Source organism: Plectropomus leopardus, chromosome 22 (assembly GCF_026936395.1).
Source record: "Plectropomus leopardus strain MGB_pleo_1.0 chromosome 22, ASM2693639v1, whole genome shotgun sequence".
Classification (NCBI taxonomy): Eukaryota; Metazoa; Chordata; class Actinopteri; order Perciformes; family Serranidae; genus Plectropomus; species Plectropomus leopardus.
This window is the reverse complement of record NC_142197.1, coordinates 18,182,801-18,325,500: the sequence shown is the minus strand read 5'-3', so window position 1 is coordinate 18,325,500 and position 142,700 is coordinate 18,182,801. Positions and strand designations below refer to the sequence as shown.

At 39.4% G+C, this 142,700-nt stretch overlaps 3 protein-coding genes across 9 annotated transcripts in view; 2 read left to right on the top strand and 1 right to left on the bottom strand.

The window, feature by feature from the left end:
• Nucleotides 1-14,343, top strand: part of usp15 (ubiquitin specific peptidase 15) — a 30,660-nt gene extending 16,317 nt beyond the window's left edge. For all 5 annotated transcript variants that reach the window (XM_042511085.2, XM_088072569.1, XM_042511084.2 and 2 more), the window contains 12 exons: nt 472-696; nt 784-867; nt 1,139-1,233; nt 2,776-2,964; nt 3,206-3,324; nt 5,039-5,320; nt 5,501-5,571; nt 6,235-6,350; nt 6,465-6,614; nt 6,915-7,018; nt 8,245-8,333; nt 10,734-14,343. In XM_042511085.2, coding sequence (XP_042367019.1) covers nt 472-696; nt 784-867; nt 1,139-1,233; nt 2,776-2,964; nt 3,206-3,324; nt 5,039-5,320; nt 5,501-5,571; nt 6,235-6,350; nt 6,465-6,614; nt 6,915-7,018; nt 8,245-8,333; nt 10,734-11,102 — 1,893 coding nt within the window. In that variant the 3' untranslated portion in view covers nt 11,103-14,343. The remainder of the gene's footprint in view (nt 1-471; nt 697-783; nt 868-1,138; nt 1,234-2,775; nt 2,965-3,205; nt 3,325-5,038; nt 5,321-5,500; nt 5,572-6,234; nt 6,351-6,464; nt 6,615-6,914; nt 7,019-8,244; nt 8,334-10,733) is intronic.
• A 7,305-nt stretch (nt 14,344-21,648) lies between these two features.
• Nucleotides 21,649-56,441, bottom strand: LOC121961258 (protein phosphatase 1H-like). The gene is made up of 10 exons (XM_042511171.2): nt 56,192-56,441; nt 47,193-47,382; nt 43,221-43,592; nt 38,927-39,039; nt 38,117-38,201; nt 36,248-36,366; nt 31,801-31,864; nt 30,576-30,683; nt 26,024-26,175; nt 21,649-25,561 (listed from the first exon to the last, which is right to left on the bottom strand). The coding sequence occupies exons 1-10, from the start codon at nt 56,425-56,427 to the stop codon at nt 25,414-25,416; spliced, it is 1,587 nt and encodes a 528-aa protein (XP_042367105.2). The 5' UTR covers nt 56,428-56,441; the 3' UTR covers nt 21,649-25,413.
• Nucleotides 29,245-80,787, top strand: il17rel (interleukin 17 receptor E-like). 3 transcript variants are annotated; one of them, XM_088072429.1, is made up of 20 exons: nt 29,245-29,421; nt 32,345-32,445; nt 39,609-39,683; nt 67,193-67,220; nt 68,178-68,327; nt 70,281-70,387; nt 71,478-71,592; nt 71,831-71,875; nt 72,299-72,438; nt 73,936-74,007; nt 74,110-74,164; nt 74,266-74,429; nt 75,225-75,269; nt 76,672-76,729; nt 76,866-77,011; nt 77,722-77,781; nt 77,874-77,931; nt 78,832-78,963; nt 79,532-79,588; nt 79,668-80,787. In XM_088072429.1, exons 5-20 carry the CDS (start codon nt 68,261-68,263, stop codon nt 79,787-79,789), a joined length of 1,443 nt encoding a protein of 480 aa, XP_087928555.1. In that variant the 5' UTR covers nt 29,245-29,421; nt 32,345-32,445; nt 39,609-39,683; nt 67,193-67,220; nt 68,178-68,260; the 3' UTR covers nt 79,790-80,787. The 3 variants fall into 3 exon arrangements, with proteins under 3 accessions (XP_087928555.1, XP_087928556.1, XP_087928554.1); XM_088072430.1 differs by lacking the exons at nt 29,245-29,421; nt 32,345-32,445; nt 39,609-39,683 and adding an exon at nt 56,541-56,670; XM_088072428.1 differs by lacking the exons at nt 29,245-29,421; nt 32,345-32,445; nt 39,609-39,683 and adding an exon at nt 64,148-64,675.
• The last annotated feature ends 61,913 nt before the right edge of the window (nt 80,788-142,700 follow it).

Below are 142,700 nucleotides of genomic sequence, written 5' to 3'. Positions count from 1 at the left end.
GAAATGTGTTAAATAGTCTCCAGATCTTAATATGCATGTAGCTGACCAAACGTGTTAAAAACAATGTGTGTAGCAGTTATTCATGGGCGGAGAATAAGCAATCATGGTTATTGAGATTTATGTTGCACATTTTTAGATTTTACAGACAGTATTGTCCAAATATCAAATACAAATACAATTAAAGTGTTTTTTTTGTTTTTTCCCCCTTCCAACCCTCTTTGTGGTGTAGTAGAACAGAAAAACAAAACACCACCTTATATTAATGTCACACCCACACACCTCAAACCCCAAAAAGTAATTAAAGCAAAAAATAGCAAACAATAAATAAATAATAACAATTAAAAAAAATAAAGATTAAAAACATGGGAGGAGAACACCAAAGGAAAGATAGTTAAGATGCTTAATCCAAGAAATTAGATGCAAATTTCACAGACTTGTTACAGCTAGTTTATGTTGTGCTGTTTATCTCAGGTGGTGGCGGAGGAGGCGTGGGAGAACCACATTAAGAGAAACGACTCCATCATTGTCGACATCTTCCATGGACTTTTTAAGTCCACCCTGGTGTGTCCCGTGTGCTCCAAGGTCTCTGTGACCTTCGATCCTTTCTGCTACTTGACCCTGCCCCTGCCCATGAAGAAGGAGCGGACACTGGAGGTCTATCTGGTCAGACTGGACCCTCTGGCCAAACCCACGCAGGTAACTCGCCAAGGCCGGGAAAGCACCAGAACGCACCATGTGTAGTACCCTGACTTTATGATTTCATGCCGTGTGTTTCCATTTCAGTACAAGCTGACGGTGCCAAAGGTTGGCTACATCTCCGACCTGTGTACCTCCCTCTCCAACCTGTCTGGGGTGCCTGCTGAGAAGGTATAAACATCACAGTCAGCTCCGCTCTGGCCAGTAACGATGCTGACATCTCCTCAGACAGCACAGACCAAAATAGTCTGCTCCCTTTGAAATTGTCCCTGACCACCCAGCTGAGGCATCTAGTGGAGAAAAATGCTGTAACCTTTTCCTCTTCATCTGTCCAAACATCTGCGATACCGGCGCAATAAATACCATTAGGATTTGGTTCATGCGTAAGTTTAATCAGCTTACGTTTCCAAGAATCTTCTGACTGCTTTTTTGTTTCCCCCAGATGATTGTAACTGACATCTATAACCACCGTTTCCATCGGATCTTCGCCACTAACGAGAACCTCAGCAGCATCATGGAGAGAGATGATATCTATGTGTGAGTGTTGAACTTGGCTGACAGCCAAACTTTGTTACCTAAAGTTTGAAATGGAATCAACTAAATTCTCACTAAATTTAATGGTAAAATTTTCAATACGGCAGTATTTTTCAACCTGGACCCTGTTTACATGTTTTTTTTGTGTGTGTGTCTTAGTGACTCGTGGGAACAACAGTTTTTGAAAAAGGTCCGGTATTAAGAGAGAGCAAACAGCCCCCATCAAAATACATCTATTAAAAGTGCTTGTTTTTGACCCCTCAGATTATTATTTTAAGTGTCAACATCATGGAATGGATCCGACAGAGATCTTAGTTTTTGTGGAAGAGTAACATCCATTTTGTTTAATCAGTAACAGCCCCAAAATCGCCATTGCCAATTCCACCAGTCTTCATTTAAATAAACAGTCATTTTAGTGTTTATAGAATCAGTATATGTTCAGAGCTGGGTTAATTAAGGGTTTATTTCAACATTTCTCCTTACCTTTTGTCTGTTAAGGTGTACTTTGTGTCCAAGTCTCGCTAAAAACATATAAAAGGGAGAATAGAAAATGAAAAAACGAAATCTTGTTCTGAAAGCTTGCGTTAGATTCCAACCTGCAGCCCTTTGCTGTGTGTCATCCCTCCTTTCTCTCACACCTTTCCATTGTATCACAGCTCTCCTATCAATCAAGATAAAAATGGCCAAAAAAATTATCTTAAAAAAACCCCGAAACAAAACTCAATATTCCGCCATGACATTAAATATATTTGAGGTAAGAGTAATAATATGCTTTATGTACTCTAACACAACAAACTATTACTGAAACTCCTCTGCGACTCTTACTCGTCGCCTCCTTTGAGATTTCAGAAAGAGACTTCCAGTTTACAGGACTTGGACGTAAAACAGACCCACACAAGCAAAAGGTATCCAAAAATGATTGATTTTGTGTAATGTTGCAAGACAGTCATAATAGTAATCTGAGCCTGTTAGTGGCAAAATCAAGCACTTTTATTGGACGTCTATTGACGGGGCACACCTGCCCCGTGTTGATACATTGCAGGCTGTTTCACTGCTGCTGGCTGCATTGTAGCACCTCAATACTGGAGCAATTTCAAGCCACTTAGACAAAAAAATAAATGAATATATATATATATATATATATATTTTTTTTAAATGTTATCGGCAAATAGGGTCTAGGTTGAAAAATGAGTTTTCCTTCAAGTTTCTGGCCTGTGTTTACCACATAACAATATGGAGTTCAGCCCAACACATGATGCAGTTTCACAAATTTAGCTTTTAGTGTGTCTTATCAAACAGCTTCATTTCTGATTGGCAATGGAAAACCTTCAAGGTCAAATTTATTGCCTGTTTTGACTTGATTACTGGCAGTGTTTGTGACTTTAGAGATTTAAAGCATAGAATCGTTGGCTGTCCACCAATCTAAATCACATTATCTGCCAAAGGCATAAATACGCAGGGCGGAGGATTTCACTTTTATCTCTTTAGCTGCTAACAGTGGCACATTCAGTGTAACTTCAAAACTAACCTCACGTCCCTCTGCAGATTTGAGCTGGCGGTGAACAGGGTGGAGGACACAGACCATGTAGTGATCCCAGTGCACCTGAGGGAGAAGTACAAACAGTCAGGCTACAACCACACCAGCACGCCGCTGTTCGGACAGCCCTTCCTCCTCGCCGTCCCCAGAACCCTCAGTGAAGACAAACTCTACAACATGCTGCTCCTGCGCCTGTGGTACGCTCATTTGTCTCTGTGTTTGATCAAACAGCCATTGTTGATGATTGATTCTAGCCCGATGCTTGTCACCTTTGGCGGCAGCTGATAAATCTGCCTTATCTACAAGCCACTTTGGCCGACAACCAAGACGACCAATTAAAAGAACTGTAGAAGTCATTTGACTTGTTAAAAAAAAGCAAAAGAAAGTCTAGTCATTTTTAAAAATCAAAAGTCGCTGTAATTTTTATTGTGTTTGCAGCCGGTTTGTGCGATCATCAGTAGAGGAGGATGAAGAGGACTGTGAGGAGACACAGCCATCCAAACAACACACTGTCAATGGTAACGCCACTAATGGACTGCTGGAGGAGGGGTCGCCAAGTGAGTGCACACACGCCCACACACTCAAGACACGTGACAAGCAGAGACTTAATCTGTAGTAGTTTTGACCTTTTACACATAGCATTTAGGGCTGTAAATCACTTCTTTCATCACAATATTAGATATTGATTCTTCGGACAATGGTATGATATTTGTCGATATCACAATGTCTGTTTTAATTTGATTTAATTCAGGGGCTGCAGCTGATATAAGACAATTTCATACCCATTTAACACAGTAGATTACAGATAAAGCTGCCACCCCTTTCTGTTTTATATTTTGATAAATTGTTGATAGTTGCAAACCAGGGGACCCCTTAGCTGAAAGAGCGACAGCGCTGGGACCCCTTATTACATATATTATATAAAATTATATTGCATATTAAAACAGGCCGGTGGAGTTTGTCAGGCAGAGGGCCATATCAGCGTCAGGCTGCAGTCTTGACCTGTATTTGCTTTTCAGATAGGTGATTGAGGAAACTCAACTTTCACTAAGATAAGTTATTGCAAAAGACAAAATAAATTCAAATCATGGTCATGTGTATTTTCAGACTTTTTTGAATTTTGGAGAAAAAAAAAACTTTATCAAGCAGTAATTTGGCGGCCCTCCTGCCATTACTCTGAGGATCCCTTTTTAAGACTTCATTCATAAACACTTAAGTACAGTAAAGTTTATTTTAATAATAATAAAATATTTTTCATTGAGGTTTAAATATAGATAATGTACAGTAAAGTTGACTTTAAATTGACTCGACCACCAGCCATAAAACACAGCTGAACAGTGAAATTAACAAAAGTGTCAAATTCAGCTCGATAATACCGGTCAAGGTTCACAGACAAAACCGCTGTGTTTTCGCTCATTATCATGAATTGGTGGCTAGCCAACTTTTTCTCTTCTCATAGCTTAACAAATCACATGAATCATTTCGACTTTGCCTCACTCAACACGGGTTAAAGTCACTGCATCCCCCGACAGAACGTCACAGTTAAATTTCAGCATGCACGCAGGTTTTTTTCAGCCTAACATTGTTCAAACGTAGCAGTAAACGTTACCATAGGGAGAGCAACAAATTAGCAGAGTAAGCTGACCGACCTGGTTTGTTGTGTTTATTTAATATCCTGTTGCATATGGGATGTGCTTTGTCTGTTGACCAGCCTTTTCTCTGAAATGTGAAATATTTCCTCTAAATATACTGAACGTCTCTCTCTTGGCTGCTTGCTTTTGTTTGACTGGAAGTATTGCTGTTTGATGGTGGCTCAGGCATGCCGTGGGGATTTCCAAATAAAGGTGTATCTCAAAGACAGCGGCATGGACCAGTGGTCGCAATTTGTTTAGATGAAATTGGATCTTTGATTAAAGACCGCTGTGGCTCAGCAGGTAAAGCAGGTCGTCCATTAATCCAAAGATTGGCAGTTCGCTCCTTGGCTCCTCCAGTCTGCATGCTGAAGTGGATATTGGATGACAAAGTACATCTTCTCGGGTAGCTTCGGCCACCAGTGCATTTATTTGTATGTGAATGGAGTGTGGCATGTAGAATAAAAGCACTTTAAGTGGTTGGAAGACTAGAAAGGTGCTATACAAATGTGAGTCCATTGACCTTTACCATTTGATACATTGATCCAGATCATGACGTCCCTAATACCATTTGCTAGTTCAAGTCATTATTCTGTAGAAGCAGCCAAGGTGCTTTAAAACCATTTCCATTCTTCTGCAGGCGAGATGGAGACTGACGAGCAGGACGACGAGTCCAGTCAGGATCAGGAGTTGCCCTCTGAGAACGACAACAGCCAGTCGGAGGACTCTGTGGGCGGCGACAACGAGCTGGAGAACGGTGTTGTCGGTCCACAGAACTCCACTAAAGGCCAGCAGACGGCCGGGCACAACAGAAAGAGACTTTTTACATTCCAGTTCAATAACATGGGAAAAACGGACTTCTCGCTCATCAAGGAGGACACCAGGCAGATCCGCTTTGACGAGGGACACCTCCGACTCAGCGGTAGGAAGCCGGGTGAAGCCGGGAATGAATGGAGAATCCTGTTTGGGAGGAAAGATAAATGAACCTGTTGATGCATGGATGAAATAACAGACTGACTGATGGTGATAGTAAGTTTTAAGGTGACTCATTTGATTTTTGTACCTAAATTCTGTCCATTTTTTTTTGTTGTTGTTTTGACAGACCGCTCTTATCTTTCTTTGGACTGGGAACCAGAGGTGAAGAAGAAGTACTTTGACGAGACCGTCGTGGAGGTAAAAATGCTCTCTAATAAAGACATCCAACTTTAACAATTTTAATGCAGCCGGAGCAGCTGGTGCACCTTTTAGTATGCCTACCATGCGGTCGAGAACAAATGCGGTCTGCCATCCTGTTACAAAATATGGCAATGTGACCCAGACAGGAGCAGCAGGAAGTCCTGGTAACAAGCACGACTGTTTTGTAATCAAAAGGTTACAGATTTGACGGCTGCAGCAGCCACTGCATTCTGGAAAAAAATGTGTTAAACCTCCATGTTGCTCCTCACAAGATGCAATAAACAAGCTGTTTGTTGCTAAGATGATGATGTTTCTTAGATTTTGATCACATCTTTTTTGTAACTAAATATTTGCTCTCTATCCATGTAACAAACCTGTCCTGTAAAAGTGGTTTTAATTTGAATAAATTAAGAGACTGTATTACTGTGGCCTTTATTAGTTCATTTTTTTAACTTGTGGAAAGGTATTGCGAGCGCAAAAAAACTTACTTTAAGGCCACTTTGAAGTATTCTGTTTTTTTTGTTCTATTTTGGGACTGATGTAATCCATGTCCAGTGAGACACAACAGTGCAATGAGACGTGTTTTTCTAACAGCTGTATGTGTGTGTGTGTGTGTGTGTGTGTGTGTGTGTGTGTGTGTGTTTGTGTGACCGAGAACAGGACTTTGACAAGCATGAGAGCATGGAGTACAAGCCTCAGAAGAAAGCTTTCTTCAAGCTGAAGGATTGCATCGAACTTTTTACCACAAAGGAAAAACTGGGAGCAGAGGACCCATGGTGAGAAACGCCGCATATTCACAAGTTACGAACAGCAGGTGAAACCACCTTTCAGCCGAATGCTGAAATGTGCAAGGTCGACTTCATTCGCTAACATAAAGTCCTGTCTTGCAGGTACTGTCCAAACTGCAAGCAGCACCAACAGGCCACTAAGAAGCTGGACCTGTGGTCTCTGCCACCGGTGCTGGTGGTCCATCTGAAACGCTTCTCTTACAGCCGTTACATGAGGGATAAACTGGACTCGCTTGTTGATTTTCCACTCAGGTACACACACCACACACACACAACCAGAGAGGGAGAGAAAAGGCAATAAATCACTGCAGCAGAGCACTGCATTTTCAGCGATTTCTCTATTGTTTTTACTTCATCCTCATATATTATATACAGAACCACAGTATAAACATATGGGTGAATATACACTCCTGCACATTAAGGGTGTAATTACAAACACATCTCATGGTTTCTCTTTACTAAAATAAGCTCCATTTAAAGGATTTCTGCCTGTGTATATTTTGGAGTAACACATGACGGCTTACAGTCCACTATGTGATGTGTTTCCTGCAGAGACCTGGACATGTCGGAGTTCCTGATCAACCCCAACGCTGGGCCCTGTCGCTATGACCTCATTGCTGTGTCCAACCACTATGGCGGGATGGGTGGAGGCCACTGTAAGATTCATCGCACATGCCACTAAGAAGAGTTCACCGTCGTCCTTTTTATGATAGCAAATTGTTCTTTTATGCACCAGCACTTTACAAAATAACAAAGAAACATACTGTGCAAATATAGTATTTCATATGCCTGAAACCTAACGAGATTGATGTAATCGTCAGTCACGACTGCTTTATGTAAAAAGCCGTACGCAGAACAATTACAGTTACTATAATGATGTTCTGAATATTGTTCTTCAAAGTCAAGTGGATGGTAGAGTCCACGTCACAGCTATCACCACAACAACAGTGAGAAAAATGTCGTTGCGATCACTGTCAGAGCGATTTGATGATAGAAACAGCCAACCAGAATCCATCAGTATTTACAGGCACGTCACATTCAACATGGCAGGTGACATTTTGCCATAAATCAGCTTAATTTCAGGGATTTTTTTCTACAAAATAATGTTGAAAGAATATCTTTATTATCTAACTGTAGCCAACCTGAAAGCTAATCAGTAGCATTTATCAACACTTTTTAGATGGTCTGCTCTAATCACATGCCTATTTTGGTATATAATACAACTAATGAAGCGCTCTTATAACTTATTATTAGGCTGCATTATAAAATGCTATTTTATCAGTGACTTGCTGCTGCCACGGGATCTCTGAAGTTTTTGTTCTTAGTGATGTCCTTTTGGGCGATCACCAAGATACCATCAAGTTAATGTGGAATCATATAAAATTATAGATAAAATTTGTCTTCAAAAGACAACAACTCTTGTTACCGAGTGTTACATTCTCCTAACTCCTCTCGCCGAGGAAGAATTTCACTAATCCATATCCTTTTAGATTCGTTTCTCTTCATCACGGCAGTAACAGGTCACCGATATCCATTTTCCTGAGCTGCTGACACAGAGCGCAGTTTACAAAGCATTATCGTTCATCATTGCAGATGCTCTCATCATTACCTTCATAGTTATTATTAAAGTTATGGTGTTGGTGTGGAAGGCCCTTAAGTCTAAAGCTCACTGTAACAACATGCCAAGAAACGTATTAAGACATAGTGGCCAAACTTTACTAAAATGAATTTTGGAATCGAAAATGCAGGAACTCTTAAGGACATGACAGACACTGTACACTCATCGAAGTGTTACATAATACAACACATAGTGAGTACAGAGTGAAACACGTGTAAACCTGTATAATACTATATCCTTGTCCTTTTATCTCGTCTCGCTCAGATACGGCTTACGCCAAGAACAAAGACGACGGGAAGTGGTACAACTTTGATGACAGCAGTGTGTCTCCTGCCAACGAAGATCAAATAGTGGTGAGTGTCCCCGTTTGGAAACGCCAGGCCAACAGTCCTGCTGTACAGTCATCGCAGGCTGTTTTACTTACTAATTGGGATTAAATATTATATCACTGATTTCTCAAAGACAGCCAACTGTGCTGATGCTCCCAAAAGAGCACTAACAAGGACCTGAGGACTCTTTTTTTGTGTATTTTGTTGCTGTTACTGCTCTCGGTCAGTTCTTGATATACAGTAATTGGCGCATATAAACAACTCAGTGATTCAAACAAGAGAGGCCACACTCAAATAATATGAAGTCTCATTATAATTTGTTGACAGTGGGAAGACTGTTTGTAAAGGCTTTTATACATCACTACCTGCTGGCAGTATCAAGAGATGTATAGCTCAGTAGATTAGTTTGTCAGGTTCACATAGCCGATACTCTTAATGACTTTTACGTGGGGCTGCACAAGATGACAAAAATATCCAATGGCATCTTGCAGCACAATGACAGGATCACTTGCAACAAACAGATATTAAAGTGCACTCAGTTTGGCCTTTCAGCTGCTTTCAGTGTAATGCCAAAATAACACATTGTTTGTTGAATTAAAGAAAAAAAATATTTACAACATCATTTTACTGAACAAATTTAACATTGAACTGAACACAAAATGCACCAAAACAGTTTGTTTCATTTGAAAGAGCAGTTTTCTACTGATATTCTCTCTTAACTTACTTGGAAAATTCTTTGGTGCAATCTTCTTTTCCAATGTGTTAATTGCCAAGTTGACATTGACATACAATACGATATGGTATGGTACGATACAGTACGATATAGTACGATACGATACTACACGATACACTTTATTTTCCCTGCAGGGGAAATTTGTCTTGGACTCAATGCTGCACAGATAATGTCTCCACACTTACAACAAAAACATTTTTTGCACCATGACATTAAAAACACAACAGCCTAAACAAAAACAACACCAGATATGATAACTAAAAAGAAACAAATTTGTCTGCAGGCCCACTTGTTAGTAACAGACACCTTCTGCTGTTTGGAAAATGTGTTAAGAGTCCATAAAACAATTGAGGAAAATGATTTTGAATAAAACCTGCAGAATGTGTGTATGAATAAAGTGATGCTCACATTTGTGTAATTTATGTTCAGTTGTTTATCATTTAGATAATTGTAAATAGTCTGATCATTAATTTCCACTGGCTGATTAAGGTGCTGGTGTAACACTACTGTACATGAATCATGGTAGTGTTGTTGGCATGAAAAAGTGTGTGTTAATAATTAGGTCATTTCCACAAGGAGGTGTCTGTTTTCTGGAAATGACTAATAGTAGTTTGTCAGTCATAGTGCCATTTTGCCAAATAAAAAGTTAAGGGGAATTTAAAGTGTAAGACAGATCATATATTTTTTGTCCTTATAAAAAAAAGTTATTTAGTTTTGTGTTTTTCTCGTGTTTTTATTTCATTTTTATTTTTTTTGTTTCAATTCAGTTTAGTGTCAGTTATTTCCTAGAGTGTTTTTTTTTGTTTCAGTTTAATTTTTATTATTTCAAAATGTTTAGTTTTAGTTCACCTTTAATTACAGTAGTAGGTATGGTGTTTTTCTGTCATACACAGTGTTTTAGCTAGCTAAAATGTTTTAGTGTAGTTTTATTTAACTATAATAACCTTGGAATGAAAATACCAAAGCAAGCAATGTGTATGTTTGTCTCTTAATACTTTCTGACCTCCCCAGCCTGTCTGTCGCTTAAAGATGGAAATCTTCTAAAACAATTGATGAATATATTCTTTCATTAATTTTTTCCCCCATAAACACATGGAAAATGTAGTTTTTAGTCCTTGATCAGGAGGCAATAATGCACATATTGATGACTTTTTCCAGTGATGCAATAATACACATTTGCTGCTGCACAGCAACATGACGGTGTATGTGTGATAGACTCGGAATAAACTACAGTGTGTGTTCGTGTTAATGAAGGAGGATGTTACACAGGGCAACAGTGTGGCGCACTGACAGTAATGGAGCTTTACGACACAGTAATACACTTCTGTATGATCTTTTATTGGAATATAGAGCATCACCACCAGACTAATCCTTTAACCTTCTCCTGGACAGACAGTTTTGTTACCTTTTGTTTAACAAATTTAACCCAGGAGTTGCTCCTACAGTAGGTTTGTCTTGAGAAAAAAAAAATGTCCACAAGCACAAAGTCCTTGGAGTAGGCTGTAATTAACGCAGCATCCTGTTGCCTCATTATCAAAGGATTTAAAAATTGCATGGTCATGTTATTAGAAGTTCTAATGTTAAAAAGTGTTGACGCAAGTTAAAAAGGAAATTCAACATGAAAACAAAGCCACAGCAGAGAGATGTTCCCTGCCGCTGAGTAACTTTGTTCACTGTCGTCTTTCTTTCAGTCTAAAGCCGGCTACGTGCTCTTCTACCAGCGCCAGGACACGGTGAAAGGCACCGGCTACTTCGCTCTCGACCGTGAGGAAGAGGAGGACGATGAAGAGGAGGAGGAGGAAGGAGAAGACGAGGAGAACGAAGGCGAGGAGAGGCAGGAGAGAAAGCCCGCTTCCTCGGCTCAGGGCGCCTCATCTGCCGCAGGTGCCTCTGCCTCCGCCGCCGCTCAGAGCGACGAGGAGGACCTGAACGAGAACCGGCGCAGGAAGAACGACAATGAGCAGGAAGAGGAGGAGGAGGAGGAAGAAGAGGATGAAGAGGAGGAGGAGGAGGAGGAGGAGCAGGCGCCCAATCGGGACGTCACCATGAAAACCAACTGAGGCAGACAGAAATAAATGGAGAGAGAGACTAGGATCTTTCCATCCAAAGCCATATGGACAAACAGCATGGCAGCGGGCGCCACCGGTATCACCCAGCGGCTCGGACTCGGCCCTGTGACAGGCTGAGCCACTGCGGGGGGTGACGACTGTTCAGCCAGGGAGCTGCCGGGGTACGCAACTCTAGGAAATCAGGGCCCTCCTCTGTGGTTGGATCACTGTGTGTGTGTGTGTGTGTGCGTGTGTGTGTGTAAAGTGTGTGTCGCCACGTCCATCCGTTTAGGATTTGCTCACTGAACGACACTGGGGACGGATTCAGACGCTTCACAGTACATCGGTGTCGCGCTCTTAACCGCCCTCTTGCTTTTCGTGTTCCTTTGTTGTTTTTTTTATATATTTTTGAGAGCAAGTTGGCATATCGTTTTATTATCATTTAAACCATGTAAATATTTTAAACACTGAATTATATCGGGTTTTCATGATGCGCTGAAACATTTTTGAACTTGCACAATCACCAACCATCCACTTTTTTTATGTGTTATTGCCAGACATACTGCAATTGTTGAATAATGACGTCTCAGAAGGTTTTCTCTCATAAAAAGCTTAGGAAGCTGCCTTTAGTACGCCAGTGGTCAGACGCGTGTACAGTCTAACGCAGAGAGCGACGCTCATAGTTATTATAAAGTGTCAAACAGCCTAACTGTCTTCGCTTTGCTGCTGCTGCTGCAATCTTGCATTTTTAGGCAAAGAATCAGTGTATTAGCATGAACCTTAAAGGTCCTGCTTTTGCTGTCTATCTCTGGTCTCGTTTATATTTCTTAAACCCTAAAATAAAGGCGGATTGAGACGTTATCAAGCTAACTTGTAAGTTTGCACATTTTCTCTGCAAAAATGAATCAGTAAAAGGTGTTTCACTTTGTCTTAACATAATGTGCAGCAAATATGTGTTTAAAAGTAAGCTGGACTCCAATCTCTTCTTCAGCTCTCCCTCTTTAAAGGGATAGTTCAGATTTTTTAAGTGGGTTTTTAGGGGTTAATTAGTATATTACAAACAGATGTCAGTCGAAACGCCCTCAGTTTGGAGAAGCAGGCTGGAGTTTGACCTGGAAGTTGAGTAATGTTCTGCTGTGGAGGGCTCAGCAATAAAATGTACTTTAGCCATTAGGTTTGTAGCGATATACTGATTTTAAGGTATACTGTGATATGAGAGTTGACACTAACCATTACTAACCGTTCTGTTTTCATTCTTTTAAGGGTCTTTCTGACTGAATAACAATTATGTAAAACTGCAATAATTCTAAGATAGATAACATACCAGGGAAATCTCTACTGGCCACCCAAAAACAGCCCCACAGAAAGAAATCAGTGTCAGTTTAAGTGTGCACTATACTGAGAGTATTTTCACTGCTTCACATTTTTGTCTGACAGTGATTTGAAATGGGAAATTGAAGCCGTAATATCGCTCAGTAATTTAACATTGCTGAACGCAGGAGCTGCTGGTCAGATCGTTTGTATGTGTTATTGCGTGACTTTCGAAAAGGTAAATTCGGGTTCACTAAAGTCACACAATGACACAAACTAACTGATCGAAACAGCTGTAGAACAGCAGCTCCCGTGTTCAGAAAACTAAAATGACTGGTTTTGTCAGTGGAGTCTGGTTGACTTTGACGAGAGTGTAGATGGGGGACTGAAGCTGTTAACTGCTTTCACATTGAAACAGGCCGTTTGACGTAAAGGTAAAGCAGTGAAAATACTCGAAATATCGCCTAAACTTATCTTGATTTTTCTCTTACTTGGCTAAAACACCTTTTTTTTTGCTGGCCTCCATTCACAGCAGTGCATTGCTTAGCTGTCATGTCGATTTCCGGCCTGCTTCTCCAAACTATGGGCGTTCCAGCTGACACCTACTGTTTGTAATACACTGACTATGGAAAAATACCTCATACAACTACACTTCAAAAACTCAAAACTATCCCTTTAAGTTATTCATAGACGGTGTTTAAAGCTTTACCACGGCTCTGCTCTCTCTCTCCTCTTCACATTCGAGGCGCTGCGAGATTAAGAACATCGGTGATTTTGGCTGACATCAGATGGATCATCTCTTGTTCGGATCACCTCGGCCTTAACTCTTAATCTCAAACTGGTTGCCTTTTCTTTGCACATCGCCACTCTCGCAACCCCCTCCCCCACACTTTCATACACCACAAATGTCTGTCTGCTCGTTACATCCCAAGCCACGTCATTTAAAATGTTTTTTTTAACCCCACAAGAGGGCCAGAATGTACGTTACATGGAACTGACCAGATGTATGTGGCTGATGCCTTTTTGATTCTTTCTCGGGCCAGATCCCTCTTTTCTTTTCTCCCTTTCTTGGTTTGGTTGAATGTGATCATAATGGGTTATGCGCCTTTGATATTAGCTGTATGAATTCATGGGTACTGCTGAATGCGTCCTTTCCAGAGAGGGGAAATAATGCTTCTTTGTGGTCCTGAGCTTTGAGGATGGGGCGGGAGGTGAAAACTGCGGGGTGAGTCTGCCTAAAAGGCCAATCAGCTTTTGGGATCATGATACAGTGAAAATATTTTGTGGCAGATTGTTGCAGGATATTCCTCCATCGACGTAACTCATGATAAAAACTATTCTCCATGGTGGAGTGTTTTCTTTTTCTACCTGTTCTTCCATTGTAAACAGCATTAGCGTACCTGTTGTTGCCTCAGAATATTAGATGTGTACCATGCCTTTATGAGCGTCTCTGTGCTTTGACTTCAGCGGGCTTCACCGCCCCGGCGCTGCCTTGCTTTTCGGGCGACTCACCCCCCCAAAATCCTGACTGAGTGAGATGTGATTGCTACTATAGGCTTATACAATACTGTACATAAGAGTTCACTCTGTGAGTGCACATTTGATAAAGTTTATTTATTTATATGTAAGCATTTAATAATAAACAGACAATATATTTAAAACCTCGGCAAGACGTGAAATGTCGGGGGGGAAATGTGGCTCCAGTCCACACGTACACACTAGTTTGCAAAAGTCTTGCCTGTGCTCTTGTCAGGGAGGGAATATTTTTAAGAAAGGATGGTTCTGTTGTTTTGGGACTTTTTTTGTAAAAATAATCCAGACATCCTTGCATGACAACATAACGGGGGTTTCCAGGTTTGGCTGCACTTGAGTTCACTTGGGTTTACATTTGAAATGTGCATGTGTATTTATACACAATCTTCAATAAAGTTGTGTAAAGCTTTTTGCGAGTCCTGCTCTGGTTTTCTTGCCGCGGTCTGTGATGTGGTGTGTGTGTCTCGTGTCGTTGCTGGACTTCCACCGCTGTGCCTGATGTGTTGTACTGTGTATATCATAAATAATCAACAGTGCACTTGTTTGTTTTCAGGAGAAAATCGGATTGGATGGACTTTGTTGCATTGTAAAATCTCAAAATAATTGGTAACATCTATTTTTTTATTTTTTTAAATTTATCGAATCCATCTTCTTTAACTCCTCACAATGGGTATTAAAGCAGTGAAATAATCCCACATACAGAATGAGACACACAAAATCAGTAATAAAATACCGATAAATGTTAGGTATTTCCCAAATCTAATCAGAGCCAACTTTTTTGCTGGACCAGAAATGTAATGTTTCATGTTACAGTTAATATTTTGGAAATTTGTTTTCAACTCCATGCAAAAAATGTTGTTTTTTTTGTTATTGTAAAATTGGACTTTATCCCGTGGCATTAAAAAAGTCTTAAAAGCTATTACATTTGATTTGGCATAAGCTGTAGGACCTGCAAATTGCTGTATTTTGTATTCAAACACCCTCTGAACCCAAAATCCCACGAAAAGCTGTTTTCTTTTAAAAAATTGTGAAAATTACACCATTTAAATAGAATTAATGAATTTTCAAATTTCCGACACACGTCATTTTAAGAAGGATTTGCCTTTTGCTTAAAAAAACTATTTTTGTATGCTATTTGCTTGCATTGCTCTAATAGCCTACCTACATTTGGTGTGATTATTTTTTTAAAAAAGTTTAATTATGGTAAAGGGAGGGCTATGCATTTTCCCCCAGTCAGTTTAGGGCTGTCAGGGTAAAATATTTGTAACTTTGAGGAGGGTCAAAAAAATAAATGTAAAAAACCCCAAACAGCAAAACAACAAAAACACCAAAAAAGAAAAAAAAAAAGGCACATCCCAGCTACATATCATCTCTGATAAATAAAGTACAGTCCCTGATCAGTATTTTAAAAAAAAAAAAATTTTCACAGTAACAATGCTGTAAACACTTTCTTTTTCAGTCAGTTTCTTCTTAATTCATCATCAAAAACACGCAGGCTACAGATCTTGATCACAGCAATAAGAATCATTGCTGTAAATTTCCCTATAAAAAATAATCTGAATCATAACTTAAGTTTTTGATCTAAAATATCACCCTTCCATTTTATTTTCCACTCTCTGCTCCTCCGGTGTGTGTGCTGCAGCTGCAGGCGGATCAGCGAGCAGAGGAACACGGTGTTCTCTCCGGGTTCCGACGGGTTCTCTGCACGCTCACAGCTGGGAGGTTCCCCGGAGAAGCGGCTCAGCCTGACAGCCAATCAGAGGGAGGAGGAGAGGGACCGCCTGTGTGCACAACAGCGGATCACTCTCGACCAGAAACACGAAACCAGCTCACTGTCCGTCAGAGAAAGTGATCAATTACTATACATGTTTATGTCGTCAGCCTATGATACTGTTATATTTAGCGTCATCATTTGTTAACATCGTTTGTGTTTCAAGAGCTGCAACACAATTTTCTCTGAGCACAAATTTAAATGCAACACTGTTTTTAACAAGTTTACGTTAAAACATTTTATGCACATAATAGTTTTGACAATTTTGTGCACAAACTTGTTAAAATTTATGTTAGTGAGCACTTCTTGTCTTCCAAGATGATCCATCCACCTGACAGGTGTGACGTATCAAGATGCTGATTGAACACCATCATTACGACACATGTGTGACATGGTCAGAATCAAAGGTCACTCCAAAATGTGCAGTCTGTTAAAACATAATCTTCATTTGCCACATCTGTCAGGTGGATGGATTATCTTGGAAAAGGGCTCACTAACATGGATTTCAACAACGTTGTGACTAAAAGGTGAGAGAAATGTTATATCTATTGAGTGCACGGAAAAGTCTCAGATCTTTAACTAAAACCTTTGGAAATTGCGAGAAAGAGAAAAAAGGGTTCTGCTGAAGTATTTGTTGTTGGAGGGAATTGTGTGGCAGCACTTGCAATACAAAAGACACATGTTAATGATAATGATATTAATGCTGTGTTTAAATACACACACACACACACACACACACACACACACACACACTTTCTTTATTTTCTGTTTTGAATGACACATACAGTAGCCTAAACGTTCACCAGCTATCGTCCCGTCCTCTGTTTCAGAAAAACATCAGTGCCATTGTGTTAAAATAAAGTTTTCTCTGGTTTGACATCAAAAGCTAATGATCACTATTGACTGACTGATGTCTTTATTTCACACGTTTAAAAAATACAACAGTAATTAAAAACATATGAATAACAAAAAAGAAAAAGAAAGACATAAGAAATTCCATTCAATTTACATGTGTGAAAAGGAGTCTAGATATAAGTCTAAACTTATAAAGTATAAATTACTGATGATATTTCAAGGAAACTACTTTAAAAAAGCATATATGTTATTCCAATGATAGAATACAGTCCAATAATATTAGAAACATAAACAACTCTCTACCAAATCCCTGGAGCAGCTCTATAGACAGTGAATGTTTGAAGATGTTTTAGATGACACTGAGAGCATCTTAGATAATGTTCTTAGGTTTATGGGTACATTTTATGTTTCAAAATGGACAGCACTACAATATTTTCCTATTTGTTGTCTATGGGCAGCTCCAGACTTTATACTTTATGACATCACAAGTTTGAAACTCACTTCTCTGGTTTCTGGCATTGAGAAAGAGTAGCTCATGTTCACAGTTATTAGCTGAATTTTCCATTAAAATAAAATATTGATTTTTTTTTAATTTAGGTAGTGTTTCCCTTTAAATGGATATGTGGGAGGGGTTTAATGCATCGCTTGCATTGATTTGCTGCTTCATCGATTTGTATCACATGGAGATCTCGTCTGATGCTGCAACTGCAAAACATCTAACAGCTGGCTCCTAAAAACCTTCCTGTGTAGAAACGAAGCTGCTTTTCTGGAATGCAACCAGCTGATGGCGCACTCTGACACTTTCTCACTTATCTGTCGGTGTTCAGAAAACTCATCAGAGTGAGACCTCTTCGCTTTCTCTGATCTCCGGTCGTGCCTACACCCGTCCTGACGTTCCCCGCGAATTTTATCCACGCCGCTCCGCCAAATCCACTCATTTTCCACACCTACCTGACATGCGGCATTTGCGGGGAGAAAAAAAATGGCAAAAAGGGAAATCGTGAGTCGGCGCCGGTGTGGATTTGTGCACGTTTTTGTGTTTTGTACGGAGCGGAGTTTGAGAGCGGGTCAACTTTGACGACGCAGAGGCAGAAACAGACAACAATAGATTATAAAACAGTCTGCTGCAGTTCAGCTGCAAGGTGAGGGACTGTGTGTGGAGACAGACGGTGTGGGAATCCTGCGTTTTCTCACATCCAGCGAAACCACGGTAACATTTATACCTACTGAAAAGAGAGTTAATTGTGACTTTTTGAGTGTCTACGTGCAATATTGTGTGCTTCGTTATGCAGACAAAAGACCTTTAATAATAATGTTTTAAAAGGGATTATTTTCCCAGTCCAAATTTATCATTTGTAGTGTGTAGGGTATATGGTGGTTTTTACGCGCGTAATGTTACGATTTGATGAATTATACCGATCATATTTTTTTCGTTTAGCTCACGCATGTTATGCCGACTAAACATTAATGTCATTATTTAAAAACATTTATTACACCACGATATGTTTTTGTGGTCTGACGATGCGATGCATGTCGTCTGTGCCGCTCAGGGAATCCACGGAGAGCCCCGCCGCCCTCACCTGCCGCGTGTTATTTTCACCGAGGTCATCTAAGGAGAGCAGCGGGTGCAGTAGATACGGGAAAAGGTGCAGGAGGTGTGTGTTTTTTCTCCCCTTCTTTCTTTGGGTGGGGTTTTTGTGTCGCTTCATTGCGGCCACGTTTTGCGCGCACGCCATTTTTTCCCCGTGCGCTTTTACGCACAGCGACACCGAGCGAGAGGAGACTCCCGATTCAGAGTGGAGCGAAGAGGACAAAAGAAAAGGCAAAGAGGCCACGCGCTGGTTGAGGTAGTAGTTTGTGCTGTTGGTCGGGTTGTCATATTACCCCTTGTGGAGATGACTGCGCAATCTACTGCCTTGCCGGCGCTGGTGACTTAACGACGGAGAGAACCGGATCAACGTGACTGACGGAGCTCACCGTGTTGTTTGTAAACAGAATCAACTGAGAGGATCGTGATCTGAACATATTCACATACCCTGTTAAGCTGTTGTAAATTGTCAGTAGATACGAACAGATGTGTTAAAATGAAGTTGGTGTAACGATAAACTCTGGTGTCACATACAATAAAGTGATTAAATTGTCACATTTTGAAATAAAGTGATTTTGATGGTATGTATCACGTGCGTGTGTGTTTATTTGCTTCAACTCTACCTAAACGTCGATTCATTAGATGTATCCAGAAGTCAAGAAACATTTTTAAAAAATCTAGACACTCTTTTTTTGAAATTTAGATAGTTATCGTCCTATTTAACAACAATAATATGCCTTTGAATTTATTTTTTGGGCCTACATAACATAGGTGATGGGACTTAGGACAACTTTAGGGACTGTACAAAACTTATTAGGGGGGGAAAGTGTATTTTGGTTAATTTTATTTATTCATTTTATAAAGGGAGGGTAATGTAATTTATTTGGGAGAGTAAAGTAGATATTTCAGACTGGAAGTTACGTGTCTTAACTGGAAGTTACATAATCAGTAAAAACAAAAAATAAATTGACAAAGGCAGTTACTGTTTGTAAAATAATGGTGTGGTTATTCAGTGAAAAAAATGCATTATTTTGTGTCTTAAATTTTGCTAATCCCACTGCTATTGTGTTAATTGAGGACTATGAGGACACATTTAGGGACTGTATGAAAATTATTAGTGGTAGGGAGTATAGATATAAAATTCTTTCTGAAGCAAGGGGATTGATTTGGGAGAGAAATGGAGGTCCTTAAGGGATTGAAAGTTACTTCACAAGAAAGCTAGAACCTTTACTTTGTTACACATCTTAACAGGAAGTAGCAACAAACAAATGCAAAAAAACAAAACAAAAACAAGTGACCAATAACTTGACAGTAGTAAGTTCTGGTAGAAAATAAAATAAATGATGTGACTATTCTGTAAAAGGATGCATTATTTTGTTATGTGTGTTGTGATTTTGGCTAATCCCACCACTATTGTACTATCTGGCTACTATAAGGAATATTTAAAAAAAAAAAAAAAAAATTCTTTTCTGAAGGGATAGTATTGGTTAGGAAAATAAAAGAGTCTCTTTAGTGATTGAAAGTGACCCCTCAAGAGAGCTTACACCTTCACTTGCATGTTAACAGGAAGTAGAAAAATGATAATAACAAATAACAAAAACAAACAAGTGTATCCAATAAAGTGAAACTGACAGCTCTTAGTCCAAAATGAAATCATGTGATAATTTTGTTAGAAAGGATGATTTGTTATGTGTGTCAGGATTTTTGTTAATCCAACTGCTATCTTAAATTACTTGTGCACTTTAACTTATTATGGCAAACTGACTTATGCTAATCCGTACTGTTATATCACTGTGATATAATGTGAGGAAGATGTAGCAATTTTTTCTAAAGAAAATAAATTGGGGAGGACCTATTGTTTTTTGTGGGCACTTTTGTGCGGTTCCTTTGGAGACACATGGTTTTGGGAAAAGGCTCTGAAAAAATGTGTTCAAACTTTAGTAGTAAATATACCAAATGATTTAGGTTTCACCAGTTAGTACCATACAAACTAGTGGGGACATTCATCTCTTTCTCTCTGCATTTCTCCTGTTATTAATGCAGATACAATACAGGAAATCAAATTGAGGGATAATGCCTTTTACCCGGGTTAACCTCATCATCATCATTAAGAATTGCGTCTGTAGTATTGTGCGCATTCAGTGAGTCCACATTATACTGTATGAATTGACCCTGTTCTGTCAGTGTGTGTCCTGTGAAATGTTTTGAGTTTCAGTGAGCACTCTGTAGTTCCACTAATGAATCCCTCTGCTGTCCGCTCACAAAGTCCAACTAGTCTTTTGGAGGCCCGTTGACCCTGTTTGTTAGTTTTCGCTTTCCCACAATGAGAACCCAGGGAACAGAAACAGCAACAACATTGATTAGCTCTTCTGCACTTCTGTTTTGTTTGTGGCTGCTTCAGATAGATTTGATCTGGTGAACTGATTTGGACCGCAAGCAGAAAGGGGGTGCTTTACATTACATTCAATTTTTCCTGTTTTAATGACACATTTTTCACATTTATTTTTAACATTTATTTTCCTTTTTTCATTTCTGGAAAAGGAACACTGAAGGTAAACATAGCCCCCCCGAATTCAGAGTTGCACAAGAAAACATTAAAAATATTTCTTTTTGACTTCATAAGTTATCTTTTAGTTATACAAAATGTACATTTCACATTCACAAATGGAGAGGTTGAGGGTAGCACAATAGTCACTTAAAAAGTATTCCCCCACTGGCCTTCAAACTTCCTTTTTGCTACAGGAAAAAAACCCTCCCAGCGCCTCTCATTTTTCCCATCATGAACCCCATAGTTTGAAGGCAGAAAAAAACAACAGCAGTGACTACTTTCACAATACAGCAACTTCAAAAACAGGAAACCTACAGTCGGGCAGAAGGGACTCCATAAACTTTCAAGTCTTTGAGCTTCCTCTCAAACGTATTTACAAATGTAGTGGAACTAATAAACTGCCCTGGGGGACTCCCCGCCTTTAGAAACCACTCTTAACAGCTTGTCCACCTTAACTACACATGGTAATTGAACCTGAGTTGATGTGCAGCAGTTGGGTGGCACAGTAGGATGAGAAAAATAAATCATATATTCATTTTTTTTGACATTCATCTATGACAAAAAGGCTTAATGACAGGTATAAGGATGAACATTCAACACAACGCCCCAATCAGACATTGTCTTAACATGTTTGCAATTCAAAACATTCACTCTCTCTGTCAGATGGTTCATTGAAACCTCAATGTTGAACTGAGGCACATGCTAAGACAATGCTTCAGTGGTGGCAGGAAAATTTGTCTTATGAGAGTAAAATAAAATAAAAACAGACATTCAGTAAATGAAACAGAGGTTTTAAAAGAACTTGGTAACTGGCAAAATACTTATTTGATTGAATCACAGATGCAACAACAAGTAATTATGACAGATTGCAATGCAGAATATGTAATTTAAATATTTAAATGTTTTTTTGCATGGAATGTACAAGAGGGAAAATGCACCATATGAACTTCAGGCAAATGTAAATTACTGCTGCTCGGAGGAATGTCAATAATTGTCAACTGCAAAAAAGTCAAAGCTACGATGATAAATAGACCATGCTACACAATGGCACATATCATGCAACATAAAACAAAGTTTGACATTTTTGGGGAAATACACTTCACCAGAGGAAGTGCTTGTCCCAAAATGTTGAACTATTCCTTCAATGATGGCTTCCTCATCCTGGCACTGCTCAGTTTCTTTTTAAACCTCTTTGGATTCAGTCAATCACCTGTACGCACCGTTTTTGTGAAATAAGGAGAAATATTCTCAGTTTGCAGTCAAGCCTAAAAAAACCAGCGCTACTTCAAAACTCTACATATCCACTATTGAGGAAATAAAATCATAAAACTTACTCTATCAGTGTTTATTTTGTCCATCAGGGACTTAACCGTTGAAACATGCAGTTTGTTTTAAGTTTTGCAGTCAGCTTTCCCAGATTGGAATGAAACTTTTCAAAAACTAGTTTCCTTTCCTTCACAATGAATTATAAACCCTTAGCCTTTATGCTAAATATATGGGATGCTAATAACTTTAAAGGAACAAACCCAGAAATATGGCCTATGCATAATCTATGCACATTTACAAACAAATAACATTATCACTAACGCGCTGATACGTTACAGAAATACAAATTCAGTCCATATAAAAACAAACAGCAGTATAAACCATTGCACCGTCGCTCATATTCCCAGGCCTACAATATGTCACTGCATGCACCTACACACAGTAAATCACTACATCCAAACTCAGTACATTGTCCCTCTGAAGACAAAAATGATCCGTATCAAGCATCTAAAGCTCATGAAACATGCAAAACATGTTAAAGAAAAACTTTCAGTTTCTTCAGATTGACTTTGATTGTATTTCATGGTTTCTTTTTAAATTACAAGCATGAATTTAATTCAATCCTCCCTGTTGCAGGGAATATTTACGTCCTCATCATTTCATGTATCATGGCTGCGTGGTAAATGATGCAGGTCAGCTTAAAGTGCGAGCGTTATGAGGTTATCACTTTTTTTAAAAGCTGAAGCATTTAGTTAAGTGTGAAAGAGGTTTCTTGAAAAACCTAATTTCCACAAATCCCAAGTTTCTCAGTGTGCAGTTCAGCTTGTATAAAATATTTACTTCAAAGGAATTGATTGACATTTCGGGAAAACAAGCTTACTGGCTTTCTTGCCGAGAGTTAGACAAGAATATTAAAGGGTTGCTGAAATTTTCCAGTAATTTTTAAACAGGACATGCTTTGTACTGCATTTTTGAAAATCAGTGCAAATCTGTGGGAGAATAATTTCTTAGGTAAGACTGTTTAAACAGGACAATTTGTGTGAGACAGAGCGAATAGGCCTACTGAAATATTCATTTCATTTCGGTGGTCATGCAAACAGCTTAGCACAGTCATTTATACCACTCTCACTTTTGTAACAATACCTTAAATTCAAAGCTACAGCTAGAAAACCATAAGTTTAGCGTAAACACAGGAAGCAGCAGGAAACAGCTAGCCTGGCTCTGTCCAAAATAGCACCTGTAAAGCTAACAAGCAAACATGTTTAATTCATATAAACATAAACAATGTTTGGTATATTTCCAGCCCTGAAAGTTGTTAATTTTGAGGTTTTTGAGAACTTACCTTGGAGAGAGCCATGCTAGCCATTTCCCCCTGCTTTTAGCTGTTAGCTAGGCTAAGCTAAGCTACGTTAAAGGCCCCCGGATGCTCAGTGTTGGGACGGTTACTTTTGAATTGTAATAGATTACAGATAACTAGTTACATGTTCAAAAATGAACAAGTAATGTATCTATTTTAATTACTTAGGTGCAACTGATTTAATTGACTTATTTTGTAAGTACTTTTCTAACAAAGCTTCTAAAGTGGACATAAAAAAACCCCGGTATGTTCAAAAGATGAAAAGCAATTTTACCGAATAGAATATATCCGGCTGTAACCCCTTCTTAATCACCAACATTTTGAGTATTAACTGTAATTTAAATATTTTAATATACTTCTTTTCTCAGTAACAGGTAACTGATTACAATTATATTGTTTTGTTAATTTTATTTCCTAATACTGATATGAGCGTGATATCGACCTTCTCATCTAAGTCCCAACCAAAATGCAAAAAAGCATTTCCCTAAATGTTGAAGCATGGATGTTTTATGAACTGAAATAGGTTGACCTATGTCATTTCATGCAACATCCAGGCAAGTCAATACACCATATTCATTACCTCTAATGGGGCTTTCTCAAAGCAGACATTAAGGCTTGTCATAGTAGGAAAAGCACGGGTGTTACTAACGCTGCAAAGTCCAATGGAACAGCCGAGTTTGCCGACATAAACACACCTGGTGTCACAGCAACATGGTGTCGCACACAAAGAAGCGAGCAGAATGACCTTTTCATCAGTCATTTTACTTTATGTAGTGTTTTATGTAGTGTTTGTTTTGTGAAACAATGTTGTAGCTGCCATTTCCATTTCTATTTAGTTGATATGCGTCTTTATGCTGATGGCTGTGGTGGTTCACACTATAACGCTCAGCAACAGTCAACTTATTTTTTAAGCCCTTTCTCTCCGTGAAATTCTGTAATTGTAGGTATTTCGTTGATGCCTGTGAAACTACGAGACTCGCCATTCAAACACCAGTTTGCTGCGGTTGTCTGTGTTTTCCCGAGCAGATGCGCTAAGACGCAATTATATTGGGAAGGTGGGAATACTGACTCTGAATTATCAACTTCAGACTTGCAGTGGATTACAGCATAAATACATTTAAGATGTTCTATTCAAGTGTTCCAGTGAGTGAATTCAGCCATTATTGAATTCATTATTCACACCTGTGCCTTTCCCACTGTGACACGTCAAAATGTCTTCTGCATTAAAAGTGATTGCTGATTTGCCTTGCTACTTTGAGGTGCTCAACGTCAGGTCCTTTGTCTCTTTTCCTCTGCGTCCACATTCTCAGAAACATGATAACCAACAATCACCCAACTTTCTACGTGACAAAACATTTCTGGCTTCATGGGCTCTTACGAAATGACAACAAGATGCTTAGAATGGGAACAGCAACACGGCTGCGAGCCCAAAATCTCATTGCTGCAATCAGTCTCAATCTGGAAGCGGTTCTTCAGCAAGTGACTCCTTTGAAGCCACACTGTGGCAAAACGGAAAAGCGCAGTTGACCCCTCAGCTCGGTCCATGGTCACGAAACAAAGGAGTTTTTTTTTCTTTATAAACAAGTTGACTGTACAGTTTTGGAGAAAAGGGAAGGACTAAAAGAGAAGGAAGAAGAGGGGCCATGTACAGCACTGCAAGAGAGGTAAGAACAGAAAGAAAAGAGGTCTTTTCTTCGCTTTGGAAGAGCATTCGTCTTTTTCAGTTTTCCCATCTCTGCAGAAGTTCAGGTGCAGCCACAATTTTTCCTCCATCACTTTTACTTGAAACAGATCAAATAAATTTTTGGCAATTTTGATTCGGGAGACACATGACTGTCTTTTTCTCCCCGAGCAGCCAAATGTGGCCAATTCTGAACTCCTGCAGAGATGTGAAACACCAACAAAACTATATATATATCCAAACGTTAGTATATCCTTGGTCTAGAAAAAAGAAAGAAAGAAAGAAAAAAAGAAAGAAAAAAATTGTGCAAACGGCACAGAGGAAAACTGAACGGGGATTCTTAGTTCAAATCAGTCCTGTTGGATTAAGAGCCTACGAGCCCTTCAGGTCCTTGAACTGCAGCTTCTCTGTCCTCAGGGCTGACGGTTGCCGTACATCAGCGGTATGATGAAGGCTGAGATGTCATCTCCGGAGCCAAGACGCTCGTTGGTGATCCTCCAGCCTCTGTCCCTTAGCACGCCACGCGCTCGCATCACCAGGTCTTGTGCTGCCATCGTGTACCTGGACAACAGTGGAAATCATGGTGTGTATGTCGCTTTCACTGAACTCTTATACAGTGATTTTTTGCTGGGTGCAACATGAAGCCACCTATTCATTTTTGGGTGTGAAAAACTGAATCATTCTCCATTTTGCCTCAAAATAACATCTATACACTTTACAAGATAAAAAGATATTAGACCTCCTCTGCACTGGTGAGAATTTCTATTTTTGACTTTATTCGCAGATTTATCATTACATTAAAAAGTGTGAAAATCATAAGAGGAACTGGTACTTGGCTGAGGGCGTAATTTATTTTTGAGAGGAAAACAATGCTTCTTAAAAAGTTTAATTATAGAGATGACAATATGTGACATTTGCAGGAGAACTGGAGAGAGCCATCTTCAGGTTTATAAAATTAAAGCAACAAACCTGGGGTTAAAGAAAAAGAAATTCATATTGAAAAAGAAAAAACAAGCAACAAACCTGTGTAGGTCATCAGGGTCACAGTTGGCTAGGAATGTGGTGACGGCTTCGGCTACTTCCTGGTTGGAGAGGACGTCCCAGAGGCCGTCGGTTCCCATAACAAGAACATCATCGGCCCCATGCTCATACTGTGCCAGGTTATATACTTTTACCTGCAGGCCAAAACACAAAACATAAGGGGTTTTATTTAAAACACTCAAAAACTGAAGCAGCCACAAAATTAGATGTAAAGACTTAACAAGCTTTTCACATGAAGGAAATAAGCCTGGATCTGGGCACACTTGACCACAAAGTCCAGCTGGTTTGATCAGTGTGAACTCTGCGTACCGTACCCCGGCACAGTACACAGATTTATGCCTGGGTCTCAAGTTTGGCTCACAATTCCAGTTCACTTCAGGTGTGAAAAACACAGAAGTGAACTGCTATTTAAGGCGTGTAGCAGTCATCAAGTAAAGTTGAAAAGGAATTTGCCAACGCTGCTGGTCTTTGACTAAATCTACACACATAGAGGGGTCCACAGGCAAGAGACATGCATATAAGTGTTTGCACGCAAAATAAGTGCACATGCAAAATTACTGTCAGATTCATGACACTTGCGCAACAGCCAATTTTGTTCCCACCACCATGTTCCCATAACCCTAACCCTAACCACCATATGTCAATAAATCAGAAGCACTCTAAACTGGCAGGCATGTGCCCGCTTTTGCAATCAGCATACTGCCAAGCCCCCATTTCTTTGAATAAGGAAACACTTTTGCCTAAAGATGCATCATGGAGGAAGCGGTGAAGTTGTTTCTACGCTGACATGCTGATAAGCTGTTCGTTATTCTCGTCAATGTGATTTTGGTCTCTCTACTGAAGGCCCAGGCTGCTATATCTTTCAACACCTGCTTAGAGATCAATCAGAATCTTCTATTCCCTGGATGCCAGTTAATAGGCTACCAAATAACACTGACTACATACTGATATGTGCAATTCACGGCACTTAAAATTGATGGGAGTGGCTGCCCGACGTAGAAAAACAGTTATACTTACATTCTCATATACTCCACTGTAAGCTTTGACTGGGACACTCAGTTTTTACAGTTGAATATTTTAATCATGGCCATAAATGATGAGAGTGAAAGAGCATCCATTTCATAGTTATTTATACATTTGGCCAATGTTTTAGTAAATTAACAATTAGATATATTCTCTATTAAAGCCTTTTTCAGTGAATTTGGTTTTAAAATGCTATGCAATGAGTTAAAAGGTATACATTTAGATATTTTCAAAACTAGGCAAGCTTTCATCATTTGTGCTCACTTACAGTCTCAGGCAGTTTTAAATTTGTTCAGAGTATGAACAAATTATAGTCTTTATGAATACTGGATTTGTGCGTTAAACCTTTGCACTATTGGCATGGTTTAAACACAAAATTTGGCCCATTGTCTTCAAAATAGAAGCAAAAGTAGACATAAAGCAAAGCTTGACTCTGATGTGTTGGCTTGGGATCTTGCAATTGGTGCATTTATTTTTAATTTACATGAAGAAATGTCACACAGATGAAGACATAAGTGCACTACAGCACAGAGCAACAATGGTACCTCGTATCTGCTATGAAAAGGCTCTTGATTTTCTCTCCTGACAACAACTGCACTGGTAGCATCAAATATAGTTGGTTGTCAGGTCAGAGACAATGAAATCAGAGCTTACACCAGACATTATACTCAAGATGAAAGATTCCTTTATGAGGCTGGCAAGATCAGGCGCACTTAGCAGCTTGAGTTCCTCAACCCTATTGAAATCCATACTGACCTTGCCCTCACAGCCTCACCTCTTAATGAATTCAATGCAGTTTTCATTCAATGAGAGCATCTTGAGAAAGTACTTGAGAGACGCTGGTGAGGGGCGAGAGTCGTGTTTGTGAGCAAAAAAAAAAAAGACTGAGACACAGACAGAGACACAGAGTGCTGAGAGTAGTTCAGCCTTCGATGTGAACCTGGTGTGAACTCGGTTATTAATGAATTAAAGATCAAGCAGAGAGCTCTGGGAGGGGAAATGCAAAACTCTGTAAGACAAACTACATCAGGAGATGAAAGAGCTTTGAAACCAGAGTCAGACAGTCAGACAGGTGAGCCCGAGTTCTCCTGCAGCAGAGGACCTCGATCAGACATGCAACTGTGACTGCAGCTCAGACATGATGGGGAAAGACGCAGGATATGTCATGTGACTTTCTTGAGACAAAAGAAGGTAAGGAACTAGAACGAATGCAGGAAAAGAGGAAGGAAAACATCTGATCTGATTGTTTGTTCGCTGAGATTGTAACTGTACCAGCCACAGGAAACAAACCCAGTCTGAGGGTTAATGGGTTCAGGAAGATAGATGCTGACATGTTGGCCCACAAATCCTCATGTTTGGAAAGTCTTGCCTGACCAAATGAAACACAAGCTAACCACAGACATAAGCTGGTATTTACTGCGTTTCTTTATGTGCTCTAGGCTGGCACGAGCACCAGAGAAAGGACAAGTTCATTATGTTCTGCCAAAGTTACAAGGACTGGAATCACATGTTTTTGCACTTTTAACCTGCTGCCACAATGGTCTTCTTTGCAGCTTTTGTTGGCACACTTCTATGTTTCTTGGTGTGTTACAACCACCCGAAGATCGCTGGTGTAGTGTGAAGCCATTGGCAGGGCTGAAACAAGTCACCTGTGCACCCATGTACTTGTGTGTGTGCACTAGACAGAAAAAAAACCCCAAACTGCATTTTGTAGTGAAAAATTCCATCATGAAGTGTACTGTTTACAGTGTTTATTATTCAATGTGTAAAATGTAGGGGAACGTAGTGGTGTTGAGCAGTGACGACTGCAGATTGTAAAATCCCCTGGTTAGAGGATTCTTAATGTTTGGGACCCATACTATACATTAATAACAGAAAACTTTGGGGTACTCAACATTTCCAAGCTCCCCCCCTCTCTTTGTCTTTCCTTTTTGTCATAATTGTAATCCAATTATTATTTATGACATCCACTGAACATCTAACAATCCTGGAAAAGGAATCCCTCATCTTCCTCTGCCGCTCTTAAAAGGCTTTACAGCATACAACATCTGAGGCAAACTGTGTTTTGTGATAATGGGCTTTATAAATAAAACTGACTTAACACAACACTGAACCTTTAACCGAAAAAAATATGTGTCATGCTCCTTTTCTCCTCAGCTGGCAGCGGAGGCGGGTCGGTGTCAGTTTGATTGACAGCAGCTGTCAGGCTCGCGGAGTGTTACGCCGCAAGTCCTAAAGACAAAAGTAAACAAAGTCGCGTTGTAGCTACATATATGTGCAGACAGCGTGACTGTTTTAGTGGTTTACACCAGTAAATACCATCCCAGCATCTCAGCGGACCAAAGTGACACCAGCAGGTATGTTTACATGCTGTTTTACGACATGAAGCTGAGCTAATTAGCCATTTAGCTCCAAACCGGCGTTAGCAGTGCGCTTTGTTTGTTGCTTTGTTTGTTGCTTTGTTTAGTAAGATAAGGCGGTGGACGAAACGTGTGTTCATATTTGTGTTCTAGTTAAGGAGACATTAACATCATTGCGGTTTGTTGTTTGCAGTGTGTGTCTTGTGTTGTGTAGCAGGCTGTTGTGTGACTCAGTCTGCTGCGTGCAACCGCTAAGGCTGCAAGTAACCTGTTTTTCATTATCCACCGAGCCCCCAGTTATTTTCTAGATTCATTGATTGATAGTTGTATCTATAAAATGTCAGAAAATCGTTAAAAAAAAACAGTCCAACCAGATTCTCAGAGACCATGGTGATAAATGGTTTCTTTTCAGTGCAACCCCAAATATATTTAGTTTAATAGAATATGCAAAACAGAGAAAAGCAGGAAATCCCCATGTTTGAGAGGCTGAAAACTGCATTTTTCTGACAGTTTTGCAGAAAAAATTAACCAATTAATTCTTATCAAAATAATTGCCCATTATTTTCCTGTAGATTGACTAATTGATTAGTTGACTAATAGTTGCAGCTCCTGTTACTGCTTTATGCAAAATTTCATTTGCTGTACGAAAATAAACTTTACTTTTTCTACATAGAAATGTAATGTAAAACCACTGGATGACTGTGAAATAATATATATATATATATATATATATATATATATGTATTCCCTTTCACTTTTCAATTTCAATTCAATTTGCCTTATTGGCATGAATGTTTGTAAAACAATATTTCTAAAGCCTAAGATACAATTAAATGACGATATAAATAAATAAATAAATACAAGAAAGAAAAAAAAATCAATAATGATATTCAAATCAACAGAAATCCATTGGATAAAAAAATAGATGCATAAATAAAAAGAGCAAGAACATTTTGTTTTGTGTGTGTGCGTGCGTGTGTGTGTGGTATGGATATATAGATGTAACACAAAAAAATTAAAACAAAAAAAGTTTCTAAACACAGAAGATATTTATGATGTAGCACAGAAAAAAAAGTACGGTTGGACTTCACTTTTAAGTCATCGGTGACTGAATTTGTGTCCAGCAGGCTGTATGCAGTTTTGGCTCTTACCTCTGGGCAACAGGAAAGGAATGGTTTGATGTAAATGTTGGAGTCGTGAACTTTGAGGTCATGGTCGCCAAGCCCTCGGGTCACTCCGATGGTGGCCAACACTCGTGCCTGTAAAACACACACTGGTTTAGCTTTTGTTTCTTACCTGTTTTTATGTATCTATTTATTTATTTTACAAATCATTCTGTCAGAATTCTGGTGTTTGTCAGTCAGCTGTTAACGAACATATGGATGTTCCCATATTGACTGACAGTTCCCACGACGGCAGTGTTTCACCCTGTCACCTCTTCCCAGTCTGAATTTACAACATATGTGGGCGGTGGAGCTGATAATTGCTCACTGTGCAGTCTGTTGCAATACAGTTTTGCATTTTGGTGTATAAATGTAAATATATTCAGAGCTGCATTAAACAAACAAATATCTCAACATGTGAAAGTGGTCAGAAGTCAGTAAAATGACATTAAGTGCGCTGAAAAAAGTTTTCTATTCCTTTCTGTTTCTATTCTTTTAATTATCTAAATCTTTTTCAATATTTTTCCTCTCTTTTATCTCTGTGTGAAAACCCATTTTGCCTGTTCTTTGAATTCAAAAGCGATTCATCAGACAACGCTGTGTAGTCACCAGATGCTGTTTTCCTTTCTGATGGAGACTCTCGTTACGTCCCTCTTTGCATCAAACCCAAAATATAAAACAAACTGACACGACTGAAAATTTGAAGCGTTTTGTGCAATTTATTTGGTGGAGTGTTTTCATTTTTGCTTTTCTTCTTCTCATCTCCTCCCCTGCCGTCCCAGTGGGGATTAACTTCACTTCTCAGAGAGACGACTGTCATCTCCAGACTGCTGTGTGTCTGTCTGAATGTCCGTGTGTGTGTGTGTGTGTGTGTGTGTCGGTGTGTGTGTTAGATGTAGCTGCTGGAGTGAAACAGATGGACCGTCTCCTCTCTCTTCTAGTGAGGGTGTACGCTGACACACACATACGCACAGTGTGGTACTCGCACATCAGAGACCAAGTGCTCACCCACTCTCTGGGTGGCAGGCAGGCAGTATATGTGTGTGTGTGTGTGTGTGTGTGTGTGTGTGTGTGTGTGTGTGTGTGTGTGTGTGTGTGTGTGTGTGTGTGTGTGTGTCAGATTGACAATGTTAGAGTGATTTTCTTTGCGATTCTGAATTCCTGAGCAGATGCACAGAATTTGGACTACACGTGCGCACACACACACTCTTACCTTTTTCCCTTCCCCATATATGAGTGGAAACTTGAGATCTTCATCCTCAATGGTCTTGTACGCCCTGTGTTTGAGGAAGAAAGAAAGCTTTTTAACAAATAACTTTTGTGCTGAGCGGATAACTTATGGAGACTGATTACCGTAATCAGCTACGTAATAACATTGCAAACACAACTTTTAACATCACTTTACATGCAGAACAGATTTGAGTTGACTATATGAAAAAATGTATTTTAGTTCGGGGTTTACCACTTTCTGAACCGACTGGCTATTGATCTGATGATGATAAAGCCTCTAGATGCGAGGGCTTACATTTTAGGGCTGATCCGGTGCAGCCATCCGACATTTGAGGAAAGGAAAAGGAAAAATAAAATAAGAATGAACACGAATAAAACTCGTCATCAAACGATAGCCAGTGGGTTTTGAGATTGCTTTTTGGCTAATGCGTTTTACTCTTCACATGGACTGTTTGCCTGCTGTTCAAACATTAGCGATAAATGCTACTAAAACCTCTGATACTGAAATCTCGTCCCCTTGCCTACAGATACTGAATACACATGTAGATGGGTGCTGCCATTGTAGTGTGATGTCAGACACCTGCTTCTTCGTGAAGTCGGGGGAGATGGATGTGCCCCGAGTTTACAGGTAAGGACTCTGACTTTAAGTGGCTTTCCTTTTTACTCTTACTAGTGGGAGGTTGGAAATTTTTGTGATCTGAGTTGTCTAGAAAGGAGCAATAGTCCCTAGCATGGGACAACTTTCAACAAATACAGCTACAGTAATGCAGCTTTATAGCATCTCTTTCTCTGGCTCTTTCTGTGAGGTCACTGCCCACATCTTTCAAAGGCTGAATTCAAATGTCCACCCTCTGGACCTGTGGCCTGAGCCCTCTTGGCCTTCACCGTACGTACTGTGATGCAAGACTGCAAGCTGCTGATAGACAGGCCAAGTGTGTGTTTCACTTTTTGCTGTTATAACGTTTGAGCGACAGTACACAGTTATCACAGCTGTCGTGTTCCTCATGCATAGCGAGGATGATGAATAGTGTCAACTTATCTGTCCCAACAGACAACATGATAGAAAATAAATTCTATGCATATGGATTTTTTCTTTTGTCACTGAGCAAAAGTATCTTCATACATTTCTATACAACATATAGGTTAAACTCATACAAATACAGAGATGTTTGTAAATAAGGACTGACTATGACTAAATAAATTGGAATTTTGTTGTTTTTTGGCCATTTTTCTTAGCTATATATTTGGCGTACACTGCCCAGCTTTTATAGTGTAGGCTGTAATAATAAAATGCATTTTGATTACCCCTATAGCCTATACTTCTGCATATTTCTGTATTATTATGTGATTCAATATTATTTTTGGCATAAATGATTGAAGTAATGTTTTAATACATAACTGTCTTACACTTTCATAACAGGTTTTTTTTTGTTTTTTAGTCACATGTCATTGAATTGTGGGTAATTAAATCAGTGAAATCTTTTGAAGTCTGCACCCCGAGCAGACTCCCAGGAAGTCTGCAGAAAGTCCGCATGAGGCCCTTTGTAGACTGAATGAATTGTGGATTTGAGCAGCCCTCAGCACTCCATCGTTCTTGCAGACTCGCAGGCTTTTCGGGAATGCGGACGTAAAGTCTGTGAGTCTGCTAGAACAATGGCGTCCAGACATTTGGATTCAGCCAAACTCCACACCTCAGTGGGTGATGCAGGTTTTCTGTTGTCCCCAAGCTAAAATATTCCTAATTACATCATTAGGGTTTACATTTATTTTAGACATTTTAAAACTATTTCCACAGGCTCAGTGGTACTATCCATTATGAACAAACTGATCTTGATGTGGAAACATGGTGTAATATTCCTTTAATGTTAGAAGCCTATGATCCTTTAAGGCCTTTTTTTTCTGTCAGTTTTGCATCAAAGAAATATTCCTTCACCCCACCATTTGTTCTTGCCCTCGCTCAGCCCTTGTTAATGAACACACTGTAGGTGGGAAACAGAGCCACCGCCATCCTTCTCGTAGGTTTTGACTCAGTGTCTCATTGCAGCGTCTCTCCAGAGTGCAATAACAAGTGTTTTTTCACTGCTGAAAAATTTAGCGGGAGCAAGCGAGGGGGAGGGGATCTGAGAACACACGAGCAAACAACACAGAAATGAGTTCAGAAGTGCACAAATGGAAGCAGGAGATCTGAAAACACACTTAGAATCGGAGCTTTGATGTCAGACTGAAAGACTCCGCAGCTGACGCGAATGTACTTAAACTAGCTAGATTAGACTTGGCGTCGCCAGTCAGTGGAGAATATCAACAACTTCAAACGGCTTCACGTCTGACCAGGGTTTGCTCCGTCTGTCAGTCCGTCTCCCTTTCTGCCCATTTGTCTATCTCGAAAGCGAGATTTCCCAGCCCAAATGCAACAACTCTGGCCTTTGTGCCTTTGTGTTGGATCGCTGCTCGTCAACAGTGAGTCACACACTGCACTAATTTCTCCTCCCACTGTTTTATCAAAGGCTGCCAAATGAGAATGCTCATTTTCAGTATTGCCTTTGCAATTTAGAGCCACACACATTTAGTGCTTCAGCATAAATGCCATCCATTCACTGTTTCCTGCTCCTCGAATCTGAGGTTTTCTGTTTTGTATCTAAAAAATCTTTTGTGTTTGCTAAACAAAACAAGCAATTTAAAGACATCACCTTGGGCTCTGAGGAATTTTGATGAGCAGTTTGGCCGTTTTGAGAGGCTGCTTGCTGTAACAAGCCACAGTAGCCAAAAGCAGAGTCATTATACATCTCCTGGATTTCTCAAATCCTTCAAATTTTTCCTCCAGCTGCCTTGGTTTGTGACCCAGGCTGATTAAAACATTTCCGACTAGAATTACTGCCTCACGATTGTATGCCTCCGCGCACCAGCCAAGTTGCACTTACAGTTTACATCCTTGTCTGTGAAAACATGGATGCTTCAGACACAACTTCCCCCTGGCAGCACAGAACATCTATACAACCAGCTTCAAGGTGGACACCCAAGTTTAGTGTCACCAATTCAGAGTTATGACGTTGAATAATGGTCAGAAAAGTTTTTGCCAACATAATGATATCACACTGAAGCTGAGCTTTGATCTTTTGGATATAACATATCATCAGTTAATAATTTTATCCTGTTAGACATTTCTGTGAAGTTTTGTCATAATTAGTGTATAAACTTTGACCAAAAATTCTAATCAGAATGAGACAGGTGCAAGGTCATTGTGACCTTGACCTTTGACAGCCACAATCAAGTTAGTTCATCATTATGTTGAAGTGGACATTCGTGCCAAATTTTAGGCAAATCCCTCTAGGTCTTCTTGAGATATTGAAGTCACCAGAATGAGACAGATGAGGTCACACTGGCCATTGACCACCAATATTTAATCAGTTTATTGTTGATTCCAAGTGGACGTTTGTGCCAAATTTTAAGAAACTCCTTCAAGGTGTTAGTGAGATATCATATTTACATGAATGAGAGGGCTGCGAGGTCACAATGACCATGACCTTTGACCAACAAAATCTAATCAATTCATCGTTGAGTGGAAGTGGACGTTCGTGCCGATTTTAAAGAAATTCCTTCAAGGTGTTCTGGAGATATCATGTTCATGACAATGGCACAGACGGACAGACGGATGGATGAACTGACAACCAGTAAACATAATGCCTCTGGCCCCGGCTATCTTAGGCGCAGAGGCATAACAATACCCAGTCCTTCCGAGATACAGTATGGACAAAAAAAAAAAGGGACTCCAAACTACTTCCTTGCTTGGATGTGAAGAAAAACATAACAGTAACCCACACACAGAAGCACATCCTGGCTGGCACATTTCTGCTCCTGAGGGTTGGTGTTATGGTGAAATATACATCATAACACACACAGTACTGTATGTGGCTCCATGCATCAGTGAGTGAGTGTGAGTGAGAGCGGGAGTAGCAGTAAAAGCACATCTCATTACCGGCTTCCACTGAAGCCAGAGTCAAACAGCATGGTGCCTCGCTAGCCCGCAGAACACTGCACATACAGGGCCATCTCTGCTATATCATTATATCATATCAAGTTAGCCTGCTCCCTCATTAGCTCTCTGCTGGTCTCTTCAGCTCTCGCTGCATAGAAGAGTGAAGCCAGTGGTAAAGGAAGGAGAGGGAGTAACAGACATAGACTGCAGCACAACAGCAACTGAGGAATTCTTTTTCAGATTATTGTTCCTTTTAAGGTGGATGCAGCTGGAGAGGGCCGGCCGCCATCCCGCAACATTTTCATTCCACATCATAATTTGACATTCACGATAAGACAGGTCATTTATCTGAAGCACACATTATGCGCATGCCAGGACCTGCCATCCCTCAGTGCTTTGTCTGCTCAGTGAAAATAGTGTGCAAAAGAGATAATAAAGAACAGAGAGAAAGACTCACCATCCATTCATGGTGAAATCTCTGTAGAGCATCCTTTTGCCCACCTCCTTCCTCTGAACTCTCCGGGGAAATTCCAGGTGCGTGAACTCATTTCCTAACAGGTGAGGCTGCATAAAACCCTGGAGGACACAATGATGGTCTTCAAGTCAGTCAAGCAGCTAAATATGTGGCAGATCAAATGAAAGTCATCTTCCATCACTAAGGGTTTTTTTGTCACTTCGCTCTGGCGCCTGGCGCACGCTGGAGTTTTGAGGCTGATAATATGATAATGGCATACTGGCCGAGGCTGTTGTGATTGACAGGTGCAGAAAAGTGTTGAAGGCTTGAATTGATGATTGAGAGGTAGAGCCCATCCCTTCCTTTGTTTTATGCCATATTAAAAATAATTGCAACTTGTAAGTTTGGTTATTAAAGAACCCTTTTGAGCAGGACATTCTACAGTTGAAAAAAAAGTTGTCAAACTGTAAAGAAAACACAATTTGTAAACAGACTCACATCCACCTGGTATTTCTGTGCTGCTGTCTCTTGTTATTACAGTATATGCTGATAAAACAGTAAATATAGGCTTGCTGTGACAACAGTCTGGTCAGGCTCTGCTCTTTTGTTCTTTGTGCCCTCTTCTTTGTTAATAGATGATAATGTACATAGATATCAGTTTGGAAACCCATTTCTGTCAATTTGATGACAAAAAAAAGAACTCGTCAGTCATTATAATGAGAAACATTTTTGAAATGATGACTTAGCTCCTCAGAGTGACTTCAAATCTCGAAATAATGATTTTGTAAGTCAAAATAATGACTTAAGTTCTTAAAATTATGAGTATCCAAAATAATGACTTAGTATTTTAAATTAGTTACTTAGTTTTCTTGAAATATTGACTCAGTTTCTCAAAATAATGACTAAGTATCTTGAGATTAGTTAGTCACTAGGACATAATGGCATGGTATCTCAAAATGACTTAATATCTCTAAGTTATGACTTAGTAACTTAAAAGAATGACTTAGTATTTCAAAATAATGACTTAGTCATTATTTTAAGGTATTACGTGAGTACTTTGAGTTATTGGCTCATTATTTCGAGAAACCAAATCAGTATTTTGAAATACTAAGTATCTCTAAATAATGACGTAGTTACTCAAAATAACGACTGAGTATCTCAAAACAATGATTTGGCATCTCTAAATACTGAGCGTCTTAAAAGAAAGAGGGAGTTTTTTATTATTTTGTGATACTAAGTCATTATTGTGAGTTAGAATATTATTTTGAGAATTTCCACAGGACCTTTTTTCACCACAAGGCCACATTGTCATCTTTTTTTGTCTTTTAATTGCAGAAATGGGTGTCCATATATCTGTTTATATATTTATATATACAAGAAGTATTTTGCAGTGAGCTTTCCTTTGCTTCCAACTAAAGAGGCACTAAAGGAGTTTATACGAACATTGAGATTTATTCATGAAATCAAAAGGAAACATGGAAGCGTCTCTGCTTGATTCGCCGCTGACTACAAAAAGGTCAGTCACAGCCAGCTATTCTCAGCTGACGAGCTTGTTGAGTGTCCTCGCATTGGTTGATTTTGCACAGCTTCATAGAAAAGTGATTGACTTGATGGATGCCTTGTTGATTGTGTTGCTTATTGTGTGAACACAGTGAGAAATTGTGGCTAGCAATAAGCGCTCTGTTTGACCACATATAAACTGACATGGCTTTGTGTGACTAACCCTATTACATATGTTTGTTAGGAGGAAAATTCAGATCAAACTTGAGAATAAAGACTACACCAAAAAGTGTCATACATCACAATCCTTTCAAGAAAAGATACATAAACACTGTTTCTATGTTAACAAAAAAAAGACCAGCGTTGTCTTACCAGGAACTGGAGTCGCTGTCGTTCAGATTCTGGTGTAAACTCTGTCGACATGGGAATGATCTCATTGTTTCTGATAATGATAGCCCTGTAGATGCACACAAATTTGGAATAGTTATATACATGCTCTGTCTCTGTCAGCGATGACCTCAGCTTGCTAAACTATTGCCTTTTTCATTTCAGCATGTAGCATTTCTAACACAAGCAGCGTAGGGAGGAGGGACCAAGTTCAAATGATGTGTTTACAAACCATAGCCAACAATTTATGCATAATATACCTTTAAGTGAAACATAATTTATTCATACTAACACAAATGGGGTGTACAGCAATGTTAGCCATGGCAGCAATATGTGGAGGTGCTGAAGAAAGTGAGCTGTAAGAAGTGAGAGACAGCGTGTACGGGGACCAGTTTCCATAGCATGGCAGGCCCAGGTGATCAGGTGACTACATACCTCTGTCAGCCAACTTCCTGCTGAGGTTGGCCAGGACGGCTTCCAAAACGGCAAGAATAGCCTTGCAATGCACTGACATCATATGTCTTTTGGGGGTACTGTGATGTAATTACCATTGCTTGCTTTACAGTCTTTAATTTAGCAGAACTTATGACTTTAAGTAACTTCTTGCTGGTTGCTCTATTTGTTTTAAGCTCATGTATTTTTCAAAATGACTTTTAAAAATGCTTTTATGCTGGTTGTTTTGATGTTTTTTTTATATGCTGCTGCCTTCACCTTGTAGCACTTTGAGATTTGTTCCAAATGTAAATTGCATGACAAATAAAATCTATTATTATTCTAGAAGATAAGCATACGCACCTGCTGTCACCTGCATTCCCCACGTAAAGTTTTCCTAGCAGGTAAACCACAGTGAGAGCCGTGCACCCTCCTGTGATGTTGTAGACTTGCTTCTCCCTCTCAATCTGGGCATCCTGGGAAAGCAGGAGACAGTTGTCAATCTTTAATGAAACAACACTTAAATAGCACAATAGAAAAAATAAAAACCTCCCACATCCACCCACATGAGACGGTAAGAGTCCACGCTGCAAACAGCCTACACATGCAGGAGGACAGTTTAATTACACAACCTCTGCCTTATTTTATTTAATAATATTCACAAATATGACTGTAAGAGAGAGTGAGATGGAGAGAAACAATCAGAAAGAGAGCAAGTGGCGAGAAAGTCTGATCAACCTTTTAGAGCAACAGATGATGTGTGGGCAACTTTGCAGACTATCGATCGGTTTAACCTGACTGCTGACCGTGCGTCAGCAAACAACTTGTCATGCATAACTAATGTAGACTGATCAGTGAGAGGGGTTGTGTTTTGCCTTAACATGTCAAGATCGAGTGTTATTTTCCCCTGCAATTTCATAATGCTTATTATGTTACCTTTTGACCCCCCTTTGACAGCAGGAATATAATCATTTTTCTGCATTCCCGTTTTGCAGAAACCCAGCAGACAGAGCACTCTAATGAGCCGTTTTTTTTTCTCCCACAGGTGGACTCCTTTCTACAAAGGCCACAGCTTTAACTGATGCAGCGATAATCTCCTGAAAAGAAAGTCAAATCAAGAGTAAGAGAGCTTCTTTTTTTTCCACTCAGGGAAAGGGCGGTGGGGGGTTGATCTGAGAGGAGTTTTCACTGATCTTTTTAATCTCACCACTGCAGGGTCCAGCTTAAGCAGTGTAGACTGTAATCCATTGCCATCTAGTGGTAATACTGTGTAGACCTTGGCTTCTACAGATATCTCCTCACAAAACAATTTCAAAGAAATTAAAGTTTCACAACATAAAATAATCTTTTCTCTGGCAGCAGAACTCCTTATGAACTAAAACGTCTAGGACACATTTGGTAAAATAAAAAAAAACAACAGATTGCCTTATACCTCTTTCTTCAATAATAAAAAGCTGAAGCTGAATAGCTTTAATTAAAAGCAAATTACTTGAGACATATTAGTCAGATGCTTTTGATCTAGAGCAACAGAAATTCACAGTCAAATATGTGCAGTTGAATGGCATTTAGCCAGGAGCCATCATTTCATAAGCAGCTCTCTGAGTCAGCCAGATGTCTAAATAAACAGTAAACAGAGACGCTAAAGGTTGTGGTCGCAATATAATCTTCGTCAGCATCTTTGTAAAGTGTATGTGCTGGTGAGTATGTGCCTTTTTGCCCTCAGGACAGTGTCAACAGCATACACCACATTATGACGGCAAAAACAAATTAAGCTGTTGATACCAGCTTTTGTTTATCTGTCCTTATTTGCATGAGTTGGCCCCTTCAGTGACTTCATTTCCATATCTGCTTAGTATTCATGCAAATATTTACTGCATACACACTGGCAGTGTGCTTGCTGCTAATGAAAAAATCTACAGTTTGACAGGTCATGCACTCCAGTGTTAATATTTTCTTTTAAATTAGGAAAAAAAAGGGAAACACGATGAGGTGATTCCACTTGTTTCCCATGTAAATAGCAAGGTAATTAATTAAAATTAAATACATTTGAGGAATTATGAGTGCAGTGAAAATATTGTGGGTTGGCTTCAGGATATCGAAGTGTTCTCCCCACAGTCATACTTAAGGATTACCTGTGTAAAATACCAACGAATAACTGAGGTTTTACTTGTTTTTCACATTGAGTACTTGTATATATGGATGTCTGCTATTGTGTGCACCTTATCTTTGTCTTTTAGTCCTTCCCATCTTTGTAATATTTTATTTATTAACTAATCAATGACGGTATATACTGGAGAGTGCCTTGATCAAGTTCACAAGGTTTTTTTTTTGCATCTTTCCGTCACATTTCTGTTGCTCATGTACAATTTAGTTGTTTTTTAAATACGTAAACATATTAACTAAACTAAATAGATGAAAAAAACAATGTCTAATACTCTAACATAGCAAATGATCGAGTATGACAAGATGTATCTCAATGTGTAAATATCCTGAACTAACCACTTAAAAAACTACAAAGGCCAACTCAACAGATAATCTCCAAATTAACCATCTATTGACTGTCAGCTACAGTGAAACACATTTATGCTCATGAATTTATTTCATGAGTCAACTGTCCATTTTGTTATGAATGACAAACCTAACAACAACTTCTTCCTTAATCCCAATCTTTACCAAGTGTGTATGTGCCTAACCCATTTTTGTTTTCAAACTTGAAAAGCAAAATTGAGTTGGATGTTTATGCCAAATTTTAGGAAAATTTCCTCAAGGCCTGCTTTACTTGCATGCACGAGAATGACAGATACTAGGTCAAAACGACCTTGACATTTGTCCACCAAAATCAGATTAGTTCCTTACTGAGTCCAAGTGGATGTTTTTGCCAAATTTGAAGAATTTGTGTTCATGAGAATGGGACGGATGGACGCACAGACTGGTAACTCAAAAACGCTAAATAAGCATGACATAGAGGAGTAATGGAGTTGACATAAATGACTTTGTCCTAATAATTTTAGAAATTGCAATTACTTCACCTCTAAATTAGTGTAAATGAATATTCCAACTACAGACTGGTAAATCACAAAGCATTTGCTAAATCATTACAGGCAGTCATTTGAAAAATGCACTTCGTTTTACCTCAGGCTGCTCCCACTGTACAGTTTTTTGTGTCTTCTTGTATCAGCTGTATTTCATTTAACCTTGCTTTTTTTTTTTTTGTTAAACCTGCCGACACAGTGTTCAGCATTTTAGTCCTCTGCTAACTGTGAAATGTGATACCCTGCAGAGATAGACCTTTTTAACCTTTTGAAACCTGAGCAAATTGGCTTGATTTCTTTCAAAAACAAGGTTAAAAGGCAATTTTAGAAGAGACGACCAAAAAATGTGCAAAAAGTACAAGAAATAACCTAAACAAAAAATAAAAATAAAGTATTAAAAGAAAAAGAACAAGGGAACTACCTAAAAAGTTATACTTTAATTTTAAATATATAATTATGATAATTATAAATGTATTTTTGGACATTTTTTTTCTAGCATTTGTAAAAATAATTTTCAGAATCTATCAATTTCTTGCCATCTTTCTTTTTTCCCAATAGTTTCGAAACAAATCAAGACAATTTGCTTAGGGTTCAAAGGGTTCACTCAGAGTGAGATCCTTTTGTTTAATCAGTAAAAGCCCCAAAATCACTATCGCCAAACCCACCAGACTGCATTTACATAAACAGTGATTTTAGCTTGTATAGAGCCAGCATATTTTCACATATAACAGGGTGAAATGAGGGTTTATTTCAATTAAGTCAGAACTGGTGATTGTTGAAACAATGGACAGATGAAGCAAATAGGTTTTGGGGACTTTTTCTCCTGTCAACTTTTAATGAAGTGTGTTTTCTGATGATAACATTCCTGTTTGTTTAAATGCAGTGTGCTGTGTTTGGCGATAGCGATTTTGGGGCTGTTTCTGGTTAAACAAAAAGAATCTTACTTTAATAAAAAGCCTATCTCTATAGGGATCCTTTACATTGTGTTGTCAGACAATTAAAAATCTGAGTCTTAAAGTGGTTAAAAACAAACGCTTTTACCCATTAACATTACACTGCAGGCTGTTTTGCTGCTAAGACAATGGCCTTTTTTCACTGCAGACATGCCGACTTTTCAGTGTAGGCAAAGCACTGGTATAACTGATAATGACATTAATGGTGCAGTTACATTAACTTTAAGCCGTTTCAGTGAGTCAAAATGTGCAATATGAGGACCCTGAAACTTGTTCATGTAATAAGAATGCAGCCTGAGTTAGTTATTGCATCTGTGCTTTCCCTGCTATAATGTAAAAATGTCAAAGGAGCCAGAATAACTTTGAACATTGTATTTTTAAAGTGTTGAACTTGGAACGGAGGTGAAAGTAGTGAAGGTGCTGAAGATGCTGATAATGGGATGATTGCCAGTAGGCAGGTCTGTAACAGAGAGGACAGATTACTGATGCTTGCAAGAAGATAATGGAACACTTTTTGTGCAACCTCATCATATATTTCTCTACATAAAACTCTCAGCCAAATTCCTAAAATGTCATCAGTCATGGCAGAGTTGCTTCTGATGTGCGTGAACACTTTCAGGACTGATCAGGATGAGTGAAGTGGTTTATCGTGACCTTGCACCCTCCTCTCACCATCTCTTTGAAGGCGTTCTCTATGGCTCCTATCACCAGGCTCTCATGCTGGATCTTCTTCTCAGTGAAGAAGCGTGGTGGAGGCGGGGTGTTGCATGGGGAACCTGGCGCACCCGCGGCCCCGCGCAGAGAAGCGGCTCGGGTCAGGGCTCGGTGAGGGCCTGGGGTGTTTCCCTGGAGGTAGGGGTTGTTGTCTGGCTCCTCACCCATGACAGTTGGGGGTAAGGAGGATAGGTTGCGTAGAATCTCAATGACGGCCTGAAGCTGGCAGGCAATGTGGTGCTGCAGTAGGCGGGAGGCGACGACTGCCGCACCTGAACCAGCGTGGCCATCAAACAAGGCCCAGTAGTGAAACACCAGCCCTTCACTGTCCTGCAGACACAAACATAAATGTCATTTATTATCTCCGCCTAGAGGGGATCAGCGGTCGCATGTAAGTGTGTCTGTCTGCGGCTCATTGCACAAACTACTGGACCAATCAGACTAATATTTAGTGTGCACATTTAGGACGACCTCTGGCGGTTTCGATGATTCACAGTGGTGGAAAAAACTGACTCTTGTATACCATCATTGACTGCTGACTCCTCACTCCTCTCAACCAAACAATAGGGGCTAAGAAAAACAAGCCTTATTGTCTGTTGCAGGCCACATTAAAGTAAAGTTTGGTCTCATTTTGAACCAAAGCATCTGCAGATTAATTCCATACCTGATAAGTTGTATTCCACTAAAGTTGTGCCGCTGCTTTTGCGTTTCGGCCAGTCGGTCCTCTACACGGTATCATACCACACTGGGTGTGTTTCAGAAGCAGGGTGTTTTGCCCGCTTGATTTTGTAGACTCAGAAATTTTGTTGACCTGTTCATTTTTCCTTGATATTAGTGCTTTTACCGGAAGTAAATAAGAAAGCAACATAGTTAAATTGTTTCCATCTTGGATGATTTTAGTTGTTTGCTGTTGTTATTTCCCACCATGTTGTCCTGTAGAGTACAGACAAAGCTAATACTGTTAAAAGTCCAGTTACGAACGACATGGATCAAACATCTGTGGCCGTGTCTTGTCCTGAGTGGCCGCAATCAGCTTGAGTAGCCGGCCGCCGGGCGGAGCTCTGCACTCTGAGTGCACTTTTCTAGTATCATATTGATTTCATATCAAGTGGCAACAGCATACAGTGACACAGCGAATTAACAGCTGAATTTAACCATTATATTCAACCACACAATCATGATAAAAATAAGAAAGGGATTGTAGTTGGTTTTTTTAGCTCAAAAATGCACATCTTCACACCCACTAATGAGTGTCCCACCCACTGTCTGTCTTTCTCTAATCTCAGTTCAGAGTTTCACCGGTGGGTTTTCAGTTAAACAGTGACTTTTAATATGCATCACTGCTTTACATATGAAGTCTATATGAGTATGCCATTTATATGGCAATTAACTCCAGACTTTTTAACATTCTACAGGAAAATGTGGCTATCCAGAAACATCTGTCTAAACTTAAACTGCACTCAGATGTGACTTATTTTTCAAAATAATTTCCAAAAAAAAATTCCATAATAACTAAAGAAATGTTGCTATAATGACGAATTTGGTTCCTGTGACCTGTTGGGGCCAAATTTCACTGTATTTACAAGGAGAAGGAGTCATTCTATTAGATGTCAGAATTGGTTTTCAGTAGAATAACTTTATCATTCAGGCAAGACCAGCAGTGTGATGCAAAAAATGACTCAATATTGTAACATTTCTCCCACAGTTACTGTAACTAAAAAAAAAAGAAGTCCTTGGCCATGATGCACTGTATTCCAATTAAAACAGGGCATTGATGGGAAACACAGCTAGCTATTAGTTTGATGTGATTAACTGATTAACTAACAATGAGGTGCGGCCAAAAACAGAATGTTATTGCTCTCCCTGGGGCCGATGTGTGCTCTGCACTCATATAGGAGTGGAAAAGGGGAAAAATGAGAAAAAAAGCCCAGAGCAAGGCTACACATTGGATTCAGAAATGAGATATTTTAATTTACTGAGCCAAAGGTACAAAGAAGTTAATGAACTGAATGTCTAAGGGGGCAATAAAGATACAACATTTACCCTTCAAAAATGAGGAATTTTGCTCCTACAGTCACCTTGGAAAAAACATAGGATTAAAGATCAAACTGATGGGAATCCATATCAAAAATGATCCGAGAGCCTTTTTCAATTTTAAGTATAATCTGTTTGTAAAGTAGCATAAGCAAGGATGAAAGTATTTGAATACTACAAATTATCTAAATAATCTAAGTATGTAAAAATCCTCCACCAGCTCATTATAACATACTTAAGCTAAAATCATGTATGTTTTTTTTAAAATCATTTGATAGTTGATAAAAAAAAAATCAAACATAAAGTGTCTAATGCTGCGGATGCAGCACTGTAATGTGTGTGAATTATCTGTGGGCAGAGAGACCCAGGAGAAAACATCATGACTCATCCTGTTTAATGGTGTTTGGGAGGTCAAACATCCCTTTCTCTTCATTCCTCTCTGTAGGCAGAAACACAACTCTGTCATGTCTGTGCCATCTCAAACTCTGCTGGGATTACATGACCCTGAGTATGCGGTTTTTTGTCAAATGGGTTTTTGTCAGTTGGATATTCTGCCCACTAAAAACTGTTCCAGGACTTGTTTTAATATATTCACAGTTATGATTCAGGACATTTTAAGTTAGCAAATTATTCTGCTTTGCAAGCTTTCCCACGGGTTGCACAGAGTGTAACCCTGGAAACAAATGACTCTGCAAAGCAAACTTTGGGGATTTTTGAACAAACTCCCGAGTGAAATGAATGATAATTCCCTTAATTCCCTCCTTTAAATATAACAGTTCTTAAAGTTTTTGTGACTACTGGCCAATTTGCGGAGGTGTCGATGAATAATGATTTACATGAAAAAAGTGTAGAAATCAAATATAAATTTAAGTAAAAACAATTAATTTCATCACTTTTATGACTGAAATGGCAATTAACTTCATTTTTATATCCTACACACCCAGCCCTGAGATTTAATCAAAACCCGCTCTCACCCAAGATGATTTTGTCTTGAAACATTTTTTTCTACTTCAAGAGAAGCTTTGGTGCTTTTTCAATCTGGACCCTATTTTCCCATATTTTTTGTGTCTAAGTGACTAATGGAGACAACATATTTTGAAGCTGGTCCAGTACTGAGAGAAACACTGCATATGGCAGCAGCAAAACAAGCTGCAGTGTAATCCCTACAGGCAATTGTGCAAAGTCAAGTTACATTTTTTCAGAGTGCCTGTTTTTGACACTGACAGGATCAGATTGTTATTGGAGGGCTTTGACAGCATTACAGAAAAGACACGGACAGGAAAAACAACGGTGGAAACAGTAGTGAGTGTTGGAGAGAGGAGTGCCAGGAAGAGTTTGCTGTGTTGGAGTATAGACAGTGTGATCTAAAAGATTTTCAGTGTCAAGGCTGACTATTAAGCTGATTTTGACAATGTGGCAAAAAAGTCTGTGAGATTTCAAAATGAGACCTTGAGCGAGCATTGGTCACAATAACAAAAAGATCAGCTAAAGATGAGGAAAAAACATTTCATATCTTTGTAGGATCCTTTCTGTAATGTTGTGATTGTCAGTGGAAAAAAATGACCACATTTAATGGATGTAAATTGATGTTGCACAATTGCGCATAGGATTTACAGTTCTGCCTGTTTTGCCATTGCAGCTGCAGCATAAGAGGATAGGGTCCAGGTTAAATAATATTGAAATTACCCTTTAAATTTGATGGTTTTTTTTAAATGATGGATGGTTGCACGGTGGATAAATGTTGCCTTTACAGTTACATTGTCAGCTATGGCTGAGTTAACTAACTTTACACTAGTTTACTTGGTTTAGTCATGAGCAAAACTGTTCATAAATGCATCATGTATGAACACAGTATAGCCTAACTATGAAATGGAGAGTGTATTTGTGTTTTCTTACCTCTCCCAGCTTACTGTGCTCCATACGGAGCCCCAGGCCCTCTCCGTTTGGCAGGGAGTTGCGTCTCTTGGCTGTGGGGGTCTTGCTGGGCGTGGACGGAGGGCAGTAGCTCATTGGCCTCCTTCTTGCTACGACCACTTCGCAGCAGGCCTGGTCCTCATTCAGTGCACTTTTACCAGCATTAATCACCCTGAAACAGAAAGATGAAACATACAGGCTGACTCATATTTCCGACTGTTAGCTTGCCCGCAGCCGTTCAGGTAGGTCCTATTACATAAAAATCCATTTGCCAACATATTTCTTCATTCATTTTTTTTTCCAGATAAATTTTGCTAAAAGCAACAGATGCACCACTTGCTGTGATTTTGCAGTCTGACAGCTGTGGTCTGGAACAAGCGGTTGAATGAAAGCAGACATCAGATGCTTTTTGTTGGATGAAACGGTCCTGTAGTCTTTCATGGTTATTATGGCTCACTGCAGGATCACAACAATTAGTCAGAGACACAGCCGGAGGTTTCTCTCCGCACACCGAATGAAGCAGCTGGCTTTGTGTGTGACATGTTCCTGATGAAGATCAAACAGGAGAGCTTGTTTGTGGTCCTGCTCTGCCAGGAGTGTCCTGATGCATCAGGACAGTCGCCTCTGGGAGAGTTAGAGGTCTTTGTTTGTGTGCGACTATACATTCATGCTCAGAGTAGCATGTGTTACCTAATTCATCTGTATTTGTCCCTTATGTAACCAGGCAGACCACAGAGAGAGACGGTACCAAAGACAGATGTAACCCAGTAATCATTAAGGACAGCCACACAATCACTGTGTGGTTTGCATAAAAGTAATATGTCTTACTTCCTACTTTTGCAACCTTCTGCATTTGACAACAATTTTTAAAATTACTTTTTTGTTTGCTTCTCTTTTGTGTAGTTGTCACAAACAGTACAAGAAGCTAGGTGAAATACATAGTGTATATAAGCAGGGCCGTGCCAAGATTTTAAATATACTGAAGTCATGATTCTTAGTCCCTCCAAAAACATAACCCACACCCTTGTCAAATACCCAACATTTTCATATGAATTATTTAGATTTATCATACGTTATCTATTTGGTTAACTGCCATTTTCTTTCATTCTTTCAAAAATGGATTAGTACACAGTCTTCTCTAAACTGCCATTAAAAGAGTTCTGACTGACAAATACTGAATCTGTTATATTTTCTGGTTGGTTCAAAGTAAAACCTGGACTTTGTGTTCAATGCTAATAATCAAATGTTAGCATGCTAGCACACAACAGAACAGATAAGATGCTGAGCTTGTTACCATTATGCCTGCTAAACATCAGAGCCGCTAGCATACAGCCCGCCAATGCTTCCCAGCCCGCAGAATATTAATTCATTCAGAAAATTTGTGGAGGACAACATGCATCCCAGTATATATGATATCCAAAAAAAAAGGGAAAGGAACCCCCCCCCAAAAAAAATTAATCAAAAAGAATCTAATTAGGAATGATTTACCAACCCCAATTATGTGCATAAATCCATCGTTCATCTTATTATCAGCCTATTATATACCCATAGCCTGTGGGGCAGGCTCCGGTATCATTATTAGAAAATGTCATGGGTTAATAATTACTAATGACTTACAGAAACATTGGGTGCAATTGTCAACCTTCCACCTTATCTCCCCCTCTCTCAGTCACTCTCTACCTATTTCCAACAAACACACTGTGGCTTTCAGTCCTTGTTTCTGCCCTTAGTCCAAACAATTGTGCAACTATAATGCATAAAGTTAGCAGTTTTGCGGTCGTTACGAGTTTGGGTTTTTGAGTAACCGATTTTTGTTGGTTGTGTGGTGTAGATAAGATAAGTGAAGCTGAAACCAATTCACGTATTTTTTACATGGAAAGCTGCTTGTGCCACAAACACATAGCTCCCATCTTTTTTTTTCTCAACATGCTGTTATTTAACATTTGGGTTTTTCACAGGCTCTTATTTCATGTTCCATTTTAGTGACTTTTATTTATCATTAAAATAATTTTATTATATTACGAAATTATTATTAATTAAATTAATAAACAATGAGAGGTTAATTTGGTCTTAACACTTGATTTATTTATTTACATTTTAAAGCATATGATCCAGTTTTAACTAGCAGCAACTCAGTATGAAAATTTTTGCATATAGCTTCTTCCGAGTTAACATAAACACTTGGATCACAGCACCAATTTCTTTATTGGCCACCTCAAAGGTCACTGAACCTGCTGATGAAATGTAAGTGGGCCACCAATAAATGGCGAAAAAATAAAGATTGTGGAGACAGCTCCAATGAGACTGGCAAGTCTGACAGACATCTGTGGAGGGTGTTGTGAATGTGTGTGAGAGTTGAGAAATTGGCATGCCTATTTATAGACACAGACTGGATGTTTTCTGCGAGGCGGCATCAATGTCTGGTTCTCTGCCTCAAATGCTTGTTAACCTTAGATAGAAGGAGAACGATAAAGACAGGCTCACAGAGAAACAGCAAAACACGCCCAGGGATATTTAGCACAAGTGACAGCTTGTGCATATATTGATATGAGTAGATATGTGAATATTTATGTACATAAGCATATGTACAATTAATGTTTGACTTTTGCTGTTCCATTTTTTTTTTCAATATTCGATATATTTGCCTTGCTAGTGCCCATTAAAGCAAATCAATTATTTTCAAATTTCAGAGAGAGACAAAGAGACCTACTGTCTTGAAAGCCTTGTGCAGCTGTCTATTTCCACTGTGGCGTATGCACTGGTTAAATGGGAGGATACCCAATGAATAGACTCCTCCTCATTTTGCTTTAGTGTAAACCCAATAACCAAGGAGCTTTCTTTAAAATGTATAGAGCATCATCGTCTTATCAGATGCAGATTCTGAGTCTTTTTAAACTACATTCAGTATTTAAATGTTTAAATGTTTTGCTTGAACAAGGCTCATTAGCTTCTGCTGGGGTTGTAGGAACAGTGGAAATACTATAGTACCCTACATTTAATATCTCCTTTGGATATGACAGAAACAGGCAAGAAACTGCACCCAACACTACCATGTTTGAGGCAGTATTTGTTATAACTGTGCTTACAACTTCCATAAAGCGTAATGTGTTATAAATGGAACTGGTTGCCATGTAAGCTTTGCGGTATCGAGGGTGTGCCTGAGCTAAAACTGGTGCTGCTTTGGTTATATTGTGTCATTCACCATGCATGCATGGCACAAAAGCCATCATGTCCAGAGGGGTTTTCTTCAGTGTGATTACACAGCTCTGCTTTCAAACCTGATATATTACTGCTGCACCCATAATTACAGTAGAAAATGCCCTCTGAGTTATTACAGTCATAAAACACTCAGACGCATTGACTACTATTGAGCACATGATACACAAAAGTCCGGAAAGTCTTTGTCTGCTTCATCGAATCTGCTGTCAACAAACGCAGTAATGTGATGACCTGTGTGTGTGATCATGTCCTGCTGGTTTTACATTATTTTCATGAAAAAAATACCTGTTTATATGAACTTTCTAACCTAAAAAACGAAGTCTTTGTCCTTTACTATTGATTGGATTCATTAAATGCATTGTAGCCCAATGCATTTAATGGGTCAAATCAATAATGGATTGTCTGTTACTCTGTCATGGTAGGTGCAGCTGGTGCCATTGTGTGTGTGATTGAAAGTGCCCTTGCATCTAATTTGTCCTCGTTTCACTATTTGCAGAATGAATGACAGTCATTTCAGTTCCCTGCCAATCAAATTTTTGTTCCATTCGGAACAATTAGCTTTCCTCCCATTAGAAACAAAACCTAATTTTCCCCTCCTTTGTCAGACATCTAATGCCCTCTTTGTTTCTCTACCCTCGGCAACAGATTCTGGGCCAGACATTGGCCCCAAGGATGGGATAATTATTTGCTGAAGCACAATGGTTCACAGCTTTGCCTCTGTTTAACTTGGAACATCAAAGGAACAAAAACAGCAAAAGAGCTACGAGTTAAAAACTTAAAACAGTCTTAAAAAGTCCAAATTTAGTACTTTTCCTGGAGGGTTTTGGTCAGGATGCACTAACACCTGAATATCAGAGATAAGAAAATACAACAGCACAATGGGTGTTTGAATGAATGGACGGGTTCGTCTTCACTATGTGGTTCTTAAGAGACAGTGGGTAACAGCACACATAGATAACCACTCAAAATACATCTTTTTAAATAATAATTAGTCCTTAATTTTAGACAAGAGATTGACAAAAACACCTACTCATTTCTAACCCCCGACCATTCATTTTGCTAACAGAACTAAATACTGCTGGCAGATAGGCTTGGGTGGTATTACGGTATACTGGGATATTTAGAAATCCTAACAGCATGATTTTCATTACTGTCAAAAAAAATACAGATGCTTATCTCTCAATTAAGCTCATACTGAAGAAGAGGCTGAATTGAGGATGTATAGTGTGTGGAGCTTCATGCGCCACCAGTGGTCAGTCTGGTGTAACATGCAGCCGAGCTGAGAAACATGGTGACTGTCAGTGGTGGGGATAACATTAAAGGACTGTAAACAGCAGTGCAAAACAACACATCAAATCTAACTGTGAATTATGGGTTTATTTCTGCGAAACCAGATTTTGTAATTATTGGAACAGTAGACTAACTAACTAAATGACTTAAAAGACTAACCAGTCACGGTTTTGGTGAGTTTTATTTTGTTTCTGTCGAGTTTGAAAGAAGTGTGATTCCCAATGAGTTAACAAGACAATTAAGCTAGTCTTTGTTCAGTAAAAGAGAGAAACTTCAATTTAGGTGTACTCTTATAAGGGATACCTTTCTTGACATCTTGAGTGTATTTTACCACCGTGTCTAAACCTTGTAAAATTACTGTTAAGTTTACTAGTAGATGTTATCAGCTGTGGCTGGGTAATTAAGCTAACGTTCGCTCTGTGACTTTGCTGGAAACGCAATTTTGTACTGAATTATAATGACCCCTCTTGACTAATTTTGGAACAAGAACCCTTTTTAAAGGAGACAATTAAGCACATGATGGCTACATACATGATATCGTGCTAAAAGGTTGTGAGCCAGTTAGCTAGCTGCTAGTCATGCAGTGTTTTTGGATGAGAGCTCTGTCTTGTGTGGAATTATCTGCGCCTGCTACTGTGGTCAAGCAACGGTATCAGTACTAACAAATCACAATAAACAACATTCATGTGACTTGGCAGCCCAAAGATTACAGACCCTGAGGCACTGCTTCCACTTATGTATTAGGACATTATGATCTTAATTGTTTTTGGACTGAGTGCATCTACTTTGGTTACTGAGATAACAGAGCGTGCACCTCACATGTCCCCTATGGCGTGATGTACCCTCACATTCTCAATACCAACTATTGCTCTTACCATGCACAACAATTCAACAAAGGGAGCTAAGTTATGACTGGACAGTTGCATTTCTAGATGGAGATTAGTGAATGGTCAATTATGAGCCCTAAAAGAAAAGATTTGACTAAATAAATTAAAGCTGTCTTGGAATTACCTTTATTCCAAAGAAGAAAAGAAACTTGGTAGAGTAATTTGATTTCTGTTCTGTTCTGTTTTTTGTTTTTGTTGTTGTTGGTGGTGGTGTTGTTGTTAGCAGAAAGGAGTAGAGTACGAGAGGTAGGAGAGGTGAGAGCCAAAATGGCTGCTGTAATGACAACACAGGAGGCTTTAATTACAGATAAATGCTGGTACGAGCTGAACTCATTAAACACACCGGTCCCAAAGAGACACTTCATGCCTGCTGAGTATCAGTGCGTGCTTGTGTGTGTGTGTGTGTGTGTGTGTGTGTGTGTGTGTGTGTGTGTGTGTGTGCGTGCTAAAAAGAGATTAAGAAAGGAAACGAAAGGAAGATTTGGCAAAGGAACAGATTGACAAACAGTTTGAGTATTATTTCACTATAACATAGTGGGAGCATAGAGATGGAGGGAATGGATATTTTAATATTTTAGTAATAGCTTCAAGTGTAATCTGTTCTTCTTCAGGAAAGCAGTAGATTCACTTATATCTAGAGAAAACTCTCAGACAATGCTTCACTTCTAGTATCTAGTGGCACCCTGCTGTTAACTTTATCTCCTTTGTGTCATTTGGGAGCTATGTGATAACTATTGATTAATTAGTGCTTAGTTCCTTGTTTATTCACTGATAATTACTCAAGAGTCTGTGTAATTTATTGTGAAAACCACGCACATTACTATTATCAGGGTGGAGAGACAGATTTTCATCTAGGACTTTATTGTGATATATTAACCAAAGGTGGGAACAGACACAGCAGGGAACAGTTAATCAAATAATATGTACTCTAGTGAAAGAGAAATCTTTCTCCTCAGTAATAAACAAATGCAACAACATTTACAATCTAAGCATGCTGTATATTGCAGTAGTTACATCGTATGTCTTGTGCACTGCCCTGACACTACATGAGTATTTTTTGTCACTGTGTCAGCTGCCTGTGATGCTGCGGATCTGAGCTTCCTCAAGTTACTATGATTAACAGGGCAGACCGGGTAAGGCTGTAATACTTTTTGTCTTAGCTCCTTTAACTCTTGAATTTAAGGCTTGAATTTTTTGCTAGAGCAAATTTTGACATATAGTAACCTTATTTGACTAATACAAAAAGCAGTTTTTCCACCAACTGTATCACTGAATTAATTTATTAACGTGGAATAGGAGGAATTCAATTGTTATAACCTGGCACACTACTGGGGTAAGTCATGACAATACGACTGAATTTGCACAATTCTGCACAATGTCACACAGAAGATAGAGCATATTTTGGGTACAGACCTTACTCTCTTTCCCTGCCTCACCTCATCTGCTGCAGAGTTTAGGACTGTTGTGGAAATTCCTGTGATGAAGGCTCACAGTCTCAGTGTCTTTATAAGTTGTACTAACTATAACTTGTACTTCCCCGAGTGGCACCTAAATACAGTTGTGGTGAGGTCACTTGTGACAACAGTGCGTCAAACAAAGCCGACAGTCTGCAGCTGCATCTTTGATGCACAGAGTACTGCCCTTGCTGATAAGCATCAAGATTACCTTGCACACATGCTTAATGAGAACACTGTGGCTATATGCTAGAAGATCTGGTCACTCAAGGTTAAGGCTGTATAAGGCTGTATCGCCCACTACAAGGACATGTACAAGTGCATCTTGACGTTTTTCTCAGCATCTCTCATGGCTGAAAAAAAAAAAGGAATCAGTTAAGGAATTTAATCATAATATTGCAGGAAAAGTCTGTAAAATTACAGTGTCTTTCCACAAAATCTATAATGAAAATGTCTGTAAATTTATTGTTTATGCATTTTATTTGAATTACAATATATCACTGTAATTTTACAGTTTTATTTTGCAGCCACTGTTGCCACCTTCACCTGACTGTTTTTCAATTGAAGATGTTAGATTGTAATAATTCAGGAAAAAAATCTTTAAAATGACAGTATTGTAGCAGGATTTAGGGTCAGCTTTAATTTCATTTCTCAAACCACATTTAAGAAAAATTACAAATAAATCTACCTACCTGTACCTTGTATTTCTCTTTAAAACTTTAAATGACATCACCCTTTTAGAAGGAATAGAAAATCTGTAAAATAACAGTGTTTAGCTGCAAAACTTATAATGTTAATGACTGTAAATGTATAGTTTTGCATTTTATTGGAATTAAAATATTTAAATTTAATTTTATGTTTTTTATTCAGCAGCCACTGCTTTTTCAGTTTATTAAATATGTTTGATTGTAATAATTCTGGACAAAAAAAGAAAAAAAATTGCTAAAATTACAGTTTTGCACCAAAACCTCTCATGAAAATTTCTGTAAATCTATAGGATTTTCACTTTTTTAAAATTGCAATATTTCACTTTAATTTTATGTTTTTTTGCTTGGCAACCATCCCCACCGCAGTCACCCATTATTTAGCTATCTGAAGCAGCACGGTAGTTTGAAATGAGCAAAAATTAAATGCTTTAAATGCTTTATTTTACCAAAGAAACAAACAACAGCATCAGCAAAAAAAAAACAAAAAAAACTTGCTGGCTATAAAATATGCATACTTCTTCACACAGCTGTGAAATTTCACATGCAAGTTCAGAAGGGAGTTGATTCTACATTATATGTATTATGTGACTCATAGGTCATCCCTGTTACAACCCTCCTGTTGGTACAACCATACCCGGTCTCCCCTTCACGTCATTTGTCAGGCGCAAACCAGGAGCTCCCATCTTTTATGCTGGCATCCCCGGCTACATCCACCTACCTGCCAATTCATTAAGTCAACAGAGATACTTACGAATGTCCAGTTAACATGTGTAGTAATAACACACCCATCTGGTTAGCTATTATTTAGCCACTGTAAATTGTGACATAATTACAAGAGCACTGGTTCTCTGCTGTACTATGTGGATGCTGACAGAGGCAGCAATGACAGGAACTCTTCACTCGAGTGTATTAGACAGCAATCAGCATTCTCAGGAAAGCCAAGCCAGAATATGAGGGTGCATCTTTTTGAAACGGTTTGCTACAGTGCACTTAGAGGTTATCAACATGCAATCACACCATGACATACAGTAAGCCATAAATAGAGCACAGTTATAGACTTAATACCCAGATGCTGCTGGTACAGTAGAGGGTGCATCATCCTCTTGCACGTGAAAACCAGCTTGGACTCTCTGAATGCTGTCATCCATTTCTAACAGCATGCAATTTGAGTTTGACACAAAGGGCAAAAGGATGCTGCACAAGCATGCTGGGTGTGGATGTGGGTCACAACAGGTGCAGGTTTGCCCCCAGTCAGTCTGGGATCTATAACTGTGCAAGTCTGCCTGTTTAAATGTGTTAAGTGTTGTGATGGACACCTGCAAGCATCTGGGCCTCCATAAGGCTTAAGGCGGATAATTTAGATTAAATGATACCTGAGGGACATCAGGAGCTGCTTCAAGTGCAGCTGCCGTCGGTTTACTTACTCAGCGTATCCGGTGGCCCACGGTAATCTCCTTGTTTCCTTCAGGATGAGGATGGGCCGGGCTATGTGGTCCGCGGAGCACTCGATCTCATCCGGGGACAGTCCGAGGAACTCGGGTCTCATATATGGGAATTTCAGCGGCAGCTCGGAGCCAGTGTTGCCTCCTCCGCCGGAGCTGCCCCCGGCCATAATTCCACCCATGAACCCGGCCACTGCGGACTTGACCCGGGTGAGCATGTTGGTGGCGCGTCGCGGCGGGGCGTCCGTCGGCCGGTGCGCGGCACCGCGGCTCCCTTTCCCCGGATTCCCCCCCAGCTCGGCCGCGCTGGTCGACGACAGGCTCGATGGAGAACGAGAGGCGGAGGAGGAAGAGGAAGAGGAAGAGGAGGACCTCAGATGGTTACAGCTTCATTCATTCAGAGCGGAGACAACAGCCGTAGCCGGAGGAGAGGAGGATGAAAACAGCTATGATGCATTAAGGTAAGAGCCTGCACACCCATGGAGAGTCATTGATAACAGCTCGGCCGTCGTGAACGCGGAAATACACTGAAGATTAACGGGTCATGTGATGTAACCGTGGATGCACACTGCAAAAAATGCTAAGCCCGTGCATGGTCGTCAGGTTCACAGCCACATATAAAATACATTTTAAAAGCGTAAAATAACAGAAAATACCCTATGTTGTGCCATAAATCATGTTTTGCAACCCCATGGCAATTTTATTTTTACAGCACAGTGCTTTCCACATCCTCAAATATATCTAAGATTAAAAACAAGTATACAACACTGTAATATTATACAACATTATAATAACATTATAATAACAATTATTATTATTTATTATTTAGCTTTTACCATCAGGTCGCCAACTCTTTTATCCCCACTGCCATAAACATTTTAAACAAACAATGATTCAAAATGAACTCTATCCTATGCACTTTATCACTTTGCACATTTAGATGTTTAATCCTGTTTAAATTATTTGCATAGTATTTTTATCTCACTTTTAGGTATTGTGCGTTTTTTTTTTTTTTTTTTAGTCTTTTATGGTGTTGTTTGTTGTACGAGCGACATCCAAGACAATTTTCTGTCATGACTTCCACGACTTTCTGATTCTGATATTGATAATAATAACAATAATGATATTAATAATAATAATGATGATAATAAAATTTGACAATAATTAAAATAGGGAAAAGGGAAAACAAATCCCCCCGACATCTATATAGAAAAATAGGGATACAATAAGAAAGGTATTCTCTCAAACAGACCTTCATCCCCCTTCACTCATGCTATTAGTCTCTCTAAGGGTTAAGACGTTGTGCAAGTTTCATGGTGCCACTGTGTGATTGAGGGAGGTTTGTTGTTTATCCACTGCTTTAAAATACATCTCCTAGCAAGGAGTAGGAATTTGTCACATAGTGTGAAGCTACATTTACTCAGGGACAGTGTTTTAGATGGCACAGTATGAAGAGACCTGCATCTTTGGTTATTTTCAGTGTAAAAAATGTGCTCAATTCCTGTGCAATAGCCTATTGCTCCAGAACTTAAAGATCTTGGGGCATTTCCAAAAATTGTGAAGTTATGTCGCAATATTTGTCTTACATTTAATACAAAGAGAGGAGATGGTTGTTCATTTTTACTAAGAATAATAGGTATTATGTAGGATCTGTAGAGTATTTTATATAGAGTTTCTGTCATACAGTTACAGAAGAAAGTGCTTTTGGCAGGCTCAATTTTGATTTTTAACAATTTTTCAACTGTAATAGGAGGAGCTATAAGTCATTATTGTAAGATAGCTCTATTTTGAGGACTGTGAACCACGTCACTGGAAACAAGTGTATATATGTATTTTTGAAATAGCAAATTTCAATCCAGTCAAAAACAAACATCAGTACTGAGTGGGCTGAACAGCTTGGTGACTGATATTTTTTGCAGTGCAGGGTGAGCAAAGATTGATAATTCTTACAGTGTGGGGTGAGCAGCTTACAGCGGCTGACAGCAGGTTAAGGGTAAATCAGGCCCATAGCCCTTATACAGGCTATAGATACCCTGCCTTTGTATTGTGCATTATCCTAAACTCAAATGATTAAGTAATCACAATGAATGAACGTTTACAAGACGATTGCATAGGCTGCTATGACAGGATGATCAAATGGAAAAGGAGTTTTTTCCCTTGAAAAAGTTCCTTTTGGTGGAGTTAAGGGAGAGACCAGATGGCGTATCTTGTTGCCTATACTCTGTAAATCTGTTGAATATCTCACCAGTCTAGAAAACTCACCAGTGTGAATATTTTGTGGTACTGCAAGGACGTTCTGTAATTGAAGATATACAGTACGTTACTTGACCCGCGCGTAATTACGCGCAGCACATCCTGTTTGAGGACTATAAGTATATAACCAATCGAAAGAAAGGGTTTAATTCATAAACAAGCAGCCAAGAGGGATATTTTTGGTACAATGAAACATTTTAATTTGTAGTTGGTACGACGGAAATAAGTAATTAAAAAATCTTCTTCTTCTTCTTCTTCTATATACATAAAAATAATAACAATACAAAATAGTAGTAATAATATTTATTGTTAGTAGTAGTCTTGGATGTAGTATATGTTTTGTTGTTGTTATTGCTATTAATATTACTAATCTATTTAATAATATTTATATTACTTAATCTATTTATGAACAAGTTATTAACATTTACAGCTGCAAACATCATAGATTATTCCAGTGGAAAACCCAGCAGCCTTAATGACTTACCAGGCCATAAAACAATAACTCCTTTTAATGAATGAATTACCAAAAGTTAAGACTGCAGACTGATGGCTCACTATAAATAGAAAACAATTCTTAATAGCTGATGAATGACTTATATTTATAATTTAATTATTACCCATGGACACACAGTCAGTGTACATGACTGTGAGGAAACTGTATTGTAATACACACTGAATCCCAGTAGATAGAGCCATTACACAATACAACATGTTTAACCTACTGATAATAACCCAACATCTGTGCAGGGTACCACAGGATTTTTTTTACAGTGTTTATTCTGAAAATTCTAAAAACTATATTAAAGTGTTTGTCTGTCAAATAGCAAAAATATATACTACAGTAAATTAGTATTTCATCAATCAGTAGTTTTTTAATTTATCCATGCTTCAGGTCTTCCTCATATCAATATTATTTGACCTCACCAGCGATTTGACTGAGGATGCCAAGCTGGGCTGAGGGCCAGGTGCAAACCAGTTAATAACTGATTGTTCGCTTCTTTATTTGCACCGGTTGTTTGTGTCTATTTATAGCTCTGTAATTGGTTTTAGAGTAGACAGACAGGTGTTAAGTGTTTGTCTCCTCTATGGGTTTGGCATGGCAATGATAACATAGCTGGATAATCACTGCTATTGTTAGGTACAACAAGTATGTATTTTTTTGTTTCTGACGTATTCTCAAACTGGAACTCTATATTTACGTCATTAGGAAACTCAAATGAGCCTCCAGCTAGACTAATAGCCAGATGCAAACTAGTAAATATGCTATTGTTTGCTTCTTTATTGACCCATGCCTGATAGTGTGTGTGTATTTTTATCTATATATTATAATTGATTTGATTCTGGCCAGACACATGTTGGGTGCAAGCAGTAATCTTTGGTGCTAAAAAAATTAAGCCTACATGGAAATGCCCAAAACTTCAGTTCCTGAAATTCCACTTGAGGCTGTCTCCAAAAGTGAGTCATTCCCATTTGACCCCCATGTTAAAATGCCAGACTTTACAGCGGAAATAAACATATTCATAGCCTGGCACAAAAAACAGTTTTGGTCTCTATATCTAATTTAAACATTCATGACAACTGTACCTCTTTTTTTCTGTTTGACGGCAGCTGGCAACCAGTGTTAAGGTGCATAACTGCTAGCTTTTAAGGACACCCACTGACAGAAAATAAGGTGACTCTGTGAAAACATAGGCGAGTGCAGAGGTTGAGCCCCAGCCTAATTTAACCCCTGATATTGGTATAATTATAAGTGTGATACAACAAGTCTCTGTGTTGTTTTTTTTTTTAGACAGTGTATACTTAAAATGAAAAGTTGTGAAAAGGTAAAACTCTGTTTTGAAGGCCATGAACACCAGACAATCACTTTGCCTTTGTTTGTACTGAAGCTGAGCCTGGCAATTATCAGCTCCCCTTGCCTGAACTCTTTTATGGTCTTGCTTTGATGTTGTTGCACAACACTGCACTTAAAAGAATTGCACAGGCTGACGGTAAAACACAAGTGAAGCTGTTTCTCTTGCTGCTGTACTGCAGGGACGCTGTTGACACGTTACACCAGACTTTTATTTATTGTGCCTCTTTCTATCTGAGTTGACGCAAATTATGTGCACCAGTGGTTATCTGCCATCAAATTACCCGAGATTACCTTGGAAGTGCTTAGAAACTACGTTTGGGTAATTTCTTGTCTGTGTCATTCCCGGCAGTAGAGTGGCTGGGAGTTCACATGTTGCCTCAAGACATTCCTTTTAGTCGCTTTGTGGCAACTCCTCTCCATAACAGCATATTCTGCCCCTGGTACAAGCTGTTCTTATGAATGACTGTAAGTAATGGAAACTGTCGTGGTGCAAAATTTGTTTGTGCTTTAGTGCTGTTTCTGCACTCTGTGCTGTCTGTTTCTGTAACTTGGTACTAGAGGAAAATACTACAATTATAATACGAAGAGTGAAAAAGAAATAGTTGAATGTGCTGTATAAAAAGATTAATATTAATTTATGTTTCTATAATGAAGATGCTGGATAATTTAAAGCTGCTATAATTATTTCTTTTGCAATTACAAATTTCTATAAATGGGAATGCTTTAATCATGTTGATTTTGGCCAAAATCAGAGTCCGTTTTTAGCATAAAAGCTTTGAAAATCCACTGTAAGCTACTTGTTCTTCAGTAAACAACAGACAGACACAGGTAGCGACTGTCTGATGAACAGAGTGGAGCATTTACCAACTAAAAAGCCAGATATTTCCCTTAGAAATCGGTAGGAAGCTTGTGTAAATATTCGACTTTTCCATTCCAGATTAGCTAATGTTGCTAATCTGTATTTGCTGGATGTATAAATAAGGAAATGTTTGCTAACAAGTTCATCATATTGAATCAAAAGGTCATAAGAGCTTGCTCCCTAGTAGCCTGAAAATCAGTTATTTCGAGTTAAAGAAATGATGATGCTTTTTTAAAAATTGCATATAACTTACAACAAATTCTACGGTCTATAACAGTCCTCCCCAAACCAATTACCACATTAAATGCAGCATTTTACATTTCCACACACCACAGATATGTTATTTGTTTGTTTAATATGACCTGGATATGTTAAAAGTTTATGTTTCTTTATCTTTCAATTTTAATTCTTACGATGTGACGATGCTGTAGTCGACGTGTGGTTGGGAAAAGATCATGTTTTGGCTTAAGATGATCATTTAGGTCGCTACAAACAGGGTTAGACATGTACTCTTAATAGACATAGCACCTGCTTTTGCCGCTCCGCATATGGCTGGTTTTATCCTTAACTGTTGTTGGGAAGAAAAAAACCACAGCCTAACATGTCCTGAATTATCACTAAAAACACCTGCTTTTGTTGCTACAAACATGGCTTTACATGTCCTGAACAGTCACTAAAAGCAGCCGCTTTTGTTGCTACAAAATGGCATGATGCATCCAGAGCTGTTGATTTTGTCACTACAAACATGGCTTGACATGTCCTGAACAAGCTTTTGTCGATAAACTCGGCTCGGTGTCTTCTGAACTATCTTCTTAACTATCGTTAAAAACATGGCATTTGACGCTACACATACGGCTGGACGTGTCCTGAACGGTTGTAAAAAAAAAACAAAAAAAAAACATGAAAGACCTTCTGTGGCTACTACGTGGCTTAACATGTCCTGAAGCGTTGTTATTAAATACCAGCTTTTGTTGATCTCAGAAAGTGGTTTGCTTTTGTCTGCTGCTTGGCAGTCGTCTTGCCTAGGTGTCACATCATCCACCATCCCCTCCTCCTCTTCCCAATGAGAAATTCAGCCTAAAATCTAAACAACTTCAAATGTGTGATATGTCCAAATGCCACATATCTGTGGTTTGTAGAATAGTACAATGCCATCATTTTATTTTGGCGATTGGGCTGTCCTTCTAGCTGGTTTCTATGTTGACCATGTTAGAGCATGAAGTTGCAGCATGCCAAGAGGAAGTCTTTGTGAGGGAGTTAAATGTCAGTCGACACTATCATGGATAACTGATGCTTTTGGTGAAAGTGTTTTTGTTCTTCAGAAACATGACTGTCACATGAACCATTAAATACCCAAAACACTTTTCCAAATTTTATTCTTAGTCTCAAAATTCAACCATGATTTTGCACATAACACTCAGAACCTTGGTTGTTCGAGGTGAACACAACACAAGTTTGTATCGAGGTTCAGTGCACACATCTCAGTGGTCATCCTCTTTGACGGGACTGATTGACCAGTTTTCACAGTAATTTACAGTAAATGTAAAATGTTTTCTGTCAGAGGTAAGATGCACAGGTGTGATCTGAAATAGGATTTTACAGTAGAAATGGAAACAAAAGGAAAATTTTGCTCATTTCCAGTAAACTACCTGCTGCGTGCATGTGTGTGTGTGTGTGTGTGTGTGTGAGTGATAATTGCAGGCATTCAGTACTGTTTCCACTTAATTACGGTTCATTACTATGTCAGTCAAACAGAACGAAGTGCAATGCAAAATGTGAAATGATGCGATTATAGAAGTGACCAATCAAAATGTCAGAGGGCAAAATGAATGAGAAGGTTATGTAGAGTAAGTTGCACAGTTCCCCATGGGCAAAAGAGCTTTAATTAGGTGGATATGCTCTATATTTACAGGGAATAATATGTGTTGTAAAATAGGCTGTCACTGAAATTTGAAGAAAAAAATTCTAAAAACATTTTTGTAAAAAAACAAGATTAAGGGCTTATCAAACAGAAGTTTGGCTCTTAATCATTTCGTTTAAAGATTTTTTGTTGCACAGCTGAGAGCTGTTTTTCTTCTTTTGGCCGTTGGACAAATTAAAAATATTCAGTAAAACAGATTGTGTGAGCTGTGTGATGGGTTTGAAGTGGACATTTCTTCTATACATGACAAACTGCTACTTAAGAGAGTTAAAGGGATAGCTCAGATTTTTTTGAAGTGTTGTTGTATGGGAACTTACTTTTACTTTTACTAAATGTTGGTTGGCACGCTCCAAGTTTGGAGAAGCAGGTTTAAGTCCGACATGAAAGCTCAGCAGTTTACTGCTTTGGAGTGGTCAGCAACAAAATATTTTTTTAACCACCTAAAAAAAGTTTGACCCAAAACAACCAATATCAATTTAAGGGTACACTATATTATACTTATTTTCACTGCTTTATCTTGCTGTCAGACTGCCCGTTCTAACGGGAAAATAAAGCCGTTATATCGCTATCTTCAAAACAATACAATATATATAATAACAATAACACAGTGACTATGGATAAGCACTCCATACAACCTCACCTCAAAATATCTGAACTATCCCTTTAATGTCCGATGAAATAGCTTGACTAAATTCTGACATGTGCTCAGATGAGCAAAAACTGGAATGGCTGTTGAATTTTGATGACTTTTAGTTTGGCAGTTTTATGTAAAAAGGGTTAGGACAGATTATTTAATCAGGAGATTTTTCAGTAAATGTCTGTGCGTAATTGATGAATTCTGTTCACAAAATGATAAACGGATTGAAAAGGATACTTGATTACTTTTCTCTATTTTCTGGGTTGTTTGAAATTATGTATGATAGAGTCTGGTCATACCTTGTTTGATTTTATGGTGTCCTAAGCCCATGCAAGCTGGGCATAATGACACAATAAGAAAATTTCATCCACTCATTCAGTAAAATAGGAATTTTTAAAATGTGCCATCAATGCCAGTTCTAAGCATGAAATAAGGACAGTATAAGGATGTGCAGTGTGACACTTAAAACTTTATTGGAAATGTTACTGAAGAGGAAAAGGGCTCTGATATTTGTGTCTCACCACTAATAGGCCCCGCCTCCCCCCAGGAATATTTAAATCACTGTTTCCACCAGTTGTGCATTTCACTCAGTGTGCTTGGATCTGCCCCAGCACACCCAGCACAGTATATCATCGTAAACGGGAAAGCCTGCTCAACATCCAAATACATGCATACCAGGCCAAGACTCATCTGACCCCACCACCACTCAGCTCCGGGCTGGAAAAAAAAAAAAAGAAGAAAAGGAGGAATACAAGGAAGAAACAGATAAGAAGTAACAGATTACAGCAGAAGCAGAGCAGTAGAAGAAGTCTCAGTGCTGGCTGGTGAAAATGATCCTGTGGGTCCCCTTGCTGATGTTTCCTTGCTGGTCAGGTCTGAGTGGAGCTGCAGGAGAAAGCACAGGACTGGAGAGGATAGAAAAATGCGGCACCAGGTGTTCTCAGGTAACCTTCAGGAAACATTAACACCAAAAGAGATACCAACTTGCTAACAGATTTCCTCTGAGCTACTACATATAGATGCCTCCTAATATTAACAGCTTTTTACTACTGCTTGTTGTATTGTTCCCAGCTGGTGAAAGCACCTATATCGACCGTAGACTGTAGTTAGTACCACTACCACTCCTATTAATAGCCTTTCTAAACAGTTTCAGGTGTCAGGGCTTTAAAAATAAACCCTGAGTATAGATTTCCTAGAAGGCTCTCTAATCATGATCAGTTTAATTAGAATGGCAGCTCTCTGTGCGCTGCCTTAAAAGCCAGTTCCTGACAAACAAAACTTCCAGTGTGACTCACCCGTGTGACTCAGTGAAACATTTTAATAAGGATCCCTCATGCAATAGTGAGAGTGCATATTTTATTGCAAGCATGCATGATAAGGAGGCTGGTATCTAGTAGTTGAAGGCTGTAGTATTGTTTTCCCAGACAGTATTTGTGACTTAGTTAATTACTTAATTAATTCTCTTTTTGAGAATAAAATTGAAGTGTCAAGAATAAAGTTAACTCCTCTGGTCCACCAAATTGTGTCTTGTGTTAACAACATATCTTCCTATTGCATGTAGAGGTCACAGTCGATACCATTACATCTGTCTGTTACCTACTATTACAGTTTGTGTTGTTTCTCCTCCTGCAATTTTCGGCACACTGTCTTCAAAGTTCAAATACTTTTTACCATGCTATGTTTATGCGCTAAAAGAGAAATAATTTTTGTGTTACATAGCTGATTCTGAAGTACAAGTTGACAAATTCATCTGCTCAGGACATTTTGTTGAGGCAGTCAAATGCGCTAATGCTAGAAATTTGATGTATTCTCAGAAGTTAGACTTACAACTTGAATTGTCCAGTTTAGTTTTGACATTTTGACTTTATTCTCAAAATGGTGTTTGAAATTTATTCTCAACATTTTGATTTTAGTCTCAATTATTTCTGCTTTTTTTCTTGAAATATAGAAAAACATCTTCCTCTATTAATTCATTTCTTCTGCCTGACACTAATACTGAAAGTTCTACTTCATATACTTGACATTATAACTTTTTTCTCATAGAGAAAAAAAAATGTTCCTACTATTTTTTCTTAAAGGTCTTCCATACAATTAAGTTCCTTTCCTGCAAGTTTCTACAGGTATATTATATAACTATATATAACTAAGCTCTTAATGTAGCAGCTGTCAACGCCCCCCAATATCCCAGAATTTTCTTCAAGTAATGACTTCAATATGAGCTGTGTGACTTTCTAAACATTGTCATTGTCTATGAGGTCATGTTAAAGATCTCATATCTTTGAATGAATGGTGAATGAGGTGATGTCTGGTCTAAAAATGTAATTACAGAGAGCTCAGAGCGATACTTTCTAAAGACATATCACTTAAAATAAAGAAAATGATTTTTTTCATCATATTTAGAAAAAAACTAGGAGCATTCAATGATAAATAAGTTGTCATATAGTGGTTGATCATTGATCTGGTGTATTTTCTTCATCTGTGCGGCACTAATAGACTACTAAGGTTCTACTCTAGACATTAAGACTTTATTTTCGAGACGCAAAAAAAAAAAAAAGAATTTTCACCCCCCCCACAACACTGCCCCAAAAAAACTTAACACTTTCTTCAAGATCTGACTCAAATTTGAGTCATGTTGCCCTGCAAAACATCATCATTACCTAAGAAGTCATGACCTCATTTACTGTCATGGGGTACTGGTTGTATATCACAATTATAAATTGTTCAGACTGATACCCCCTAAAGATGTATCAGTTAAAGCCCAGAAGGGAGGAGTTTTTTTTAATTTTTTTTTACCATATTTGGAAAAACCTGGAAGCAAAAACATCTGATGTCAAGTCGTGTTGACTTTCAAAACATCGTCATTGTCTATGAGATCATGTAAATGACCTCATATCTTGGAATGAGATACTGTTGGTCTAATAACAGAATGACAGAGAGCTCAGAGCGATAGCTCCCAAAGACATCATTTGAAGTAAAGAACAATTGAGGATTTTTTTTTTACCATATTTAGAAAAACTCAGGAGCATTTAGTGATAAGTGATGTGTCATATACGGTCAGTCATCGCTGGCTGCAGGTAGAGAAAGTATGAATTTGAGATGGAATAGTTTCTATGGGGAATATCTCTTGGGTGATGAATGAACCAGGATGTATTTCTGGTTTTTGGTAGTGAGCCCAGGCAAATTGTAATTTATGACCTTTATGATGCACACTGTTTCATGTTTACATCATTGTGTGAATGTTGCCTGCAAGTTAAATCAATATACAATTTCACAGACTTTGGTTGCAAATTGCAAAATTAAAGCTACAACAAGACAGTGCAATAACTGATTAGTTGAGTTGAGTTTTACCTGAATGAGCAATAAGGATGTAAAAAGCTTGGGAATCCCCCTTTTCTGCAGAACATCTACCTTTACTCTCTTTGTTAAGAGTCATTTTCTCTTTTTTCTCTCTCTCCTTGCAGGGCCTTAAATGCAAGACCAAGCCAGACAGTGAGTATGGACTTGCACGACACAATTAAGCAGCATTTAATATCTTATTAACTGTGGAGTTAAGAGTTGGTACTTAAACCTCCTGTCATGTTAACCCTTTGAAACCTGAGCAAATTGGCTTGATTTCATTCTAAAACATGGGATAAAGGCAATGAGCAACAGAAGAAATTACCCAAAAATGATCAAGAAATCAGTAGAAAAAAGTAGAAGAAATTTACCTGAAAATTGGTGTAAGTAAACAAATAAAAGACAGGAAAACAAAAGAACAAAGAAATTATCTGGAAAAAATACTTAAAAATTGTATTTATCATAATATAATTATACCAATTACATTATGCTATGATGATTATAAACATAGTGTTCCCCTTTTTTCTTTTTATCCCTTAACTTTTAGTTGAGTTATTTTTGAAATATACTAATTTCTCTCAATTTGTTGAACATTTCTTACAAAGTTGCTCATTGCATTTTTTCTTACCCATTTGCTCAAGGTTCCAAAGTTTAAATAAACACACACCTATTTGGAAGATCTGAAAGCGAAGTAGCTCATCGATCATAACATATGGGGAACTTTTAAATGAATGATGAAAATAAATGTCTGATATATTCTAACCTTTTCATACAGTGCACCTCTGACAGGTGTCTGGGCGTTAAATTAAACAACTTGTGGTTTGAAAAAGTGCTAAAGAGGAATCACAGGACTGTGCAGGATGGTGATGGATGATAGTGATGGAGAAAATACTGGAGTGTTGTTCCTCAATAAACAATAGCGGAAGAAAAAGCACATGACATGCAATCATTTTTCCATTAAGGCCTACACACCCAGTGTCATTTTGGTATGACTATGGTGCAACTGCTATGTGACAAAACAAGGTGATTGCATCAGTGTTTTTCTCTCAAGTATGTGTGTCAGTATGTGCCCTGAAAGATCTGATTTTTCTCTTGGCCTGTCCTGTGTAGATTGGTTTCCTCTTCCGTGTCAGAGCCCCGCTGAAGATCTCAAACCCTCCTCCGTGTTCCGCAACATCAGCCTCTCCACAGTCATGAGCTGCGAGGGGAGGCAGAAGTGCTCGCTGCACCTCAGAATCAAAGCTGCATTACAGCTAACTGGTATGTATACATGTCAAGTCAATTTTATTTATAAAGCCCATTATCACAAAACACAGTTTGCCTCAGAGGGCTTTACAGCATATGGCATCCCTCTGCCCTTAGACCCTCACATCGCCTCAGGAAACCCCCCCCCCAAAAAATTGTAACAAGGAAAAAATGGTAGAAACCTCAGGAAGAGGGACTGAGGAGGGATCCCTCTTCCAGGACAAACCGACTCGCAATAGATGTCGTAAATAACAATTGTTGACGACTTGAAACGACTTGAAATGCACACAACATTCACTAAACACTTTTGTTTAACTCTTAAACTTAGAACAGCCCCCCGCTTGACCAGGACCAAACGATGGATGACACAACAGCTCCCCAAAAGTGGAGCCAAAACATTTTGTTGGCTTGGCCCTTGTTGGCTGACTGTGGGTTTAGGTCAGAAACCCTGTCCCCGTCATTTTAGTGGCTGGGACATGGGCCAATATAAAGACTCAATTTACAGAACAAATACATTTTTACAAAAGTTGGTGTCTGTCATTTTAAGTAGTTGTTATCATGCTGCTGTTTGTTCAAGTGTTTGTTTTTCTAATAAGTTTGGTTTAAGTAGTTATTTGATAAAGGCGGTCATGATTGACAGCTTTGTGCACCAATGGGTGTGCTTGTGAGTAATGGTGCCGCTCAAAATTGGTTGGACGAATATATGTGCGGGGATTTGGTACCGTAGAGATCACTACTGTGCAGACTCTGGCTCCAAAGTACGTCACCAGAGCAAGATGTTGGCGGCTGTATGCGGGATATTTTTGCTTCATTTTTGAACAATGGGAAGAAGTACAGATGTGCCGTCCATTCTTATATTCAGTCATTAGTAATCAGCATATCTTAAAATATGTTAAAAGCAAGCAAAGAAATTGAAGAAACTTCCGCACAGCCCAATTTTACACTCATTGTATGACTCATTGTTCTCAAACTGCAATGGTCCCAAAATGCTTCCAAAGGAAATTTGTCCAACAGCACAGTATACCAACACCAAACACCATTGCAAATGCCAAAAGCCCGTTGCTCGAAAATAGGCTATGATTAGAGGTAGATTAAGGTCATGCTTTGGCCATCGTGGGAAAAAATATCACCAGGCGGACTTCATGGGCAGATATATAATCTAACAGTCCTTCACTGGTCGCTGTTCTGTGCAGCAGTTTTATCTTTATGGTGATGTCTAAAACAGAACAAGCGACTCATGATTCTTCATGGCTGTACTGGGGCAATTGTTATTTATATGGGAGGTCTTATGTTTGGAGCAGCCGGTTGGTGTAGTTTGTAGGTTACCAGACCTGGGTTCTGGTAACATGCTGCCTGCTGTCCTTACAGTCATTGTTTTTTTAAGATTAGTGTGTATTCCCTAGAGCTGACCTTCAGACCTACAGAAGTTGTGGTTCATCCCATTGAACATTGTCTTAATGAGGAAGTTTAAAATGCTATTCTTTGCGTGTAGTCAAGCCAACGTGGGACTAGTCGTGGTTAGAGGTGGTGATTATGGATGACACATTTAAACGTGTTGATGAAAGTGCAGATTAACAGTGAAGGAAGTCTCATTTATAGCTGCTTTCCATTATCAAACTTCTGCTTTTGCATCATGGGTAAGCCAGTTGACGTTTTCTCTTCCTGATTTTGCCCAGACTTGATTTGATAAGGTTAAAACTCACATGCTGGTAGATGCAAGTACACTTGCCCAGCACACTGATATCACCTATCTGGATTTCCTCACCGCCCGAGCAGGAGCGGGGAAATCCCTCTTATCCTGAGTCTTTAGTCTACTCTGCCAAAACAACATGATACGTACATACTGTTCTTCCAGTATAACTGCTGAGGTCATACTGACGCACTGTGAAATGCCTCTTCTAAATGGTTAACTGGCTGGCTAACTGTTACTGTTTGACAGCTGTGACTCTGATTAATTTTTCTCCCCAGAGTCCATCCATGGTGTGTCCATCTGCACCGCCTCCGCAGGGATGATGTCCAACTGCCAAATCTTCAGCTTCTCAAGAGCATCGAGAGAAAGAATGTCTGGACTGCAGGTACTGTTCACAGCACCACGGGCATCAGTTAAGTGTTTTGGGCTATGTGGTATAATTTATGTGATACAAGAGTAACTTTTCTCTTCGAGTACATTTTCATGTCTTGTTAGTATTGTTAGCAGGCATATAGGAAAGTTTAAGGCATGAAATTGTGTTGCCAAAACAGCAGATTCATCAAGATATTTCCTCTGCAAGTTTGATTTCATAATTAAAATTTTTAAGTGCCCATGAAAGATTTTTTTCCAAGTGAAGACAAACAAAAAAATAATGCAGGCAAGTCGCCAGAAGAAAATGATAACATGATGTGTACAAAAATGTACAAAATGTAACCTTTCTGTGGACATGTATCAGAGTTTCTCATCAGAAAGAGGTGGTAATAGTGGATGGTGTGAGCTTGGTGCCATGCCATTGTTCCAACAGCCCAAAACTCCAATTGCCAATGATCTGAAATCCCATTTCTCAAAAAATACACATTACCTGCAGGTTCCCATCAGTGTTTGAGCCACCGATTGCAGCAGTCTCCAGCTGTGTTTAAGCCATCGAACCTTGGTGTTTTTCACAGACACATCCTTGCTTTCCCTGATTGTACAAAAACATGATCGCTGCCTGAGATGAGCCATGTTTTGAAAGAACACGTCATGACATTTCCAAAGGTTTATGTGGCACTAACAAATGGATGCTGATACATCCCCAAAGTGATTGTGAGACGTTAACTGAGTATTTTAAGCCAAAATATGATCTTGTCCTCATCATAACCAAATGTTTTTCATGCTGTAACCCAACCAAACAGTAACACAACATAAAAATAAAAGTAAAAACAGAAAATTTAACACATGTGAAACCTACAAATGTAACATGGTTTGCAGGATGCTACAATGCCAACATTTATTCAGGTATTTGGGTTAAAAAAAAAAGACGGATTACAAATTCTCAAATCACCCGGATTAGAACAGTTGCTCATTTGACACAGAGAGTTTACAAAGCACATAATCCACTTTTTTGTAAGCTGATATGGGTCTAAACAAGAACACCAGGTGATGTTTTTTTTGTACCGTGACATTATGTGTGTTTATTTGCCCTTTTCCTTAAGGTGGAAGTTGAGAATGATTGCACTGACATTTCTCTGAGCCAACATGTGCAAGTGACAGTGAAAACCGTGCCAAGCTACTGCGGCGTCACTTGGACAGGCACCTATGACGCTCCAGGTGAGGACACGTGCTGTTTACATAATTAAGCCTCCCAAGTATTTCCTTGTTTTTGACAGGAACAGGTTACATAAGGTGAATTTGCTTCACAGTTTAGTCAAGATGGAGGTAAATGATTTATTTGGAGAAGCAGTTGGATATTATGTAATAACTACACACACAGGGATAACGTCATATTTGTTGTGCTGATATTTCCCCCCTGGCTATGTAGTTTTAACATAGTAACATTTCTCCACAGCGTGCATTAGTGAAGATCTGCGAAGACATGTCCCAGAATGCATCAGTAAGTACCTCTTTTTAAAACTGAATTAGGCCATGCATTTTTGTATCTAACACAGTATTATAAACTAGTGGTCTCCAACATATTTGCTCTTTTAGCCTTTAAAACAAGCAAAAACTAGTTATGTCTTTAACTCTTGGAGGTTGTCAGTAAGCTTGAAACTATTTATCAAAAAGTCACTTTCTCCTCTGGGATTGTTTTATTTGAAGACATTTTAGAAGCCTAAAGAAGTAACACAATCGGTGTTAAATAAGGAAAAAAACCACAGATTTGAGAAAAGCCAGAAACATAAACAAAATTTTCTGGTATGATCTCCCTCAGATTTATCTTGCAGCTGCTCTCGTGCCCTCAACATTCAAAAACATAATGTAGGCCCCCTATGATTTAGATGAATCTCTCACTAACACTGACCTTTGTCTTGTTCAGCGGGGAGGCTATCATATGATGTACACCCAGAGAGGAAGGAGCTGAATGTTAGTGTGTCAGAAATGCTGGAAGATCATGACTACCACCTCCGTCTATGCCGTAAGGATTTCATCTGCGTTGGCACTGGAGCCTATACTCTGGTTAGTCCGTCTATGTATTAGCTACTGAAAATCATAATCACCATGTGTGTTGCCAAATAATGAATATCAACTTTTCATCATTATCTTAAAGTAGGCTGATTTCTTTGAAATGATGCATCTTTTTTAAACATAAGTCCTGTTACCAATGCTACAAATAATTTTGGGTTGTCAGTGTGCCCTTTGTCAACTATCACATTTTTCCTGCTTACTAGTGAGTGAGTCAGTAAAGTTAAATCTACTCACTTATTGACTCACCTACTTTAATAATCTGCAGATTTTTAATAGCAAAGGTGAATGTGACTAATGTGTTATTTCCTCTGCATGGTTCTGCTTGACTGGCATCAATTTTGGTGCCAGGTCCTATTTAGTGATGGGCGAAAAGGAATGAATAAGTCTTTTGAACAACTCTTATTATTGCCCGGTATGTACCAGGTCAGTCTGTCGAACGTACAAGTGTCTATGAATCCCAAATGTGTCAGAACGAAGTGCAGCAATGGCACTGAATTAATGAAAGTGGCACGAATTAATCAGGCTTGAGTCGAGATCTCTGCCAGTTAAGGCCAATATCACATTCATCTGCTCCTCGGATGGTCATTCTCCTAACTTTGCTCTGTTCATGAAATAGATAATTTGGAAACAACATGGACATTACAAAGAAGATGTGTTGTAGTTTATTCTGCTTTAACAACACGTTGATAACGAAGATAAAAGAAAACTGATCATGTGATCCATATAATATGATTGAGAACAAATTTTTCAGATTATTTTGACCTGTAACAGGACATTTTCTACTTGCCTTTTAAAGAAAGAAAGAATTTTGCTGTATTTACTTAATTTTGTGAAGTTTTGCAACTTCAAAATGACAAGTGATGTTACCTTGTTCTTTCTAAGTGTTAGCAACTTCAGTAAACCAAGTCTGTGTAACTTAACTTGATCATGACAAAGAGGATGAAGTTAGGAGATCTGCATGTTCTGTTTTTTTAACATGTTTCAGAATATACAAATATGATTGACTCGCAACAGATATATAGTATACTTGGTTTACTGAAGCTGCTAAATCTTAAAGAGAATAATTTAATTAAACTCGTTATTTTTAAGTTGCAACTACTAAAAAAATGATAGACAGATAAGCTCAGCTTGATTGAAACCTCAACTAAACCAACCAGAACCAAACCATCCACAACTTTTGCTAATTGATACCCCCCCCCCCCAAAAAAAAAGCGAGTCAAGTTGAGTAGAACTGAGCCGTACCATGTGGTGGAAATGTGGCATAATGCAATGCTGTCCTCTGATGCATAACTGATACAATTCACCACTTCATGAAAGTACAGTCTTAGTGGAAAGCTCAGTTGGAAACCTGCTTGTGTCAGGCTCGGCATGGAGAAAAATGTGGCAAATTAACACAGGAATCCCCAAGGAACTTTCAAACCCAAACCCAAACTCGCACACATTTCCAAGAAAGATAATGAATTTCATAAATCTTTGTTTATCTTCCAGATAAAGAAGGCGGAACCGGTAAAGAGTGTTACTTTCTCGTACTCGCGACCTTTGCCCTGCCTCTGCATCGAGGTAAGGTTTCAACCAACATTCCTTAAAGCACTGATAATTTGTTTCAATGAATAATGACTTCCAGGGAAATGGATTGACCCTTTGCCAATGAACTCCTTACAGGGGTGGTCAGCTGTGATGGATGCCCGCAGAGTCCAAACCTGCCCCTTCAAAGATCGTGAGTCACTCAATTAATTTTAGTCACAAAATTCCATAGTAAACTCAAGTGTGTGCTGTAGCACCATAGAACTGATACCTTATCTACCCTCCTGCCTACAGGTCTGGAGGAGCTGTGGTTTGGAATTAACTTTGACCCTCTGGAGGAGACACTTTCATGGGAGCCCGACTGTCCGGTGACTGCTGTGGTTGCGTTGTGTCAGAAAAGAGAGGACGGCGCCTGTGTGGATCTGCCTCATGCCTCACAAAACGTGAGCAGAGAAAAGGTACAAGTCTACAACATGTTGAAATCCCAGTTGTGTTTACCTTTTGAGGTTTGTGGCTGCTTGTTATTGGCACTAATCACTTGAAGTTGGTGTGCATGTTATAAGCAAAGTATAAAATCATTCTGCTGACGTCACTGCACACTTTGTACGGAAAGGAAATAACAACAGCAGGTTGTTGTTTTTTTTTTTTTGCCAGTAACACTTGACCTTATTATGCGCATGATGTCAGAGAAGTGTTTACAAATTACAGTAAACTGAGTAATAATGTACTTAGTCAGGCATCTTAAAGCAGTTTCTTTGGAAATGGCTTAGAGTAAGAAGCTAAAAAGGGAGGTTTGCATAAATGCATGCTTGCATTTATGCAAACCTCACATTTTAAGCTGATATAAATACTGACTTAAACCTGTAAAAACCTTATCCAAACACTTAATGCAAACAGTGCCAGTACCAGAATAAAGGAAGAAGCTGCACACCTATGAGTCCTTGATTGAAACTGAGGTTTTATTTTCATCAATGAATATCATTGGATAAAACCTGCGGCCATGTCACTTGAGAAGGAAATTCTCTGTTAGTGTAAAAATAGCCAGTGACGCAGAGTGTCTTTCCTCTGACAGCTGGATCCAGCTGACCTTAAAAAAAATGTTAAGTCTAAACCTAAACAAAACATGAGTAGCCTTTTAGTCAGCCTGATTTAAACTAAATACTTACAGTATCCACTTTAGTAGTTTCAACACTGCTCTGTATATGAAGATTGCAATTTTATACATAAGTATTTCATCAATCTTTGTTTTTCAGATAACATTTACCAGAGTGGATCCACAACCTCAACTGTGCATGAAGGTAAGGATCACCTTTCCCCGTTAGTTCTTTGGTAGTTTCACTGTAGAGAAACAACAGGCCCGACATCAGTCATGTTATTTTTGGTACAATAGCCTACAGTGCTCTTTGACTGTGCTGTCATCTTGTCCAAAATTTCCTTACCATCAGCTGTGGCAAGTGTACAACTGTTTTTATGAAGGCTAGCATACTAGAACTGTGTTTAAAGAATAGTTCATCATGTTGGGAGATACACTTATTTACAGTCTTGCTGAGTGTTAGATGAGGAGATTGATACCACTCTTATGTCTGTACGTTAAATGTGAAGCTACAGCTAGCAACTGGTTGGCTTAGCTCAGCTCAAATAGCATGGATGTATAAAGAAAACTGGATACAGTGTTGGAACCTTGTGACCCATAGGGCAAGTACACTAGAGACTTTCGGCGGCCTTCCAGTTTAGCCCTCCGCTAACTTAAATCCTGAAATTGAAACAAGTTCTTTTGCAGGGTTTGTGACACTCAGGAAAATGCATCCACTAATTTACAGATGTCTCCTTCACAATGCAACTTTACGACGGGTAAAAGTAATTTTAATACATTTTGGACTCCATGGCATCACGTTATTTTTGGCCACTATGTTAAATTGGCTTCATAGCCTGGTGCCATTTCTGGAGGCCTGTCAAATATTGGATGGAGAAATTTGTCTTGGACATTTAAAAGAACATAGGCCAACAGATTAACAAAATCCAACTACCTGCACCTCTAAAGGTCACAAATGAACTTGTTTTAATCAAACAAAAACGAGTGTAAAACAACACGTTGCTATTTTACAGAGGTTTTGGTGCCAGACTATTTCTCGGCTGGACAACAACTCCCTTGAGTTTCAGCTAAAGAGGTGCTGTTAGTTAGATTTTACTACCTTTGGACAGTGTGGCTAGCTGTTTCCCCTGGTTTCCAGTCTTTGTGGTTAGCTAAGACAATTGACTGTGGTGTCAATAGGAAGCTATCGCCAGGATCCAGTTAGCTTAGGTTACTGGTAATCATTTTTTCTGCTTCACCATTTCATTTCTATAAAAGGACATACCATAGGGCATTGTCATGCTTTTACTGTTCAGTGGTAACTACGATAAAAAAAAAACAAACCTGTCCTTTCTAGGTCAATGCAGCAGTGAAAGTTAAGTGGTAACCTAACCTCAAAGCAGAAGTACTGCTGCGATTGTTATCTGCATTTCCTTAATGCTTTGTGCATTGTTTTACAGCAGTGGTCAAACACTTCATTGGAGCTACTTTATCTGGACATGGAATTGTTTGTTTTCTGATGCAAATTCATTACATTCATTTCTTAGATTTAAGGGGTTTTGTTTATGAGCTTTATAAAACAGTTGGGTAAAAAGCACTACAAAATGTAATTGTATTATCTTCTTTAGTTCACTGCAGGTTTCCAATCCTGGACCAGGTGTCCTTTTGCTGATTACAGATTCCAAGGTACCACTTTTTGTCACATCAGCGTGTCAGTGGCAATAAATCTACCTTACAACCACATTTTGATTATAATCAAGATAAGAGATGTAGTTTGGCGTAGAACTGGTTGTTATAATGATAGCTGTGCAACAACTTCCAGTGTGGGAGCTGGCTGTGACGAGACAACAAGGTCAAGATGATGTGAAGATGTTGTCCCAGATCACTGCAACGTTTTCTGTGGAGCTTTGTGTGAAGTCTGACCGGTCTACCATGTGTCAGATCAACGAAACACACACCATGCATGTGGTAGGTATTAGACAAAGCACATGATTCAACACATTTTCTTATCAAACTTTGCAGTGACCCATTATGCGCTTAAAGATAGCATCTACGTCGGTAAATTGAAGAAGTCCCAACATGCCTCCGCAGCTTCTTGTGAATCTCTGTTTTGCTATCTCTCTCTTTTTTTTCTAAAGGTTATTTTTTTTTGGCATTTTAGCCTTTATTAGATAGGACAGATAAGTAGCATGAAAGAGGGAGAGAGAATGGGGACAACATACAGCAACAGCCCTTGAGCAGGAGTCGAACCCAAGGCTGCTGCTGCAAGGACACTGCCTTTATTCATGGGGCATCTGCTTTATCCACTCAGCCACTGACGCCCCACTATCTCTTTTTTGAATGCCTGAAAGCAAAACACCTTCTTTGATGTGTTGAAGCATCAGGCCACTATTTGTAAGCAACAAAGCAATTAAATGTAATTACACCTTCAATCAATGGCCAACATGCAGTAATTCCAGCAAACCGCTCTTTTATGCTTGCTTGCACTCTGACTTTAAACTCTCATGCTTCATCAAGCAATCATCTTTCTCCTGTATTACGACTCAACGGCAGTAAGAGTGATGCCACATAAAAGCAACAACACAAGCAAAACAGAAACCATGACAACTATCCTAACACCTGCTCAGGTATGCTCCTAAAGGTTGTAATTTTGTTTGTCTCCTTTTTCTCTTTCTCAGGAAAAACATAAAGCTGCTGGTTTAAACCTGACAGGGGAACTATGCAACTCTTGTGTCCAGGTATGTTTGTGCAGATTATAGGTCCTTTGAGGTAAACGACATGTTCCATCACATGTAGACGTTGACTTTGAATACGTTTTGTATTTGGATAGGTGAAGAGGCTCGATGTGAAATATGCTGTCACAGTCATTCACTGTTTTGAACAATGCCGTGAGTATAGTTTCATTTCTACTTAAGAACTAGAGATTCATTCCTTCTTATCTTCTGGTCGTTTTTTGGTCCAGTCCTGTGTGATCTACCCCAACTATTTCTTTTCTCTTTCTTTCTCTTAAAATATTTATAACCTGAGGCATCGGTTTGAAGTGCAAATGTTTTCCACTACTCTCTTAAAAAACAACCCAATCATGGTATGAAGCAGTAATAGACCTTATGTTTACTGTTACACCATCTCAAACAGGCTAATCACAATCGTATGTGTGTCTGAAAATTGCTTTTAGCGTTTTTTTGGCATCAATCTTGAAAAATAAAAGGCTCTTTGTAAGCAGCACCATGTACTCCTCTTTAATTCTGTGTGTAGTTATAGATAAAATCATGATGTATAAACATGATAGCTCTCAGGAGAGTGGAGGACACGCCTTTGGTGCATTTGAGATCGAATTTCTTTCTGCATAATTGGGAATTTTGAAAGACTGACTAACTGTAGGGAGTGTACTGCTTGTATCATTGTTCAAAAGTCTGACAAACAGAGAATCATAGTCTTATCCTCAAGAGACATTCATTTGTAGGAGTACTTTAAAAAAATGGAAAGTAATTGCTTTCATGGTGGGAGAATTCTAAGAACATCAATACCACTTGAATGTTTGTCTCTTCAGTATGAAGCTGGAACCAGTAGCTTGGCACAAAGACTGGAAATTTTATCACCAGTGTACTTTCAACCATATTTATAGACAGACACAGTAGTGGTATTATCAATCTTTTTTTCTAATATTCTACAAAAAAATACACACGCTTAATCCCAAACTGTCAGTCTGGTCCTTAAAAAGCCACATACAGTATAAACTGAGTACCATGTGCCTAACAGTCTGTATATACTGTGCATTTTCTTCCCAGATCAATCATTGCCCGTCAGACCTGTCATCTCCAGCCAAGCCTCGTTTGACTTGACCTTGGTCATTGTACCAGCTGGTGTTTGCCTCGCTGGCATCATAATAATCACTCTGGTGCTCCATGTACTGTTAACTGGTAGGTAAAAAATTACAAGCTCAGGCCTGCAGTATTGTCTTCTGTGTTGACATCTTCCTTTGTATCCACTTATACTGAAATTGATTTAGGCTTGGTTCCAGTGTCAACCTTCCGACTCTCTTGTTGTGCAATCCTGATGAGTCTGCACACTCCTGTTTAAGGTGTCAATGCTGCAGACTTTGCTGGAGGGAATTAACCACAATTAATAGCGTTCTAATTTTAATAATAAATAAAAGCTGTCACACATCCTGTTAAAATAGCAACACACGTGACTGCTGTGCATGGAATGCTTGCAAACAAGCTGATTATGTTTTCATTCGTAGCAGTACATTTCTTAGTAGACTTCATTGAACTAGTTTTGTTTGCAACATGCACAGCCTCAGCTGTTATGGACTTACAGTAAGACTTCCTGTGTGAATGGATGGTTTACCGTAACATAAAATTACACGTAGCATGGATGTTTTGGGTAATGCAAATTGCACAACTCATTTGAATGAAAACCAGCCACTGAATTTGTTATTATGATGATCTATTTCCTCATGGGAACCCTCCTTGTGTTCTATTTTAGTGTATCAGAGGAGGAAACAAACAAGAAATGGAGGCTGTATCTCCGAAAAGCAAAAAGGTTAGATTATCAAATTCCTTTCGATAGCATTTGAATTTTCGTGTATCTGAAGGCTGAACCTTATTCTTTGTTCTGACAGATCCTGCTTTTGACTGTGTGGCTCCTGTATTACAAACTCCACCTGCTCTCCACGGAGGGGTCCTCATACCGGATTCTCCTCAGTGTGGGAACACTGAGAGGGTCACCTTAATCTCCGACTGACAAAATGACGGTGATCCTGTCAAAAGCATTATTTGTAATGTGCATTATAAAACTGTCAAGTTGTTACACATACCTAGTGAGTTCTCTGTTGAATGCAGGGTACAATGTTGGGATGGATATTTCAAATGTTATGTATGTTACTGTATATTGTTGGTTAGTATGCTTGTTATTGGCTGCTGTTTATGTATTCTGTTTGGGTAAAAGTTACCATATTTGTTGTATTGTCATTTTTTAACATGAAATATTAATTCAGCTTGCAGCTAAACAGTCCGTTCCTGTCCTAATTTAAATATATATTTTCTATTTTTAAAAAAAGCAAAATAAAAAAGAAAACCTGCTGATTTTATAATAACAGTTTTTCAATAATGTTTTTTTAACTAATGAATTTTTGGCTAAGCATGAACCAAACTTTTGGTCACATTTATTTGAAACAAACAGTATTCACAATCTTAAATGTGGCACATCAGTCACAACATTACATAATATGACAACGAGAAATGCTACAATAACAGACATCACATGGAACAGCGTTTACTCACCACCTCTGACACATAGCAATTGAAACTTTACCAAACTGGTATTTATCGCTATTGTGTCAAACTGTATTGCAAGGCGTTCCTTTCATTTTGTCCGCGCCTCGCACATACCTCTCACCGGCTCCACTAAGCAGCAGGTGTCCACTGGTATTTAAACATAACCGTTTCCAAGAAGTGACTTTTCACTGGGACTCCCACATCACTTTGTTTGCATACTTGTTCAGACAAGCCAGTTGCTGTTTGTGGTGTTTCCCTTAAGTGACACTCCTCTTCCTTAATTCGTACATTCTTACATTCTGCTGGCAAGGAGTTCATAAGCCCCACACTGACCTTTATTAAAGATGAGCATGACATATTAAATTGAACTGTAGTTACAAACATGTAATACAAGTGGCTGCTGTCAATATTTTTCAGTACCAGTGCGTGAAATGATTATGGTCAATGTAAACATAGTAGCTCATACTGATGAACCCAAGTTTGATTATTACCCATTTCTGCAGTTTCCCTCAGTGTTAGGGTGTTTTATCCTCTTTCCGCTCATTGCTCTGGTTTTATAATCTGCAGTTTAACGGTTTTAATTCACTCCCAATGCTGTCATCAACCTAGTTTCCAGCTGCAGCTGCTGTTAGCCAAAAAATTCTTGTAAACCCACTGTATGAACCCCACTAGGCATTAAAATTAGCATCTGTATTGTATATAGTCATATAGTTATAAAGTAGCATGTGAACATCATTACTTTTGCAGCTATTTGGTCATTAACTAAAGTAATGGACAGACTTAAACTTTAAAACTTTGGATGAAAAAATAGAGATAAGTCACCAATGTTATTAGGATTTATCCTCTTGGGACTTTGAATATCTACTCAGTTTCATGTAATGGTATTTCAGTGTGAGCCAAAGTGGTGGACTGACAGAGTGAGTCCTGAGCAGCATATAGAGCCACAATACATTGTATAATTCAATGTCAATTTTCAATCAGCCTTATATTAGGAGTACTGATCAGACATTTTATGTCATTATTTGCTCCTGATGATTCTAGTCCAGTGCTACTTAGCTTGATTTCCCATGGTTACCTGGAATGACAGAAAGCTTCCTCTCCAGACAAAGACACTCACATCTCTCCCCACCTGTCCCAGTCTCTTCCCTTATCAATTTACTGTACTACACATTTCTTTGTACCGGAATGACTTCCACTTGGTTAACATAGGCAAATGAAGTTGCTCAAAACAGGACAAATATATTCTACCAGGAAGAGAACAGAGGCCTCTCTGTGCAATCACTTACTCAGGAGGCCTGCAGGCGTGCACAATCCAGGCTGTGATCAGGATTTCACATATGAGGAACTTGTTACTGTAAAACTCTAAATGGGTCAGTCATTTGGTCTGGGTATGCTTGCTAACATTTCCTTGTTAGATTGTTTTGAGTAATCACACATGTAAAACAAGGTGAGTCAATAAAACAACATAAGATGATAATGCCCTCTTTGAAATGACACAACGTTCATCACCACAATTTCCGACAGAGAGAAAGTGAGAGGCAGTATCTATTTTTACCCTTAACCACAGGACAGAGACACAAAGCAAAGTATGCTCGTCTTGCCTTTTCCCATAACCTGCGTACACAATGACGGTTTCCTCATAGTGGAAGAGAATTTAGTCTTCTAAAACCATAAAACATGTGCATGTGTGTTCAGGGAAAACACGGCAGACCTTCACCTATCCTTAAAGTGGTGTGTCACTACTCATGATGATTCAGTCATGTTGAGAAATAATTCCGTTTGACGGTCAGGTAATTATTGTCAGTATATAATTCATGATGACAAAGCAGAAAATCCACAGCAGGTATCAGGTGGTGCTTTAACCCAGAAAATTCACAATATGAGACAAAAAACAAAACAAAACGCATATTTCCTGATTTACACTGATTCTCGGTGAAACAACTCTAGAGGGGCTTTTAATATATGCAAAGAATGCAGAAAATACAATCTGTTTAGACAAAGTTAATGACAGATCAAAGATTCGAAGTCACTGTGCAAACATGATTGCCAAAACATGAGGTCGTATTTATTTTCAGATTTGAATGTGAAACACAGACTCAGTATGCAAAGGCCTTAAGTCTTGTCACTGAGTGTATGTGTCCCTGGCATAGAGCTCACACTCCTGCAGCAGTATGAAAAGTATGGCTATACTGCAAGCCACTTGTTCACATTATAAACATCAATTTAAGTACTACTGGTATTGGTATCAGAAACAGCACTTTATCCTCATAGTTTCAGATCGAATGTACCTGAGTATGGCTCCATCTCAGTAAAAGGTTTGTGTTGCCAAGAATTAAGAAATACTGACGTCATCTTTCCCAAATGCTTCCCTTACCACTATCAGAAAAGTTTGACTAGATACCAACGACAAGACCTCTAAATGTTCAAACATTTATTTATTTAATATATCTTCACTAAATTGTAATTCTTTTTGTTGAAGGTCTAAATGCTGTTTTCCCCACATTCTCAGGCAAAAACTGGTGGAGAAACCCTAATCCTTTACTTTTTTATTGACTTAAGTGGGCAAATTATAATACAGTCCACTCAGTGTAAAAAAAATGGAATCAGATAGATCAAATAAGCACCACATAAACATTTTTAAATAGAAAACTGTATGTATTTCATAACCACAAGCTGTAAAAAGCCATAAAAAACATGACAAAGTTTGTCATTATTCTAAATTTTTAAGTGTATTTTTTTGGAAAGTTTATCATATATATTAATTCATCATTAGAATGTTTTACAGGATGTTTTTTTCCATCACATTGCTAGAATTGTGCTTCCTGCTTCACATGAAATATCAGCAAAGACAAAATTTTGCATAGGCACAACCGATGAAAGATTATGGGGAAAACACATTCCAAAAGAACTGTTTCAGACAGTTCAGTCAAAAGACATGATTGTGTGTTCTTGGCAAAACCAAAGGTGGGTGGTTCTGCATCAGTGAGACCACGCCTGTGTGAGATCTTTGATGAAACCTTTGATAAAAGACAAACTGTTTCTTTATAGGTTATCAGGAAAGAACAATGTTGGTGTTGTGTGTGTGTGTGTGTGGGTTCCTTCAGCTTCACTACGGGTCTAAATGGTTTTTAAATAGAGACCTGATTGCTGAAACCTTTAACCTGATATCTTATCTGTGCTTACATATGATGATGAACATCATGCATCAGGTAACATGACCACAATAACATCAGTCAGTTGACTTCCAGTCCTGTGCTAGTCCTGTCTTGCTCCTGTCTGGCTCTTGAAGTGACATCAGACTTCAAAGTGAAAAAAAAAAAAAAAAAAAAAATTGAAATAAAGAAAACATTACAAACTTCACCTGTCTTCTCGTGCAAAATACATGAGAAGACAGGTGAAGTTGTTTGATTGTGGAACTTTTCATAATTTGCTATTTGCCATCATTTGTATGAAAATTCAAGTAATGATTTCCCTTATACTACACACTATCTCAGAATATTATTCTCATAATTCTAGAAAAGTTGAATTATTATTAATTTTCAGAAATGGTAAAAGGATGTATGCTGTTTTAAACACATGGTAAACAGTGCCATCTGTAGGCCAGTTTGTTTTTGTTTTTTTCCTTTTACAAACGTTTATTTTATTTTTTATTAATGACTACAGTTGTAGCATTTACCTGAGGTTCTGTTATGGTAAACTGTGGAGCAGCAACCCTAATTTTATTTGCCATTGGGTTAACTACTGGACACACAATGGATTACCAGCTGTGGTGTGTGTGTATAGGACATAAGGCCTGAATGCTCCCTTAAGTGTGACATTTGTAATATATGACCTTGATATTATATTCTGGCAATAACTGCGCATAACTTCTTTTTATTATGAAGGCAAATATAGTGAGATTAAAGCAGGAATTACTGCCAAAAAACAGAAAGGCTCCACACACCTTAATACAGGTAAAAACTGTGAAAAATATAGACAGATAGATAGATAGATATACTTAATTGATCTCAAAACTTGGGGTGTAGCAGCGCCATGCAGTAACAACAAGAGAATAAAGAGCACACATTATTAATAGAATATAAAGGAATACGCTGAAGAAAACTAAAAAAAACTAAGAGACTGTACATATATACATATAAACATGTGTAAAGTGCGGAACAGTATCTGAATAAATAAAAATAACGTCATCAGTGTAGAGTGACATGGAGCTAAGATCAGAGTTTAAAGCGCAGACAGAGGTGAGTTATTGTACAGGTGGATGGCTTGTGGCAGGAAAGATTTCCTGTATCTGTCCTTTCGACAGCGAAGCTGAATCAGTCTGTTGGAGAAGGTGCTCCGCTGTCGGTCCAGTGCGCAGTGGAGGGGGTGCTCAGCATTGTTCATGATGGCGAGCAGTTTTTTTTTAAGTGTCCTCCTCTCCACCACAGTCTCCACGATCTCCAGCCTGAAACCCACCACAGAGCCAGCTTTCTTAATGATTTTATTAAGTCTGTTGGTGTCACTGGCTCTGATGCTGCTACCCTAACAAACAGCAGCGAAGAAGACGGCTCTGGAGACAACAGACTGGGAGAAGATCTCCAACATCCTGCTGCACACGTTGAAGGATCGTAGCTTCCTGAGGAAGTAGAGTCTGCTCATCCCCTTCTTGTACACAGCGTCAGTGTTAGATTTCCAGTCCAGTCTGTTGTTTATCAACATACCCAGATATTTGTAGGCCTCCACCTCCTCCACAGTCTCCCCCCGAAAAAAAAGTGAAAAAGTGAGTTAGTTACCATTTAGCATTTAAGCAGACATGGCGTGCACCTCCTGGTGGAACAACATCCTGTTTGATTTCAGCTGCAAAGTATTCTCGCGCCATGGAAATGGAGTTAACTTTTTTATAACAATGCAGTGTGCTAGCATGTGTAGCATGCTATGCTAGTAAGGTATGTCGTGACGTGTAACCTGCATTAGTTTAGTAGCCTAATAAACCTACTTATTTCAAGTTATATATTTAAACTAAGCACATGTTTTTTTTTTTTTTCCTAAACGTAAGGACGTAAGTTTTTACCTATGTTCTGAGTTTAATTTGAAAAGAAACTTTATGCATTTACAGATTAGAAACTGTGAATACTAAACTTTATTTGGAAAAGGTACAATGCATATAACAAGCACAAATTAACATGCTGTCCCTGAACGTCCAAAAGTGATGCAGTAGTGTAATTAGAGCCTCATGGTTTGACGCTGAGGACAACTGAATAAGGTTTAGTATTTTTGCCACATTTGAATGATAAGATTCTGTCTTCTTTTGATATATTGAGCTTCAAAGTTTTTCCATTCCAAATAGCAAAAACAATATGATTTTTTTTCTAAATAGAAAGTTAGCACATAAAAAGCACATATATTTTGATAAAACTCATATAATGTTAACAAGTTGTCACAGAATAGGAATATATGAACAACTCAATTTTGACAAAAATGTAAGATAGAGCCTTATAATTCTAAGGTGACAATATGATAAGTTGGGAGTGAGAATGTGTTGGTCATCTGTGATATTATTGCATCGTTGTGCTGTTGTTTACTTTTCACTATATATAATCCCTGGCCTGAGTCCCCTTGCACACATTGAAACTTGGCAAGTACAATGCACACCTCTGTGGATCTCTGCCCTCTTGTGGCTGCAGACTGCTTAACCTGCCGTTGTAGAAAAGGCACAGGTGTTCCAAAAACCAGTAATGAAGGCTCTTTTCTTTTCAGGTGTTGCAGTGAGAGTGACAGTCAACAGGCATGCAGGAAAAAGCAAAGCTTCCAAAAAATTAGTAAATTCTTTGAAAAAGAAGCAAGACAAGATAGTACATGTTGTTCCATTGAACAAAAGCCAATAAAGACACCTGCTAAAGGTAGCACCAGTTTCATCCAACACTGCTGGAGGTGGTGAGAAGAAGCTGCAAGAGGACATTTGCTACAACTACCTTGCATGTCTGTATGAGTATCCAAGGAACAGAGGACATCCTCTTGAGAAGGTAGATTCTATTGTCAAATGTTATATTATGTCTAATCAAGTTATTGATTGTAGACAACTGCATCTGCAAGCTATGGGGAAGTCTGTACTATTGTACTGCTTATGATAACTCCAGTGACTTAAGTATCTACCGAACAACTGTTTTCCAAACTTATGCTTATTAATCTTTCCGCAGGACCTCAATGGGACAAACGTTTTTTATCTGGACTTGCCATGATATGGATTGAGAATGCTTGTCCCTGCCAACTAAATCTGAAGGGTTTCAGAGACAACTTTGCCTGGAGAGTGCGACAAAGTTGTAAGTTGAACTTATTTATTATTTGATTTACTTAAATCAGCCTACACTAGGGATGCAGGATGTTGGATTTTTTGCTGATATCCTATATGCCGATATATAAAAATTTGTTTGTCCAATAATGGATACCGATACATCCAGTTTTTTCCCACCTAATTTTAGTGATCATCAAGAATATCGGTTTGTGGTATTTGCAGAATTCAACATGTTGGGTGATTCTGATATTTCAATTTAAAGCCAAATTCTGCTGATACTGATGAATATGGTGCATCCCTAACCTACATGTTTGTGTTCTGTTGATGAGGCCTATTTCATATGTGTTGTGGTGTGCGTTGTCACCAATTTCGCCTGTTTTATGATGTGCTGTCACCCATATTTTCATCTGTGTTAAGGTGCGCCGTCACCAATATGTCTTCATCTGTGTTGAGGTGCGCTGTCACCATTATGTCTTCATCTGTTGTAGTGCTCTGACACCAGATTTTGTAGGCTAGCCTGTCACTGTCTTGGTCTTGCTGCCGTGACTCCCACTCTGCAGCAAGGCAGTGTGTTTTCTGATTAATTCCATTCAGAAAATTCAGCATTCGCTGTTTCTGGTTGTTAAAAAGCTGTGTGCTGTCACTTCTTTCATTTGCTTCTTATGTTATGCTGTGTCTGATTGCAATGGGACGGACCGCGTTGACCATCATTCCTTGGGGCCCGATGCCACTTTGTTACACCACTGTGTAGGATCAAAGTCTGGCTGCTGTAAAGATATATATTGATCATGTTTCTATCAACATTAGCAGTCTTAATTTCCAGTTCTGTTTTTTTTAAAAAATTAGTTTAGTGTAGTGTACTTGATACGTTTATTTACACAACTGTTGAGCCAGAGTGAGTTAAAATTATTTTTTTCAAATTCACAAACAGTACATTACATATGAAATTTGCAAAAAATAAAAAAGCATATCTCTGAAAACATTTGGTTCCATACAAAGTTTAAGATCAGTGGTCACGTGATTGGTTTGTCCTGAGCCATATTTTTGAGCCATTCTCTGACATAGGTTGAAATTTATTTATCTGCCGCTCTGACTGAAAATACTGACTGTCTGAAAGCAGGTTTTCTAAAACTAAGTGTAAATAGTTTGCCTCACAAAGACTCAGCTTGGCATTATTTTGTTGATGTTTTTTAGATGTGCTTATAGGAGACATACTATGGATGTGTCTTAAACCAATCAATTACTCATTAGAGACTACCAAATCAAAAAAAAATATTGTGCACACTAGAAACTCGACCCTTGAAGTTTGTTGGAGGAAATTTAAATACACTGTGTGGCATTAACTCACAAACATCAAAAAAATGTGTTGTTGCTGCAAAATATTTTAAACCAGGACCTTTCATAATGTGAAAGACAAATAAATGATATACTTTCGATGTTATTATATTGTAATGTGCTGCCTGTGAGTTGTTTGAGAGCTCACAGATAGTGAGCCAAGGACAGAGACTTATTTTTCAGTCCCATAAGGCTATCAGTCCCTGCATGTTGTTCTATTGTGGCCACAAGATGGCAATGTTCACCAAGACTTGACATGAGAGGAATCAGCAACACATGACAGAGATGGTTTCTGCTCATAGTGCAGATCAGTGAGACATAAATAGTCATGCTAATGACTAATTAAGAGTTTGAAAAGTTGAAGACACTAGAGAAGAATTGTCTGACAGGTGGTTAAGAAGCTTTAAATGTCAGCAATTAACTGAGGCTGAGCTTCTACTGAATAGTTACATCTAAAGTTCACCTTAGCATCAAACCTTAAAGGAAATCTCCGAACAATAAAGAGGCTCAAAGGCAGCAAACAATGATGCTGAAGATAAAACTCAACCTGTGACGTATCATCAGCCTGTGTTGTTTAACGTTGCTTTATTGTTTTGTCATTAACTTTTATCTGATGAACCCATTTTCCTTCATCTTTCTTGGTCTGGTTTTACTTCAATTAGTGGTTTCCTCTATTTCCTAGAATGCCTTTGGATAAACTTGGGGATTTAATAGGTTAAGTTGTGGGTTTTATGCCTATTGGGAATACTGATTCCAACAATATGCAGAGGAAAGTGAGGCTTTTCCCTATAAGGAACAAGTGAAAATTTCATCCTTATATTCAAAATGCATTTACCTATTGTTTTTATATTTATTTTATTTTTCATTTGCACATACATAAAATTGTATAAAACCCAGTTAGTGGAAAAATAAAAACAGTGTTAGGAGAGGTCAGGAAGCCACAATGGACCTCCACTCAACTTATGGTGAAAATAAACAACAACACAAAAAAAATTTTAAAAAAAAGGAAAAAGAACGATAGTTCAAAAAAATGCCAAAAAAAAAAAAAATAACAACATGAAGATCAGTGGAAAACAATCCAATTAATGCATAGATAAGAAGACTTATCTATGCATAAAATAAATAATAACAATATCAAAATAATAACATACATTATATATATATATATATATATATATATATATATATATATATATATATATATATATATATATACTCATACATAGAAGCCACAGTGCACAGGAAAGACAGTTTTTTTTAAAAATTTTTATACATTACGTATAGTTTTAATGTTTAATGAGATGTAGATGTGTATGTTTTATGTTTAGATGTCTCCTTTTGTTGTGTTGTGTTTGATAATGAGAGCAGCAGCCTTATGAAGTAATTTCCCTAATGATTAATAAAGGTTCGATCTATATCTATCAATATATATATAGCTATATGTATTCATCTATATCTATTCATATATCCAAATGTATCTATCTATCCATCCATCCATCCATCCATCTATCTATATCGCGTTGTCTACTAATCAAAACATTGGCAGTTCGATCCCTGGCTCCTCCAGTCAGCATGTTGAAATGGACGATATACTGAAGCCCAAAGTGCTTGTGAGTGCGTTTGAATGTTTAGGTGAGCAGGTGGCATCTTGTTTGACCACCAGTGTGTGAATGGCTGAATGTGGCTTTGTAGTGTAAAAGTGCTTTGAGTTGTCTTAAGACTAAAACAGGCGTCATACAAATGCAAGTCCATCCAGCTACCATGTGTGAGGGAGTACTGGCCATGTTTCTTTCTGTAAAAAGAGAAGGTGAAGCTGATCTGTCTACTGTCATATGAATGAATCTGGGAATTAAATTTAAAGAATAGAAACTCTTTTAAATCTTGAAGCTGCATTGTTTAAAATCAAACTCTGTTGTGATTTGCTGGAATGATCTGAACATGATGTCATGCTGTCTAAGCATGGCCGCTTATCCACAGGGATAAAAATGCCAGGTACGGTGCCAGCAGCTGTTTTTACTGGACTTTTCCCTCAAAACAAGAACTGACATAAGAACAAAAAAACAGAAGCACTTTTCAGACTAGCATTAGCTGAAGGCCTTCAGGTAAACACGACCAAGCTTTTTTCTTTGTCTCTAGCCGTCCGTCCATCCATGTCTCTAAGCCCATGCGGTGAAAGAATGACAAACACGGAGGCCAGAGACAACAGACAGGGATGAGCTAATCCTTGTTGTGTATAATTCCAGACATTCCGATGGGGTGTTGTTCCCCGGGCGGGCTAATCGGTGAGCGCCGACGCAGCGCTCGCGCCGGGGCTTTGCGCTAAACAAACAAACACAGGGCCTTTAGAGCCGCGGAGAGTGGAAAGCTGATGTCAAACAGGCAAGTGTTCACATACAGAGGCACTCATGCCCTCAGGTATGCATGGAAAGACACATATCCGGAAACACATACGCACACATAGGGAGGAGAGCCCGGGAACTGGGACAAAGGTGAAAGGTTCAAGGGTGGAATCAAAGAAAATGGATGAGGGGGATGGGACAAAAAAATCACTGTCACTCTGGCATAATTTATTTATTTATTTAGTTTTTCCTTCCAAAAAAATTCATTATTTAAGCCAAGTGAAAAGACAGAACACTGATTTGGTGTTGGTGTATGTGCGTTGTGTATGTGTGTATATGTGTGTATGTTAGTGCATAAGCATGTGCCCACATTAGAAACCAGTCATTGGTATGGTGGAGAGAAAAAAAAGGGAGAAAGGAAAAAAATAAAATTAATTAAAAAAGGGGCGGAGTGGGAGGTAAGAGAAGCATACTACTACTACTACTACTACTACTACAGTAATAATAATAACAATAATAATAAAATCAGGGTGAGTGACGTCCAGCTCGTCCACAGCAAAGCATAACCGGGTCACTGTCAGGGGACTCCAAAGCGGGTCAGCAGGGTTCGTCCAGGGCATTCACTCAGGTTTGTGTTTCATTCTGTAGTTTTTGATATTCCATTCTTTTTTTTCACTCCAGCACTTAAATAGATGGAAAATATGTCTTTAAATGAAAATATAATGGACATTTATATACATCTCGTTTGAACTTGCCAAAGAGAATTGTGACGCAAGAATTACCATCAGGTGAAGAGCACAAGAGGATGTATAAAAAGTGAAGGAAAGCATAGCTCTAAAGAGAGGAGGAAGAAGGTAAGAGGTGAGCCTGAATGGTGACACATGACAAAGTAAAGACTGTCCCGTAGATGAAAGCATGAAAGACGGGGACTGTGAGACTCAGAGGACGAGCAGACAGGGAGCGCGGCGAGAAGACGACAAGCTTGTCAAAGGAGGGGAGACTCTTGAAGAAAAGGTGCAGTGCGCGTCGGTAGGTCCTGTTGACGAGAATAGGAAAAGCTCTCCCGCACACAGAGGCCTCTTTGTTCCTTTTGTGAGTCATTCTAGAAAGGGCACAGCTGTAAACAGTCGAGATCAGTCCATTAGGCCCCGAGGTGCCAGAGCTCCAGTGTTGACTGTGTATCCGGAAAGAAAACGGCAAGCTTGAGTCATCAATAAACAGAACAGTCAGATGAGTGTGTAAGTGTGTGTGTGTGTGTGTGGTGATGGGGGGGTAATAGGAGGCAGAGAGGAGGAGTGGAGGGTTTAGGGGGATAATGGCGCAGAGTAGCACGGGGCAATGATCTCATGCCTCTCTCAGCTGGCAAACAAGGCCTTTTCCATGGGCTCCTATCTCTCTGTCACCCCTCTCCAAATCCCTCCCTTTCTCTCTCACACTGGCAACTCTCTCTCTCTCTCTTTCTCTCTCTCTCTCTCTGCTCAGTGTTTACACTGGAGAGAAATATTTTGCGGCAGTGGTGGTGATTCTTTCCATCCCCTGACTCCCTGTAAATTTAAAGTGAGTGGATATCTATCCCCACATTAGGCACGTGCAGTATCACGTTATACCAGGGTATTAAGAAATCCCATTTTAAATGGCGTAAAAAAATATGGACCCTCATCTTTCTATTAACTTATAGTGGAGAGGCTATAATGAAGCTGTATGCAGTACGAATCTGGTGCCCTGGAGGTTACGCCTGGGCCACACTGCATGTGTGAGCAGTGTGTGTTTACATTGACAGCGTTTTTTGTTGCGGTGCTGCTGCGGAGCTGCCTGCTGTCAATAACTATTGTATTTCCACAATTAAAAGCACATACTAAACTCATTTATGAAGCTGTGTAAGGTACCGCATTGTCAACAACTTGGTCCTACAAGTATTTAACAATAGAATGCATTGTGCCAACAACTGAAGGGATTTTGTCGCCAGAAAGGTTGTCAGAGGGCTTTTAATTTTGAAACAGAAACAGGAAAGATAGAGCAAAAAAGATACATTTGTATTTCCTCATGTCTGTGTCAGATAAAGACATTGGAATTGTAGTAAAAGCTGGTGTGGACTCAATGTAATGATCAAAAGACCGTTCTCACTGTTTAGCAGAAAACCGCACGCGTCATGCAGAAAGACATCGTCCAGACTCCGTTCTGCACCCGAGTAGCGCTGCTCATACTATCAGTGTGACTGCTCTAACCTGTTAACATTGGTGCTGAGAATAAAAACCCTTGATGCGACGCAGAAGTCTTAGTTTTGGTAAAAGAGAGAACGTGAATTCAGAAGGTGTATGGTTGTAGTTCACTGTGTAATAAGGAAAATGGATGTGAAAATATTACCTTTTGTCGACATCTCCTGAATGTATTGTGCACACTGATACTGTCATGTACCGTATAACCCATTGAAATTCCAGGAAGGTATGAAAGAATAGATGCTGCCCGAGCCCACCCCACATAATCACCCAACCTTTAGATTTACTCCCTGCCTTTTAATTAGCAGTCACCTCGCTCATTTTCAACGGGACTCGGGTCAAATCATCAGGGATCGAGCCGTGAATGCCATGTCACTGGTAGCGCAGCAATAAAACGCTGCAAAAAGCCAAAAGAAGCCCTGGGCGAGTGACCTCAGTGGACTCACTGGCCTTTGTCAGCTAAGTTGACCTCTGACCTGTCGTGACCCCGGCACACGCCAGGCTTGCTCCCAACTCCTGCCCCTCCTCTAGGTTGTGTTTGTTGCCACATTAAAGCCATGCGAGTACACACCAACAATCAGCCCTAACCAACCCCCGACACACACCCACACGCACACACACACACACACACACACACACACACACACACACACACACACACATACACACACACACTCTCTCTCTCAGAGAGTCCATCTGTTGGAAGGCAACCTGTGACCCTTGACATTTCAATGACTGGGGTCAAGCCACGTGCTGGTTGGTCAGCTGTGGCGATTCCACACTCCTCTGTGTGTGTGTGTGTGTGTTTGTGTGTGTGAGACATGGGCAGGTGTGCACAGTACTATAAAGACACTAAAACAATGATAAAGTGAGGCACAATCTGCACAAACATTGTTGCAGGAAGAGAGGCCAAATGCAAAATACGGCTGACAAGGGACTCAAAAGTTTATTCAGCAGTGCTAGAAATTCTGTCATTTTGGTTAGCAGTCATAAGAAACACCTGAAAGGAATAGTTTGACAGTTTGACCATGGAGAGTTTTTAGTAACTTTTTTTACTTGATGAGAAGATTGATACCACCAGGGAAAAAGATCCAAAGCATCGTGATTTTTTAGTACTTTTGTTCCAGTACCTATTTGTGTAGATCCGGCACCTCCTTTGTCCCTCTCAAATCATAAAAAACATTCTGTGTATGACTCAATGTTTTATGTCCAGTCGTGTGTTTATTTCCCATTGACGTTCCTATTGACCTGTTTTTATGCATTTTATATAAGATTTTAAAAGAAGAGAGAGAGAGAGAGAGACAGAGAGACAGAGAGAGAGAGAGAGACAGAGACAGAGAGAGAGAGACAGAGACAGAGACAGAGACAGAGAGAGACATCAATCACTCAGGTCACTCAGCAATCGCAGATAAAGCCTCTGGGGACAAGGGCCAATGTTTCATGATGATCCAGTGTAGCCAGCAGATTCAACTGAGACTCCTCTTCTGTGGGCTGCTCATTTTGGTTCGTCTCTATATGTCTACATATGCATACATACACATTTTTAGAAACCTAATAAAAAGAATAAATCAGACATAGGTGGTTCCAAGAATGCATTTTGGCCAAAGCTTTCCGCCTCTCCACACAGACCGGTTACCTGCTGTCCAAATGTGATTGGTAGATACTACTACTAACAGATTCTGAATACATGGAGATAAGGGATGCAGTCATGCCTGAGATGTGTAAGTTTTGTGCACGTGAGCTAATGTCATTGCAGTCTGAATTGGTGTACTCTCGGCAACAAGGAGGAAACTGGTAAAATGACAAAATTACATCAAATTTGTTGAATTTATTCAAATCGGTAATGTGAGATCAGTGGGATCATAAGCAGGCCAAAGTCATTTTGGCGGATCAACAGGGTAATGATAATTGCAGAACAGGTAGTAAAAGCTTTGCTAGTAACAGCAGGGCTAGTGCAGTGGGCTTTATGAACGTTTTGTGATTAGGAGGTTGATGATGATGATGATGATGATGATGAATGCATCAGGCCAATGAATCAGGAATGCTGTAATGATCAAATTACTTTAAGCCCCACAGTTTAGGATGTGGGCGGTTGTACTTTGAAATGGTGAAAAGGCTCATAAAAACTTGCAAGTTCCATGACTGTTGTGGGTATATATGTCCATGTAATATTTTGGCATATTCCCATGGTTGTGAACACATAGGGTTAATTTAGCTCCTAGGCTCCATTGTCATGTCAGAAGATTTAACAATACAACAATATTTGGTGCACTGCAAATTGCATTGTTCTTTTTTTTTTTTATTCTTTCATATGCTCTAACCTTTGAAAATCCATTATTTCAATTTTATATATTTTTTTAACTTTAAATATGAAGCTACAGCTAGTTGTTGATTGGCTTAGCTTAACACAAAGTCTTGAGGTGGGAGAAACAGCTAGCCTGGCTCAGTGAAGATAACAATTTTTGCCAAACAATCAGCAGAACTCCAACACAAAATCAAAACATGTCATTTTTCACTTAAGTTTGGGTACAAACAAATAATTTGGCGAAGAGTTTTAGAACTGCTTCCAGTCTTTATGCTAAGCTAAGCTATCCAGCTGTTGATTGTAGCTCCATATTTAGCATTTTGAGATGAAGTTGGTATCTAACTCTCTACAAGAACACAAATGGCCGAATTTCAAAAGATGTCACAGTATTGCTTCATGGGCTGGTTTACTCATATTTTAAAAAAGGAAAAAAAAAACCCAAAAGCAAAAGTTTTTTGTAATTAACCCTTTAATTGCCATCCTCAGTGGCTTCAAGATGAAATATCTCATTGTGTTTTGATTATGAAATGAACCAAAGAACACAGTCATGTGATTCAACATGATGGGAGCGTGTTGCGTGTCTTTTTGTGTGTCAGCCCTCAAACACTTTTGATGGAGATGTCTTTGTTAGAGTGAAAGCTCAGCCGAATCACAGAGCGTCTGTCTTCGCTGCAAGAGCTGGGATTGGCTGAAACAGAAGAATAACACGGAAACACAATACAGAAGCTGTTTTTTCTGCAGGGGGTGGATGGAGTGTATGCCTGTGTGTGTGTGTGTGTGTGTGTGTGATGACCCCCCACTGTGTGCTAAGCAGAGAGGGTGGGGGTGGGGGTAAGGGGCCTGTGGGTGGATGAGTGCCAAACCTTTTCCTGCAGTTCTATAAGCTCCCCACTTGTCAGGCTTTGCTTGATAATCACTGGTGTGTGTGTGAGTGTGTGTGTGTATGTGTGTGCGCGCACGCACACTTGGCACAGCAACTGGCATGGCTTCAGAGGGATCTGCCAACCCCCCCATGCACAATGGCTTTTGTTGGTACAGGCCCACTGCACCAGACTACAGTCATATTTTACGCAAGATACAAGGATACCATCAAAGAAAGATGAGTGTGTGTGTGTGTGTGTGTGTGTGTGTGTGTGTGATGAGGGTGGGGAAATGGATAATACTGAGTAATTGACAAAGAAGGGTAAAAAAAAGGGAGAGGAAGAGATATTGGTTAACTACCGGAGGGAGAAAAAGAAAGATGACGGTAGGAAAGAAGAAAAATTAAGTGAGAAGCAAAGAAGAATCAGACTGAGAGAAAAGAGATCATTGTGGAAAAGAAATCAATGGGGAAGAATTTGGGCGAGATGGGAAAACACACACACACACACACACACACACACACACCGCCTACTATACATCGCAACACATGCAGGAATTCAGTGCTGGTATTCACATATGGCTCAGATACTGGCCAGCTATGTGAGGCTGGCTTTTAAACCACTGAGTATATCACACTGATATACTGCTGCTCTCAAACTCTCAGGCGATGCCAAAGATGCACTTAAATCTCCATATGGGATTTTTTTTCATGTGTATCACGTAGCCTAATATAGCCATTGACTGCTGGTTTTTTATTTCTGTGGAAACAGATTGACAAATAAAATAAATTTTCAAAAGTATGTTTTTAATGATTTTTTCCCCTACTAATGCTATACATTCCCATTAGAGCCCAACTGATAAACAGCCTTGTCGCTATTAATGGCTGATTTGAGCTCATCACAGATCTATCAGCATCAGCATATAAGCTGACTGATGTAACAAGATATTACTGTGTATCCATTACATTGCAAGGGCACTGACAAGTTTATTTTTCAACTAAAAAAAGAATCAATTCAGTACATACCTGAGTCAACATTCTTCAAAATTCAAGACATCCTCATCAAAAAATGTTTATTATGTTTGAGACTTTGGAGCCAAGTAGCATGAAGACTAGTTATGAGGCTCACGCTATCTCCTTGTCAACATCATAAACCAGCGAGCAACTGCTGCAATCCTGAAAATCTGAAAAGGCTCCTACATTTAAAATGTGGCTGAGGGAACGAGGAAATGTATGACACCTGGACAAAACAAGATGATAACTTGTTCTCACAGTATGATAAGTTATTACCACAAGACAATAACTTATTACCAAAACAAAATAACTAACACATAAAATAATAACTTATTCTTAACTTATTCTCACAAGTTGATAAATTGTGGGCACAAAAGAATAACTTGTTCCCACAAAATAATAAATAAAAAAGAATTATAAAAAAAACAAAAAATGTTTATTTATGATATACATAAAATGCGAAAAACAGACATAGAATGGCATATTCTTATCTGATATTTTAAGCACAAAAAATATTTGAATAAATAAATAAGTAAATAAATAAATAGGTATTTGATTCTTGTGAACTCTTTAGATAAAAAAAAAAGTAAAACTGTTTATTTTGTTTGTTTTTTAACCACATACTTATCTTTACATTTTCATTGTCTTTCTCAAGTGTTTTGGTTGCTGTAAAAATCCATTTCTGACAGAATTGGAAATTCAGTGGAAGCTGATATAAGGCTGCCTGAATTAGACAAATAAATTATCTGACAAGTCAAAATCTTTTTCTGTACAATATTTCTTCTTTGTAATGGCTTAATTCCTCCACAGCCAGTACAAGCAGGAGCAATGATTACAGCGACCAATAACTCTTTCACATGTCAGCATGTGAGTACTGAACCTATCCTTTAAGGTTCTCTAAACATTTATGTTCCTGCAGATGCTCTCTTATAGGAAACTGATGCCTGTGACTCAGCTTGGGCTGCGTCCAAAATTCCAGTCCTCGCAGTATATGGAGATATACAATACGGTACTGGCAGAGCGCCCTGGAAGCCACCGCGCTCTCCGGTTACAGTGCAGCAGTGGTGGAATGGCAGATGAACTCATTGGCCTTTATGTAGTGAATAATGAAAAAAAAGGGGAGAACCACAGCATTGTTTAGCTTGAGGGATGCACATTGTGCACCTCCACAGTGATGTCTTTCATCATCACAGCATATCCATATGGTTGGCCTATATTCCAGCCTGCATCCCCTCACATATAGGGCCCCTGTGGGAATTCAGTTCCGCTGTAATCATGATGGTTAGATCCCCCCACCACTTCCCCCTCTAACCTTTATTATTATTGTCACCTTAGGGGCCAGATTCAGCCCCGTTGGCCCTCAGACCTTTCCAAGGCATATGTCCTCAGGGAGCAAACAGCTACAACCCGTACATCGTGATGTATGCATGTGTGAATCCTGTGATATTTCTGCCTGCATTTGAGTCATTCTCTGTTACTGTGAAGTCTCCTGGCCTACATGTGATGCAACTGACAGCTGTGTTCAGATGAAACAAACCTGATTTCAGATGGTGGAAATCCTCTCAGTGCATTTTGTGATGTCCCTCTTGGGGAAAGCTCTCGGCGTGGACATCAGAGTGGCCCTGAGGGTGAATGCCCTGTAATTATACGACAATACCCATGGGGGGGCACGGGGCTAGCCTATTAATGCCACAGCACTGATGGACTGTTGGTAATTGCCGTTTTGGAGAGGTGGAGGTTTTGGAGGAGGGATAGCCGAGGTCACACTCCAACACCTTCAGAGATGCTGAGGTGGCATTTTCAGTAAAGCTAAACATGTTGTACATCAGCTGTGCCTCGCGTTGCTGTTTTCTTTCTATCGTTTTCCATTTTGGTGCTTTTGATTAACTCAGTGGAAACATTTTCCCTCCTCACAATGTATGTATGTGTTTGGTCATAGTGAAAATGTAGAGCTTTCCATGTGGCTTTAGTGGGAAAAGTTACACTTGGCATTTATTCCTGGGACAAATGATTCTGCAGAAGTCACAGGTATTCATCAGCACACCTCAATGGACGTGCTATTCTTTGCCCCTTTTCCGACATGACTGTAAGAATTTCTTTTACTCTAGTCATCTCAGACACAAATATTCTTCTATCTCTGCTCAAAAAGCACTCAAATATTGTTCCAAATTTGTCCACATGGAGTTTTCAAGAGAAAACAATTTTTACAATTTTAAGTAACAGCATTAAAAATTAAATAAGTAACTGCTGTTTGTTTCTAAAACATGGGAAAAAGGTAATGGGCAACTTGGTAGGAAATGTTCCACAAATGAGAAAACAATGTTTCCGTTTATCTTTGTTTCCTGTAGAGCTAACATCGACATTTTTAAACCGGTCAGTTCATCAAATATGGAGGTAAGAGTCTCTTTCCACTAAAAAAGAGAAAAGCTAGGGAAAAACTATATAATTATTATTATCTTAATTATGTATTTAAAATGATGTTGATTTTATAAGTTTGTTTTTTTGCTAATTTCTCCCTTTTCTCCTTTTGTTGCACATTACCTTCTTCCCATGTTTTTGAAAAAAATCAAGCCAATTTTCCTAGCTTGCAAAGGGTTAAATCACTATGTGCAACAGTACAAACTCTGTAAGGACAAGTGCAGTATGTACTGCACCTGAAAAATGTTTTTCGGGAACTCAGTGATAGTGGAGTAATGCTAGCAATAAATTTCCCTGACTTGTCATGTCCTTCTTGGGGACATCATAAGCAAAGACATGTCATTTTCTTTTAACAGTGACTACAGCCGTAAGAGATTTCACCCTCAAATTAACCGAGTCCCTTTAGGATTAACCTGTGACATATATTCATCTCTCTTTATTAATGGTTTATAAAGGATTGTATAAATTCCACTCTCTTCTGTATGTGATATATAATTCAGCATTTTCCAGCCAAGCCATAGTGACAACTGCATGTCAATAATGGATGAATAGCTGCTCTGTAATGGAACATACATGTGCACACACACTTATATGCACACTCACACAGCTGGTGCAACCTATTTTAAGGCTTACCCACAATTCATCTAGTTGTCAGTCACGAGCCATGACAGCCTGTCTCCTTCTGCTACCGGAACAATACATCAAAACACAAAGAGCCAGACACTTGTTAGCACTCTCTGTGAGCATCCTGTGCCTCCGTGCCTCACCCTCCCTTTATCTTTCCTGCTTTCTTTCTCTCCCTCACTGTTTTCTCTTTCTTTCCACCTACATCTCTCTCTGTCTTGTCCACCCCTCTCTCTCGCTCTCTCTCTCTCTCTGTCTTGCTCTCCTTTCCCACTGTGTATTTTGCGGTGACGGTGATTTTTCCACCCTTTAATTCACAGAATGTCCTGATTCAAAGGACGAGCGTGTGTTTGCACGTGCGCGTCTGTGTACATGAGTCACCCCCCCACACACACGCACACGCACACACACACACACACACACACACACACACACACATATGGCTCTACAGTCAAGCTGTGTAAGTAGCATGTGAGTGCTTTAAGTACTGTGCAAGTGACTTTTTTGTGCATTGTATGTGTTTTTTTCTGATAACCATACAGGCACGTGTGCATCTTTTGTGGTTGTAAAGTGTGTGAGTATAATTAGGGGGCGGGGCACTTGTTCACTGAAGGTGGCAGCGGACACACACACACACACACACACATAAGGATCTCTTTTCACAGTGGAATAAAGGAAACAATCCTCCGTGGACTCTAAAAAAGGCGGGAGAGATGGATGTACAGCAGAGAGAGAGGGGTGGAGTGCATGTGGTTGGGGGTGGGGGGGTCAGGAGTCAGAGCAGATGGCAGACATTGCTGCTGCCCTTCCCCCCTCTACTCTTTCTCTCCCCACCCTCCTCCTCCCCCGTGGCGGCTCAGCGGGTTATGGAGTAGGGGCAATTAACAAGCAGGGAGGAGGTGCCCCCACCTCCCCCATACACCATCCACCTCCACCCATGTGTGAGTGTGTGTGTGTGTGTGTGTGTGTGTGTGTGTCAGGGAGGACTACTTCATCAAGCTGCCCCCCCCCCCCTTGGGAGGGGGCTGAAGTGCATGCACACGCACTTACTCCACCTCCTGTGTTCACAGCTCCATTAGTGATGCCAAAGACAGGTGCAAAGAGGCTTGACACCTGTCAATCAAAAATCTCGAGTTTTGAACGCAGGCATGTGTGGCCAGAACACAAACTCATGCACACGTGCATGCAAACAGAAAACCCAATCACAACCAATAACTCTCATAACAATAATCAAACAAAAAAAGGATGTAGAGCGGGGATACTTAACTCACGGCCCATGGGCAAAATCTGGCCCTCGATAGGGTGCGGCACAGCCCCCCACAACCATTTTCTAATTCACAATAAAAATTGTGAATTGTTTTTGTACATTTCATATGCATAAGGTGCCAAAGTGAATAAGACAACATTAAAATAAAGCTTGTTTATCAAAAAGTGCCAATGGAGGATCCCCCGCATCCCCTGACAGAGGTCCTAGCTAAGCCTCTAAAGTCCTTAAATCCTAGAAACGTCCTAAAATCCGAGAATGGTCCTAAAAGCTGAGAACGATCTTAAAATTCAAGAAATGTCCTAAAATCGTAGATACAGCCTAAAATCTTAAAAATGTCTTAAAATCTGAGAAATGTCCTAAAATCCAAGAAATGACCTAAAATCTTAGAAATGTTCTAACAACCCAGAAACGTTTACGGTGCTGCTGTGACTGGCCCCTGGCCATCTGTCATTTTGCAAAAGTGGCCCCCAGGCAAAGCAAGTTGAGTATCCCTGATGCAGAATTTCAGTCAGTAAGTGATCAATTTAGTACATATATTCAGTTTTCCTGGAAGGATAGCACTTCAGTAGAATTTCCAGGCTTCAAAACAACCAATAATAACCCCACTATCTTCGCAATCATTTGCAAAAACAATCTTTTCCACCTTGCCCTCCCTTTTCCCTCCTCATTGCTCTCCCTCCTCCTTCTCTGCTGCCTCCTCCCCTCCCGGTGGCACGGCCTGTCATGTACAGCCTATGATTAGAATAATAAGACTAATTAAATCCATATCGCCGAGTCTCTCGAGCACAGCAGTGTGCGTCTGTGTGTGCGTGTGCCTACTCCTCTGCTACTGTTGCCTACCGTTCAAACCGCTCCACACATGACAGTGGGTTACTGTGGAAAGCCCTTTCAAACATAAACAAACCATTATAAATGCTCAGCTGTTGAACGGAGTTCTTTGGCCTTCACAAACAGGCAGCATGTATAGACTTTCCATTTAAGGCTGTGTCCAAGAGTGAGAGAGTCTTAAAAGAGCCAAGAGAGGGAACAGTAACACTGTGTATAAATAGAGGAGGAAAGACAGAGAGAGAGAGAGAGCTGTAAAAAACAGGGGAGAGAGAATAGCAATATTGTGTATCAACAGATACGGAGACAGAAAGTGAGACAGACTGAAGGCTAAGATGGAATAATAGCACAATGTGTAAACACAGGAAAAGACACAGCCAGTCTTACAGAGAAAGAAAGAGAGAGACAGGGTGGAGAGATCATTCAGTACATTTATGTAAGAACTGCATGTAAGTACTTGATTTTATGCTACTACATCTCTACATTGAGTCACATATTATACTTTGTGCTCGTGGTTAAAACATTTAGTTTAATTTTAGCTTTTTCCCATTTTTTTTTCCTATAGCTACTTTGCACTTTCCATGTTCACAACCATGGATCCCTTTTTGGCATGATTCATTGTCTGAAGTCAACAAAAATACACAAAAGACACCAGATCCTCAAACTGATGCCTCTGTCGATACCTGTTTCCAACTTTAATCTGACATTGCATCCACGCTAAAGGCTCAGACACACCAAACTGACATCACAGAACTAGCAGCGAAGACAGCCCCGAGCTGTGACGCCTCACATCGCTTTATCTCAAAATCTTGCATGTGAACACACCAAACCAACGGCCAATTGGCATGTATGTTCTGCGCCTGCGTGAGAGGAGATACCCCTCCACACCAGCAGATGGCAGTTGTCTCTAACGGTCTTTCAAAACAGAAAACCAAAAGGCCGCCCTGACGCTTGTTAGCCAGTTAGCACATTAACAACACAACACAATATTTAAAGAACAAAGCATATTTACTGTGCACCAGTGAACGACACAAAACAGGAAATGTTTTGTTAAGAGCTCAGTGGTGAAAGAAAAATAATCTTGCGTTATATAAAAAGTTTGTTTTGACCTGCCTACCCTAACTTTAGCTGTTTGTTTACTTCCTCCCTTTAGTTTCTCTTCTCACGCGCCGAGCTGAACAGCCAATCAGAGTATTTTCATTCACTGATGTGCTCCACAGCCACTTCAGCATTCTCAAACTGCATGAAAAAAGGTGGATTTACTTTAATAAGGCTGGGTATTAGTACACAATACCTTAGAGATATCAATTGAAATGACCCAGAACTGAGTTGTATCAAAACCCCCCCCAGTCAAATCATACCTGCATTCACTCATTTTTGTACTCAGATCGATCATTCGATCACTGCAAGCATACTTTGATTTAAAACGACATGCGATTGGCCCACTATGGCTCCAGCCTATACAGTCCGTGTTGTATTGAAGTTTGACAGAGTTGGCAGTTCATGTACAAAGTTTAAGTCATTGCTTTTTGTAGGAAAATGTACGAAAAGTGTGTGAAAACACTTTGTTCATTGACATGATGATTAAGCAGAAAAAAAGCTTTCAGCTTCACTTTAAGTGTACTGTTATTGGTACTGTTATTGTAATTGTTTTATTTGATACTCAGCCCTACTTGTAAATGCTGTTATGACCCAATAGACTCAATGTTTTCACTTTGCAATTTGTAAAATATAATTGTATAAGAATGACAGAGGCCCTTGTATCTGCATAATGAGTACTTTCTATACTACCATTTGAGTAACATTGTAAATACAGGCCAAGTATTGTCATTATTAAAGTGTTGTACTGGTACTTTTTCTTCCATAAATCATGTGAATACCTCTTTCATCACTGACAGCGTCTCAGACAGGGAGAGAGACAGACGGGGAGACGGGCTTGAGCTCCAGGTTACAGAGGACTCTTTCTGCTGGAAGAGAAAAGCTCGCCTTTCCCTCTCTCCACGCCTTGTTCTCTGTTCGGGAGAGTTTACGTTTTCTATTAACCATGTGGTACTGACGGGGGCAACTCAGGGGATCCCCTACCTGATATAAGACACACACACATACACATACATGCACACACATACACACACACACAGTGGAGTTCTGTCAGTGTTGCAGACTGTCTGTCTCCTTGTCGATCCAGCGGTGACTGTAACTAGGTGTAATGGCCAGCCTGTGGTTAGCAACTCTATGGGCCTATTCACAAGCGCCCCCCACCCCCTTCTACACGCACACACGCACACACACACACACACACACACACACACACACACACACACACACACACACACACACACACACACACACACACTGTTTACAGTGGTGTATTTGGACTGAGCTGCTAATTGAAACATATTTCTTTTTCCATCCAAAAGAGTAAAGGGCATCCCTATTTTCCCACTGTGAAGGCGTGGTGTGTGTGTGTGTGTGTGTGTGTGTGTGTGTGTGTGTGTGTGTGTTCTTGTGGAATAACTCAACTGCAGGGTCCACTCTGGCTGGGGGCCAAAAGCATTACCATACAAATCCAAGTGGCGCTGCCCCCACATTCTCAGCCAAGTTATTTGGGGTATATTGCACGCTGTGACACACACTCTCTCTCTCTCTCTCTCTCTCTCTCTCTCTCTCTCTCTCTCTCTCTCTCTCACACACACACACACACACACACACACACACACTCACACACACACACGGGTACAAATCAAAATGCTTTTCTATACATGGCCAGATACTTAAAATGTATTATGGATTTTTTATTCCCAGCAAGTAAACATTTATGTACTGGCTCATAGTTATTCCCAGTGCAGTATATGTAACAGGCTCAGAGCTGTGAAGCCTTCTGTATAGATTTGGCTCAGACTGAGGAAATGTTACATAAGTTAAGGGTGAAAATATGACATGATATATATATATATATATATATATACATACATGTATGATCATCTGTGGATATCTCACAGAAACATTCTTCTTTGTGGAGAATTTCAAACTTTTTGTTGAAAAAAGCTCCCACATTTTGGAGAAAGGAAATAATTACTAGACTTGACATGGATCTGCACAACAACAGCAACATGACTGACTCTGTATAGATGTTTTAAGACATCTGAATAACTGTTTCCTGTAGCTGATGTCAACATTTTACAGCATTCTATTTGTTAAATTTGTCCATCTATCACAGTCCATCGCAACTGATAAAAGGCTATTATGCCATTAAGCTTATAACGGCTTTGTCTGAACATCTTTACCTGTGCATTGAGATATTAAAGGATAATAGTATAAAGACATAAGATAATTCCTAAGAAAATAAAAGCAGATGTATTTGTATTTCCCAAATGAAAACATAGTTTACCAACTTCTTTTTTTATTCTTATGTAAAATTAAGTCAGTGTTATCCTGATGAATACCCTAAAATATTGAGTTATTCCAGATGCTTTTCTCAACATGAAATGTGGGCTGTTTTAAGATGGAACAGCAGTGATTGGTTGTGCTGTGTCTAGGATGGAAAAGGCAGAGACCGAATGGACAAAGACACAGTAGACGAAGAGAAAAATGGAATCTTTGTGCTTTGTGTGAGTGGATGGATTTAAGGGCCCGGACACACCACGCTGACTTGGAAAAAGTGGCGCTGACAAAAAGGCGAATGCTCAAAGGTTTTGCTTCCCGTAATGTTACACAGTCGCACTTGAACTCACCACAGAAGTTATAGCTGATGTTGTCTGACTCACAGGATTTAGACTGTGTGTATGAGCCAGCCTATTTCAGATGTATAGCTGCAGCCACATTTCGTTGGAGCCCACACAACACACCTCAAAAAAAGTACAAGACAAACCATTTTTTTTAACCGTGTTACAATGCAACGTTTTAGTGAATAAATGTGAAGCCAAACGTAACAAGAATCACCTTTATTATTCAGTATAAAGATGTGATTCATCTTTTTAGTAATGATATGTAGGCCTTATCCTAACATTAACTTATAACTACCTCTCTTTACAGCCACCCTTTGAACAGATTGGCTTGATTTTTTTCAAAAACACGGGAAAAGGCGATGAGCAACTTCAGAGGAAATTACCAAAAAGTTAGCCAAAAATGTTTTTTTAAAAAAGTACAAAAATACCCACATATTAGAAAAGAAAAATAATAGAAAAAGAAAATGACCTAAAAAAACTGCTTGTAATAATAATGATGATGATGATAATAATAATAATAATTATTATTATCATCATCATCAAATATGGTAATTTTTTATAGTTTTTGGACTTTATTTTGTATCTTTTTAAAAATATTTTTTCGAGGCTCCTAATTTTTTACAATTTCCAGAACAGTTCTTGCTAAATTGCTCAAGACTTTTTTCCCCACAGTGTTTTTAAAAGAAATCAAACCGTTTTCCTCAGATTTTGAAGATTTAAGTACATCTGAATGCAACACAAGAAAAGTGATTACATTTCAGGTTTCAGAGGTTTACCCTAACACTTCAAAAGTAGCTGACATGAGGGCAGGATGGACAAGTCATGTGCTCCAGTTGTAGCTATGTCCTACACGCCTTTTTCAGACAGACTTCACCTTCCCATTCCGCTTCCCCTTGAGCTTTCTGAATTTACCGTTTTCAAAATCCTCATTGTTATCTGAAACTAGTCTTACATTGAGTCCTTAGTGTGAAATATGAATTTAAGCTAGCAACACCAGCTGTTCTTGATGAGTGGTTAAACAAACTTTTAACAGCCATTTTTCATGTTGAGTGTTTGATACTCAAATTCTCAATGGCGCTTGCAGACAATGGGCAGCTGTTGGCTCTCTTGACAGTATGGCAGCTTAACGGCCTCCTATGGCAGCCACACCTGTCAGGATTGTGGCATTTGCTCATGTACTGTCATTGCTTGCTTGAGTTGCTTAAATTGTTAAACTGATCCAGTTGAATACCTCTCTGCAGCTATTGATGGTAGCAGTAACCCTAGAATTACCTCTATACTGGAGGATTCTGGGTGCCAGGCCATTCTTCCAACTGCCCAAATTCCAAAATGCCGTTAGTCTGAAAAATTTCCCTTTGGAAGGAAAACCCAATTCTCAGAAAATCTGTTATCCCAAAAAACAAGCGCCCATTCCCCAAAAAGTCCTCTTTTTCCAAAAGTACACAGTTTCACAGCGGTATTTTGGCCACCAATCAATGACCCCTTACAGCGTTTCCCAGTGGCATTTAAGATACCAGACCCTAGAATTTCTCCACCAACCTGGAACTGTTTTTTCAGTCATTTTAACCCAAGTTTTTCAGTTTTAAGCCAAAACATGATCTTGTCTTAACCAATCCAGAAAGGGTTTTAATAGTTTTTTTGTTTGTTTGTTTGTTTTTAATTTTGAGCCATAGGAACAATTGGTAGTCTCCAGATTCTGCATCTCACAATTTATGTCCAGTTTACAGGTTTCAAAACCCACTGTAGCTGCAGCTATAACAAAGATACAAGCCATGAGGGAGAACCACTTTTTGTTTGTGTTTCGTCTGCTGCAGCAGCATGTTCACTGGCAGTGGGAATGCAGTTTATCGCCTATATTTAGTGGGTTTACCCGTGATTAAAAAAATCTGCGTGCACTTGCTAATTTTGGTGGGAAAGAGGTAAGAGAAAACAATACAATCCCAGCAGAGCCTGAGTTTGAGCCTGTTTTCATGTGAGCACCTTCACTGGTGCTGTTGTTGTTGAGGGAGCAGTGCTAAGTGTCAGCGCTTGTATTCCACAAGATAAATGCAGTGGAGATAATTAGAACAAAGCCTTGATGTTTTAGACAGCAGATTAGCGGTAGGAGCTAATTGAAAAGAAACTGATGTTTGATTAGAAAGAAACAATGCTTCTGTTCCATGGTATTTTTGATTTAGTCTTTTTCTTTTTAAAGGAAACTGAAAGTTAAGCAAAAGAGCATAACAACCCACTTAATTTAATATGCAATTTAGAGAGAAAAATAGACACTTTACCTGGCAGTGGCCTTGTGCTTGTTATTTTTAACTGAGCAGAGCAGACTGTACCATGCTATTCTTTTGTGTTATACTGCACAAATGTAGAATTTTCTTTAAGGAGGATTGTACAGTATGCACTTCAGCAGGCTGGAAGATTTTTTTTGACTATAGTTGTCAAAATGTCGTACTGTAAAATTTTTAAATCTGTCTGTGCGTGCTAGTATAAGGCATGCTTGCATGTCTCATCGCTCCATCCTTTTAATGCTGTGTTCAGCGACTTCCCAACCAGGGGTCACTTGAGGAGAAATGCAAATGGCTCTCTCCTGTACTCCGCCAACCTCCCCGACGACCCCAATCACACTCTTCCTGCTCCAAAAGCTGCTCGCTTCCAACTCATGCAGAGAGACCCAGTCATTTACAACGGCCTCGAGTTCCATTCTAAGTGGATTTGAATGGATAAAAGGGAAAGTCAAGCAATGAAAAGCTATTAAAAGGTTTCTGTAGGTCACTCCGGCTACATCTGTTTTCCAGCTCACCTTGCATCATGTCAGCCGGATTTGGGGGGATTTGATCAAGACGGTGTGTGCATGTGAGTATGGTCTCCACCGTGCCCAGGGGGTGAGATAAGAGGAATATGAATGGTGATTCTTACTAAGGAGGGTGAAATTAAACCTTTTTTTTCCGTCCCGTGAGGGGAAAGTCTGGATTTGTATGGAAATCAGCTGCAGGGGAAGCTGTCCTCAGATGGAAGGTCAGAGCATGTGAATGTTATAAGAGTTAAACTGCAGAGGTAAATTCAGGGGAAAATGGCGAGGCACTTTAGATGCATTTCACAACGGGAGGTACGAAAAGTTGTAGTCATTGATGCAAGTTTTGTTTCATTAACTTATAAGTTCTCAAGGTAGTTTTTAATGAAGCTGAGCTGCGCTGTCAGACGATGTCCACACATACCCTTATGAATTAAAAGCAGCTTTAGTAAAAGAACGCTTGATTGAAATCATCAATGGCAGAGAACGATAAAAGAACACTGTGTCCTTCATAGTTATTCAAAGACTGAAAATTCAGCGTGATGAAAACTGTGCGCACATGGTGACCAAAGGGGCAAAAATGGTTTATGTTCAGAAGTAAGAGAAAAACAAAGTGTGTTGCTCTAACAAATCTTGAAAAATAATGCTCACAAGCAGCCAAGAATTTTGACTTTTTTTTGTTTGTTTAGAGTAAAAAAGGAACTACTGTGATGTTTACTATGCAAGTGCTTTAGTAAAGATCACCTAAACCATGTCATGTCAAGTCATGACCAAAACCAGAATGTATCAAGACCAAAATGAGACCAAGACTTTCACGGTTTTGACAAAGTCAGACCGGTGCAAGTGTCACACTGCATGACACTCTTTTTTAAAAATGTGGAACATGCAAATCATAATCACTCCTCAAACTGATCTTAAAGATCCACATTTCCACAAAAAAAACCCCACAGAAAACAAATGAATGATTTCACTTTATTCACCTCATCTATTGCCATGTTTTGTGTATGTGTGTGTGTGTGTGTGTGTGTAAGTGCATCATTAGAAATGTGTTGATAAAATTATCAAAAGACATTGTAGATTTTATTTATGGGAATGTTCCTGTTTTTTTGTGAGTAAAAAAAATCTCTAAAAAACTGAAACCAACTGAACCATCTTCATTCAACACCCCTTTGTTGCACAGGCAATTTAGTGAAGTCCTAAATAAAACCTTTTGTTCTCTTTGTCTTAGACTGAGACAGCGTAGAGTAAAAGTGCAGTCCAGTCTTATTCTTGACCTTCAAAAAGTCATTAGACTAAGACCAATCTCAAGTCCAAAGTCCAAAGAGGGTAAGAGACTGACGTGGTAAAGGTCAATAAAATTACTACCTGCTATTTCTTACCATTAATTAGCTTTTTTCATATAACCGTGACAGTTCCCCAACCGTACAGGTAATACTCTTCCCCCTTAAGTGATCATTTGTATAACAGTTACTCACTTTGTGTTACACTGATGAAAACTTTGTTTCTCTCATATGCCTCTACGGTGATCGAAGAATCCAAAAACTGAGAAAAGTCTGGATGAAGTCATAGGCAGCCACACTTAACAGCGAGACTAAATCAAAACATATGTTTAAAAATTCACACATAACTCATGCAGTTTGATTCAAGTCTAATTTACCCAGTTGTATGCACAGTACTTACCAAACACATGCATTTTCTCTGAAACCGTAATATTTAAAACATTTTGTATAAATGGTCTCTTGCTTGGACAATTGACGCACCTGCTCTGTTTGGGCAGAAGTGTTTTTACCCAAACCACCACCCCACCCTTACCCTAACCCCATCCAGATTCTTGCACTCCTGACAAAAGAGCTCAAAAAGCCAATAAAACAATTTGTCTTCTGCACTTAGCATAAGAATGTATTTAATAATAAGATGTTTTCTATCCAGTGGTTTTTATTGTTTCTTAATTGCGGTGTTGTCCATAGTACTGAAATGGAGAGAAGGACATCGATAGTGAGACAGAACACGTCACTTAGTTCAGTTTCTCAGCTTGCTTTCTTTTTGTGGTTGCAAATATAACTTTTGACTTTCCCTTAGAAGGAGAAAGGGAGCGAGAGAGCGATGCAAGCTGCAAATGGCTGTATATATACGCTTTCCCCTGCTTATTTTACAGATAAATGCCCATAGATTAAAAAGATTAAGTGCTCTGCAATAGTGCTACACTCTTATGGGAGTGCTCTGTATAAATTTCTTCCAAAGTATACAATATTTATTGGGATAAACAAAGCAGTTCTATGTGAAATCAGACATACAGCACCTCATATATCCTCAATGGAATGATCGTTCGTGTCATAACCACATTTTCCTGTAAGTTTTTTCGATTCAATTGTGAAATTGGTCGTTGAATCAGGCTCCTTAGATTGAATTGTCGAAAAGTCAACCATTCTGGGTTACCTGTAGTTCTGTTATGTGAAAATAACAGCTGGCGCAAATGTAAAGTAAGAAAGACATGTTGCCTTTGCTGATTTTTTTTTTTGCTTTCCAAAGCAGGTAGTTAAACCGTTATGCAGTTCTGATGGATGCTTGTCAGCCAATTAGAGATGGGACTCAAGAACATTTTGGCTACATTTTACACCCACCAAACATAGCACATTCTAACATTTGCCTGTTATGTAGCATGAACAAAGCAGATGCAGCTATTGTCTCCTATAGTATAAGAATTGGCACCATCAATCAGCTAAAGTGATGAAGATGAAGTCAATACTTCATTTGGCATCGACTTGTCACTATGCTTGCATTCATGAATGGCCAAGTCCACCAACGCACACAGGCTCTCAAGGACTAGGAGATGAACACAGTGTTAGTGTATATATGTTCAGTGTTTCTCTATACCTTTCTCTAATGCAACAAAAGGAGCCATCTGTAGCTTTTGTCTTAGTTGGGGGATAAGCCGAAGCCAATCCAGCCCTCTCAGGACTGATCTGCGGTTGGGCCGGCGTCCTCGTAATCCTATTAGGAGTGGGTGATTTCTTCAGATCCAACCAGGGGTATGGAAGGCAGATAAACGGAAGCTTTTGGACAAAGAGCCACATGAGAGTTCCTCTCTATTAGGAGATATCTAGCTTTTGTGAAAATCTGTCGGATGAGGCAGTAAAGCAAGAACTCACAGCTGAACATGACTGATTCTCATGAATACCAATTTGACGCTGACTGGGGAGATCTTTCCAATTTAGTGTGGTGACAAAATGTTTAAAGCTATATTTATATCAATATTTTGATATTAAAGGAATACTTTAATCCCAAATGGCACTTTGTTTAACAATTACTCATTCTGTGTTGAAATATGAAGAAAGCTTTGTTTCTCTTGCATGACTCCACGGGGAACGAAGAATCCAAAAATGGACAAACATTCTTGATGAACTGAAGTAAACAGGGTCTGCATTTTACAACCGCAAAACTATATCAATACATTTATTCACCAACTCTCATACAACTAATGCAGTATAGTTTAAGTCTCATTTATCCAGTTGTACGCTCAGTACTTACCAAACAGACAGCTCTTTTTGATGGGAAGCTGAACTGAAAGTCATCCATGTTCTCTGACAGACTCCATTAACAAAAACACTTTTCTGTGATATTGGTGAACCCTTTAAAACACCAAAGTCACACAATAACATAAACTGACTAACTGAACAAAGCAGATGTGGACCAGCATCTGCAGGTTTCAGCAAGTTAAAATGACCTTGTATTACTGTTTAGAGTCTGACTTTCAAGAGAGCATGGATATGTTTCACTGTCTGTTTGGTTTTAAACTTTGTGTTGTACTTTTTTTTTTTTTGCAAAAACGCATGTATTTGGGAAACACTGGGCACGAAGCTGAATAAATGAGGTGAGATATTTAAGAGTTTGTAAATGAATGTCTTGCTTTTATTCAGTTTTTGGATTCTTCGGTCACCATAGAGGCATGTGAGAAAAACAATAGCAAATCCAATGTAACACAGGGTGAATAATTGATATACAAGAGGTCATTTTTGGGGTGTCATCCTTTACATTAACTCGGCATAAGCGTGCCATATTATTTATTTTTCACCATACTTTGAATGAGTACCAGGTTACAATCACTTAATAAAAACACTTCATTCACTTTTAATATCTAACAAAGCTTCGAGAATAAATACACATCTGAAAAACATAGTTACTATCAGGAAGAAGTCCAACCATTTTATAAAATACTAAGTCAAGAATTTGAAGTGACGTGTTTAGACATAAAAGTCTTCAAATTAGTATCAAGGAACAAGAGTTTGATCTAATACAGTCCATCTGCGTTACAATATGTGAATTCCACACTTTAACTTTCGCTATAGCACTCAAGCTATGGTTGAAATCTTTCCCCTCAAACAGGTTTCCATTCAGTTTAAGCCTTTTTCTATTAGTGGTGGGCACTTGATGAACACTTAAGAAGAATAACCTTTCTCTTAACTAATAACGGGTTGTGAAAGCCCACAAAACTTTCCCTAAACTCTTCAAATAATTGTGGATAGTCTCAAAATTGATGTCGCTGAATAATTTGTGGAAAGAGGCTTTAAACTGTTTTGGCACATGATCAGGGTGAAAGGGGTTGTTCTCCAGGAAAACAAAAGCAGCGAACCCTGCAAGAGGCCGACTTTTGACAGCTGCGTGTGATCGAGAGTGTTGTGAGAAAAGAGCGGCAAGGAAGGTGTGTTCGTGTGCGGTGGACGGCGCGCACGTGCACCAACGTCTATTATTGTTTTGATCTGACCTTGGCGTCACCTGATTCTTCTTGTGTGTGCATGGAGTTTCTGTCACATGCTGCTCAGCATACACACTCGCTCCTCGTCTCTCTCTCTCTTTCTCGCATACACACACACACACACACACACACACACACACACACACACACACACACACACTGGGGCTTCAGCTGCTGACTGTAGGCAGGGGGCAAATGGACGAAGATGAGAAGATCATAATAGTGGAATTAATAACAAATAGTTCTGGCTGGAGGCAGGGTGGCTGTTCTGGGAACAGACTGGTATGATTCTCCTGAAGAAATATTTACCACACAGTAGGATGAGAGCCAGCTCACACACACATATACACACATTCTCTGAAGCTTTGCATGATCGTCACAGCATATTTTCACTTCTAAGTGGAAAATAGCATTTGAGGGGCTGGTGAGCGTGTATAGTCTTACACTCTGCATGTGTGTTCCCTTTTTTTTTCTCCCACTGTTCTCTGCAAAGTACAAGTTGCAATTATTACAGGCAGTACTGCTCCAACCACCTGTGTCGTTCCAACATTTACAACTCGGTTTTACTTTTAGTGTCTATCTCAATCCTTAAAGAATTAAAATTAGGGGTCAACCAGTAGTAGTTGCTGAGACCAATAACTGATATTTGGAATCGATATGCATTTACAATAAAAAATGAATTCCTTTCTGTCAAAATTTAAAATTTGGAATATAACAAACTCAAACTTTGTTCTAGCCAATTTTTTTTATAAAGTCGAGTAAAAATTTAAACCAAAAAACCAACAAAAAATCGCTCCCTGAGGTTTTACAAAGTAAAAGTTCCTCCAGTGCCAACACTTCATGTGCACTATGTGATAAATAAATAAATAAATCAATCAATTATATAGGCAATCATTAGAATAAAAAGCCAATACAGATAATTGGCAAAATGCTAAGTATCAGCCCCAGTAATCCTTCAGGCCGACCATTTTTTGACCTTTAGTTACATTAATTATGTTTATTTGCTTTTTTATGCTGTGAGTTTGAAGTTTGTACACTCAAGTCTGATTTGTTGAATCTGAAGCTGAAGCAGCAACTGGTTACTGGGAACAGGGGGAGACAGCTAGCCTGGCTTTGTCCAAAGGTAAAAAAAACTGCCTACCAGCACCTTTATCAGCCAAAATACATGGATGGGGCATGGACGTGACATGTCACATAGGCATAGTGGAGCTGGAATTTTTACCTGCTTGTCTTTGTCTTTGTTCTTGTGGTTGCTACCAGCTTCATTGTGTGTGTATTGAGTTTTGCCAAGTGATTGTACAGTTCCTTGTGCAGGTATTAGAAGCATATATTAAATGCCTTGCTAGTCCCTTATTGTGTCAGTGAGTTATTAATGTTAAAATGCTTGCCCAGACTCTTTAAGAAGAAAAAAAACGGTCAAATACTACAGCTGTAGATCCTCTTTTAGTGGCATAAATTGCCACATCAAAATTATAAAGGAGCAGCATTAATCTTTAAAATAGAATTGTATTGTCAAAAAGTAATGATTTGTGGGAAACTGTCCAATTTCCCGATTGTTGTCTGTATGTCTTTAAAACTACAGTTTGAGCTGCGTTCAGGGGCCCTGTGGATCTCACTCAGCACACAAAGTGCCAAGTACAATTTAGGAAAATACTTTTTAAATAACCAAAACTGGAGGTGGGAGAGCTACTGGGAGACATGTGAGGTGAGTGTGGTGGAGTGTGGAACTTGGCACCGACTCCAACTGTGTCTCGGCACACCGAGCTGCCAGGCAGCTGGAGGGGGGAGGCAAACCTCCACGTGAGGTGCCACACACACTGTAAACACACACATCCACGTTAGAAAGGACACACGCACAGTACATTCACATTGAGCATGCAGTTATCTTGTACACACAAGTACAGTACCTACGCAGGTATACACACTGTAAAACATGCATGTGAGGACACATGCACAAATATTTTTAAAAATTGTGTGTGTGAGCAAATAGAAATGTGCCTGATTCCATGTTTTTACTGTATGTGCCCATGGACTTTGCATTTCTGTCTTTTTTAGATGGCAACAAGAGCTAGATATTTTTCACATTTTTCAATATTATATATAAGTAAAGCATACAAAAATCCAGTATGTTTTAGATGAGGCTGCTTGTTAGTGCATCTATGCTGTTTTCTCCTTATTTTTCAATCCAAACCTCAGTTTGATAGCTCTTCTCCCTCTAAGCCATCTGCTGTTGGTGTGATCTGGGGTACATTTACCCTTTCTTCATCCGAGTGTCAGGTATTTACCAAAAGGAAATCATGTAAAGGCCTTATTTCATGTACACAGGAAAAATGGGGAGTAATGTACCAGCAAATCTAGCCAGATGTACCAGACTGAAGTGAATACAACAGCAGCATCACATCAGCAGCCTGTTCTCATCCTCAGGTGGTCAGATAGTTACCCTGCCAAGCCCCTCACCATGTGATATTGACCCCAAAGGCACCCTTTAGCGTGTTAATGAGACGCACTGGGCCTTCAGCTAATTCCACTGTTAGCCCATTTGCAGCAATATTAGACACTTGACGCAGTATGAAGAGCAAGAAAGTCTGCATAGGGTGGGAAGGTGGGTAGGTGGATGAAACAAACAAACAAAAAAATACTTCCACAGTTTTCCCACAGAATGACAGTGTATGAGTGAAGGTAGCTGACTACAAATAAACACATATAAATAGATTAATAAACAGCTTAATTAAAAGGCAGGGTCAGGGCCTTTATACATTTTGTTTTACAGTTATTAGGTAAAAATCAATTACATAGTAGGCCGATATGATATGATACATTTTCATAGACAGTATTGGCGTACAAATTTTTTAAAAAATCTTGAAAAATGTCCTTGTTAAATACATCAGAGCCAGCCAGAAAGATTTGGAAGGTAACAGCGAGGCCCTCTAGGACTGAAAACAGTGATTGACAGAAATAATAGACCACATTTACTCATGAGGCAGACACCACAGTAGTGTTAGCATCATATGAGACAAAAGCTACCGTGCGCCCAGCAGCTTTGTCCTGAGGTGAGGGAGAGCCTGGGATCCTGACCCCCTACAGCTTCAGTTCCGGGTGCGAAATACACCAAGTGCCCCACAGATTCAATGCCATGTGAAGAAGAGCCCAGTGTCCCCGACAGCTTAACATCAGTTGTGACACCTTTTAATTTGTAATCTTGAAAAGCTCCACAGTTACTAAAGTTCTGAAGTGGTCTGTTCAATTTCATCGAGTGTTTGAAATGATGTATCCTTGCCATGGAAGATGATAAAATTCGCCTGCTCCATGCTGCAGAAAAGAGGCCCCCTCTGGCTTAGCTGCAGGGGACCTCATGTTTGTGTTATGGTGCTGAGCGAAGCTATCACAAGATCCGTTTACAAATTCTCACAAACGTGTGCAGTATAATCTATTTCTCATTTATCTCATATGAGAAAAACAACATTTTCTTCACAAATTCAGCATATAAAAGGGTGAGTAATTATATACAAATAGTCATTTTGGGGGAGGTTAAGTATCCCTTTAAAGCATTCTTTAAATGTGTACTTCTGTGGTTTAACAGAAGTCCAGCTGGGGGTATAATGTGCCATTCAACTGCAAAATAAGTTATAAAATCCATCTTTTGGACAACCATTGTCAAACCACAGTAAGTGAACCAACCAATGTTGTGGGTTTCACGTGTGACGGGAACTATGGAGTCACATTGTTTGCATCCCATAGAATACAAAGAGCTTCATCAACTCACTTTGTCGGCGTTTGTAATGACTGTTCATATGTCTATGCGTGGCCGATGTATGGATGGGCGGACACATGGGTGGGCCGTCAGTACAGCTGATTGACAGAAGCACAAATAAACTAACACACACACGTTCCCCTGGAGAGCGTTTGATTGACGGATGGATGTCTAGAGGGGGTCTTTGTATTCAGTGCTCTCTGCTGCAGCTGCCACTTCAAAGCTACTTAGTACACGGACACACACACACACACACACACACACACACACACACACACATACATAATAACAGTAAACACAAATGCATTTAGATGTGCTTAGAGACACATGCAATCATGCTCACCTGTATTTGTTCATTGACACACTTACACACACACACACACACACACACACACACATTAATGCACACACAACCTGGTCCATGCATAATGCAGCAGCACCTCTGTGTTTACACTTCATCCAATCAATACATTTATGAAACGCTTCCACCTTGCCCCTCACACACATGCACACACACTCAAATATGTCACAGCGGATTAACCACATGGGGTAGACCTCACATGCCTCCTTAGAATAACGGGTATACCATCGCAGATGATTGATCAGATGCATGACCATCAGGTGAGGTCACTGTGTGTGTGTGTGTGTGTGTGTGTGTGTGTGTGTGTGTGTGTGTGTGTATGTGTATGTGTATGTGCGCCCCACCCCCAACCATACACACCAACAAATAAAAACACACAAACTGGCCTTTGACCTAGGTGTAATAAGGTCCTCTGAGCAGAGCGAGAATGGGCTGTAAATGCCACTGAACGCTGACATTCTCATCCTCTGCGAGGTTACTGAGAGGCCAGAGAGAGAGAGAGAGAGAGAGGATGAGAGGAGAGACAGATAGACGAAAAGTGATGAATTGATAAGTGGTAAGAGGGATGAATGGAGGGTCAGAAGGACTGTTTGGTTGACCTTTAGCCTGGCAGAAGATTGACTGAAAGCAGCTGCCCCCTGCTATAAACTCACAGTATCCATTCAGCTTGTGGCCTTGTAAAATCAGGATACCATTAAGCCAATAATAATTATTCTTCAAAAATACAGTCCAGGGACAGATGATGTTTATTAATACCCAGGTTGAGGACAACATTGTGTATTTTTGAAACTGTAATTTTACTTTGAAAAAACATGTATCTGAATTTCTGTTGTCCGAAATCCCCTTTTTGAAATTAATATGTGAAATTTCTTGACTTACAACTTGAAATGGTGAATTTGATTTAGTTTAAGATCCAAAAAATCAAGTTTCAGAATAAAAAAAAATAGATCTGGGGTGCTCAAATCTGACATCAGATATCAGAAAGGTACAAAAATTGCCTGTAATGTCCTGTGTAGCCTGTGTATCACTATTCAAAAATTTAGAATTTGAGCAACCTGAATATTCTTTTTTAATTTGTTAATTAAAACTTGAATTTTATGATCTGAATTTGTGAACACTGATTAAAAAATATTGAAATTCTGCTTTCAAAATGGTAAATCATGGATTTCCAGTTTTTTATCTCAAATAGGTGAATTCAGATCACATAAATTAAGATACATGGCTTCATATTAAAATACTTTAATGCAATGAAGTCAGTGGTGTTTAAATTTCAATATCCAGTATTCAAAATGCAAACAGGCCTGCTAAAGTCTCTTCTTTGCTTCCATACTTGCTTCTCATTAAGGCTTAGTCACAAAACAGCCTACATGAATCAGCTTGACATGGCTAAACAGACTTCATCATAGTTTGCTGTCATCTCAGTCTTGTGACGCCAAAAAGATGTAAGAAAAAACAAGCACCTTGAAACATTTTTCAAGGCCTAAATAAGACATATTTATAGATCCTTATATTATAGGTATATGTTTATTTTAGGTATTTCAAGCAATCAGTATCTGTATGTTTGTGGCACATGAGCAGGCTCAGTAACCATGGAAACCTTTCAACATCAAGTTGACCCCTGGTTGTCTTGGCAGTTGATGTCATTTCATGGTTACTGACTCTGTGTGTGCATGTGTGTCCGGGGGTCTATAAAATTGTAAAGCAGAGTTAAAATTACTGACACGTTCAATAACATCAAAGCAGGAGCTTGAATTCACAAGTTAAAACATTGAAAATATTTTAATCTACAGTCAATTTTAAACATGAGCTATAAAATGTTGTACCAGCAGTTTGACAGGCTTTGCAATGACAGAGCTGTTTTTTAGCCGGAGTTTGTGTTGCAGTCTGGGCTGGTGTTGGCCTTCACTAACCACCTTCTGATTATCAATGTAACAGATACATTAGCTGTGGTAAGGCCTTTTTCTTTCTTTTTTTTTTTTTTTTCAATCTAAACCCATGAGAAAATCAACTGTGGGAACTGGTTATAAAATTATGTATACTGCCAGAGACAAGTTTGGACATGCTTTTATATGCTTACATAACGTTACAAAGAGCAGTGGTCCCACTAAACACCCGTGGCTAAAACTTGCCCTAATTTTAGAGTGTCTCCACACCAACTTGAGGCTTTTGGTGTGGAGTCCTTAAAAGAATAGTTTTAGTATTTTTTGAGATCTGTTTATTCACTTTCTTGTTATTGTTATAGTTATGTGAGCAGATTGATACCAGTCTCATATCTGTAGGGTAAGCGTTATCATGGATCCCACTGCTTTTCTTTGCAAGTTCTGTCCCACTGTGCTGTGATTGGCTTGTACTTGTCATGTCGATACATCGAGGTTGGAGGTAGTGAGGGTTTAACCCTCCAGGAACAGTGCTTGACTTTGAAACCAATTTTACATTGTGGCCCAATGTGGAATTATAACTTCCAAGTCCCATCACATGAGGCCCTGAGTCCCAAAAAGCCTTTTCCCCCATTGACTTACATTGTGAAAGAGATGTCAGTAAATCAGTGGATACATTTTTTTTGAGTGATGGACACCCTCGAAATGATTCTTTTCACTATCAAGACTTGATCCATTTGGTCCAATAACAAGTCAAAAGTCTACACGAACCACATGATTAGATCATTTTTATCCTCTTTGGAACTGGCTCAAGATAAAAGACTGGAAGGAGTGGACAACATTTATATGTGGGGCCCATTTCGGTAGTAAATGGGCTGAGAATTGGGCCCTATATGGTATTGTCCATGGGTTACATAATGACCCCATGTTAATTGCCCACATGGAAGTGAGCCCCAGATAAGATGCCCATTTTGGGCCCATACCTACTTGGTGCCCAGGAAGCTCTAGCATGATCCATGTGGGCAATAAGCATGAGGCCATTATGGACAGTCTCATGTAAGGCCAATTTTCAGCCCATTTACTACCCACATGGGCCTTACATACAAATGTTGGCTGGACCTGACTCTGTCCATATGTAATAAACCCCTTTTTATTCCTTTTTTCCCCCTAAATTAGATTAAACATAATATGTTAAATGCTGGTCTTATGTTGTGCTTGCATGCAGATTTTGTTAGTTTTGGATGGAGTCCGACTAGGCCCTGTTTCCAGTCTTTGTGCAAAGCTATAAGCTAACCGTATCCTGCTGGCTGTAGCTTCAGTTTACAGGAAACAAGAGTGGTATTGTTCTTATCATCCAGCTCTTGGCAAGAAAGCCAATGTGTATATCCCAAAAATGTTGATCTATTTCTTTAGACCTCCTTTTACGGTGCTTTTCAGTGTAGCTTACATGCATCTTTGTGAGCTTTTTTTTTTCAACTTCCTGCCTTAAAAAGGCATTTGTTGTTATTGGCTACCCATGTTTTTTCTTTTGTGTTTTATGACTATGCCAAAATATAAGCAAATCTAAATGTAAGCCTAAAATGATATACAGTTAATGGTTAGTGTCTCCTTGTCTGTGGCAGCTGATGTATAGCCGTCTCTCCTCTCTGTGGGGAGACCACTGGTTGAGCATCATCCGCTGCCAGGAAGTGACAGACTGTGGCTGGTCCGCTTGGCAGGGGGAAGAGCAGAGATGGACACTCGTATCTCACTGCCTGCCAGCAGCACCGCAGGAGTCGTCTGCTGTAATAAGCTTGAGCCACACACATGTTGGAAAAGAGCCTGTCCACGTGCACTCGCGGATGTGCGACGTGTGCACGCAAACATGCGACTTTGGCACGAGTGTGCCAAAACACATGCAAGGATGTAGTTTGATACATGTAATTACACACAGAGGTTGCATGCTACGCAGCCACATTTGACCCAGCATGTATGACACACATACATGTAAATATACACACTCTGCAGGGGGCTGTCTAGTGTAATACGACTTATGTAGTTATTTGTCACGCTATACTGTGGCTACCGCAGTTTTCAGATTAGTGCTGGCTCATATGGATGGATCATAGTCTTAACTGAAGTGACTTAGATTTTTGACATGGAATATTAAGATGGCCTTATATGGACATCAAACCCAGATCATGTCACCGAGCTAATGGACCCAAACACATTTCAAACCCGTAGAGTCACTTGAGCTTCATTCTTCTGCAGCCATTTGAGCTCTGCACATGCACCCCGCGAAATCGTCGTCTAGTCTTAGAGAAAATAAGTGCATCCTTATTCTGAATGCGTGCTTTCATTTGTTTTACTCGCTATTTTTCGCTTATTGAATCCATTTGAAGATGACAGCACAACATGATATATGTTTTTTCAAAAATGTACCCTAGATGCAAACTGTCAGAATTAACTGCCACCACTTTTATACACGTTGCAACTGATCTTTGCATCGTAAAAAGCAGTCATAATGTCCTCATGGGTGCAGAAGCCTATATGTTATTTAATGACCTTAAAGCTATATCCAGTAACCATTATACTGGACATCAAAGGCAGATCAGTTGGTGTGTGTCTTTAATCCTTATGTCATTTACAGAATTACAGCCCTCTTTGATGGGGGGCATAATAATATTACAGTTCTCACACACACACACACACACACACACACACACACACACACACAAAATCAGTCACGTAAAAGGATGCCATGCTTTTCTTTCCACAATTTGGAGTGTTGTTAATTTTTTATGCAACCATTGCGTTACAAGCCATCCCCATTCAAGAACAAATTCTTATTAGGAACGACAGCCTGGGAAGGAAAACAAGTAGGCATGGAGGAAGGGATTTGGCTGAGGGTGGGGGGTGAAAAAGAGACAGAGTGAAGAGGAATCATGATAACACCAGTGAAATGCATGTGGTAATATTTAATGTTCCTCTATTGTGATTATACCATTAATCCTTGGGATTAATAGTCTCAAACAAAAGCAGTAAACAGGAAAAGGAATGGCTTAACATTTGTTTGTATGCAAACTAGAGCTCTAACTACTGTAATGATTATTTTTTCTAGAGTGGTCTCCTTAATTTTTTCTCTAATAATTGCTTATTTTTTAATATAAAAGTTACTGAGAATAATTAAAAATGATCTAATTTGATATCTTTAGATTGGTTGTTTTGCCAGACCAATATTTGAAAACATAGATGTATTCTGTTTACTATCACATATGACCAGCTTTATGCAAGGTACTGAAAAAAGTAATTAGTTACTGTTACTTCTTTCAAAAGTAATTGAATGACTTAAACAATCACTGCATATAAAAGTAATAAGTTACTCGGGAAAGTAACAGTTGAGTAACTTTTAAATATTGGCTTCAATATTGATATTAATGAATGAATTAATACACTCTTTTTTAAACTTTTTAAAAAATAAAATAAACACAATATAATTTATTTAAAGGAGCAGTGCGTAGGATTCATAGGATTTAGTGGCTTCTCAAGTTGAGGATGGCAGATTGCAAATAGCTGAATTCTCAGTTAGGATATCTTCAGTGTACAGTTTCTCAAAATACAAATACCCCAAGTAATTAAATCTGGTAAAAAAACATAATAAAGAAGTTTCATGTCACAAATCAGTGTTTCTCCTACGTTGTTCAGCTTGTCTCGGAGGGGCTGCTTACTGCAGCAGCTGACGTGAAAATGCAAATGCTCCTACCTGGAGCCAGTGTTCGGTTTGTTTGTTCTGGGCTACTGTAGAAATGTGTCAATCTTTGTGTAGGAGGACGCACTCCATTGTAGATATAAACAACTCAACCTAAGGTAATAAAAGTGCAATGGTTCTTATTTTCAGGTAATTCTAAACTAAAGCACACATGCTTGTTAAATTATTACTATATTTTTTTCCATATATACCAATATAGTCCCCTAATTCCTCCACTTTAATGTATTTTTAATTATTTGTCAACAAATCAACATCGCTGCAATAACATATTATAACGTGTGTTTCATTTTGCAATTCTGCCGTTTCATTGGACCATCGGCGTTGTCCATCTGTCGTCTACCGCCTAAATCTATGTAAATGCAGTGCTGATTGATCCATTGAGGTATAGCTCTGCCACAGGGGCAGGTGATATTAGATCATAACCTTAAAAAATCCATGATATAGGCTGCATTTATCTGCTGTCAAAATCCCCAGTTAAATTTAACTTGAAAAAGTAATAGGCAACATTTGTATTTAGCAGTAGAATTACATTTACTCACAACACTGTATGTGACATTTGACAATTTCATGCCAAGATCATTAAAATGAATGAAATTGATTATTGATTATCAGAAGAGTTCCAGATTCTCTGTAGATGGAGTGATCTATTTACTGGCTAATCGTTAACTCTAAAAACATGTCCAACAAAAGTGGAAAATTGTCAAGGATACATTTCATTTTCAAACTATAAACTGCACTGTACCCCCAAATCTTCCAAAAACACAGGTCAGCCACCACACAGTAGTTCTTGGAATTCCTCGAAATGAGCTGTAGTACATTTATATGGCTGACAAGAGGTTTTGCCACAGGGTGCTCTGACCTCTGACCTGCCTCAGTAAAGGAAAGCCTATTCACTCTCCTTCACTTGCACTTTTCTTGCTATCTTTCTATCGTCTGTGGTTTCTCCTGCCCGTCCTTTACTGAGAACTCGAGGTTTAAACATCACAGTAAAAGATAAATACATACAGTATTACTTAATGTCTCATAAAGCCTGTGGGAGTACATACACAGAAACACATGCAGTGTGACACCAGCCTTATAGGAACCCTCATTGAGTGGTTCTGAGTAACAGCACATCATATGTTCATCACCCACTATAGCTGCAGGATGTGTTGAGAAGATATTCTGTACAGGGTGCTACTCATGATCGTTTATGTTTGACAACACCGTGACTTTGCTAACAACAGTTAACAGAACAGTGGTCAATGTTTCTGTTCAATTTATCTGTCTGCTTTCCACGAACAGTATACTCGTCACATGTTGATGCCACTGAGTGACTTCATGTCATGTTCCCATTGGATGCCGAAGCCCTCCAATATGTAAATTGTTGCGTTAACAGTCACCGCTGATGCAGAAACAGTTGCTGCAGATCATGAGCCAGCAGAGATATGGGGTGCTGAAAGAAGCAGGAAATCAGTGCACTTCAAGGTGATTCTTCAACTGGTGTTAATATGCTTCAAGCAGAGGGGCCTTTCAGATACTTTACAGGATCTGAAACTGCCAATCCAACAATCTTTTGGATTTTTTTACAGTGGAGTACAGAGGAGGAAAGAACACAGTGTTGTAGCCATGACAGTTGACAGTGCTTCTAATGTGGATGTTGCTGCAAAGGAGCTGCATACTGTAAATTATGGATGCTTCGCAAGTGCTGTCAATCTGGCAGCACAGAAGATCCATACAATCAGCACAGCTGTAAGATGTGCACCCAATATTGGTGTTACCATTTCAGTATCTAACCAAATGTCTCCTCTTCTAGTCCTGATTTATTGCATCGAATAATGGCCAGAAAAGTGTTTTTGCCGAACATTACGATGTCACAGTGAAACTGTCCTTTGACCTTTTAGGTAAAGGACTTCATCATTTAGCCCCATTAGACATTTGTTTGAAATTTTGTCTATATAGTTAGCGTTTGAATTCTTGTGTTATGTGTGTTAAAATATATTTTGCTAGGTCATCGTAACATTTGACCTATGGCCACCAAAACTGAATCAGTTCATCCTTGAGTCCAAGTGGACATTTGTGCCAAATTTGAACAAATCCCCTCACAAAATCCTTGAAATATTGCATTTATGAAAATGAGACAGACCAGGTCAGGGCGACCATGACATTTAACCACCAAATTCTAGTCAGTTCATCCTTATGTCCAAGTGGAACGTTTGTGCCAAATATAAGGAAACAACCAAAAGGCCTTCTAGAGATATCATGTTCACAGAAATTACATAGACGCAAGGTTGCACTGACCTTGACCTTTGACTTGCAAATTCTAATTAGTTCATCCTTGAGTCCAAGTGGATAATTGTGCCAAATCTGAAGAAACTCCCTCTAGGCGTTTCTGATATATTGCGTTCATGAGATAGGGACGTACATAAGGACAGTAATGACATGCAGGTCAGGTTTTTTTTAAAACCCTCAGAGACTGAGAGTGTCATGAATCTCACTCTGCCCTGCCCACCCTGCAAACATATGTGTTAATCAATCAGCCAAACCCGACCTGTAAACCCGGAGCTGAAAAAGGCTTGAATTTTCTGTTAAAATTACAAAAATATGAAGACAGAAAGTACTAATCCATTTTTAAAGTGTTAATGTCTGATCTCAACCGCACAGCTTATAGGTACAGTGGTTTGTTTACATCACGTAACAGAGGGGCATATTTAATGGATTGGACAGGAAGAGGCCTGCTTACTGTGAGGACACAGTGTTAGGCCTTTGTGTTCTCAGGGGAAATACTTTTAGCAGACATTATGATTGGAGAGATTTAAATAGACATTATCAGATTTTCCTGGTCAAAAACCGGATAACGTAAACCCTGAGCGCACCAGCACTGATGATAAAAGTGCTTGGGATGTGTTTTTTTGAGAGACAGAGAGAGAGTGACACAGAGAGACAGGGAGAGGGAGAAAAAGAAAGACAAAGAGAGTCTAAGCTGTTAAACACTCATTTATTCAAATATAGTAATTCTACATTTACAGTAGTTTATAACCAAGACAATCACAGACAACAATAAAGACCAAAAAGTAAACATGTTCAGTTCATTAAAGCAATGCATTTGCAAAGGTAATTTCCAAGTTCTTTAAATTGAAAAGCAAACCTTCACAATCCTATACTTCTCAAAAAGCATCCAAATCCTCCATTTTGACATAATATTTCTATTCTGGTCGTACTTGTGCTCTCAGAGAGAAAAAGAGAGAGCGAGAGAGACAGTGAGAGAGACAAAGCGAGAGGAAGAGAAGGTGGAAGGGCTGCAGTAAAAAGTCTAGTTGATGCAGTCTTTACAGCAGTAAAATGGTGCCAGGTGAAGAATAAAAGAATGACAGCTCCATATATGAAATGAGGCAATCAGTAAGTTGCAGCTGCAACTACTAGAAATTGATTATTTTATTGACTATTTCATTTAAAACATCAGCAAACTGTGACAGATGCCAATTACAATTTGTCAAAATGCAAAAACTGACCGACACATCAAAGGATATACCACTCACTTTCATATATTTTTGCCTAAAATGGTACTTACATGATACAAGATCATCAAAATTGTAATGACAGCAGCTTTTTCAATCAGTCAGTCAATCAATTGACAATCCATCTACCTATCTTCTTTGACACGTAGCTGCTATTATTACAGTTCAATTACGCACACTTTTTGTTTAACATGGTTTGTACAGAAAGCAGAACATAAAGAGAACTACATGTTCTTCCTCTGTGCTCGCTGCTGTCCTCAGACAACCCCACCCAAACTGATTCTAATTCTCCACCGCATGCTGCATATGTCTGCGCGTGTGTATCTCTGTCTGTGTGTGTGCCCGCAGGGGTGTGTATCGGATGCATTGTACGCGGCATCGCATTTTTTTCATCGCGGCAGCATATTACTGTACAGCTCAGCATGCAAATGAGGACAATTGATCCGGTAACCGCGAGCTCTGACAAGACAAAGGAGCGTAAACGCCACATGCACTGTACGTGAACTTTGACATGTGTGATGCTCTTTGTGGCAGAGTGTATATGTGTCTGGGATTTGCTGCCAGGTTGTGTGCTTGGCATTGATATGACATTCCCTTTGCATGCTATATCTATTTTGGTGTGTGTGAGTGTATGTGTGTGTGTGTGTGTGTGTGTGTGTGTGTGTGTGTGTGTGTGTGTGTGTGTGTGTGTGTGTGTGTGTGCTCGTGAGATGCGTCAGGGACAAAGAGTTCACACTGCAGCAGTGCTGTCTCTCTCTCCTTACCCACTCCATCTCCTCTCCCACATCCCTCCCTCCCTCCTTCCGCATCCATCTCCATCTCTCTCTCTCTTTTTTGGCTTTTCTTTTTTCACTGGGAGTCTGTTTCCTTCTCCTCAAATGATCTCTCAGTATTTCTGTCTGGATGCACAGTGCGTCTCTCTCTCTCTCTCTCTCTCTTCCTGTCTCTCTCTCACAGTTTGGGGTTGATGTCTGTACATTTTGTGCTGCACGTGCCAGCCTACTTATATGTAACTGCCTGTCGCTGTGTGTCCAAAAACAATGTGAACTTAACATAAATGCACCTTTCTTTGTTTAGCATTTTAGGGTGTATTGATGTCTCAGTATTGCTCGATGTTTAGCCACAATTTTGAAGTCACCTCATGCAACACATACGTTTGTGTAGTGTTTTGCTTTGCATGCTCTGACATTTTATAATCCGTGTGCACGTGTGTGTCCGTCCATTTTATCCCCGCTGTTCTCCCCTCATCTCCTCATTTGACCTCTCCGACTCTCATCCCTCTCGGTCTCTCCCCCGCTGTCTGCATCTCTCTCTATCCATATCTCTTGGCAGTATATGTCAGATCCTCCCACATTGTGTGTGTGTGTAGCTTACACTCTGTCTGCCTGTGCCTCTGTGTGTGTGTGTGTGTGTGTGTGTGTGTGTGTGTGTGTGTGTGTGTGTGTGTGTGTGAGTGAGTGAGTGAGACTGTTTGATGCATCCTTTTTTTTTGAAGCTGGCGGGTCTGCCTCCGACAGAGATGCTTGATGTGTGTGAAGCTGTTCGGTTCTGATGTCTGCTTGTGATGTACAGTGTAGGACTATGCCCAGTGTGAGTGTGTGTGTGACAGAGAGAGAGGGAGAGTGTGTGTGGGTGAGTATAATCTCTGAACTCATACGGATATAGAAATCATCCAAAGTAGGGCTTTCTTTTGTCTTGAATGTGTGTGTGTATCCATATACTTGATTTTCTTTTTTTTTTACTATGTACTTGCATCCAGGTGTGTTAGCAGTGTGTGTGTGTTCATGTGGTGTGTGTGCGTGTGTGCTGGTCAGCAGTGTGCACTTGTGTAAATTATGGTTTAGCATGTGTGGTGTGTGTGTGGCCAGGGAGGGCAGCAGACAGTGCAAATTTGACTCGAGCGTCGGGAACACAGAGTTCAGACGACTGCGCCATCGCTTCCTCTCTGCCCCTGTCTCTCTTCTCTCCCCCTTTTTGCATCCCTCCTTCCTTCCTCTTCTTCTTTTCCTCTTTTTACCCCACAATCCCCCCTCCGTTTATCCCTTTTCCTCCTCCATCTGTTCTCTTCTCCTTATTCATCCTTACTGGTGTCTCTCTTCCTCCCACTACTTCCTCCTCCTCTGTCTCCTCTCTTCCTCCCCTGCTCATCCCCTCTTCCTCTTTCTCTTCACTCTCTCTGCCCACCTCTTTGTCTCTTCCTCTGTCGCTCCGTCTGAGGCGACCCACTCAGACATCGATGAATAATTCAGACCGTGTTGCACTGCAGGTTTTCCCCCTCTCCGCCCCGTTCCTCCTTTCTCCCTCGCCTCTCCTCTGCATTATCCCTTCTTCTCTCCTTCTTTCTGTAAAAACAGCAAGAATTCTCAGAAAATGTGTCTTTTTCTTTTTAATCTCCAGTTATCTTGACTGAGTGATTCTTATTTTGGCTAATGATTGAACAAGTGCTTATATTTGAGTCTGAGTCGCTGTGTAAAAAAAGAAAGAGAAAGAGGGAGAGATCCCCTTAGTGTTTAGTATTCCGCAGATCTTTCTGCAGGGGGCTTCTGGGTGTGTGGTGTCTCCTCTTTCTCTCTCTCTCTTTTACACACACTCTCACACACACACACTTTTAGAGGAGGTGCCACGCGCACGCTCAACAGCAGGGCTGTCCCGCTACCCCTCCCAACCTGAGCACACACCTCCATCAGCATCACCCCTCTCGCTGCCTCTTCCTCCTCAGCTATCTATTTTCTGTTACTACTGATTTGTTATGAGGCAAGGCACCCAAAGCACCAGAGATGTGAGGAAGAGGAGGGAGAAGGAGGGAGGATGAAGGATGGAAGAAGGGTTAGCGAGTGTCGGAAGGAGTGAGTCATGGAGTGGACGGTCAGTCAGGAGCAACGTGATGACCGCTCAGAAACCAGGAAAGGGGCACGCTGTGGGCTGAGCTTTCCAAGAATCTGCCTGTGGCATTTCACTGATAATCCATAACAAGACTCTCCCTCTCTGTCTCACACTCACACGCATACACACACACACACACACACACACACACACACACACACACACACACACACACACACACACTCACACCTCACCTGCTTTACAGGAAAAACGATGCTGCTTATGAGTGTGAAAGCAAGTTGAAAGAAGAGGCAAGAGTGACGTGGATTCCTGAAAGATATCTTGTCTTTATCGATCACTCTCAGGCAGTGTTAGGAGGTTAACATTACTGTTTTTAAGAGGCTGTAGGGCACTAATTTCAAGGCTGTTCTCATGCACTTTTTGTATGTTTTCTTATGATAAATAATACACCAAAAGCTGTACATATCCCACGCAGTAATAAGCCAGTAATTTTTGCCAGTTTTAAAAACTGGCATGTTGTTTTTTAAAGGGGTCCCTTTGAACTCTCAAAATAAGTTCAGTGGGTACCCATACCCAACTGTAATGGTATTAGGGTTCTCGTGTACTTAATGCCAGCCAGGCAACATCTCTCGTGTGGGGCAGTTAGCATTTTTAATGGTCAGTATCATATAATTTAGGCTGGTTAAACATGGCAACATTTAGCATTTCCTCCTTTGGAATACCTCTTTACTATTGGTTGAGGCAGCAACTTTGCAAGACAGGGTTCACCAAAGTTGACTTCATTGCAATGTAAAGATGCAAATTTGAAAGATGCAACAGGACTGTATGACTGTACCTCTATGCTCATTACATAATCAGTAATATCAACTGTAAAATAAGAAACCAAAGTATATCAGTAGTATGCAATTACATAACTCTCATATTGAAAGAACTGAATTCCTGAAATTCAGTTTTAACTTTTGGTTTTGATGTGCCACCCTAAGATTTTCAGTGGCCTGTCTGGACCCCCCTATAAAAAAATTCTGGAGGCGCCACTGCTCTCATTTTCAATACTGTGATATAGCTACACACATTGTTCCTAATGAATTATTCAGTTACTACAGATGATTTATTAAACAAGACCTTTGAAGTGTTAATTCTAATGTGGTATGTCCTCTACATCTCCCCCAAAAGTGGATTTAATAGCTGAAAAATAATAAACGACCTTCACTTACACACGAAATTACTCAGGCTGTCTACAATAAATCATGGAAAGAGTGGGTGGTCCTGATGTTTTAAACATATTGAGTGTATGTTTGATGAGTTATAGCTGCTCTCTGTGTGCGTGTTCATCAGTGGGTAGCCAGAAATGGGCAGTAGGATTCAGATGGAGGGATGTAAATTTGGAGAAAGGCTCCAGGCGGCCGTCCTCATGACAGAAACGATTTTTTATTTGGTGTAAAGGCTAAATTATAAGGTAAGAAATTGCCAATAAAAACACAGCTGAGTGCATGTTTCCCTTGAAAACCCCTCATAACTTACATTAGGTTAATGCTGCTTATCTTTTAAATGTACATGATGTGTAGCGGCCCTTAAAAGGAAAAACAGATACCAAAATAGAGTGAGACGGGTCATGGTGGAAAAAGAATAACAACCAGAAAAGAAGGACAGAAAGAAACAAAGAGACCAAAAACAAAGCACAGGAGAAGAGGGGTTAAGGAGGAAAAAGGGGATATTTACATGGCTACTATCCTGAAGTTGCCATGGTGACCACACCCGAGCGTCTGAGCGGTCCAGGTTTCGGAGGCAATGGGAGGCTGCTGGATGGTGGGGGAGTGTGCCCTGTGAGCCAATCACAGCTCTCTGCTGGGCTCTGACACATTTCCCACATGCAGAGCCCCGGCGTTAACGAGGTTACACAACGGTCTCCCAAAAAACACAGAATCACATCGCTTCAAAACAAGGCAGCTGCTGGCGGATGACTCAGGTTGTTTTCGTGTGTGTGTGACGGAGGAAAGACATGATAGTTTAAACCTACAGAGAAACAGACAGAAGGACAGAAACAGAAGTACAGGCACATACACACAGTACAGGGACAAAAAGAGACACTCCAACACACACAACCCTCCAAAAAGAAAGCAATCCTCTTGTGTTACATAATTACTCGGCTGACAGAGCAAACCTGGTGATATCGGGTACACAGAGTGCTGGAATGTTCTGTCTCACCCAGACACATCACATGACCAGAAAATAGAAAACCAACATCTATTGTACAATGGGAAGATAATGAGGAACAGCAAAAGGCTGAATTTCATCATTTCACAAAGAGGGCAATATGGATAGCCTTTACGGGACACAATTTCTCCCCCTGTCCATTTTGGCAACAGTTATCCATTTTTTGGTGGACAGTTTGCAGGTTTTTCTGATTGCTTATATTATATATATTGATTATATTATTAACTATACGTTATTGTTGCAAAATTCTACACATTACCCCACAAAGCCTTACATCAAACCACCACTATACATCTCTTGCAAAAGCAAACAATTCTTGCAAAACTTGTCAAACTTTTCAAAATACACTGATAGTAGAAATGAAAAACATTGGTGGCTTTAGCATTTTCTGTGTGCAGGGTAGGGGCACAAGCATAAGTCCCTCCCGAGATTAAAAAATTTTAAAAAATAAATAAATAAAAAAATAAAAAGTTTTGCACCACCCCCTCCGACCTCATAAATAACGAACAATCACCAACCTGTAAAGCAATGAGTTGTTTTCACAGTTTTGCAAAAGTGTAAAGTTGAGCATGTGCGTTAAGTTAGACCCATTTGGTAAATGGATTGCTACATGTTGTAACAGAGATGTTTCAAGAATCACTGTTAGTGTTTAAATATTCAGAAAAAACTGTAAAGCAAAAACTGACATCACTTTCTGTCTGTTCATTGAAAGGAGCTAAAACAGCTTAGCTTAGCTCAGCACACAGACTGGAATCGGGGGAAGCTGCTAGCTAGTGCTATCCAAATGTAAAAGTAGGTTAACCCGTTCAACTCACAAACAAGCGGGTCATAGTTTGTTTAACCCGTACAAAAACAGAAATATAAACACATCAATTCATTTTATTACGTAGTGTATCTTTTGGACACAGCCAAATTTGCTGTTAAGGCTACCACTGTTTACTGTCTTTATGCAAAGCTAAGCTAATCCGCCTCTAGTTGTAGCTTCATATTGAACCCACAGTTATAAGAGTGATTCATCCTCTCATCTAACTCCAATACGCCAATAAGCATTTCCCCCCATTTTCCTGTTCTCTTAAATTTTTTTTTTTGTCTTTGACCTGACAGAGCTGTTGTGATTTTCCCCTGCACGACTTGTCATTAGTTTTGCTTTCAGCCAAACTCAAGTGTCTGACATAAACAACTACAAAACAAATATGAGATTTTTTTTCTTTCTTACTTCTTTTGCAGATGCATACTTTCAACTTTTTTTCAGTTCATATTTGCATCAGATATGGGTTACATCCTATAATAGATGTGAACAGTCAAGCAGAAAATTAGATCCGAGCAGCAATGTGGAACTGATCATGAAGGCCTGCAGCCTACGAGAAGACACTGCTGTCTCTGTTGTGTTGTGTGTTTGCTTGTCAGCTCTGTGTGCTGGTGTCCACAGAGAGAGGGACAGAGAGAGAGAGAGAGAGAGCGAAAGAGAGAGAGAGAGAGACAGAGAGGTGTTCACATGACGTGCAGGGCACAGGTTTGATCCTGCAACAGTCATGTGCTTTGTTCTTGTCAGAGTGTACTTGGGGGAAAAAAAAACTGAAACCTCACCTCGTCTGACCTTGATCGACATTTTATCTAGCGCAAGTTTCCAGCCAGATCTCACTACTAGAGTGACGTCTTGAGTGAGCGGCAACGGGCTTTTCACCAACTCCAGTGTAAACCCATCCATGTCGTTATTAGACACTTGAGCAGCAGACGTACTTTACAGAGTGTGACATTCAGCTCAGTGGAGGTGAATGGGCCTGACATAACCCAACTTGACCTAGGAGAGTGGAGTTCAAGACTAATAAACAACATTGGATGCGTTTTTTGACTCTCAGAGACATTAATAATGACACGCCATTACCTTTTAGGCCATATTTGTGACACTTAAAGCCAGGTGTTTTTGGTGACATAGCGCTGCCTTTTCAGATGCCTTTTAGGGCAGTCAAAGTCGGGTGTCTTTTAAGTGACCAGCCGTTGCCTTTCTGGATGTGTTTTTGATACTTATAGGCGGCGTCTATTAAGGGCCATTTGCACAGTATTGGTTGTAAAGTAAACGTTGAATTTTTGTTGCGTTTTGGCCTTTCGTTCACGCAACAACAGCGTTTTGGGGCCTGAAAATGCAAACTTTTGAATCCAGAGGGTAATCTTTTTGAAAACGCAACTCTTTTTGTCGCTGTGTAAACTGGCAATGTGCGGATCCTGTGAATGGTGACATGGTGGCGCACTTCGTCGTGTGTCTGGCATGCATACTCCAGCGTCTTTGGCTGTTTTTGCAGATCTATGTACACAAGCATTATTCTTGCAATGTTATAATTTTTACGTGGATATTTTCAAAAGAGCAAAATAAAGACTTTTCTGTTTTTAGTGAGGTCGTTCTTGTCTAAACCTGGCCTTAGTGACAAGCCGCTGCCTTTCTGGCTGTGTTTGTGGCACTCAAAATTGGGTGATCTTTAGTGACAAGCTGCTGCTTTCTCTGCCACTTTTGTAGTGCTCAAAGGCACTGTTTTTTTTTAGACATGCCTCTGCCTTTTTGACTGCTTTCATGGCATTCAAAGCTAGATATTCTTTAGGAACACATGGCCAACTTTCTGGCCATGTTTCTGACACTTAAAGCCCGGCGTTCTTTATAGCAACATGCTGCTGCCTTTTCGAACATGTTGGTGGAACTCAAATCCTTGCTTTTTATCAAGTGGCACTGTGTTTTTTGTTTTTTTTTTAAAAAATATGCCACCACTGCCTTTTTGGCTCTGTTTGTGACACTTGAAGTTCGGTGATTTTTAGCAACAAGCTGCGGCCTTTTTGGCCATGTTTGACACTCAAAGTGTGGTGTTTTTTTGCGTCATGCTGCTGCCTTTTCGGGTGCTTTATTACACTTAAAGCTGGTTGTTTTTTTGGCAACATCCAGAGTTCTTTCCTGACCCTAACCAAACCTTACTGCAACATATTAAGCTGTGTCATAGAACAATGGAGTTCTTTATAAAAATGGAGCATTCTATGTCTGAAGTAAAAAAAAAAAATATTGGAAACATCATTCAAAAAGAATGATTGAATCTTAAAGCATTTTTCCAAACTACGTCAAAGGTAGCACATCTCAGCAGAAACTGACATTGTATTCAGCACTTAGCAATACGTCTGCAAACATCCTGATGACATCCACTAACATGCAAATCATGTGGATCAAAAATGCAAACACGATGGCAAACAAAGGCTGCTAAAAATATGTTTGTGCACACAGAGTATTATTCAAATCATGTGCACCCTTTTGTATGTTTGGCAGCTTGTGAAAGCCCTACTGTACCTGCAAGGCTTAGTGTGTCACAAACAAAAGGTGAACAATTACTGGAATGTAAATATACATGCATTACATTTGGCTAGTTGGCTTTGTCGTAAACCACCCCCCCCCCCTCCCCTGATGTTAACTAAGGACACAAGGTTGTTGTGACATAGCTTGATGCTGATGAGCAGAGGAAAGAGCTTGAGGCCATCATGGGCTATGTTTGCTTGTCCCATATGACAGATGATGGAATTTACAGATTATATTGCTGTCAGTATCTGTCAACTACAAATTAAGTGCCACTTAAAAAAGAACAGCGGCATAATAACTTAACCTTTCAAATATCATACAATTTTAAGTGTTTTTTGTGGTCTTTTTCATTATTCTCTACAAATAAACACTGGTTTGTTTTATTTTGTCATTGATGATCTCAACATCTTTAAATTGAGCCAACAAGCCAGTCTCATTAAAAGGAGTGTTTCTTACTTCATCTGAGGAATTCTGAATGTATAATAATCCAAATACAACCAAACTTTTATTCTCGGTTTCAGAGAGTCAGCTCTTTATGTGAAACTGCCATTTATCTCTATTGAAATCAGGCCCTATGGCAAAGGTTAAAGAAGCAGCTTTGTGCTGAGGGATGAGAGGGAATAATGCTTTCACCCTCCTCAGCTAAAGTCAAGGTGCCCTTGACCGAGGCGTTTGCCCCTGGCTTATCTCGAGAAACTGCTCTGTGACCGGCGATTAGAGCAAAATGTGACTCAAAGTGTGTCTGTAAATGCAGTCGAAGATGAAATCAAATCAAGTTAGAGCAGGTAAATAAAAGAAAATGTGTTTTACAAGTAGCTTTTCCTTGAAACACCTTAAGACTTCTGTTACTACTCGTCATTTTTGTTGATGTTTGTGACTGCACTAAATTGGACTACAAGCTATCATGGTTTCTTTCCACCCATGCACTTCATTTAATGCCCTTTACCATGATGTCTAAAATGTGCAAAAAACAGATAAAAACAGACACATCTTTTCTTTTTTTTTAATTTAATTTTTAATGTTCATTTGATTCAAAAGTAGGGGGTGAGGGCAGGGATAGTTTGTCACATGAAGCTATAAAAGGCTCCACTTGAAACTAACACCCCCCAAATATTGTATATTCAAAATGAGGAGAATATTTCTGAAAAAAAAAATATAAATGAAAACAACACAAAAGTGGTCAAAATACTAGCCCAGTCGCCAGAAGACATCGTTGACATAGTAAAGATCTGCGAACCAAAAAATGTGACATTAGTGTATGTTGTAAACATATCGTATCAGCCTTTTAAAGTGACTTTTTAATTTTTTCTATTTACTTATTTATTTAATTCTAAAATGAGTTGTTTGCACTTTCTTTGTTTTGTCTATGTTGCCTCACTATTAGGCTTATTGCAGTTACTGTAACATTACATGTCTGTGTGAGATTATGGAATAGAAACAGTCGTGGGAGATTGACTATGTTTGGGACTTGTTTGAGGGGTGCATTGGTGAGGAGTTTCAATTTTGATTTTTAATTTTGGTTAGGATGAGGGTTAGAAACAGCAGGACTCACTTATATGTCAATTAATTGCTAGAATTGTGCATATTTTGTTTTTTCTGTCTTTTCTTTTTTGTCTTTTTTTTGTCTGTGAGCCAAAAAAAATGAAGAAAAAAACTTGCAAACAAACAAGCAAAAAAACAAACAAATATATAAAATAAATAAATCAGGCTATGGATTATGTATGAACAAACCTTTCAGAAAAAACTTCTGAATATAGACAGGAGTAAAACTAGAAAGTTGAGATTTTTGGCTCAGAGTAAAAGAAAAACCAGTTTTTTAGAAAAAGGCATTTAAATTAAAAAAACATATGAGATGACTTTGTAATTTGGATGAGCATGGGATGATGGATGGCGTGACACCTTCAGGCGAGATGCCTGCTAAGCTGCACTGTTCACGAACAACATATAACAAAATTTAATAAGTCATCACTGCGTTTCCAGCAGCTTTTTACACACCAAATGTGGGTTCTTTTTTAGCGACCGCGACCTTTTGCTGTTTCTTCTACAGGGATTGTGCCATAAAAAGATGTTGATTTCATAGAGACATCACTGTGTCTCCTGCCTGGACTGCACCCCCAAAACTGTGTATTTAACACCAAAACAGGATCTTTTCCAGACACAACCACATGGTTTTTGTATGTAAACCTATCCACGTGTTAATCAGAGCACTGTTTAAATGTAACGTTCCAACATATCTGCTCCATAGTAGCATACATATGTAATGTATCTGTGGTTTGCAGAAATGTGCAGTGCCATCATTTGTTTTTCTCTGGCATGGGTTGAATCTTAACAACTTTTGCCGAGATTTGGGATTTGTTAGATGGACTGATTATTATTAAATGTGTTGTGATTATTCACCATAGAATTTCCCCACCAAGAATGACCACTCATATGTATCCCCACATTATTCAAGCTGTAAGAATTAATGGACTCTGTAAGAAAGAAAAAAAAAGTGACGGAGTTGTGAAGTTGCTAAAGCCAGTATGTCTGACAGCAGCATCACCCTTTCAGTTGATGCATAGAACTTTGCATATGAATCAATATTTCAAGTTTCAAGTCAGCAGTTGGTCATTCTGATGAATGAATGCATCATAACTATAACAGAAGTGTGAAAGGTGGAACATCAAAGAAAGTGATTAGGAAGTTTTCTGCCAGCAGCTGACAGCCTCTGTGTTGCTAAGTTGTGGCATGACGACAAACCGTGAGACTGAAATAAACATTTCAGCTGTCATTTGAAAGACTGTTTGCTTCTGTTTTATTCTTCTGTATATTCCCTGAAAAGACAGATTGTCTGATCTCTTGTCTTTTTATAGTTTATGAGCCGAATTCTCTCCAAGGCCTAGCTTTTTCTACAGCAAAAATACACTCACATACATATACACGAGCACAAATCTTTGACCCCCTATAGTCACCTTGGAGAGAAAGGGCAGACAGTTATACAATCACACACTCAGTCCAGTCCTCCATCCTCCCTGACTGCATTAAGGAAAGAAAAAGTAATCCTCATTGTCTGTCCACCAGTTATCCAGTGAAACACTAATCCATTAAACACTGGAGTTCATCCAGCGGTTGACAGATTAACCCACTGCATCCTGGGACACACACACACACACACACACACACACACACACACACACACACACATACACACATAGAGAATGAGTGATAACTGATTATAAATGTAAGAGTAGTAAGCAGTTGTCGAATGTAACTAAGTCCATTCACTCAAATATGATTTTGAGGTACTATTTCTGGTAGAATTTCCATGCGACTTTATGCTTCTGCGCCAAGACACTCCAAGGGAAATATTGTACTTTAACTTATTAATATTTATTTGACAGCTTATAGTTACCAGAGTTAAGTGGAATACTCAGATGGAACAAGTATCCAGGAGAGATAATGCAGTTTTTGATGATGAATGAAGATCCTCATTCGATTAGCTGTTCTCAGTCTCTTCCTCTTGTGATTAAAAATGATCCGAAACTCAACCCTGAGATTGTTCTGTAAAATGTTTTATTATCAATAGTAAATATAGCTATTTCTGATCACACCATAGGAATTTCAGGCTTATAATTACAACTTCAGGTGAGGGCCCACCCATTTCCTGTTTAAAGCCCTCCCACTTTTGATTTAAAAAAAACGCCCATAATGAGTAAATATACAGATACATTACACAATGTTATCTAACTCTGGGTAAGGGCAAGATAAAAATAAATAAATAAATGGAAATGAATGATTAAATAAAACAAAGTCACACCCCTGCAACTCTCCTATGACAAATAGAACAACAAAACACAGTCCCTTGCTAGTTCATTTACAGGTTGATATTTGTAATAAAACATGAGCTTTTGAAAGATTATAAAAGACAACAAAATATAAGAATGCAAAGAGGAACTTAAGAAGAAATTAATCAAAAATTAACAAGAAATTTGCAAAAAAAAAAACCCCAAAACAAAACAACAAAAAACAAACAAATATGGAAATGGCCTAAAAAAGTAATTACAAATTTTAACTTTGTGTAACATTATTTAGAATATGTTACTATGGTTACTATATATACAGATAAACTGTAGTTGGAATAATTTACCTTAGCTTTTTTTTCTTTTCCTTTGACATTTTTCCCCAGCTTTATTTTTTATCAAATTTACTAATATCTTGCAATTGGTGGAACACTTCTTACCAAGTGGTTAATTGCGTTTGCCATGTTTTTGATAGATACTGAACCATTTTGCTCCGAGTTCAAAGGTTTAAATACTTCTGAAAGTCATCTGAAAGCAGCACAAGCAAATTGATGTCACTCTGGGTTTCAAAGGGTTGAAGCTTAAAACTACAAAGCTCTAATTATAAGTAGTTGAATTAGCCCCACTAATGCATTGATGCATCATTATTAACAGTACAATATATGATAATATAACACTCACAGGGGCCATTTCTCTACATAAGAAGTGTTTTTTATTGTTGAAACGTTAAGGTACATTTTACAGATAATACTAATTTCTTCTTTCATAGTATTCTGAATGCACAAATTTTACTTTGTAATGGAGTATTTTTCATCTCAGTATTGGTACATGGTGACAAATGTGACTTCCACCACTGGTAGTAGGTCAGTCAGGCATCTCTTGTTGTGGCTGTAAGGCTCTGAGGGTGCAATTCTCCCTGTTGGCCACCAGAGGCTCCGTAGAGTCTCTGCAGCAGCCCTGAGGAGGGGCGCGGCTCTGCACCGATTCAGGTCAATGAGTTCCTTGTGGTGAGGAGAACAGTCAGGCTCGGGAGTGCACATGCCGTGCACACTCACACACGCAAACACACATAGGTAGTCAAAAATCACTGTGACACCACATTTAATAGTTCTATTATTAGCAGCAGTAATAAATCTGTACTTGTCCCTGATATAGTAGAGTGTAGCAGTGGGATGGGATGAGACACACACACACACACACACACACACACACACACAACTAACCTGAGCAAAGGATGCACAGCACTCCTACTGTGACCTGCGTTAATGTGTATGACTTGTTGAGTGTTGAAATGTACCGAAAGCTGCTTTACCTCAAAAGACCCAAAACCAGAAGTCAAAAACTGTGAGTGTGCAATAAAAATGACCAGCTTCATTGTAGTATGTGCATGCATGCACACACCACGTGTGTCAATGTGTATTTGGGAGGTGAGTTTCGGACTGTGGCGTTGTGCGGCTGTGGGGATTGAGTTACATGTATAAAGTGCAGGGCGGAGATCCGGGAGCTGCGAACTGAGCCAAGCTGGCTATGGCTGCTACAGTACTGCTGCAACTGCAACACACACACACACACACACACACACACACACACACACACACACATGCATCTACACACACACACAGAGTGGGGGAAACGAGGTCGGCTTGGCACTCTGTCAAATTTCTCTCTACGGCTCTCTCTCGCCAAGCGCTGCGTAGGATACTACACTACTCACACACACACACACACACACACACACACACACACACACACACACACACACACACACACTCACAGGGGTTCTGCTCTACTGCACCATTTTAGAAGGCTGGGGGCGTACAGTGCGTGCACACACACACACACACACACACACACACACACACACACACACACAGTTTTTTAAAAAAAAAATTAATACATATTGGATGTAAGGGGACATATTAATCATGCTAAGTGGATTCACCTAATGAAAAGAAAAGTCCTTGGTATTTTGTAGGCCAATTTCGGCACAGTACAGTATTTTGTAAAGATCTAAAATCTAGTTATTTTTAATAGCCAGAGTTCCAGTATGAATTTATGTATTTTCCCTATAAGTCACATCTCAATCCTCTGCCAATTTGTAGACAATTTGTAAGCCGTAACAGTCAATAGTAGAAAACGCTCCAACGGGATCAAAAACCTACTTCTTTCATCGTAATGCACAAGCCTCTGATTCCCCCAAGCAGCTCAATTACTCTTCTGATGTGGTTTTCATTTTTTATGGTAACGCCTCTTCCATGACAGCTCAAGCACACAAAAAAGAAAAACAAATGCATTCTGGCTTTTGCATTGAAGAAAAAAATCCATTGTTGAAATGCACACAGTAGAGCCTCTGATATTAACCTACAATTGTTGTTTTTTAATCAGAGAATGCTCCCCGCCTGCAGGTTCACTCATACAAAACCACAAAACTTGATGTGACATTTAGATTTACTCTGTGTGTGTGTGTGTGTGCTTCACAGCTGCCCTCCAAGACTCCCACTCCCACGTTTACCTTGAAAGCAATCTGTGCACCCTCTCCTCCCTTCCTCTCCATCCACCCCCCGCCTCCCTGCACGAGGAAAAATAGCAAAAATTCAGTTTGGTCGATATAATCCCTTCTGAGTCCTCCGCGGTATTTTAAAAGGACATTGGCCCTTACACAAGCTAAGCTGCTTAATATTAATACTGCAGTCGTTCCTCGCCGTTTCCTGTGTTTGCGGTGGACGCGTGTGCTATATATAGGTTAACTGGGCTAATAAATAGGGATTAGGCGACTTGCTGGCACTGATTGAAAAATGGTATACGTCTGAAGGAGCAGCAAACAGACAGATTAGACCCCCCAGTAGTTATATGTGGATTTACAGCAGAGCGGTCACCTGATGTGAGAGGTGGGAATTAGATGAGAGAGATGGGAGAGAGAGGAGGAGAGGTTATTTAGGGAGAAAGAGATAGAGTGAGAGTGAGGTGATGTAGGGCGCATCAAAGTCTGTTTACAGGCCTTTTGGAGTACTACTGCAAGTATAGATAGTTGATTAAAGCTGTTATACAGTGTTGCAATGCAGGGCTTTTTTCCATGGTGATGCAGTGGTTAGCACTGTCACCTTAAAGCAAGAGGGTTTGAATTGCAAACCCTTCCAGGGGCCCTTCTGTGTGGACTTTCAACACGTTCTCATTCAAAGTTGTCACATATTATAGTTGACTTTAGCATTTACATATTACGCTCTAGGTATCCTTCTATGTCTGTTCTTTACATTCTGAGACGATGCTACTGTGATGTCAACAAATGCACATGGTGGTATGACACTGCACATAGTTATGTTCATATAGCACAAGCACATGGCTGGAAAGTCAGCATATGCACATGCTGGCTCTGATGGTTAGGTTTAGGAAAAAGAGGCAAAAGGTAAAGCTGTACAAACCCCATCACATTCAAACCGGAAGTGAACACCAGACTCCCGTATCAAAATCAAGGTTTGTTGGACCCATCCACCGACTCTCCTGCCTGCCTTATAGGGACCTTCGTGCTCCTCATATTGCATTGCTAACTGCAGCGTTTCAACCTGACCATCCAGTGGCGTATCATGCGGGCATGACAGATTCTGTCTGACTGCGAACTCAACTGATGGCAACCGTCTGCATATCATGCAGCTGCAGCAGGTGTCATCTTGCCATCAGCCGGTGTATAATAACATCACAAACACTTATGTCCAGCTGCTTTCTCAGCTGATGCCGTCCAGTGGCATATCATGCGGATATGGAAGGTTGCCTTTGGTGTCAGCATCTTACACTGAACGCACTGCAAAAGCGGCGGCATTTGACAATTTCAGAATGAGAACGGGCTGGGACTTTGGATGTTCTCCTCACGACAGCTTGGGTTTTCGTCTCTGTGTGTTAGCCCTGTGATAGTGTGGCAAACTGTCCAAAGTGTACCCCACCGCTTTCCCAGTATCAGCTAGGATTCTGAATAGAAAAGTCTCAACTAACCTTGTTTGCAGTTCGAGGTTTCCTGTCGACAGTTTTGCAGACATCTCTTTTATAATGGTGGTCTATTGAAAAAATGCTTTTTGGTCAGCAAGCAGACCTACTTTTTCCAACCCCCCCTACCACTGTTGCTTGTGGTAGGTTTTACTTTCTTCAACTACATAATCTAACTTGCCCAGCGCATGTTTAAATCTCAGATTCTTTGGCAGTACAAGGCATCGCCCACTTCAGTAGAGGAATGTAAAAAGAAATTTAAAAAACTTTG

What these genes read in the sequence shown, in the direction of transcription:
- LOC121961258 (XM_042511171.2), bottom strand. Translation starts at nt 56,427, where the DNA reads ATGCTCACCCGGGTCAAGTCCGCAGTGGCCGGGTTCATGGGTGGAATT. An exon ending in GATTTCACCATGAATGGATG is followed by an intron (nt 31,865 to 36,247) that starts GTGAGTCTTTCT and finishes CCTCAAACACAG; the next exon opens with GGCGTACAAGACCATTGAGG. An exon ending in TATATGGGGAAGGGAAAAAG is followed by an intron (nt 30,684 to 31,800) that starts GTAAGAGTGTGT and finishes TGTGTTTTACAG; the next exon opens with GCACGAGTGTTGGCCACCAT.
- il17rel (XM_088072428.1), top strand. Translation starts at nt 64,562, where the DNA reads ATGATCCTGTGGGTCCCCTTGCTGATGTTTCCTTGCTGGTCAGGTCTG. An exon ending in AAAGAATGTCTGGACTGCAG is followed by an intron (nt 70,388 to 71,477) that starts GTACTGTTCACA and finishes CTTTTCCTTAAG; the next exon opens with GTGGAAGTTGAGAATGATTG. An exon ending in AACCTGCCCCTTCAAAGATC is followed by an intron (nt 74,165 to 74,265) that starts GTGAGTCACTCA and finishes TCCTGCCTACAG; the next exon opens with GTCTGGAGGAGCTGTGGTTT.